Source organism: Aplidium turbinatum, chromosome 5 (assembly GCF_918807975.1).
Source record: "Aplidium turbinatum chromosome 5, kaAplTurb1.1, whole genome shotgun sequence".
In the NCBI taxonomy this organism is placed as follows: domain Eukaryota; kingdom Metazoa; phylum Chordata; class Ascidiacea; order Aplousobranchia; family Polyclinidae; genus Aplidium; species Aplidium turbinatum.
The window spans coordinates 24244478-24374526 of record NC_137476.1 but is presented as its reverse complement, the minus strand read 5'-3'; the positions used below and the strand labels follow the sequence as shown (position 1 = coordinate 24374526).

Genomic DNA, 130049 nt, shown 5'->3' with positions numbered 1-130049 from the left:
TGACTGGCAAATCGAAGTTGGTGTATTGTCAGCATGATCCTGGTTCGCAGTTGACCTTTGTTTCGAGTGACTTGGTGTGCGAACTTGGTCTTAAACCGTATGATAAAGCGTCGTTTAAAATGGATACTCTGGCTGGTCAGAAACCTACTTGTGCTGAACTTGTTAAACTCAACATTCAGTCGTTAGAGACGAATGAACTGTTTTGTGATATAACTTCGGTGGTTAACCCAGCTTGGGCTGACGATGTTAAGACTTTACCACATAAGCAGGATTTAAGTAGTTTCCGTCATTTTCATGACGTGAATATGTTTCATTTGAATGATTGTAGTACTGTAGATGTACTGATTGGAAACGACAACGCTTATTTGATGTGGGCAAAAGAAGAACGTGTTGGTGAAAATCGCAGTGAACCGCATGCTTTACTCACTCCTCTCGGTTGGTTGGCTTGTGGTGGTAAGTCACCCTTAGTTGAAAGCGTTGCTAAAGTGTGCAGAGTGCAGACGTCTTCAGAGTCGGATGTCATCTCTGGCTTTCAGCGTAAAATTGAGTCTCGCGATATGGAAATAGCAGACCTGAATAAAGTCATTCGGGATTTGACTTTGCAAAATGAAACCTGTGAATTGTCTCGCAATGATATTTTGGCTAGAGAACTTGTCGAACCGAATATTGAGTTGAAAGATGGTCGATTTGAGATACCTGTTCCGTTGAAGGAAGATATTGATCTACCTAACAATTTTGTGTTGGCGTCAGATAGAGCTGCTGCTTTAAGAAAGAAGGCTTTAAAACAATCTGAATTCCGAGGAACTTGTGTAAATGATGTAATGTCTTCTTGTCCTGAATTGTCTGACTTGTTAAACCCTCTGGCAGATGTCTTGGCTAGATTTCGGCTTGAAAGATTTGGTTTCATGGCTGATGTGACCAAATACTTTTTTCACATTTTGGACTCTTCAATTCGTAAGCCCAATTTTATTGAACTGCTTACGTACACAGGCAGTGCCGTTCGGATCGTGAACGAACGCCCTTTGGTACCTTTGAGTGACGACCCTAGGGATTTTACTGTCATCACCCCTGCCTCACTTTTGACCCCATACTTAGACCCATACTGTGCTGTTGGGCAACCACATGATCGTGACCAATTAAGAAGGGATTATCGGTTCAATTTGTCACTTTCTCAGCAGTTTTGGAATAAATGGATCGATTTTTACTTGCCAGGTCTTCAGGGCCGGAAAAAATGGCTAAAAATGGCCGAGAATTTGGAGCCTGGTCAACTTGTAGTGGTAGGTTCTCTCCAAGACATTGGTAAATGTGGGAAGTATCAACTTGGGAGGGTGCATGAGGTAGTTCCACAAATTAGGAAAGGGAAGCCTGTGGTTCGTAGAGCCAAAGTTGCCGTCTGCAACTATGATGAGAGTACGGGGAAAGTGAAAGTAGACTACGTGTTGAGGGATATTTCGTGCCTCGCCCCCGTAAAGAACACCTAAGTGTTAGGGTTTGATCCTGGTCTTGTCTGCGGTGGCCGATACTTGTCTGAGCCCGGAACAGTCGGTTATTAGCGCAACCATTGTATATAGCGTCATTTAGCGTGTACCTATGGTACCAATTTCATGTATCGTCGTGTTTATTCTTATTGCTGTTCATTCTTTGCATGCCCTTTGTATTTGCGTATTAACTTAAACGTGAGTGATTCAAAAAATTTGTGTATCGTGTGTTTTATTCATTGGCTCACGATTGTCCTTCAATTCTTTTTTAGTTATGCCATGTTAGACTGTCATAACTAGGGGCCGCTATGTTACGGCCAATCTCTGTACAAATCAAACGTCATATAAAACCGTTCAAGTCTACTGAATATTACGTCATGGAAGTTGCTAGAAAATGTGCCAAAATTGCACCATCGTTCATAGACTTGTGTCAAACTCGTTAGGACTTGTTTGGGCCTGTTTAAACAGGAAATATTACATTAGCTTTAAACACCTGTTGAAATGACTTCATAATTGTCTTTCATTATTGCGTCACAGTACTGCATACGTGAATTTGAGATATTGCTATCTATTCTGGTCATTCGTAAAATGATTGTTTGAAAGTTGGCCGCACATTTAACTGTTGGCTTAGTGCTTGCTAGCTGGACAAAGGTTCCGTCTTTTATCCAATTAATCTGTATTGTAGTGACAGTTTTTTTAGAGGTGTAGGCGTTACACCTATTTTCGATAGCCTCGGGCTAATTTTACTGGAATACACTGTTTGAATAGACGTTTCGAAAGTGTGTTTATTTTTGGGTCATTGCATGCAGACGAACGGATTTGGGAATCTTACGTTACAATTTTCCCACGAAGAAATTATGGTTTACCGCTGTGACCACAATGTAAGGGAGATGTGGAACCAATGAGCAGGTTGGGACCAATGACGATAGGCTTGATTTCGCCATCTTGTAGGCGTTTTGTTCTTTTATTTGTTGTTTTGGTGTCGAGATTTCTTCTTTGTCAAGCACATGTGTTTTGGTTAACACAGACTTGCTAGTTTGATTTTAAGAGGCAGAAGTTGTTTTTAGAGGAAAAAAATAAGTTTTTTTGGACGCATTCATTTTTTGTTTTCGAATAGGAAGAGAACATTTTTAAATAGTTTTTTTAGTTCAGGCTATGCACCATGGATTGGGTGATAGATCTGCATTGGTTTCCGGTAAAAATTCACACCAGTTTTTTAACCATTGCATGAATGCCAAGATGGAGCAGATGTGGGACCTTTGACCCATGCTTGCAATCAGGTGGGTCAAAGGTCCCCCAATGATATTTTATTTGTTTTTAGCTTTAATAGCCAACTCACATCCCGCGCTGCGCTTTTAAAGCGCCTGGCAGGCTCTAGCTGGGGGGCAAGGGCTGACACTTTGCGTATAGCAGCCTTAGCCCTTGTCTACTCTTCAGCAGAGTACTGTGCACCTGTTTGGTGCCGCAGTGCTCACTGCCACTACATCGACACTGCCATAAACAGCGCCTTGCGCACAGTGACCGGATGCCTGCGTCCCACACCACTGGACAATCTCCCCATTCTCGCTGGCATTCAACCCGCTGAGCTTTGTCGCGAAGAAGCCACTCTGTCCCTCGGTCGACGGGCACTGGAGCCTAACCACCTTCTTCACCACAAGATCTCTGCTCTCCCAAACGAGCACCCCCGTCGACTGAAATCAAGACACCCATTCGTGCCAGCCGCTCAACTTCTTATCAACGAAGCTGATGTACAAGACATCTCTGTGGCTGCTTGGGCGGACATAAATGGAGTTCTGAATGGAAGTCAACCGCCACCAGACTCTATTCGTTCATCCCCGACGCCGACATACGCCCCATCGGTCTGGCACTACCAAGACAGGCATGGGTACGCCTCGGCCGTCTCCGTAAGGGCGTCAGGCTTTTCCGCTCAACCATGCACCAATGGGGAATGGCCTCTTCCTCCTCCTGTGAATGTGGTGCCGAGGAACAGACCGCAGACCACATCATCAATGACTGCTCCATCTTCAAGCCACCTAACGGAGTGGAAGGTCTGCGTGTCATGGATGATGAAACCAAAGACTGGCTGCTCTCTAGTAGCCTTCCAGTGTAGTCCGGGAACATCGTGAATCTGGGGTGGTAAACGGATAGACCCTCGGTCCCAGACGCTCACACGACGACGACGACGAGCTTTAATAGCCTATGCCTACTTGCTATGCAAAAATAAATATTCCTTGTTTACACAAGAAGTGTAGAACAATTCTTTGAAGGAAGTATTAGAACATAATGTCAGTTTTAGAAAGACTGCCAAAGAAAACAATATTGATAGAAACACTTTGTGCCGTTAGTCAGAAAAATGTTACGTCATGACACGACGACTTCGCCAAAGCAGAGTGATGAAGCTGGTTTCTATGTGCTTGTGAAAGTGTATTCCAGTGAAGGAAGATGTAAGAGGTTTGCTGGCCTGTTGCTGAATGGTCCTGATAAGGATGGAGATTTTGAGACTTCTTGTTTGAACACGAGGGTCAAATTTAAAAATGCTTTTGTGTTTCCTGATATTGAGGACCTTGCGTCTGTGAAGCACGTGCATTTTTGACAAACCTACACAGGTAGCAGCTACCAAAAGGCTTTCTAGAGTTATGCGGTTTAACGAACATTTATCTCGTCATGACATTTAATGATGCATCGTGACTTTGTTTTGACAGTGCATAAATAAACACTTTTCTGATGCTAGACTTGAAATTTCACTTTTCGTATTGTTTTGATTGTATTTTTTTGTGCAAAATCAAAAACAAAACTTAAAACCTGAAAGTATTGTGTAGTTTTCGACTCGATTGTAAGGGTGGGTCAAAGGTCCCACGAGGGTGGGTCATCGGTCCCACATATGTGTGACCAATGACCCACTTTTTCATTTTTTTTATGATTTCAGTTTTGGAGGATAAAACTTCGAGATATTCATTTGGTTTTTGGCATGTAGGTAGATGGGTTTGCTGACAACTTTTTTGCAGCTTTTGGTGATTCTGAGAGTCAAACTTTGAAAATTTTTGGCAAAAGTGTGCAAAAAGGGTCATTGGTCCCACATCTCCCCTATTGTTTATTAAAAAACCCGGTAAATTTCTATCACAGGGATTTCTATATATATTTGGGTTAACTGAGCAGGCATAAAGAGCTCATACGATGTGGTCATGTAGACTATTGACATAATCAGCGTAAAGAAAGCAAATGGATCAAGTATTACTAATGCTCATCGCTGTCACTCTCGATGTCATCGTCTGTAATTATGTGATTGCTGTATGGACACATGAACCAGTTTGGCATGGTCCACATCCAGCATGGTATGGTAGCACATATCTCCGGCAACTACAGTGAGGTGAACACGATTCGCAATTGCAGTGATCATTTTCAGTAGGTTGTCCGGGGCAGCTTTCATGTCCGTCATGATTGGAACCATCTGATTATTGTCTACTTTCCATCCCCAGTCTAGAGTATCCATACCATCGTCAGTAGCCTACCCATCTTGACCATAATCTGGTAGTAAACTCTGAGGCAGTGGAATTTGGTAAAGGATGATGTATGTGGCAAACGTTCAGGGTGAACAAAGGATTTGGCTGTTTTAATTTTCTTGACCAATGTATTGTATCGCTGTGTTTCTAGGTTACTACTGCCATCGTTGCCAAACATAACGGTTATAGCTTTGTTTCCAAGATCCTTAATGATGTGGTCTGTCTGATTTGGGAGAATAAAGCAATTTGCACATTCTTTGATTAATGGTTGACTTTTCACTAGTTTCTTGAAAGCGTCTTCTTTCCGATACCAAATATCCTTGACGTTGAATCACAACCGGTGAATGCATGAATGAAGAGGAGCTGTAAGCATAATTATGTCTGGTCCGATGATTGCTTTAAGTTTGTTGATGTCGTGTAGCTTGGTTGCGTAAGCCTTTTCGGAGCGGAAGTAGAGGTCTTTAATGTCTGGGTCAGTGTCAGCATAGCGTAGTATCAATATTAAAAGGTCCGTGTCTTCACCAATTAAAGTCGTAGGGGAGACTCGAGTAAGTTGGCCCAGCAAAATGAAAAATTGTATTTGTGAGCTAATACCAAAACATTGTGAACTTGGTTGCCGTAATTTTTGAAATGTGTTGACTTCCTCCTCAATGCAATTGCTCATTATAGGGGTACCAAATTTAAGTGCTTTGTTTGGTGGAGCATGGCCACCTAAAGATACGGCCTGATTTGTCACATTTTGCATAAATTTCCAGGTTTTTCTAACTTTGGGCGAACGTTTAAATATATTTTTCTAAAAATTAGATTTTGACGCTTTCTTTATTCTTTTCCCCAGATGACACAATAGGTTTTAACATTCTCACATGTTGAAAAACAAAGAAAATTTGATTTCGAAGATTTTAGTCAGACTGTTAATTTTCAATAACAGTCTGATTTTGCGTTTTTTAACTTACTTTTTCTCATTTGCTACTGCTTCCCCAAGGCAACAAAAAAGTTTTATGTCATTAGGAAACCGCAAAAAGTAAAAACATCTCAAAAAATGTCAGTCAAGCACTAGCAGTAGCTGTAATCAAAATCTGCAAAATGTGACAAATCAGGCCGCATCTCCAGGTGGCCATGGGTGGAGGAACAAAAAGTAAGTCAAAGTCACTTGTTGGATTTTGTTCTACAGTTCCTGCTACTTCACATACATCAGATGATTCAGATGAAAGATTTAAATCCTTTATGAATGAAATCACAGTTGCAACAACAGACTTAGAAAAAGCGATCCAGCTATTGGCCCATTTATTGATGTCTACATTCCTTTTCTTCTGAGTAACTGACTTGACCATGTCTTCTATTTTGGCTGAAATGTCAACTCCAGTAAGGAATGCCGCACTAACTGCTAAAGAACTGCCGCAATATGGCCAAAGTTTTTCTTCAATAATACTGTGAAAGTTCTGACAATACTTCTTTACCATGCTGCTGGACGTTTCTTTTGTCAATATCAACAATAACTTTGTACAACTGATAGTCTAAGATGAAGTATAAAAGCAAAATTAAATGAGATGTAGCACCATCAACTTCTAGTTTGTCAAAGAAAGTTTTTAAATTTGCAATTTTTAGTTTTCCGATTGGCATTTGTTTGGCCTTTTATCTCTTGGTTTGCATAGCTTAAGTCCTTGCGGCTTTCTACTCTAGATACTACAGGGTGATTGAAAAGTAACTCCCTATTTAAAAAAAACTATAATTTATTTTTTAAATATAATTTCTACAATTAATGAATATGAGAAGGAAGTATAATGCATGGGCTTTTATTTAAAATTCGATATGGGCGCCTAGGCCTATATACTACTGTATCAAAATTTTCAGTCAGATTTCGTCATTGGCGATGTCACCGAGCACCAGGGATCTTTCGGTTGGGTAGTCGGTAATCTAATCCTATTTCAGCTGGTCAGGTTTAAACTTTAAACTGGTATTCGTTGTATTGCATTGCAAAAGCTTTAGCCTAACTGGTATTGAATGTTTAACAAGACATATAAAATTAAGACATTGGATTCATGATGTCTTTCAAACCTCATTTTTTGCAAAACAGCTCAAACAATTATCAGCTAAGTAAAGCTCAGATTGCAAGAAAAGCTATAAAACCTATGGCAAATTTGCAAAATTTTCCTGGGGGAGCATGCCCCCACACTCCCTTACATTGGCTATAACCCTCCCTACATTGCATGCCTACGAAAATCAACCAGGATACGCCACTGCTTATGTCTACAACCTCCAAAACCTCGAACTGTCTGTCAGACTGCAGCACCTTACACCAGGCCACATGGCTTTCGGACTTGAGTGTTGTATGATTGTGAAGTAAACTATGAAAGCAATTCAAGCATAACATATCGTATTAATTTTAAAGTTTTGCAAGAAGAATTTCTGACAATCTGTCTAAAATATTTTTAAATGAAAATGCCTAGCTACTGTCCCATGGGAAATGCAATTCGTGCTGTCCCATCCCATCCCATTCCATGGGACATTTCCCATGGACAAGCCTGTCAATCTCCGATGATTTGCGCTTCTTTACCTTTGTTTTATGCTATCACAATCTGTGATACTGTTTCGTCTTTGGAAAAAAAGGCTTGGGATTGTTGGATGCTTAATCTTACCGCAATGTGTGGCTTATTTAACTCTCTGAATTTCTCAAGCTCACCTAGTTCTATAAATGACATACAAAAGTATGTCATAGCTCTTTATGGCAATGGTCCTACTATCACGGATGTAGACGAATGCCGTTATATGATGTTTACCAATGGTTGCACTATTGAAAAGCTGCCACCAACGTCAGCTGCTCTGATGCAACATACACGCAGAGAGATACATCAAGCTGAAATACGGAAATCAAGCCTCGTAAATGTTCAGCAACTACCTTCTCCTTTAGCTTGGGGTTGGAAACATAATGATGCAAATCAGCTTGTTACGTTTTGTCAGTCTACTTGTGGCTCTCGATGTTTCTGTAAGAAAAAATCCATAAAATGCACAAGTCTTTGTTCATGCGAGTACGAAACATGCAATTCGACCACAAAATATCCAATCCTCTCTGACGTTTCATCTCCAATCCACACTGATCATTCAAGAAATGCTTTTGACTTTCTAAACTCTATCTTGTAACTTGAAAAAACTTGTCGTACACGAATTTTTTTAACATCCAATTACGTATGGTAGGAATTTAACATCGAAAACCGCTAGTTTTTTCATCTTGTTAAGACTGTGTTAAGACTGTTCAACAGTGTTAAGACTCTGACATTGCATCATCTGGGGTCGTGTATTAATTTGATTTGTAGATCATAATTAGGCCTACATATTATTTTAAAGTGGCATGACCAAAAGGGAAATTCACCCCTGGTAGCTGCTCTTCTGGTTATTCCCTTGATGACGTCGTTATTGCGTCATACTGTACTGGAATTATTGTTATTGTTTGCAATTGTAAAATTTTAAGCATTTGCAAAACTTATAATGAGAGTATTTGATCGCTTTTTTCGGAATAAACTTACCTTTGGTTCCTGAATTTGAAGTTGTCTAGTTTTAATAATGTAATGATGACGTCATAAAAGATGCAATCATGACGAAACTACTTTTAGGAATTGTGAAATGGTTTTAGTAACCGGTACTCCAACTAAAACCAACAGCAAACGACCAAAATAGATTAAAAAAGCAAAAAAATATATGTGATGACGTCACAATGACGTCATCAATCAAATTATTTTGTGTTTATTTTGTCTCACTTATTTGTATGCGCTTGTTAAGTTAAAATATACAAAAATCAAATATGTAATTGCACAAAAATGACGTAAAAAGAGCTGAAACGTGATTTCTGGGGAAATCCCCGATTTGGGGGTGATCACGTGACCCAAAAAGTTGCGGCACCCACTAAAATCAAAGTTGGGTTGATCAACTGCAAAAATATGCAAAACAACAACGTGTAACACGTTTAGCCTAAAGATTCCCCTGGTCACAGCGGTAAACCATAATCTCTTCGTGGGAAAATTGTAACATAAGATTCCCGAATCCGTTCGTCTGTATGTAATAACCGAAAAAGAAACACTCCTTTGAAACGTCTATTCAAAATTGTATTTCTGTAAAATTAGCCACCTGGCTGTCGAAAATGGAATGCAACGCCGTACACCACTAAAACTTGTCACTACAGAACAGATTACTTGGATAAAAGACGGAAATTTTCGTCCAGCTGACAAGCACTAAGCAAACCAGTTAAACATGCGACCAACTTCTTCAAGCAACAATTTTAAAATGAATGACCAGAATAGATATCAATATCTCAAACTCACGTACGCAGTACTGTGACGTAATAGTGAAAGACATTGGTCACGCAATTCAAACAGGTGTTCAAAGGTGATGATGCAATATTTCATGTTTAAACAGGTTTTGACACAAGTCTTACGAACAATGGTGCAATTTTGGCTCATTTTTAGGAAAAATTCCATGACGTAAGATTCAGTAGACCTGAACGGTTTTATATGACGTTTGATTTGTATAGAGATTGGCCGTAACATCCCCTAAGGGCCTGCACTATTATAGGTTTTGTGTTAAAAAAGTAAATTCTTTTGACTGAATCGTGTTTTAAAATAACTCATTTGTTATGCAAGAAATGTTTATGAACTTTTTTGTAATGGTAGGTGATGTATTTATGATGAGATTAAGCTGAGAGTTTTTTAGATAGCAATGTTAGTTTTTTTTCAGCTGTTGTTTCATTTCTGAAACATCAGGTAGGGAGCCTTGAGTCACGTGTTGGGACCTGCAAGCCATGACAAGTTCCTGTGATAGTAGATGTTAAAGTGTCATATGACATCATGTTTTTGCTTTTCACACCTTTCCATTAGTATATATCACAATTCTGACTTTTGTTTCGTTTGCAACTATTAATTATGCTATTTCACATGAAAATTCTGACAACTTAACCCAAGAAATCATTTGAAAATTCTCCATCGCTTATTTCAAAATTTAAAGCTTGGAAGCTGGCTTGAAGATTGATTTGACACATAAATAATACAACTATGTTTTAGAATTGTATTTTGGATATGGTGAAGTGATTTCTTTTCTAAAATACTACATTTTTTGGCTTATCGCAATTGTGGCTTATCGCTCCCCACATGTGGGGTGCGATAAGACGCTTGGCGCGTGTTTATGTTTTTGAGCGTAAATTAAAGATTTGCTGAAATAATAACTTGTGCTTTTGCGGTAGAGTAGGTAGCACTACAAGGCATTGCAAAACCAATTTTTAGAGAAAAATATTGAGAAACATAGAAGATATGCATCTAAAAGAAAAAAGTGGCTCGCAGGTCCCGACCTTCCCCTATGCACTAAAAACCTTGACTCCGCAGGACAGATTTCTGGTGAAAGGACGGAAATTTCGTCCAGTTGGTACGAACGAAGCAGAGCAGTTTAATGTTCGACCAACCTTCTCAATCGATAATGGAATACATCAACACGCAAGTAACTGGCATCTATAACGTAACAGTTAATATATTGTATAATTCCACACGAGGTAAATCGGAATGATGTAGGCTATCATTTCCAGCAATGTTCTATTGACGTAAGACGCGGTTGAACCAGAGCCACTGGTTGAACGGTTTCATGTGACGTTCGATATGGGGAACGATTGTTCGTAACATAGCGGTCCCTAGTTATGACAGTTCGACATGACATAACTAAAAAAATAATTTGACATCTTATCTTTTAAATCTTCCATCTTTAATATTTTTCCATCTTCCATCCAAAAATTAGCCTTCCAATCCATCTTCTGTTCCATCACATAGGCCTATGGCATGCCTTGGTTCATGATGCAAACACAGTAGGCTGCAGCAAAATGATCTTTCTGTTTTCTCTGTTAGATAAAAGTAGCGTCAGCACTGCTTAAAGTGCTTAGCTCTAGAAGTTTGTTACTCAAACGCACACCCCGGGAGCCGAACCAGCAGTGCCGCTTGATCTTGAGGTTTCTTGAGGACAAAAATTTAATGTTCAAAATTTCCAATACGCTTTTATCTCTCTTTATATTATTCAGAGCACAGAAGTGTATAAAACTGCTTTTAAAACATGTGAAGTTATTTTCCTTTTTTTGAAAAGTCACGTTCAATTCAGTCGGTTGAAGCAGGGGGGTGTTGATCAAATGGGAAATTTCCAAAGTCGTTGCAAACAAACATTTCAATTGAGAATTTTGTTTGGTTTCAAATTGGTCAGTGATTCAAAGCCTCTACCTACAAGTCTGCGAAACTGCCTGGATTAAGCCATGATTAAGCTCTAAAAAGAATTAAGCTTTCCCAGTCCGAGGATAAAGATCAAATCAATCAGTTAAAAAGAACCCTGGAATGAAACGTGAAAAACTCGCGATTGTGAGTGAAACCGTTTGGAGATCACATTGAAAATGCCAAAAATCACTGAAACACAGCTTGCGATGAAAAAGTGTAGGTAAAATGAAATCACGATTGGGTAATCTTCGAAAGCATTACCCAATCGTGTTTAAAAATTCCTTGTGGGAACTGGGAAAGTATATGGCAATACTGTTACAATGAAATGATCATTCATGTCCAGCCAGTGGTCAGTGCTTCCACTTTGAAGGATTTTATCCCGAAATCGGGATTTTTCAAAGCTTCGAAGGATAAAAAAGGGAAATGAAGATAGGAAAGATTTTTTAAGGATATTTTACAAGGAAATTTTGTCTTAAAAAGGGAATTGTTATTTTTAACAATTTTAAAGAAAAACTTTTACTGGAATAAGGATGATCAGCTGGTTTCCGTCGTCCCTCGACATCCGGAACCCCTCTTACTTTCTTTCCCATCCTCACCTTTCTGACGCTTGATTTCTTTTCTCGCCATTTTGGGAATTGGACGTGATTTGTAAACTGCAGTGAGAGAATAGGGTTGCCAGATTGGGCTACTTTTTTTTTAAATACAATATAACTTTTTATGTAAAAATTGTATCAAGTTTAAGATTTTTACCTAATTCGTAGTTACTTCATTGAGGAGTAGCGTTTTTGGAGGCCTCGGCTAGGCAGGGTTACCAATTTGGTATAAAGATGCCAATTTTCAAAAATGTGCATGTTTAGGCTTTATTATCTGGCAATCTTGGCAACTTAAGTGATCCAGGTTTTCAAAAAAAAAAAAAAGCAGTTCAGTTTGCTTTTATTTCTGACCATCACAAGGAAAAGCAATATACTGTATGTCAAACATAGCAGGGGTCTTAAAAAGGTAGAAGCGACAAAACACGTACGCAATTAACGTGCATGAAGCCAAAGCAGGACAATCAGTTATGGCATGGTCGCAACACCTTAATAAAGTTTTTACAAAGGCAGAAAGATGAGAAAAAAAGGCTAGTGAATATTTTTTTAACAATTTATATGAGTAAAAAAAGAAAAAAAACAAGACTAAAAGACAGTTTCTATGTTGATCGACCTTGGTGGGTTATCAAAACTGTTGATAGGCTTGAGGGGGAAACACTGTAGTTCCAGTGTAATCCGGGAACATCGTGAATCTGGGGTGGTGAAAGGATAGACCCTCGGCCCCAGACGCTCACACGACGACGACAACGAGGGGAACACTCTTGATGCGTTAGCTCATCACGAAAAGCAATTAAACCATTTTTGTGTTTAGGTACCGGTACTTGTTTGTAGTTATTTTAACAAACAGTTGAGTTTGTTAAAATAACTATGGTTGAAAGATGTGAATCTGTCTGAAAGATGTAAAAAACTGGAAAAAACACTTATAATTTGGGACTAATGATCAAGTGCTCTGGAAGAATTTTGTATAATAGCCTATCTCTTTGCTTGAACTCCATTTTGGGCTCCATTTTAGAACCCCCCAAAAAATTGGGCTACTTTTGGGCTTTTTTTTGCATAAGCTTGGGCTCTTTTTTATATTAACCTCTGGCAACCCTATTTAGTTCTCAATTCTTTTAGTTAAAATTAGGTAATCAGTTGAACTTGAGTAGCAATGACAAAGCTCACTGAGCTTCGACGTACAGTTAGGTATGATAAGCTTAGGCTAGTGATATCTTTCCGGTTTATAAAAGTTAGTTTATGCCTATGCTAACTGATTATGGTGTCATAATAATAGAGGTTAGGCTATGTAGTGTGTATAGTATACAACATGTACATATAGTGTACACAGTCAGATTGAGTTAGTATCATGAATAGGCCTAGTATCCTTTAGTTTTCGTCAGTCTCAGATGATTGTGAAGACGTTACTGACAAGGAGAAAAAAGAGATAGCCTAGCCAATAGTGTTAAGTTAGCGGCTTAGCGCATCAAGGAAAACTAAACACAAAAATAAATTTGTTAATGGATGGATAATTCGTTGAAACTGGACATTTACCACCTGTACATTTTCGCTGTTAGGGATAGGTTAGTAGTCCGGGTAGGAATGATGAGAGTACCGGTAGTAATTGGTAAATGATGTCCAGGACCAGGTGGTAAATGTCCCAGAACCGACTAACTGACAAGCAGTTTTTTGGCTGGACAGTGAACAAAGGAAATAAACCATGTTATTGTAAAATATGGGCTGCTTTTGTGCAGCCTACTGTTCTAATAAAACAACGTTGCTTCAACATACCGGTGCTACTGAATAAAATCAAGATTACAATGGCTTTAACTGAGATTATAATAACTTTAAAGTTGTATTAGCACCTTTTTTAACCTAAATAATGTCAAAAATAACCTCGCCTATGAAGGAAATTTTGAAAGATTTCCGACTGAGAAAAAAGGGATTTTTCAGGACAAAAAAGGAAATTGAAGAGGATTTATCAATTGTCAGAAGTGGAAGCACTGCCAGTGGTGCCACTCCTAGTGTTTTTCCACTAGATCTAGTGTTTTTGGATTGCATCTAGTGTTCTAGTGTTTTTTGCTATGTAGTGTTTTTTAGCGCTATGTGGGTGTGCATAAGTTTGGACATTGTTCAAAGTAGCCCCACCTATTTTTTGTTTGGCTGCATCAATGTGTTTTTTTGTCTGGTTACACCCAATGCTGACCAAATTTGAGATATTTAACATGAATACTTTAAAAAATACACACAAATAACTGTGAAAAGTGTTCAAAGTAGACTAAAGTAGGTAGCGTACCATATGGTAGGCTTACATTTTGTCGCTTACATTTGATGAGTATGGAGTTCTTAGACTACACTACCTCAGAGATTGTGAGTAATATTGCGTTTTTGACAATATATTTGCAAAGACCAAATTAGAGAAAATTTTCTTCTTTCCCCCCAAAATGTTTTACTCTCCTACGGCAATGACTTCAGGGCTCTTACTTTCAAAGAAATTTAGTTTTATTTTGAACTTTTAAGGACTTTTAACACTCACTAACGCCATTTATGATAGGCCTACTAGTGTTTTTTTTATGAATCTAGTGTTTTTTTTAGTCAAATCTAGTATATACTATTCCATGACAAGAGAGTGGCAACATTGTTGTGAGTGACAGTACGGTACGGTATTGCAGAAATTAGTCTTTTTTGCTTTGAGATTTCATTTCGATCATTTCATTTCGCCTATCATATAAACGTAGCCTATGCCTAAGTGTAGTGGAATCGATACGCCAGTGTTGGGGACATTTACTATTTCATTCAACAATGCCTTCTTTTTAATTATCATTGCTATAATATTGTGACTGCTTTTTGATTTGGTGGCCTGTGAATTTTTTTTCGCTTTATATGGATCCCAAGGTCTGAAATAAACGTTTTATAATTAATAAAAATTGAGTGAAACAAAAATATTAATTTTTTGCTCAACATTAACAGTTAGCCTTGTGTCAAATGTAGACAGATAACTGAATTTAAGGTATAAAACTCTGTTGCAATCGAGTGCAACCTAGTTCGTACCCTGAACAGTTCGTACCCTCAGTTCGTACCCTGAAAAGATCGAGAGAAAAAATTAAAAAAAGCCAAAGTCGCTGATCAGAGTTTGCGCAAACAACTCGAGGGTTAGGGTTAGCAGAAACTGCGGAAACTGCGATCAGCAAGGGTTAGGGTTAGAGAGCATAGATTACTCGATGGTTAGAGTTAGGGTAAGCGGAAACTGCGGTTAGTGGAAACTGCAATCAGTTAGGGTTAGAGCATAGATTACTCTATGGTTAGAGCATAGGGTACGAACTGAGGGTACGAACTGTTCAGGGTACAAACTAGGTTGCATCCGTTGAAATCTAGTCTATTTGCCATGTTACTTGTTGACAAAATAATGCAGACCTCAAAATTCGTTTTTGTTGACGACGGACAAACGTGTCCGGTCTAAGCAGCTATCTCGACGGACAAATTAAGTCTCAAGGCGGACACACCAGTTTTAGCGTCAATCATCATGCTTAATCACTTTCTCTTGATAATTCTTTGCCATTTGAAAGCTATAGCTACGGTTTAGAAGGCTTTTTAAAATTTCAGCAAAGTCACTGACTCTGAAAAGCTTTCATCAGAACAACGACGTGCTCTTGAAGAGTTAAAGCACCGCGTAACTGCTTAATACGCCGCATAACTGATTAACTTCCACCGAAAGAGGTCGTGTGGCTTCTTGCGTCACAATTAGAGATGTACCGATACCAATATTTTGGCCGATACCGATCCCGATACCGATATCACTTTTTTAGGCCGATACCGATACTGATACCGATATTTTTGCCGATACTTTGGTGTTACAAAAAGAAGCAATTTTGGTATTTGCAAGGAAATATATCAAATGCTAAGTTTTACCTTATTTGTATAAAACTATTAAAAAAAGCTTTTATAATCGGCATAATTTATTAAAGATTCAAGAATCCAATCTCAACCGCATTGGTGTGTCATAATAGTAGGTTTTAGTAATGAAAGGCCACCGTAATTGAGGATTGGGGTATAAGGGAAGAAACATTACATCATAATTGGGGTTTCTGAAAAATTAATAAAGTGTTTGCGCAAACTCTCCAAATAGGCTATCATAATTGATAATAAGATGTAAAATATAAACTAAGTGATTTGTGTAGTCGTACAAAAGCTATTCGACAAGTAGTGTGCAAGTGCAACCTAAGGGCGCTTGTCATTTGGTTGAAAAGCTTTTGCTAGGCCAAGACTACCCAGGTAGCAAAAATGCACAATTCTGCATCGCTCCCACCCCACAAAACGCTCAAAAAACCCGTGCAACTCGGCTTCCCCCAGCAAGCCGGCTCCACCAGTCGGCAATTCAACTTCCACCCTTAGCCGCAACAAACTCACCAAGCCCAAACAATGTCACGGCAGAATAAGTAGGCCCAAAACGAAAGCAATGGGGCCACAAATCCTCACCAAACCAATCAAAATGGTCCCGTTGCGCCCAAGATGACAAACTCATTGCGAAGAAAGGAGCGCCTCCCTCGGCCACCAGCACAAGGCTGAGCACTCACCAGCACAGCCAGCTGCCGCGACCCGCCAACCACAACGGTGCAGCTTCCACACTAGCCATTTCAATTCTTGTCGATGTCAATTCTTGCTACAAAACGGCTGCCGAGAAACATATAGTTGATTGGTTGGTCTAAATGGCTGGCGTGGAAGCTACACTGTTATGGCCAGCGAATTGCAACAGCCCGCCGCACCAGTGAGCGCCCAGCCCCGTGCCGACAGCAGGGAAGGACACTTCCTCCCCACAATGAGGCCGCCATCCCAGGCGCAACAAGACCACTTATTGATTAGTTCAGTGAGGATTCGCAGTCCCACCGCCCCCATCCCGAGCCCACCCAATCCGCCATGACATTGTTCAAGTCTGGTGAGTCCACCACAACGAAAGGCGGAAAGCAAATCACAAACTGACAGTACCAGCCCACCAAAAACAACCAAGCCACACGGGTCCCTCAAGCGTCCAGCAACGCAAAAACGATGCAAAACTACACATTCCCGCCACCTGGGTAGTCTTGGCCTTGTTTTATCCTCTACTGAGAGTAAAAAAGAAACACATAATTATGATAAATATTGGAGAAATTGAGTCTCCTTCACAACTTAAGAATGGACAGAGGTGGGCACCCGCTACTTTTAAAGTAGCGCGCTACCCGCTACCGCTACTTGGACCAAAATAGCGCGCGCTACCGCTACCCGCTACCAATTTACAAAAGTAGCGCGCTACCCGCTACCGCTACTCGGACCAAAGTAGCGCGCGCTACCGCTACTTCTACCGCTACTTTTGTCTAAAATGACACTAGGAAACACTGTTCAAGTCCCTAGTGACGAAAAAATGACAGTGTAAACGAATGCTATTAGTCATTTACAACGAATGCTATCAATCGTTTATACTGTCATTTTAACGTCGTTATAGAAAACACATAAAGGAAATTTATTGTCTTTCAGAAACAGGAGCATTTCAAAGCAATAACACATCTTTCATAAACACGAGCATTTCAAAATGGGTGTCACTAAGTCCTGCCCGCTTTGGCTTGAGCACATCCTTTCCAACAGAGAAAAGTCTCTCCACCGCAGCACTGGAAGGAATGGGGGTGTTGTACTTAATGAAGAGACGTTTCAAATCGGTATTCGAGAAGTTCATGGACTTGCTCCTGTCCGAAAAAAAGGTGTCAACGATTACTGTTTCCTTCTGCAACGACGTTTCACGGGATAGCGCCAACACACCAAAAAATTCATCTTCGGATTCGTGACTGGTGTTGGTGTCACTCTTCTCGGTTTCAACCTGGCTTGATGTCTCTCGCAACAGTCGAATTAAATCCGTCTTGACTTTTTCTCGCAGTGCGTCAGCATCATCCGTGGAAACGTAGTGCAGAAATTGTAGCCACGACGTCTTGAAGGAGGGATGAAGACATGATGCCATAACGCACTTCATGTCGTTGAAGCACTTGCTGAAACGTTTCTTCACTCCTTCAAGGACTTTCACTCGCAATTCCTCACAGGTCACAAGATCACTGATCTCGGTCAACTTCTTCGCGCAAATTATGATGGTTGGAAGCAAGACTACGAGTATTATTATTACGAACAAAAAAACGAGTATTATTTTCACTTTAAATTAAAAAGTAGCGGGTAGCGGGAGTGCGAGTGCGACTGAAAAAAAGTAGCGCCTCTCCCGCTACCGCTACATTGGAAAAAAAATAGCGCCGCTACTGCAGCCGCTACTCCAACTAAAAAGTAGCGCCGCTACCGCTACTTTTACCGAAAAAGTAGCGCCGCTAGTAGCGCGCTACAAAAGTAGCGCGCTACTGCCCACCTCTGAGAATGGAACAACGCAAAACTGCTGAAACAAAACGTTTTGTTTAAGTGAAAGAATCACTGTAAGCAAACAATGCCAAAAGGTGCACCCATGAAGTCATGGGAGTGTGAGGTATCAAAAATTTGAACAGGTTGTTATTTTTCTACTTCAATGTGACGTTAGTTACTACTTTAAAAAATCTATATCATATCTTTGCTTCTGCAGAAAATCCGCAGCAAACGCCTTTTTTTACATGTTTAGTATCGGCCACAGTATCGGCCAAGTTTTGCCGATACCGATGCCGATACCGATACTCAAAAAATGGCCGATATCACCGATACCGATATATCGGTACATCTCTAGTCACAATGCTCTGGGCACGAGTCGGAGAACTTCTACACTAACGCTACTATTTTCTTCTGTGCAAAGTTTCACTAGGCTTTTTTCTTTAGGTTTATTTTTGCGTGTCATGTGAGCGAAAGTGAATTTCCCTGGGCTCTCACTGAAATACCAAAACTAAACAAATTTTGCAGCATCTTGCTGTAATAGCCTACTCGTATAATCTAATTTTGTAACAAAAACAAACCTTGCCTTATCAATAATACTCGGAGATCAAAGCCAGACATTGTGACGTGAGACTTGAACTAAGTTGCGCGTGATTAGTGTAAAAGTAGCGGTACTCCCATCGATTCTTAGCGAAGAATTCACCTAAATGTTGTTACGCTGATTCAATGTCACCAATGGTTGAAGCAACGTAAAAATCGAAAGGTTTCCTGCTTGAATGGAAGCAAAGAGATACAGTATTTACATTTTCTAGATGCGCGCTAGAATGTGCGGAAATTATATATTTGCAACAATTGTTAGTGGTATGTAATGACGATTTGTATCGCTATTTCTCGGCAGTCAAATATGACCGATCTAGATGGTACTTCTAGCGGACATCACATGCTGTGACGGCGGACATGACCGCCGTGAATTTCGAGACCTAGAGTGTTTTCATTTGGCCTACTTTAATCAATTTTAAACAGCACTACTTCTAATCTGAAAGCCTACTAAAATGAATGTTTGTCAATGTAATGAGCTCATAAAAAGACATTTGCATAATGAAACAAAGACTGTAATATAATAATGACACAGTCTAGATTACAGTGTCTGCTAAAATATTCCAAATTTTGCTGAACATGATCAGATTTAGATTTCAAAGTTTTGTTTAAATGTAAACTACCGGTACTTGATAATTCTCTTTAAAACAGTACGGTAGTAATGGGAAACCAGGAGACGAATGAATATCAAAACTCTTGGTTTTATTTCAAAGACTGACAAAACTTTTCGTTTTTATCCGTGTTAACAGATCTTTGAATTTCCAATCCAAGTCCGTCCCCGATATCTCAATTGGATAGCATGTGACTTCTGGAACAAAGAAGCTTTAAGATCAAGCGAGGCTGAGTAGACTGTCAGGGTGTGTGCTTGAACAACACACGTGAAGGACTGCTCTCCATTCAGCGGCATTTAATGGATGGAATAATTTCCGGCAACAAGGCTTCAACGATCAGAAACTTCACTCTGTCAATCGACTGGGCCTGTGTCAGTGATTCAAAGCCTCTACAAGTATGCAAAACTGCCATGATTAAGCTCTGCAAGAAGCTTTCACAGCTGTCCTAGAATAATGATTTGATCTGAAATTAAGTGTCAAAATTTAATTTAACATTTGCATGGTAACAGCAGAACAAAAGTAGCCACAAAGTAGGACACAAAGACAATGTTTATCAACTACCATGGTGACCAACTTTTCTTCAGCATTAATTCTTTACTTTTGCGGACAACGTACCATTTTATGTTTTAGTGGTGCCCTTAAGGGTCTGTGTGTCTTGGATCCAGCTTGTAAAGCAGAATAATTTGGCCCACAAACCCTACGTTACACACTACACAGTTCTTTTTAGTATTTTCATACCCATATATCTTACGTAGTGGTAAAATATTTTATCAACTTAGTTTTGTTGTAAGTATCACTAATAATAATTTAAAACCATATGTATTTGTGTGATAGGAACCTGTGGAAGACTGATATCACTAGCAAGTAGCAACATTGTGAAATTTTTCTATCTCTTTTCACCAGAAAGCATTGTGTGAGAATAATGTGGATGCAAAGGTGAAAACTTCATTCTTATTTTAGCTTCAGAATAAAATCATCACCAATTTTACAAACTACTCTTGCTGCTATAGAATCAGTATGGGGTAATCTGAATCAGCAAGGTCTGCTGGCTCAGTCAAGGTGACAGGCTATTCTGCAAAATGTAGCCTATATAATACACAGAAGATGAAATAGAAATCTTCCTTAAAAATATAAACATCAATGCTGCAGAACTTTATTCCTAATTCAACATCGCGTTTGAACTGCAGTAGTTGAATATGCAGTTTAAGAAAAGCTTCAGTTGATTCACTATTAAATTGTGGAATAATGTGGATGTATGCCCAAAGTACCACCAGGCCTAAATGGTGCATGGTCTTAATCTTAACAACCTTTTATTCAAATACAATAATTGCAATATTTTTTTTCACCATTTAATAGCATTTTGAAAATCTTGTGAAATTTGATAAAACAGAACCACAAGGTATGCTATGCATAGACCCTTGTGTGTGTATTCTTTAGTTTTGCTTAATGGAGAAACTGGAATTTCTTTTCTTTTTTCATGTTGCAAGAGTTAAGCTGCTCTTCTGTTATTGATAAAGTGGCAGTGTATCAGATTAATTGCAGATCATGTCATCAATAACTGTAGGCTATGGCCTACTGAGACATTGCGGAATGGCCCGTTTCGGTGAGTCCTATTCGGTGAGTCCGATTCGGTTAGTCCGATTCGGTGAGTCCGATCCCTTAGCGGGGGATTTTTTCAATTTTTTTTTTAAATTATCGGGTACCATAGCCTAATTATCATTGCCGTTTTAGGGTTAGGGGTTTAAGGTTAGGGGTTAGAAGTTAGGAACTCACCGAATCAGACTCACCGAATCGGACTCACCGAATCGGACTCACTGAATAGTAGCAGACCCGAGACATTGAGTGTTTAAGCCAAAGCATTAATCAATGAAAGGCATTTCATTGATGTGAAAGTGGGCTATATAGACATTTGTTGATTCTTAAAATGTATTTTACTTACGATTGCTGTCATTGGATCTGTTGTTCATCTCGGCAAAGAGTATAGAAATGTTTTTACCCTGAGTAAAGTTATTGCACTACAGTACCATTAAATGTCTCTAGTATCTTTGCTGATACAAACAAGCTTCTAGTTATGGTAATTGGTGAATGAATAATTTCTAGCAAGAAACCTGCGATATCGAGAAGACTTTGAACTACTTTGTTCAATAATTACATAACCTGTATGAAGGTAGGGCCAGGGGTGTCCAACCTATGGCCTCCTGGAAGGTTCTGAGTGGCCCGCGCTGTATTTTTAAAAATTTGTTAAATGACTTATTATTATCAACTTACTTCACAATGTAGATATTGGCGACCTGTTTTACCCTGATGCTGCGAGTTTGCCGTGGTAATAGCAGATTGCACTATTATGACGAATCGAATAGCACATTACTAGGGATTGTAGGAAAATGTGTTTCGAAACCTAATGCAATAACAGCTGCCATTGTGACATCGTTTCAATGTTGCTAGACGTTGGAAAATCACATCTTGGCTTGATTATTCACATGGGCGCCAATTGAGATTTTGGCATCTAAAAATGCTTGGTTTTTTTCATGTGAAGTGATTCCAATAAATATCCTACCATGCATTAAGTCAGTCTTGATTCGCGTTGATTTAACGCCTACAGACGTTGAGTGAACGTAACATAGGTTTGATTTGCCTGAATAAAAGCATTCATTTTATAGAAAAGTTAGTTTGTTGGCCTAGTTTTTTGAATTATTATTTCAACGGTTTGCATGAACAAAAATCCTAAAAACTTTTTTTCATTGCCGTTCGCTTCATCAGTATATATGTTTTGCTGTAAGCTTTTCATCTTTTTTCAGCTCATTGACACTTATAACGGACAGTGAGTTTGTGGGTCCTTTGCAATCAATACAGTCTTTGCAAGCAACAATAAAAAGTGTTGACATCTTTAGCTCACATTGATTACGGTGGTACTATGTAATGGGTTAACCGCCTAATAGTTGTCGAAACTCAACACGTGCTAATAAGTGTTTTCTCCTTTTCAGCTGTAATACTCCCTCTTTTTCTGCCCAATGCCCACCGCTTTAGAAACTATGACATCATCAACACTTTTGCTGTTATCATTTTACTTGTTATGCCAAATTATGTAAACCTTGAAAGTAATTTTTTGTTGTCAAAATAAATCTCTCATCATCACAAATACGAATGCACATTGCATTTCTGTCAGTGGCGTAGGTAGGGAATGTGCCGCCTGGGGCGGATTCAGATTTTGCCGCCCCTTCAAGAAAAAGCATGTGAAAATGAAATTTTTTTAATTGACTAAAAGTGGAGTTTTGTATGTTTTGAACCAGTAGCGTAGCCAGTAATTTTGAAAGGGGGGGGTTTTACGGGCCGGCGGCGAAGCCCGTCGGCGTCCTCGCCAAAGACGACACCCAGCGGCGGGGGGGTCTAGGGGGCCTCTCCCAGAAAATTTTGAAAAATTACTTTGGATTTGGTGCATTCTGACAGCATTTTCAACAAAAATGTGGGTATAAATCCCCTAGTATAAATATTCCTGTAAAATGGTGCTGTCCGGTGGCATAGCAAAAGGATAAGATCATGTTTTCTTGGGAATTTTTCGGTAACTTAATAAAGCTAAGTCTCTATGTTTTCTTGTTGCTAATTCCTGGCTGAGATATTTGAATGTTTGGTATTGGCAAAACTCCCTCTTTCAATGGAGTTTCGTTTAAAATTAGGCAAACTTTGTTTTAGAGACATAGAGACTGAAAGCATCATTCTCAATATCGTGACGTCACATGCGTGCCAAAGGGGGGGTTGTAACCCCCAAACCCCTCTTCCCCCTTGGCTACGCCACTGTTTTGAACGTTGCCATTCTGTTTGCTTTTATTTTTCGTGTACTTTTGCATTATCAACAAAAAAAAAACATCCTGTCTGAAAGTGCCGCCCCCCCAGACGTACCGCCCGGGGCGGTCCGCCCCCCCCTAGCTACGCCACTGATTTCTGTAACGATTTGGGCATTTGTATTTCTAGTATCTTTTATATTCGTGTCGTCTGGTCGATTTATTTGTTTCGATAGCGCTCTATAAATTTCCATCTTGGTCAAGTTCTGAAATGAGGCATCTTAACAAAATCAGCGCAGTCTCACCATTTTGCATTGATTCAACGTCTGCAGATACAAACCACGTATTTTGCCTTCTGGAAAGTAAGGGAGATATACACTTTTGTGAAGATTGATCTTTGTAAAGCTTGCAAGGATACTCAAATAGCTTGTTTCTGTCAACAAATCAGTTCTTTTTTGCATGGATTTAACGTCTGCAGACGTAAGAATGAATAATTGCTTCACAAAACTTATGCGTTTGGGAGCAGAAATATCTTATGTTGGCGATTGATGCCTGATGACATGTCTCCAGATTTTATGACAAGGTGGATGTTTGAAAAAAGGGCATACTGCTCTATATCAGAAAAGTGGCGATAGCGTTTCAAAGAATGCTTTTATTTATAGAGAGTCGCTCAAGCGCGAATACAGCGCTCGAAATGAATACATACGCCTGCAGGCTCTGCTGTTTGAAATGAGAGATTTCGGTCGTCATTTGACGTTACATTAGCACTTCCACAACATTTTATACCACATCATGTTGCATCGTCGAAGTAATTGATGCACGTCAAATCAAAGATTATTGCGCTTTTTCTGAGCTTGTTTGCTGAGTTTTTCATACAGTGTTCCTCCTTCATTCGAAAGTATACATTACAGCGATGTTATTAAAGAGTTGCACGAAACCGCAAGAGCTTTTTCTTTGCCTCAATGAATGTTTTTACACAGCTAAGCTAATCAGCTTTGTATAAAGCAAATATTTAATCAGCCAGTTTCAGTTTAGAACCCGGCTGATTTTGTTTACTTGCTACGTTTAAATCTTGACTGCATTTTGGATCTTCTTGTGTGAGCCTCTGGTATGATCTCTCGTGTGAGCCTCTGGGGCCGAGTATTCATCCTTTTACTACCCCAGATTCACGATGTTCTTGGACTACACTGGAAGGCTACTTCGATGATGGATCCGTAATTTATAACTCTGCGTACCGTCAAGAAGCTAGAGCAGAGTGACATCAGGGTCTACTTCGCTACTACAGTTCTATATTACGGTACTAAAAAATAACATCATTTCCACTGAACACAACTGAATACTTCCCTCGTATGATAACATTGAAATCTTGGTAATGCAAATTCGTATCATGCAGTGACCTACACTGTTAAGGCAACCGAGCAACGTTTTTGTAGTGCATATGGGCTCGAAAAATGTACAGAATGAAAAATTGCATTGCGAAAAGATAAATGTAAAATATAAAAAAAGTGACAGATAAATGTAAAATATAAAAAAGTGACATATATATGTATGGTTTTCAGCTGCAAGCTTTTGTCTTTGCAGGAAAAATATTGCAAAAGATCCGTAGCAGCATCAACATCATGAATATTATCGGACAGCTTCCTCAAATGCTTTCACATTGATCGCACGCGAATTTGATTATTGCATTTGTGTCGGTGTTTGAATTTATAAATTGAACCCGAGTTTCATATTTGAAGCGTTGAAGTTTTGTGAGTGACTTTCGCTCATGCTTTGAAAGTCAAGTGGTTGTCCAGCGTTGTCTGCAAGCCCTTCAAACAAACTCCGTGATCTCGTATCGTTATCACTGTGTAGTAGTTGTGGATGCGGTCAGTGAGTTTTACCTTTGGCTTTGCACTTTGCAGTTGACTTTTTGTTCAACTACAGTAGGCTGTCTTTAATTTGTAAAAGAAATCGATACGCAGAGCTACGGACATAAGTTTAAGCTTCTTTCGTGTTGTAAACTCTGTTTGGGCAAAAGGCTTGGACACTGCGGTTTAAACCAAAGGGATGGAATATAGCTTATTTGCTGATGCTATGGAAAGTCGTAATTCTTGATATGTTTAAACTGTTTCTATTTTATAAAGCTGTATTTTTATCCAACGTTTTGAAACGTAGAAAATGGTTTAATACTCTTCAGCTTCGTGGTACTTTCTGCACAATGCGGGCGTAAAATAGTGGTCGTAAATAGGAATAGGATTCTCTCTGCTCTCTTGGCACATTCGTCAACACTCGTCTTTCGTTGGTAACCGCAGTTTTTCTCGAACTCTGCGCCTCTTTTTTCTATTTTTTATGGACGAACGAGCACGGAAAACGAAAGAAACAAAAACAGAACGTCGCCAGCCTTATCTAGTGCATTTGACTGGTTGCTTCAAAAAATATGCGACAAGCTACGGTATGGGCGAGGTCCAATCCATTGATTTAAAAAGTTTTTAATTCAAGCCTTGTTCTTCGTATATTGATTGTACGTCAGCTGCGCTTGATTATTTTAATTCCTTTTCTCCTTGTCAACGAAGCAGAACAAATCAATTGGGATAGCTGTGTCAGGTGTATCAGTTGCGTTTGATGGTTTAGCACAGCTTGTGATTTTGGACACTGTTGTAGCGAGGATGACATTCCGCAGGTGTTGACAGCGCTATATTTGACGTATAAAATGCTTCGCCTATGATACGTTTGTAGCTGGACATTTCAGAAAACTGGTCAGTTTTATTAAATTGAAGTTTACGTGCGTTGTGTCAGGTTAACAGGTGAAATATGTTACGACATACTGTTATGTAAGTTGAACTGCAATTTTAAACCCTTCACCGTACTTTTTGTTCTAAAGGGTTAATATCATCAGTTTAAATTTCTGATAATAATTCAGCTGGCCTACCTTATGGAAGTTGAAAGTCTACTGAATAATTAATTGCTACAAGGCTGAATAAGGATTGGATTAGTGATATGCAAAGCAAAAAACAATAGACTTTAGAATAAAGGTTTGAAACACTTGTTTTTAATTAAGGCTGTGGCTATATTTACACTACATAGTGGAAAATAGCCTCAATAGTGTTGCCAGATAAGGAATTCTGCCCTAATTTGAGAAAAGTGTAAGGCTCTTTAAAACAAAAACTTGTATTTTGGAATTTTTTTTAGTCCTGGGCAAAGATCAAAACCCTAATCTTATTCTTAACTCTAAACCTTACCTTAACATTTCCTAACTTTAATCCTAACTCTGGCAACACCTGATTGTAACCATGGCATTAAGTGTGGAAAAATAGCCACTTCCTTTAATTAAAGACCTGATTTATAAAAATCATTTCAAATTACTCACAAAATGGAATATTCTTAGTGGTATGTATTTTTGGCTTACAAGTAGCATTGAGCCTCTCACACTCAAATTTTCACACATTAGAATTAAAGTAAGATTTAACTTCATTCTTATAGTGTTGGATTTGTTTGAAGGTCTTTATCAAGGCACGATATTTAAAAACAAAAGGTAAGAGTTAAAATCTGTTTTATTTTTTAAAGGTTGAATGTTTGTGTACATAATGAAATTAGACGCAACAACAGTGGCTAGGAGAAGATCTGAAAAGGTCTTTTATTCCGATTTTTGAACATCATATGAATAACATTTATAAATCAGTATATATATAGTTACAAAGCATCAGTGCCAAAGTGACTTTTTGTGGAAAATTGCAAATACTTAAGTGAAATGCTGTTCATTCTTCAATATGCAAATAAGAGGCAACTATCTTTAAATATTATTGACTTTAATTTGCAAAAAATGTGATACTCTATAAAATCTGATAATGCACAAAATATGATTTAGTAGTACTGGGTAGTTCAACTTTAGGCAACACCAAATAGCTTGAATGCTTATAAATTCTTGGATTTAGCAAAGTGCTATGGTCTTTATTCCTGACAGTTTCACACACATATCGGGTTTGAAGTACTAACACACCAGATTGGAAAGTTTGAACATTGCGCGGGGGAGAAGAGTTTCAGCTGCTGCATTTGCGCGGCTGTCAACATCAAAGGCTGGAAATTGCGCGGTTGTCAATATCAAACGCTGGAAATTGCGCGTTTAAAAATTATTCACAAAAACGTAAGGAAAACGCTTACTGAAACCTTAACTTTGCAATTGCTATGCTGTCCTGCCTCGCTGAGCTTCTTTTGGAAATAGCATAACAGCTCAATAACTGCGCTAATCTTGACCACAGTATCTATGATCCCACGGACCACGGTAGGCACTTTAACTTTAACCCTGCTTTAACATAATCCACTGGTCGACGCAATCATGCGTGACATATGACATCACTAATGTTGGTAGCGCTATCATGCGTGACATCACTGATTTGTGCGGAGGCTACTGTGACAACTTGTTGTGTAGGTGCATTTTTTGGTTTTCTCATAGGTTACTACGACATTTTTTGATATCTGAATAAAGCTAAAAGTTCGGAAAAGCATTCAATTCAAACCTTAAATCAATAAAAATAACCAGCCTTAATCAACTTCGCCTACCGTACTTCCTTTTAGTCAAGTGTATTTCGTAATTCTGTTCTTGATCTGGTAAACACGAGTGTTGTAGGAGCACGTCACTACTTTGCACTCCTTGATGTCACAAAGGCGATGAATAGAAACGAAACAAAGGCTATCACAAGCAAACAAAAGGCCAGGCTTAAAAAACTGTGTGAGGGATGCCCAGCCAGCTTAGGCTACTAAAATATATCTTTTAAGTTTGGTTTGGAAAACAAGTTGCCTGAAAATTTTTACTTTCCACAAAAATTTTTTCTTCGGGATTGTGTTATTTTTTTGGAAGGTACTTCGCGGTCCTAGAAAATTGTCTCGCGGACCCCAAAAGGACCGCGGACCCCAGTTTGAGAACCACTAGTATAACTTAAGCTGTGACTTGATTTAACGTGGTTTAACTTGATTTAACGGTTAGCGCGTTGGGCTCGCAGTCGAGAGCCTGCATGTTCGACTCCAGCCACCCGCACTTGCTGTTGTTTCTCTGGGCAAGAAACTTTACGATAATTGCCTCTACCCAGTGATCGATTTCGAGTAATGGGTAGTACCAAATTTAAGTCATAAGGAGAGTAGACAACCGGAAACAGACATTGGCGTCGGCTGCAGCGTGGGTCAGGTGTACGTCGGAAGGCGTACACCGATGCATAGCGCTCAAGTCCGCTTTCCCGCAATGCAGGATAAAGATAATAAAACAAACAAAAACAAACGTGCTATAGGAGCAAGGCATGGGATGGGAGGCATATTTTGGGATGGAAGATCCAAGGATGGAATGGAAGATTTGGATGATGGGATGGAAGAAGGTCTTCCTTCCCATCATCATTCCATCATTTATTTTTAATCTAGGCTACGTATCATGGCACAAAACAATTTTTAACTTAAATGCGTAAAATTTTGATATGATGGTCAGAAACAAAAACAACTGAACTGAACTTTCTATCCAAAACTAAATTTTGTTTCTTGAAAACAATGAAATTTTTCCTGTTTTTTTTTTAACAACGCGACCGACGACCGTTAGGCGTTGCAGTAGAAAACATTATTTCGCACGTAATTTCATTGCGGTTGGGTAATTTAAATGTGCTGCAGCGCTCTTGCATGATTCGACCAGTGCGCAAGACATGGGGCTACATAAAAATATTAAGAATGGCGTGCACAGTAACTTACAGTTTTTTTAAATATTGAGCAGTGTGTTAGGGCATAGCTAGGGGGCCCGCCCCCCAATCCAACAACTTTATGAGCGATATATTGCAACTTTTGTACATTTTGGACAACTTTTTCAATAAATTGCGGCTAATTGAATTCACTTTAACAATAATTTAGCTGATTACGAAGTAAAACCAATATTATTTAACATCATGCCCAGTGGCGTACGCAGGATTTTCTCAAGGGGGGGGGGGGGGGCATTGAGAGTAGCGTAGCCAAAAATTTTGAAAGGGGGGGTTTCGACGGCATTTTCTCTTAAGACGACACCCAGCGGCGGGGGTCTGGGGGGCCTCCCCCAGAAAATTTTGAAAAACTACTTTGAATTTGGTGCATTCTGAGAGCATTTTAAACAAAAATGTGGGTATGAATATTTCTGTAAAATGGTGCTGTCAGGTGGCATAGCAAAAGGATAAGATCATGTTTTCTTCGGCATTTTTCGGAAATAAAGCTAAGTCTCTATGTTTTCTTGTTGTTAATTCCTGGCTGAGATGTTTGGTATTGGCAAAACTCGCTCTTTTAATGCAGTTTTGTTTAAAATTAGGCAATTTTTTTTAGACTGAAACCATCATTCCCAAGCATAAAGAGACTGAAAGCATCATTCTCAATATCGTGACGTCACACGCGTGCCAAAGTGGGGTTGTAACCCCCAAGGCCCAACCCCCCCCCCCCCCTTGGCTATGCCACTGGCCATTGATATCCCTCGTTTAGACTTTATCCATTTCTCTCTCACTAATCACTATAATAGGCTTACAGAACACTATGCTACATTGGCATACCTGGGATGGGGTAGGTGGATTGGGCTATGTATTTCGTATTGGCTTAGTCTATAAAACAACATTGTTACAGTAATTGCTTTGACAGAGCAATACAAAACATATTAAATGCCTTGATCTACGTCGTTAACTACTAAAACATTTTTAACGGGGGGGGGCATGGCCCAATGCCCCCCCCCCCTGCGTACGCCACTGATCATGCCAATTTTGAGGAAAAGTTTTGACATTGTTGGTTCAAAAATGACTACCAAAAAGGGCTATTTTTGGTCAAAAATAGTCAAAATGTTCGGGGGAGACAAATTTTGCTTGGCATCTGTACTTCAAACTTTGGCATTATAACTTGCAAATTTATGTTTACATAAATGCACTGTTAAATATCATCTTCATCATATTATAACTTACTGCGTCTGGTTACACTGTAATTGTAACTGGTAGAGTATAGTACGGTAATGAAATTAGTAGCCTACAGTTTGTACACAGGGAGACCACAATAATAGCAAAAAATTTATGTCTAATGTTATTTAAACACTCAAGAGCCAGATATGAAGGCGGCAGGGTAGGCTATTCATGTTTTGCATCGATAAATCCTGGTAGGCATCATCCACGTTGTTTGAGTCAGGCGGTGGTAACTTCTTTAGTTGTTTCGTTGGTGATTTCGATAAATCAATGAATGCCGGATTGGATTTGGATGTTGCATGTTGCTGTTTTCGGGTTTGTTACTTTCCTAAAAAGTGGAAGTAGACACGAAATCATTAACCGAATCAGCCGCGACATGTAATCAATCTCCTAAAAAGTTGTTATCATTATAGCCTACTATTATACAAGATACATTCTATAAATCTATAAGTTACAGTTATCAGAGATGTACGTATGCGCCGCAAATTCTACGCCGCATACATGCGGCGTAGACTTTTTGTTTGCGCTAACGCTTGCGGCCACATTTTTTTGGATAGTTTGCGCTTGAGGATGCGCCGTAAAGTTTTCGCGGTTTTTTAGCGCATAGCGTCAACGCATACTTTTTAATGTCTTAGTTGTTGTTTGCAATTTTTTTTGTCAAACTGCGAAATGTTAACGTCTTGCAATTGCCCATTGTTCTAGTGTTGTGTCACAGTGTCATCTATTGTTCAGTCAGCTGGAGTTTGTTTGTATATATGCCTTTGACGCTAGAGTCCCACGTGGAGACTGAAGTCTTGCAGAAAAAAAGAAAGAATTAGTTAAAACAACTTAGGCCTACTGAGAAATTACGGGTCAGAACAGGAATGTAATGTAAGCAAGCAAGTAGGTAGGTTGGTAATGCCGCTCCATGTAAAATGTAAACAATGACTTGCAGGCATCGAAATTCGTTTTTGTTGACGGCGGACAAACGTGTCCGATCTGAGCAGCTATCTCGGCGGACAAATTAAGTTTCACGGCGGACACACCAGTTTTAACGTCGATCGACATGTTTAATCACTTTATCTTGATAATTCTTCGCCATTCGAAAACTAAAGCTACTATTTAGAAGGCTTTTTAAAATTTCAGCAAAGTCACTCCGAAAGGCTTTCATCAGACCAACGATGTGCGCTTGAAGAGTCAAAGCGCTGTGTAGATGCTTAATACGCCGCATATCTGATTAGCTTCCACCGAACGAGATCGTGTGGCTTCTTGCGTCACAATGCTCTTGGCACGAGTCGGAAAACTTCTACACTAACGCCACTATTTTCTGCTGTGCAAAGTTTCATTGGGCTTTTTTCTTTAGGTTTATTTTTGCGTGTCTTTTGAGCGAAAGTGAATTTTCCCTGGACGTTTTCTTTCTTACTGTAATACCAAAACTTAACAAATTTTGCTGCATCTTGCTGTGATATAGCCTACTCGTAGAATCTAATTTTGCAACCAACCTTGCGTTATCAATATTACTCGATCAAAGCCAGACATTGTGACGTAAGACTTGAACTAACGTTGCGCGTGATTAGTGTGGAAGTACCGGTATTCCCATCGATTCTTAGCAAAGAATTTGTCTTTGTTACGCTGTTTCAATGTCAGCAATCGTTGAAGCAACGTAAAAATCGAAAGTTTTCCTTCTTGAATGGAATTAGGAGATACAGTATTCACATTTTCTAGATGCACGGGAAATTATATTCTCGCAACAATTGTTCGTGTTATGCAATGACGATTTGTATCGCTAGTTGCTGTGTTATTTCTCGGCGGACAAATATGACCGATCTAGATGGTACTTCCCGCGGACATCACATGCTGTGACGGCGGACATGTCCGCCGTGTCCGCCGTGAATTTCGAGGCCTGGACTTGGCTTCGTAGTGTGAAGTTTTTTTAGTCAAGCAGTGTTGAAGGCGTTTGTAAGCAATTGTGAGCACTTTAATTTATATTAGTTAAGTCTTGCATTTTGGGGCAAATCAGAAACTTCTCAGGCAATGAGCAGTGCAGCCTGTAACGAATAGAATTAAGTAACAAAAGTAGATGACACCATTTAATGGCTTTAATAAACTAAATAGGCACTGCGTCTGAAAAACATAGCAGAACATAAATATACCTTCACGTAACAGCAACAGAAAACTATACTAGCACCACCCTACTTCAACCCAAGCAGCGTGTTAATGGTAACTCAACAAAGGTGTAAAGGAAGACGCGACCTTACACGTCAGCGGCGCCGCTGCAATCAACACAAAGCTTTAAGCAACAGAACAGAACTTCACGACATTCACCCCCGGTTAAATGGAAAACTCGACACTACATAAATTACATCACGGCATTATAACAAGTACAAGGATTCAAGCCAAGCCCAGTAAATAAATACATAAATTGCAAAAACTAGGTCACGTATCAAAGCCATAGCGCACAACAGGACGGCGTGTTCGTGTGGAGCGACGTAACGATGAGTTTTGTTCAGGATTGGTAGGACCAGCTTCTGAAGATTCGACATTTTGTAAAATTGGAGCAGGATCCAAGCGAGGTTGAGCTGATTCCAACATTCCAAAATCAATTTCTAATGGCTCCGTTAGCGTTTCGTCATCATGAGTGGTGGTAATCTGTTTAGGATTAGGTGCTAAGTCACGCAATGATACAGTAGTTTCACGTCCATCATTGAGGCGTACGTGAGCGTATTGGGGGTTAGCTTCAATAAGCTCGGCATCTTCAACAAATAAGTCGCTCTTGTTTCGTACATGACGTTTTACATACACCGGTCCTGGTTTTAGCCAGGCAGGCATCGATACCCCATTTGAAGACTTACGAGAATGATAAAACATACGCTCGTGGGGAGTGCAGTTTGTAGCAGTACATAAAAGTGAACGTAACGAATGTAATACATCGGGTAACACGTTTTCCCACAAAGTCTCGGGTAGTTTTTTGACTCGCAGTCCCAAAAGAATAGCTTTCCACACTATGCCGTTATATCGTTCCACTTGGCTATTGCCTCGAGGGTTGTATCTAGTAGACCGACTGGTCGGAATACCCTTTCCATGCAGCCACTCTTTCAGTTCGCTCGACATAAAATTTGCACCCTGGTCGGTGTGGACATACGACGGAAATCCAAACACGGAAAATAAATCACATAATTTTTCGATAACAGTAGATGCCTTCATGTCGGCACACGGATATACAAAGGGAAATCTAGAAAATTCGTCCACGATCACCAACAAGTATCTGTTCTTGGTGGCAGATGCTACAGGACCTTTAAAATCCATACTGATTCTTTCGAAAGGTTGGGTTGCTTTGATGAGGTGTTGTTGCTCTTTGGGCTTATAAAAAGCTGCTTTAATTTCGGCGCAGTCTTTGCATTGCATTGCGACGGCTTTCACGGCTTCCAAAGAATAAGGAAGGTTTTTCGTTTTTATATAATGCCACAATCGTGTAATACCAGGATGGCAAAGTGATTCATGTAGCAATTTTAAAGCGGCTTCTGATGTTGTTGTCACAGATGCCGATGTTGCTCTAGAGAAGGTGTCAGGTGCAGTGTTTTTATTTCCTGGTCTGTAAACGGTAGAGAAGTTATAAGGTGAAAGTTCCAAACGCCAACGTTGTATTTTATCATTTTTTACCTTGGAAGGATGTTTTAAATCGAACATAAAGGAAACGCTTCTTTGGTCCGTAATCAAGTTAAAGTGTCTTCCCAGCAGTAAATGCTTCCACTTTCTTAATGCTTCTACAATTGCGTAGGCTTCCTTTTCAATTGCTGAATGCATTTGCTCCGAAGTTGATAAGGTTCGCGCGTGAAATGCTACAGGACGGCCGTTTTGATTTAATGTTGCGGCAATGGCAAAGTCGGAAGCATCTGTTTCTACAGTAAAAGGAATAGATTCGTCGATTGGTTGTAAAGAAGCATGGGTTAATTTCGTTTTCAGTTTGTTCAAGGCAACCAAAGCCTCACAACTTAAAGGCAATTTTTCTGTTTGCACGAGTGGCCTAACTGTTGCAGAGAAGTTAGAGATCCATTTGGCGTAGTAGGCGAACAATCCCATGATTCGCTGCAATTCTTTCTTTGTTCTTGGTACCGGCAAATCTTGCAATGCTTTGATACGTTGGGGATCTGGTTTTATAATTCCAGCTCCAACTTGGTAACCCAACAAACAAACTTCAGTGCGGTTGTACAAACTTTTTGCTTCATTAAATGTAAAGTGATCTTCTTTAGCAGCTTTGAGTAGTGCTGCGAGATTGTTATCATGCTCTTGTTGTGTCATTCCTCCCACGGTGATATTATCCAAGTAGGCATTCACGCATTTTAATTTGTGTTTTGCAATAAAGTTGTTAATTACTCGTTGAAACGCGGGTACCGCGTTTGTCAATCCAAATGGTAAGTATTTCCATTGGTACAGCTCGTGCGACGACTGAAATGCGGTATAACGGCGATCTTTGGGGCAAATTGGTATTTGATGGTACGCAGATTTTAAGTCTAATGTGGATATATACTTCCACTTGGCAACTTCATTTACTATGGATTCAATGGATGGCAAAGGGTAAGCGTCCAGCAAGGTATACAAGTTGATTGTCTGGCTGTAATCAATGCACATCCTCTTCTTTCCATTACCATTGTCGACGATCAAGGGCTGGGCCCTCCATGGGGAATTGCTTTTCTCTATGCGGCCTTCGCGTAATAATCGTTCCGTTTCGATTCGAATTAGTTCTTGGTCAGCCGATGAGAATTTACGAGTTTTAACAGCCATTGGTTTGCATGTAGGTAGCAAGTGTGAAAACAACTCAGGATATTCGACTTGTGCTGCAGGCATAACAGATGACACAAAAAGTTCAGGCAAATTACCATTAAATTACATTGTAACGCCTATGTATTTAAACAAATGTATCTAAATTTAAAGCCTATGTATCTAAAGCCTAAAGCAAGTATTTAAAGCCTATGTATCTAAACAAACTCAAATATTTGGTCTCCGACCGTGATTGCTTGCATAATGTTGTACCGTACTCTGTATGTTATATGTAGTACATTACTTTGCTATTGCCGGTTATTCTTGTTGTAGGCTATGTAGCGTAGACTGCGTAGTAATGTGTAGGCCTACATACAGTAGGCTATCAATTAAGCTAAGTTAATTTTTACTTGACAATTTATACATTCTGTTGCGTAAGTATGTAATTATATATGTTTTGTAACTTGATGAGCAGTTTAGCAAAACATGCATCCAGGGGCCAATTGTGAGAGGCTTTTGAGTAGCCTACTGGTTACTGCTAATAACACTAGTACCGTAATGCTAACTATCCCTGAATGCTAATAACAAAGAGTTGTGTAGTTCAGAATCTAAACTTGCTTGTGTCTGGCAGTTTTGTCTGCCATTAACCCACTTTTTAAAAATCTTATCAGAAAAAAGCATAGGCCTAGAGCTTACTGAGAGAATTATGGTATTAAAAGCAACATTAGTCTTATTCAAACGGAATTATTTTAAAAAGAGTGTTTTTTATAATGGATTTTTAGGGAGCGACAGTTAGTATATTACTAGGAGCGACAGTTAGTATATTACTAGAATTTTCTTGATAGGCATATGCTACAGCTTCTTACACTACACTATTGTATTCAGGGAATAACTTACGGTAATACTAATCTCCAAGTGAAATGGAGCATGATAATACAAATCCATGGCCCTACATGGAAAAGTATTTTAAGCTCTTCTTCGTAAGGCAAAAACTTATATTTTCAATGCCAGATGTGCCTTCCGGCCAAAAAGATAATTTCTTGTAACGAGAAATCGCGAAGTGGCTTGAAAAGTGTGTTGTTTCGAGTGGTTTATACCGTGTGAATGTTGGGCACCTAGCAAACAAAATGAGTTTGCGCTAGAGTATGCGCTAACGCTGACGCCGCCAACTTTTTTTACAAGTTGCGTTGACGCATGCGGCGTATAGTTTTTCGAACGTTTGCGTTTGCGCTGACGGCGTCAATATTTTTTGTATGCGCGTACATCACTGACAGTTATACGTTGGTCGTCGAGTTATTATATTACTGTAAAATTCGTGAATGTTACATAAATTGTCTTGTTTCTCTGAGTTTGTCCTGTTCAAAAAAACAGTTTGCGCTTCGGGGCAGAAAATGATGGTTCGGCACAGACTAAAAAATATTTGTTAGCAACAAGGCTAAGCTAAAACAAAGTTGAAATCAGAAACATAGTTTGACCACACTTCAGCAGAAACTGCCACCAACTGCCCCCTTAGCCCTTCATGTGATGACAACGACCTCAAAAACATCACAAACAATGCTCTTATCTGGCTCCGACACTGGCGTGACAAGCTATGAATGAAGCAGAAAAACGTACGGCATTTTACCAGACTTAGGCTATAGGCCTACTTGGAAGTGAGGGTACGTTGATAAGCCTTCAACGCCTCTTTTGCTAGCTGGCTGTGTTCTGAGACAATTTTGTCCGTTGAGACATTGCAATTCTTGTGAACAGAACCAATGCGTGCTTTTGATGTTGAAGTATTGAATCTTCCAAACCAAAATTTACTTTTGTTTTGCTCAAAGCAAACTAAGCAAAAGGACATCAACGTTTTTTCATGTCCGCTTTTCGTTCTTTTTTTACTTACTCCTCCACAAATATCCTGTTTTGATCGTCGTTTAAGAATAAGTATTAAGTACGTCTGAAAAATATGAAAATCATTAAATAACGACACCAGTTTGTCAATGGGTAGCCATCATAGGCGTAAATCCCGGAGAGAGGAGAATTACTCCCCCTAAAAGTTTGGCGGGGGGATGCAAATATTCCCCAAAATTTTCTCTTTGTCAGCAACGTCTTCACAATGATCTGAGACTGGTGAAAAACTTCAAGATACTAGGCCTATTCATGATACTGACTCAGTCTGTGTACAGTATCTATGCTGTAGGCCTAGGCTATAGGCCTACACATACACAGCCTAGCTAGCTCTATTATTTATGACAGCATAATAGGTTAGCGTAGGCTAGGCTATAACTAACTTTTCTAAACCGGAAGGATACCACTAGCCTAAGCTTATCATGCCTAACTGTAGCCTACGTCGAAGCTCAGTGAACTTTGTCATTGCTACTCAAGTTCAACTGTAAATCAACGGATTACCTGATTTTAACTAAAAGAATTGAGAACTAACTCACTCACTGCACTCACGTCCAATTCCCAAAATGGCGAAAATAGAAATCAAGCGACAGAAAGGCGAGAATGGGAAAGGTAGTGAGAGGGGGTTCCTGGTGGCGAGTGACGACGGAAACCAGCTGATCATCGTTATTCCAATCATTTTTAGAACTTTTGAAAGGGAATGTTAATAGTGCTAAAAACAACAATTCCCTTTTTAAGACAAAATTTCCTTGTAAAATTGTTAAAAATCCTTAAAAAATCCTTCCGATCTTCATTTCCTTTTTTTATCCTTCGAAGCGTTGAAAAATCCCAATTTCGGGATAAAATCCTTCAAAGTGGAAGCACTGCGAGGGTGGGCAATTTTCGTTGTTACGTCACATAAGGTGAAACAATGGAACATAAATTGTTGATTTTCTCGATTCAACAAAAACTCACGGGTGGTTTTTGCATAAAACGATAGAATTGTTGCGATTATTTAGTTGCATTCTCGCGGCTGGCCGAAGCGATTTTGCGCGGCTGAGGTTGTGATTTTTAGTGAATTGCGCGGCTGCGCTTGTGATTTTTCGTGAATTGCGCGGCTGACACCGCGGCTGGAAATTGAAGTGCGCGGGGGATTTATCCCCCGCGCAGGCCAAACTTTCCAATGTGGCTAACACACAGTCTGGCATCAAACATTAGCTTATTTAAACCTGTATGTATATCATACAGGCTAGTGTGTTCAGAGCCAGACACAAATTTACAAATGTCTTAATATTGCAAGCTGGTGTTAATTCATTAGCAAGAGAGGTAGGCGACCGATTAGCCTTTTCAAATTGGCGTGGAAGACCTGGCTTCACATCCACATCCATAGTTGTTTAAGCCTAATAGAGTTTTAGTCACACAGAGCGAATCAAGATATTTGAAGACTTTGACAGTGTTGTTTTTGTGTTTCTTCTGTGTTGTTGATTTTAATTTGTTTAATAAATTTCATATGTCGACTGTTGCGTTGTGTATTGGCATTGATGAGTAATGTCGTCACTGCTATTGTGTTCCTAAGTCTTTAAAATGTTTGGATTGATAATTCTTCACTAAATAAATAAGAATTAGGAAAATTGCGGGCCCCATACTAATTTATATCAATGTCCTAATTGTGCTATTGACCAACATCGTTTTCGGGATCCATTACGCCAAGGTTTGTTTTTTTTTTCAGATGAAACTATCTGAAAATAATCAGTAGATATGCAGGAGCTAACTATGTCAAACCTAAGTAAATTATTCCAAAATAAACGTGCAATTGAAAGATTTGTAGTATCCACGAATTTTCCCAACTGCGCAATTAAGCATTAGGGATTTTTCCCTAAACCACGAAATCCTTGCTCTCGATCATGATTTTCGTTGGTGGTATATTTAAAGTTGATGGAGTTTTCAGCTGAAATTAATTTTTGGTAGACGCAAGTATCGAGAAGTGATTACCACCAAAAATATATATATTCAGAATTAAAGAGTAGGTGAAGAAAAATATTTCATGTTTATGAAAAAAAATTTGTGGTTTGGAAAATCACCATAATTAAGCATGATTAGTTTAACTATCATTAACACTCATTATTGTGTTAATTGTTGTGACCAGTTTTGAATAAAATTATACAAAATACACAGAATTCTAACTATAAAGAATAATCTTTTAATATTTCAGAAGTAGTAAAGGAAATTTTACCTTGCAGCACAGATTTTTGCATTCGCCCACCTCTGACGGTAGTAGTAGTGCTTGTAGTCATTTTTGAACTTGATATATTTTTGCTTGAAGTTTATTATAATTAACTGCTTTATCTGTGTTTTTATTTCAGCGTATTACATTTCTAAACTAGTTTCTGCAAAATAGACTTGACTGCTGTACATAACAAAACTTTCAAATCGTGTTAGGGCACAAAAGGCAGAAGGTGAGTTTTCTTGTTTTTTATCCTTTCTAATCTAATGAAAAATCATGTCATTTTGGCTTTAGCTAAATCTGCTATGTTAAGAAATATTCTTTATTGTACGTCTATGTTGTGGCCCTTGTGTGGTTGTTAGAGCAATATGAGGAAGTAGTTGACTTGTAATCAGGAAATACTGCAATGAGTGAATTTTGTTTGATGATTCAAAGATTGTGTGAATTAATTGAACGAGGTTTTGTCTTGTGATGTACTCATCTATTGCATTAGTGTAAAACAATGGTGTGATCAATATCAGAAAAACAATTTCTTTATTGAATAGGCTAGCCTGTGACGTAACTTATCACTTTGCTGACAACATGTTCAAATTGTAGCCTACTTATTAACAACTTAGAATTAGTATTATTCTTAAACCTACTAATCTAGTAAATATACTGAGTGTTTATAAAGCCATATTTCATGTGTACCGGTATGTAGGGGTGTTCAATTTCGATTTTCGACTCGATTTCGATTAAGGTGATATTCGAAATTCGTTTTTCGTATCGGACATATTCGAAATTATAGCCGCCCTTTCGGCTGTACGCGGTTGAAAGTAACGCGAGTGGCACGAAATCTGTCTTGTCGCATTTTGCAAGCAAAAAAAGACTTCGACGCATGCGCATCGTCGATCACGTGACTATCACACGCTCTCGTGGGTCCAACGGCCAGTCCTGCACCAGGGATGCCAGGTTGGCATTTTTAATGCCAAATTTCTCTCAAGAATGAAGATAGCTAGGTTGTGCAATAGCAGAAAGTGTAGGCTGAGCTTTGTCGCAGTTTTATCCATTTTTTACCGAATCCATAGGCGCCTAAGCGGTGGGGGCAGGGCCGTAGCCAGACCGCAGAGCAAGAGGGGGCAACTTTTTTTAGGGGGGGCCGAAAAAATTTAAATGGGCAAAAGCAAAATCATTATCATTGTAGCTGTTGCCCGAGAATGTTGAGATTTTGCCAAGAGGGGGCAACATTTTTTTCAGGGGGGGAGGCCCCCCTTGACCCCTGGCTGGCTACGGGCCTGCGCATATTTCTGTGTGGGGGCAATTTTTTATGCTGTATTGATACATAAAACAATAGATGAACTAGCGATCGGCAGCAGGAAAACACTTTTTGAATGCAAACCGCAACAGCTTTGCGATAAATAATCACTAGAACGAGTTGCGATGCTACAATCCAACACCAGACAACAAAATCTGTCATTTTTACATTGATTTAATGTCTGCAGACGTTGAATCAATGTAAAAATGACTGATTTTGCTTCCTGGGACATAGCAAAAATCTACCATTTTGTGTCGATTCAATGTCATCAGATGTTGAATGCACCCAAAAACAACATAATTGCTTACGTAGACAGAGCGTGCATTTAGCTTTATGCGCTTGCAAACATACTCGATGTCGCTTTCGAGTCGAAACCTCTGTACAGTGAAATGTCGCGGCAGTGAATCGCTTGCTGTGAAAATGAACTTGAAGTGTTTGGGATCCCAGCGACCTCGGCTCCAGCGGAGCGATCGTTTCCAAAAGTTGGCCTGACCATCACGAAGCTGAGATCCCGACTGATGGGTGACCATGTCGATCAGCAACTTGTGTTCATAAGTTACACCAACTTGGGCCTGGAGCTGTAGACGTTATTCTGTGTTCTTTTTTCGCAAATTTTCATGGCTTTTTTTAGCGTTTTCTAGCGAATTTTCATGTCGTTTCTTTCAATAAAATCACATTTTGCAGTTTGGTGAATAGTTGTGATATTCGAAATCGAAATTCGGAAATCGAAAATAAATTGAATTTCGAATATTGAAATAATCGAAATTGAACACCCCTACCGGTATGTTATTTTCATCATTTATCATGAGGTGGCAGCTGACTGGATGATCAACTGGTCTTTTTGTTATCTCCTGGTTATATGGCACATAACAGTTTATGACATATAATATATCTGTTAATATTCTTACAATAAATACTATTAATACTACAAAAAGTGCTCAATGCCAAGAAAAAAAGCCAAGCAGATCAAACTACATCTATAATTATTTCTATCTAAAGCCTCTACAGTTTATTTTACCCTAAAAGGGGATCATCAGAAGGTCCTTTCAAAGAATGAAATCAGACTCTAGATGTTTTAGACAGTAATAACTATGTTTGATCATATTATTCTTATGTTTGTGATATAGCCTATGACAAATAAACTGATTCTGACTGTTCGAAGTAAAATAAGAATTTTGCTCACCAAACACTTTAAAAAGTCTAGTTTTATCAACTTTTCTATATACACAATATAAAGCATAATTTGTTAATTTAATAAAGCTAATGTTAATTTAATAAAGCTTAAGTTAATAAAGCTTTGATTTGTTAATTTCTTTCATGGTATGTAAAGATAACAATGTGGTGCTTTTTCAATAGGAAACTACACAATTGCAGTGCTTTGAGTTGTATGTATGAGCATTCTTTGAGTTGTATGTCCAATAAATTTGTAACCAATAGCCTAGAGTTTAGTAAACACTGAATCAATTTAAAGATTTTTAGTATTTCTCTATGGAATTTCTTATGTTTTGACATGAGTGGTGCTCTTTTGTTAATTGCTTTTGCTCATTTAAAATAGACCGCTGCATTCTAACAGCATTCCTTAATATTGGCCATGAAAACTTTCTTCCATGCTTTTTTTCCAATAAACCATTATTTACATTGCTCTTTATTAAATGAAATAAAGTTTCAAACTGTACTCCATGCATTGCCTGTTAATAATGTTTGGGTGTGGCAGATATCTATTTGCATTGTCTTTTCTCGCTCATGAGTTATTGTTTGGTGTTCAGTTCTTTGTGTTTACTGATTCTAGGAAGAAACTTTTTCAAACTTTTAAGCATTTAAAATGTTTTCTTTTTTCTGACATCAGTTTTGTTTGCCAACAGCATATTATAAAGTATTACTTTATGGATACCCAGCTAAAAAGTGGCTGTGTTTACATGGTTTCTACGTCTCCTGACTTTGAAATGATGTTATATATAATATAAAAGGCAGCTTTGGCCAGCTTGGGCACCGTTTGCATAATGAAGTGATTGACAGTCAGATATGATCTCTTGCAAAAGTCATATATACGGCCCAAAATTGCATAGCATGTACATTAGGCTCAAATTTATAAATTATTATTACTTTATTTGTGTAAATTAGTGGTGTTTTTCGTGCATTGCAACAAACAACATTACCTTCAACAACTTTTCGAAATACAAGGTCCAGCAAATGACAAGTTAAAGTAACCCTTAAAGTGTTTTATGAGTTTGCCTATGAGCGAAAGGTGACTTGGATTTACCCCTCATTAGTCTCTCTTGGAAAATGGCATATCATCTCACATTGAAACTGTTTTCTCTGCTTATCATATTGAAGTAATGCAGTATATTCTTGCATTTGAAATGTTACGAAACATTACATTATTTCTCATTAACAATCTTTTCTTGTAAACCATTTTAAGATTTTTTAGCCTCATTAATCTCCAAAAAAACTTTGTTTTTGTTTATACCGCTTTAGTGGAAGGATGCTTGTACCATTTAAATATAATTTATAATCACCAAATTGAAATCAAATCGCATTTCAACTCAACACAATATACTCTTAAGTCTAGTGTGTATCTATTGCAGGATGGATGAGGTTATATGGCAAGAGCATACTTTTGTTATTGAGAAAGCTCCTGGGCTTGGATTTGGTATTGCTATCAGTGGCGGACGAGACAACCCTGGAGTGCAATCAGGTGACCCATCGATCATCATTTCAGATGTTGTAAGACAAGGTCCAGCAAATGACAAGTTAAAGTGAGTACCAGAAATTTATTTTAACTTATATACGGTACAACAAACTGCACATAAGTAACACAATGTGCTATTTTGATTGTGATACCTCTGCTCAAACTCATTACAGTACAACAAAATCTAAATTCAGTTATGAATTTAATTTTCCAACGTTTTATCGCTTTTTTATTTCCAACGTTAATGCTCCCCTATTCATTTCTTCTTGTTTGATTAGCACATGTTTTTTTCTCAAACCTGTCAACTTTATCCTTGTATCTCGCTTAAAGGTTTTTTTTCAAAGCAGCTTCTGTGGCGGTTTGAGGCTGATCAATACAGTAACATAAAAGTTCTGTTATTTAGACGAACGTTCGTTTCATATTTTTTTACTACTTTATACGTTTTCTCAAAATCTTGAGTTTTCCTGGTGCCGGTAATGCAGTACTTTGACTGCTAAAATTACCGATAAGAAGCTGAGCTGCTAGCTGTAATTGTTATTATTTTCATATAGAGATGAAATAGTTTTACTTGTTTGGTTGCATGTGGTTTGCTAGCTTTTATGTGACATTTCACCAACTTCAAACTTGTATCAAGCAATGATGAAATCACGTTTATGCAACTGCAATAACTTAATGATTTTCTCAAGCTGACTCAAGTAGAAACTTTCTGTCAATTTCAAGTTTTATATTATTGGCTGTAAATTATTAATTATTATTGATTTGTTTGAAGTTTACAATACCAAACGCTTATGTTTGGTACGCTTACGCTTAACGCTTACGCTTACAAAACCCCCAATTTTTAACTTGCAGAATCAACGATATTGTAACGCGAGTTAACGGCAAACCGATGTTTAATATGGAACACCGACAGGCTGTGAAAGAACTCAAAAACTCTGGCCAACGTGTGGAGTTGGTGAGTATTTTAAAGTTTAAACCCAATCGGCAAATCAATGCCTTTTGCATTGATTCGATGTCTGCAGACGTTGAATCAATAGTGATTGGTATGCTGGCTGGGAACTTTAGTATGTTTGTTGATTTTTCCGCATCAAGACAAACTTTAGGTTGGCGTTGCCTCTGCGTTTCGCAGCATAGACACCTGCCCGGTATCATTCTATTATGCATTGCATAACACAAGACAGAATTTTTTTTGTTTATCTATCTTACTCAGTGTTTCCGTATGTTTTGGGGTCGTTGATGCCGAATTTGGTGCTAGTTTTTGTGTAGTGTCAATGTTTGGGAGATATTTACAAAAAGCGTTTTCACTGATGTTTAAAAATTAGTCAAAATACTGTGCATTAATTTAAATTGCAATTTTATTTAAAGTGCTGTAGAAATTTTCATCACGTATATATATAATAGGTTAAAATTTTGGCAGTTTACAACTGGCCACATTTTTTGGAGAGTTGGGCTGGTGGCTAAGTTATTGTTATTTCTTACCTAGTCAGTCGTTGAAGGTGAGGAGTTAATGTTGTTTAGCATGTTTTTAGATGGTTTAATTTGGTAAAAAAATAAATGAAGTGCCCAGTGACCCAAGGTGGATGGTTTAAGCTATTAAATTGCACATTTTGTTTAAATGAAAGATTGCAAATCTATGAAAATATTGCTGGACTTGTCACAATACAAGAATCACAATTGGGACATATTATGTGGAAATTAAAAAATGGTCGCTTTCTTGTTGGGTTTGCAAGACCGCTATTCCAAACATTTGTTTATTCAATTGTGGAGTAAAAGAGCAGATGAGCAGCACCAGGCCTACTTGGTAAAGAGTGGTCAATGCGCAATTAACTCACCCCGTCTTCCACAATGTCAAAAACGAACGCTACCTCTCATTGAATGGAGTGAAGTATTCCTTGGGCTTGCTAAACAGTTGTAAAAGCATTGGGTCCAGGAAGTTGTATCTTTAACCACATTCGCTCATTGTTTCCAAACCTTTCTGGAGCTAAAGTATAAGGGTGGAATATTTGTTGAGCCCCAAATAAGGAAAATGTTTGCATCAAAATTCAAAAGAACTGCAGGAATCAATGACTGCTTTGGACAAAAAAGTGCATGATAAGCTTTTCGAATGACAGTGAAAGGATTTCTTGGCAACTATAGGAGAGAAGACCACGTTATTGTGTCAAATTTAATTGTAATTGTCGTTCAGTGTAATAATTGTTTATTGGACGCCAAGTGTAGTTTTTCTTGAAGCCCTGTTTGCAGATTAACTAGAAACTTCAACCACACACCACACTACTGATAACGATCAACTTGTTTTCAAACTCGATTATTTTTACACGAATGCAATAGTGCATTGATAAAGCCGGTCTACAGATGGAATAAAACTCTAATAGACGAAGTGTAACATCTGTCCACAAGTCAGCATTGTGTGAAATTGAGATACTGAAGTTGGTTTTGCTCAGTGGCCTGTCTTCTGTTGCCAACCAAACATTAAATGTCTGTTGTAATTTCAAACACCTATCAGTTTTCAGCGGCTATCTTCACATGTGTACCCTCAGGCCACCGCCAAGCTAACGATTTTATTTGCGCTTAACTTGCAAATCATTTTGAGTTATTTCCAGTCAGCAGAGTTGTTGATTTTACATCGTTTTAATATCTTGCCAAAAAGAACAACTTTGCTAGCTGGGTGAAGATTAGACTTGCAAATCTATCACTATTATTATCCTTGTGGTATCTGAGCTAAGCTGCCAGCAAATATGTCTTTTGACTTCGATTCAACAAGTGCAGGAAAACATTTCATATGCAGATATCTGCTCAACTAGGTTCGTTCATACCTCTTTTGTAAAGGGCTTTGTTTTGATGTTTTTAAAAAGCGATCTTTGATCATTGACAGCTTGAGCTTACAATCTTGAAACTTAAAAATATTTTGATAACAACCTTGTTATTGAGTACGCCAACAATCCAACATAGGCTATGCAAAATTGTGATTTTGCTGTTTGTATTGTAATTATGTACACAAGCCATAATGATGTGCTCTATGATACTCCAGCACTATTCTCCTTACTATTGCATCATGACGGTATTTTCATTACGTGATATCTTTTTTGGTGGGTCACGTGGTTGACTAACATTCAAATATCGTAAAACTGCTATTTAAATGTTTAGTCTTGGTTGATTAGTCACTTGAAAAAAAATCCCATATTAAGTCACAACATTTGTTTGAAAAATAATAGGTTTTTATGTCGTCATCACAGCACGCTTGTTTAAACATACCCACCTGTGTTTTTTGTTTTCAAATATCAAACGTCCTGTCTAAAGCTGGGCCGTATTATTAGCAAGGTAATAAAATCAAATCATACTCGGACGATAACAAACCATGTTTAGAGACTCAACGTGACCGTCCACCAGGCATCTAGTTTAAAGCATAAGACGTTTTTCTAGTGTTGATGACCTTAACGGTTCACATACGGAAGGTCGGAATTAAAGAAGATTGTCAGTTTCAACACCTTATCGCAGTTGACCTCAACCATACCAAAAAAGCGCACTATGCTTCAAAGTTCAAATGCTTTTGACGTAAACTCTGACAAATTCGGTTGAACTGAATATTCTTTCGTTTCTTGCACTAGTTTCAACGTTCATCTAATGAAATTGAAAGTAAAAGCAACAATAAACAGGATCGTTTATTGCTTCATTGTGAAATTTTATTTTGTATGTTATTCGCTCTGAGCATGCGCATTGTCATGGTGCGTGAAACGTCAGTGAAGCAATAAACCATCCTGTTTATTGTTGCTTTTACTTTCAATTTCATGAGATGAACGTTGCAACTAGTGCTAGAAACGATAATTGCCCTGATGAACACCCAAACTTTTCAGTATTCTGAATATTCGTTGTCGAAAATCGTTTCGGTTTTATGTTGTTTTTGTCCAGGCTATTTTGCTGTGAGCCAAGTTTTCATGACTACTATTCGATCTGATTTTAATTGGACGCTTTAAATGACTTCATAGCCTCGGGGGAATTATGAAGCTTGTATTTCATACAAAACGCCATATTTAATAATGCATACACGTTCATAAAGCTCAGGTATGCAATGATTCCTAGCAGCAAGCAGTAAATCATGGGATTGAAAGCGTCCAGAACCAGCGAGATTATTTGATTTATGCCACAAAGTATATTTAAGTTATTTCTCGTCTTACCTACGCCTTTTTTAGAGAAGCACCCCTTTTGTAAATGTACCGGTACTAAATATCAATGAAACATGACGGTGGTGTGTGATTATTGTTAAATCGTAAATATCAACGGCAGACAATCAAACGGAAGGTAATGGTGAGGGTGTCCACCCCTCCTCCTGGACCGCTGAGCCGCAGCCGAAGCCGCGACTTTGACTCACTTCCGCGGCATCGTTCACGCAGTCGCGACTACGACAGAGGGCGCTACCGATCCAGATCACGCAGCAGGGACCTGGATGATGATCGACGACGTCACCGCTCCAGAAGTCGCGATCTTGATTCAAGAGACCGAAGACGGCCGCGAAAACGCAGCAGGAGTAGGAGCAGGACTCCTCCTAGAAGGTAACATCAGTCTTCTTGCTTAAAACGTAGAAAAGTTCTACCATTGTTACCTGGCTTCTTCTTCAATTGCCTTGCCTGAAGTAGGCATTAACGGCCTCGGATGAATAGTAATCAAACCAAGTATTCTTATTATATGTTGTATCATAGATTGCTTCTGCCTTGTCGTTGAATGGTTTCAGATGAGTTTGTCTTTGTTTGCCAGGTGCCCGCTTTCTAAAAATTTTACCAGTTATAGAGAGATGCTCTAGGTTTTGCTTTCTTAGTTATTACTTGGTCTTAAAGTACCGACATTTTTCCACAAATTAAATCTATATATTTTTAATTCCGTTAATTGAATTTGTCTTGTTTTTTTTTAGAGGACGCAGTTACAGCAGATCTCCTTCTTATTCAAGAAGAAGTTATTCAAGGTGAGTTGGCCTGTCGTATTCCATTCTCTGCCAATTTTTGGAAAACGAACTATACTATTGCAATGTAAATTTTACTTCCTGTCGTTCAATATCTATATATACGCACAGAGGCAGCAGCCCGTCTTATCGGCGCGGACGATCCAGGTCCAGAACACGTTCACGGACACCTCCGAGACGACGAAGCAGAAGGTATTTCATAGTTTAAGTCTTTGCTATGAAACGTATCACACAAACATGTATGAGGCAATATAACTAAAGAAATCCCAAGTAACTAATCAGTTCTTTTCATTGGTTCGTCATTTTGAAGGTAACTGTTTGTTTCACGGTTTCATTTGTCTTTCGACCCAGACAGCAAATCAGTCATTTTTAACATTGATTTATCGTCTGCGGACAATGTCTGATTTGCTGTCAGGGGGCAATGCCTTTACCAGTTGACAAACCACTTCTTTTTTTAAACTAACCTAACATCTGCAGACGTTGAATCAAAACGCAAAAAAGTAGTGACTTGCTGGATGGGATATTTCTTGTTCTTTTTCCTACATCATGTCTGGTGACGTTGAAACAATGCAAAAAAAGCAATTTTGGCTCGCTGGAGTCGCGGTCATGCTCGGCTGGTTGTTCGTCTGCGTCAAGCTATTTGTGCGTGTATTGAAGATTCCAGATGGCAAAACTCGTCATTTTTACATTGATTCAATGTTTGCAGACGTTATCTCTTAACTGGTACTTTCCGGCAGCACTACAACGTTTGAAGGCATTTCTCGAAGTTGTAGGCTACTTAGTTTTTTGCATCTTAGCCTGTTTGATTCGCATACTTTAAAGTAATTTAAACTTCCACCAATTGTTTCGTTTGTTTATTTTGTAGCAGCCGAAAATCGGTCATTCGCTTGAAATTTCTTTGTGTCACGAGCAAGACTTCCACCTACTGCAGTAGTTATTTGATTTTTCCTCCGCCGTTGATACAACTTAAGATCTTATATTTTTAGTATTGCAATTTAGCCAGTTTTATAAAGCTTTACTTTTATCTTTGCCCCTGACCCAGTCAGCACCTTGGTCCATATCATTGCAAAAAAAAACAGTTACTGGTTGGGAAATAGCTTGTCATCTTATTCAAACCTTTGTTTATTTGTTCTTTTAAACGTAAAAGTGACCTATTTGACCGCTATTTCAATTTCCGTTGTTTACCTTCAGCGCCGTATTTTTTTTTATTTTTGTAAGTGATGTTGCTTTTTCTATACATCTGAGTTAATCAATTATTTGTCAATTTTAGCCGTCCCCGGAGCAGAAGTCCTAGTTTCTCGGCTAGCAGTAGAAGCTTCAGTCCCCCCCGAAGAGACTCTCCCCCGCCACGAATGGAGAAACACAAATCGGTCGAAGATCTTGTTAGTAACCAGTTTTATTTTGTGGCATTTATTATTGGCAGTTGAGTACCTAACTAATATAAACTTCCAAGACGCAAAAATACGACGCAATATTTTTTGCATTATTGAACATTTGGCTTAGTAGACCTGAAAGTAATGAAGCTAATCTTGGTGGTTACAGTCAAGCACGTTATTAACTTTCTTGCCAAAGACAGGCGCGTGCTCTTGAGCTGTGTCAAACCGGCGACCTTTCATGGTGTTCAATGCTTGCTGGGCAAATCACTGTGAAACACTGCCCGACTCCCAAGGCAACAAAACTTTCGAACTTAACGTAAACGTTAACAAAGACCTTCAAAAGAAAACTTCACACACTTGAAACAAACGTAGTCATTGAGTTGTATAGTCATAGTTAAGCATAGTAATTGAATTTTCCTTCAACAGAGAGCCGACATTTCTCCACTCTCCCCCGATCCCGACAGTGCTGTTGCCGATGGAGACATGATGGTCTTCCCTGTCAAGACCCGAGAACCGAAGACCGTTGTCTTAAAAAAGACCCGTTGGAACAGTAAGTACTTTTTCAAGTGTAAAATTTAGCGTCGCTTTACCGTTTTTAAACGTTAATCGACACTAAACACCACATTTTCTGCTTGTGCAGATCTTTCGTTTGGTGATGTAATGACTTGTGCAAAATATAATCGACTTTATATTTCAACAGATTCATACGGCCTGAAGCTAGGCACGAGGATATTCATACAAGACATACAGCCCGGTAGCTTGGCTGACAAAAGCACAGAAATCAGTGCAGGAGACACCATACTAATGGTAGGTGTTCATTTATTGACGAGTCACTTAGCCAGTTAGGAATAAATTTAATTCATCCTTTGCATTTCGTAAATTGACGGAAGGACTAAAAAGGGAGAGTTTGGATAGCTTATTCAAATAGAACATAGCAGACTATTTTAACGTTACCAAAGAGAAAAGTTTTTTTCGTTTTAAACTTATTACCGCATCATTGAAATGTCAGTCCATCACATAATTATCATATCGGCGATTTTGAGTACCAATTAAAAACTGGTGTGTTCCCAACCAAAACCTGTTGAAACCGGTTTCAGCAAAATCAACCAAGCATCGTTTCTGTCATCGAAGATTCACCATTATATTGCTTTTGGGAAATTTAAACAGTCTGGATTTTGAGCAGCCACAAATTCAATTCGTGTCTTGATGTTTTAGATCAACGGCCGCAATGTTGATAATAAATCTGTGAATGAAGCCATCCAAGTCATTGGTCTAAGCAAGGACAAGGTTACAATGCTCGTTAAGAAGGAGGATGGAGGTACTGTGTCCCTCCCCGCAAGTCGCTTCAACAGTTCTCCTCCTACCAAGAAGCGTGATGACAGCTTCAGTGAAGGTAAGATGCTGGTTTGTTGCTAAAAAGAGTTAGATTTGGAGAAACTGCTTTTAAATCGTTTTATAGTTGTTGTGGAATCACTTTTAACTATGCCACATATTTCGTCGCCGTGGCAACGGTGATGTGTTCTCTTTTGATTTTGATGTTAGCCGACAAGTTCTTTCAATTCGTGTTTGTAGCTGATTCATAACATTTAAAAGAACACATTTTTTCGCTTTTTTCATTCTTGCACACAACCTAATTTTTTCATATTACTGACGAAATGTAATGTGGCTGCTTTGCACTGGTACAAAGTTTCATTGAAAATTGTCTCCTAACTTTTTGTAGCTGAATGTAACATTTGTATGAAGAATAGCATGTTGATATTTGATCGCAATCGTTTTCAACACCCTTTAATACTCTTTGCAGTTGAGAGCCGCCATTCAAGAACTCGTCATTCTCGATCGCGAAAAAGTTCCACTTCAAAAGAATCGATTAAAATCGAGTTAGTAGACAGAACATTGTGGGAGCTTTTCTTTGAAAGTAGCATTTTTTGAAGATGTTTTTTTGTAGTTTGTAGCGTAAATTCACAAACTTTGCTTGCAACGTAATTTAATCAAATATAGTTTTCTTAGTATATCATAAGTTTATTTTTTATAGTTTATATTAAGCAAGTACTTAATACGTGTTTTCATAACGCAGTCTAAAGATGGAGAAACATTTTGCCTTTTAGGGAAACTCATTTGAGTTCCGAACCACCTAAAGTTGCTGCTAAGCCTGAGAAGAAATTCGGAGGAATCCAAGTCCTCCCATCTGGATCAGCTGCCCGCCCTTCTCGATCATCATCATCATCGTCGTCCAGTGCTCGGGACACTCCTGAACCGGCTCCAAGGTCCAAGGAGGTCGTCCACAGAGAATATTCACTTCCTCCTGGACCAAGCGAACAAGACGGACCAATTTTGCCGTAAGTTTTGTAAATAGTGTGGCGTGGACTGTTTTACTTTTTTTGTTTTTATCATTCTCCTACCGCTGGTAATGCAAATGACTGAAGAATTCAGTCTCGACGACATTACGAAACGTTAGCAACTCAGCTGGAGTCCGAAGACGTTGAATCGATGCAGAAATAGAGATTATTCTAACTGGACTTGCAGTTAATAATGTTTATTAACCCATTTTTTTTTTTTTTTAGGCCAACAGCGAGACAGATTCTCTTCGTGAAAGACAAGAGTGTCGGAATTCGGTTAGCAGGAGGAAATGATGTAGGTATCTTTGTGGCCTCCGTGCAGGAGGGGACTCCAGCTGCTAGGCAAGGATTGAGGATGGGAGATCATATTTTATCAGTGAATTCCGTCAACTTCCGCAACATCATTCGTGAAGAGGCTGTCCTCACCCTGATGGGGCTCCCACCTGGAGAAGAGGTCCGGATCATTGCACAGCCACAACCAGAAGGTGATAACGTGCAAGATAGTGATGATGATAATAATTTATTTCTCACGAGTTGGGTACAAAGTAAAGTCAATAAAAGTCTCCATAATTGCCGATTTTCAGCCAACCGTTGCAAATCTTTCGGTCTGATTATAATAAAATAATAGTAATGTTCAAAATCGGTATTGTTTGAACAAAAATTGTCATTATTTAAAGTTTAAAACAAAAATTGTTTTAACAATACTTACATTACATTTTGCATTAATGTAATCAAGACAACTATTTTCTTAATCAAGGAAAGTATTTTAGGATTCCTAATGAATATAATTATTATTATTATTAAATTCTTCAACGTACACTTCCCTTGAAAACAGTTTACAAGAAGATTTTGGAACATGGAACTGGCGATTCCTTCTACATCCGGACTCACTTCAAATACGACAAGAGTGGAGCCCATGAGATGTCCTTCCGACAAGGGTCCGCCTTTAGGATCAGTGACACCCTCTACCAGGGAATGGTAGGATACTGGCTGGCTGCCAGGATAGGGAGGAATAACATGGAAATGGAGAGAGGAGTCATACCCAACAGCAGCAGGTCCCGATTTATCATTTTTGATGTTTATAAACTCTCTTGATGTGTTCAGCTTGCAAGTGCTGTTGGTTTTACGTTTTTTCATCATCTGCTTGTTGATACAAATCAAAATATACAAAATTTTGTCTATCGTTTGACATTTTCGCAGATAATTGTCCTCAACATCATCGCTCTCCATTAAAGTTGCTGCCACATCTGAGCGCAATGAAAACCAAACATTATCACAACAGATTCATGACGTAAACTAACATTGAAACAACGTAATTTCAGAGCTGAGCAATTGAAGATGGTTCAGGATAAGAAGAAGACCCAGATGCGGGACCGCAACAGCCGCGGGATTAGTCGTCGGTTGATTAAGAACCAGAAGCAGGACGTCCCCGCCACATCCGCCTCCGCCATGTTTCCGGCGTATGAGAGAGTGGTCCTTCGTGAAGGTGATCCTTACTATTAATTTCATGCAACTGAATGCTTGATTTCTTAAGTCAGTAAAGCTTTTGGTTGAGAGTTTGTCTTCTTGAACCATAGGGATAAGAAGCCAAATAACTTAAGCAAATTTAACATATTTAAGTTTATTACAACATCTACAGGAAAAAAACTACATTGAAACAAATTTCGAACGTTTTCGACATCACATGATACTTCGGGAATAATATACAGTAATTTTATCAATATCTAAACAAATTTCATTGGTTAAATACTCAACAAGATTCTCGTGTTTAGTTAAATGTTGAGCTAGTCAAAACCACTGTGCAGTTTTTTTCCTGTTGATAAAGCTAAGTCGTTGCTGAGTGTTTTGCCTGTGTGCACTAGACATGACTAATTTTTCGCACTTTCGCAAAATTCAAACCGACAAGTTTCTGGTTTTGGAAGTTGGGTTGCTTCGCTTGTTTTCGTAAACGGTGCAAAAAATGTTTTTTTGTTGTTGAAATATTTGATGGCGTGTGCTTCCTGCAAATTTTTCACCATCAATTTTGTTGAGTTTGAATCCACCCGATGAAGAGAGGTGAGATGTTGCTGGCGAGACCGCGCAAAATGAGGATGGAGGTTTCTACTGAAATTCCTATTGTCAGTTGGCACCTCGTTGCTTTTAGACTTTTTTGAAGCTTTTTATGCTTTACATTCCTGCAGTTTATTAATTCTCATTTTTTTCTCAAGTTATTTCTGTGCAAAGTTGTAAAAATGAAAAGCTTTAAAGATTGTGCTCATCCCAAATTAATTTGGACTTGTCGTTCTCTCAACAGCTGGATTTAAGCGTCCTACTGTCATTTTCGGCCCTCTTGCGGATATTGCCAGGGAACGACTCGCCGGGGATTACCCTAACATGTACCAAGTTGCACGTAAGTCATCTTCTTAACGTCATCTCATTAAAACAACAGTCCAACCACTTGCTTGAATTACCTTCAAGTTACGTTGGATCTACATTCTACATCTCATGCAGGTAACGAAGGCACAGTGAGCGGTCAGAAGTCGAACAGGAAGGGAGTGATCCGACTCAACACTATCAAGGACATCATTGAAATGGTCAGTGCCGGTGTCTTGTGATGTTTGGACGAATAGAATCGTGTGTTTGCGTTGTGTAAGATTGATTCCTTTTTGGAGGAGGGCATGTCGCTGAGATGTTTCTTCTGCAGATGTCATCACCGATAATCAATATATTGAAGGTTTTGTTTTCAATTATACTTGAAGTGATCTTTCAATGAGGTGTCGCTGAATACAGCCGTTTTTTGAAATGTTTTCAGTGACGAAATCACTCTTTTTTAGTGAAACAAAAAAAAAGAATAATGAAAGCATCACTGATAATAATTAATCAGCGTAGCTGGTAGTCAACAAGTTTAGCATTGACAAAATTTATGACGATTTGCTTTCTAACATAAATGATCACAAATATACATGCTCGGTTTTTGTTGATCTAAGTAAAGCCTTCGACACCGTTGATCATGACATACTTTAAAAAAACTTCACCATTGTGGCTTCAAGGGCAAGTTTTTAAAAGTTTTAACATCTTATCTAACTAATAAAATGCAGAGTACAAAAATTAGCGGAAAGAATTCTAATTTCAATGTTGTTAAATGTGGTGTCCCACAGGGTTCAATCCTTGGTCCATTGCTTTTTCTTCTATATGTGAATGATCTTCCAAATGCATCCTCTTTCTTAACTACACTCTTTGCTGATGATTCAAACTTTCATGTCAGATAAATGTCTGTAATCTCTCCAAAAAATGGCAATAGAGAAATAGAAAAATTGATGTGTGGATGAAATCCAATAAGCTGTCATTAAGTTATAGTAAAACTTCTCATATGATTCTCTGCAATAAACAAAGTGCTGCAGAAAATTTTAATTTGGCAATCAGTGACCAAAGTATTGAAAGGAAGAAAAGTATAAACTATCTTGGTGTAACTTTAAATAAATGATTGCAATGGAAATGTCGTATTATTAATCTTAGAAAGCAGCTTGAAAAGGTCTATGATATAGCATTTAAGCTTAGATACATTGCTCCATTAACAATACTACAAACTTTATATTGTGCTTTGTTTCAATCCAAAATCCAATACTCGGTTATAAACTAAGGAAGGGAAAATTCTACACTACTTGCTCCAATTCAATTGGTACAAAACAAGTTTGTCCGATCGTGTCTATTTTTGCCAAGATCCACAAGTACAACTATTCTTTGTCTTGAATTTAATGTGCTCAGGATTAAAGATATTATTAAATGTAATGTAAATGAAATTCACTAGTATAGCACCCGTCAATACAACAATAATGATTTATATTTGCCATCTATAAAATCAAACTTCGGTAAGAAGATGCTATGTTTCAATGGAGTGTTAATATGGAATCAAATACCAAAAGAACTAAAAAAAAAACATCTTACAGTACTTTTCAATTTAAATAGGAATGTTTTTTTTTTTAATGTACACTGTACAGTAATCACTCCTAAAACACATCGTCTGTTTATTTCTTGCACATGGTCTTTATATTGCTTTGTTTTTGTTTGTTATTATGTTTAATGCCAGTATGATGTTCCTTAATTTTTGTGTTTTGCTTATATGTTGGGGTGACAGCTGATGTTGATGACATTTTGGTCTTTCGCTGCCATCCTTGCTCTGCAAATTAGTTTTATTTATTCACCATCAAAAATAAAAAATAAACTGAACCGAATGTAATTGCATCAATGTAAATTTGTTTTACATTGATGCATTCTGGCTGAAAGGAAATAGTATCAGTTGTCTAATGCGGTGGAGCCTTGTAACAATGACATGTCACTTTATACCCAGGATAAGCACGCCATCCTTGATATCACGCCAGCCGCCGTGGAGAAGCTCAACTACGCTCAGCTCTATCCCATTGTCGTGTTCCTGGAGTCGCCTTCGAAAGGCGCTGTTAAAGAAATACGCCAAAAGTTGGCCGCGACAGAAGAGGAAAAAAAGAAGAAGGCCGGGAAGTTGTATGACCGGGCCAACAAGCTTCATCGTGGATACAATCACGTGTTCACAGGTGCGTAATCTTTGTGTGTAACCTGACAACAGTTTTGCTAATTATCAAGTTTACGTTTTAATCAAACGTTATCTCAAAACCCTTGTTTCTTAGAAATTTCCTTGTCACCAGTTTTGACTGATCAACAAAGAATTCATCAACATCTCAGTATCAATTTTGAGTACTCAATAATCAAGACTTCTCCATGGCTGAGCCGCACATTGTAATATTATTTTTGAGCTCTGCTGCAGAGGTCGAAATTGATTCTTAAAAATGAATTTATTTTGCTCCATCTCTCGCAGACACCATAAGATTGACGGCCGCAAATGACGATTGGTACAGAAAGCTTCATTCCACAATCAAAGATCAACAAAGTATGCCTGTCTGGGTGTCAGAAGATAAGGTAAATTGCAGCTCCAAATTTCAAGTTTTGACATTCATTTTATCTCTGTTCATGTTGCTTTGATGCAAGCCCGAAAGTTCAATTCTGAAGGCATCAGTTGTTTTCTAACCACGAATTGATGAGTGAAGATGTAGCTTTTCCCAACCATGATGACTTCATTTTCCTGTGCAAATAGCTGGGAGGAACTCCAGAGGAGGCAGAAGAAGGAGTCACCGTTCCAGGAGACGACGACCAGTTCTCCTACGTGTCAGCTCCCGCTAGCGACTACAGCGTCACCACCGTTGGTTCGGACTTCAACAACTCCAGGATCTCAGATGAAGATGGTGATACAGATTCGAGGGATGCGAGAAATGTGGCAAGGCCGAAGGTGCGGTGCCGCTTCTTCAGGATGGTTGTAATTTTGTTGTCTCTAAACTTTTATGGTCATCAAAAGCTCTTTTTTTTACATTGTTTCAACGTCACGAGACGTTGAAATTATGCAAAAAGAGTAGCTTGCTTTCTGCTTTTTTGTTAATGCAATATTGCAATTTTTTACGTTTGCTTTGCTAATAGGATTGAAAGGAGAGAAATCTTTCCAAAATCTGAATAATAATCCTCTTCCTAACAGGCTCCCGCATCCACTTCCTCAGAAGAAGACGCTGGCAACAAATTTGATGATGATGACTTTGGAGATGCTTTAAATCCTTCCGATGATGAGCCTCCACCTCCCGTGGACAAACCGGTGCTCCCACCTCCTGCGGAAAGTAAGTCTTTAAATTGCATCAGTGAGATGCTTCTACCATCTAGCTTTCCTGATCTCAGCCACCCCTTGGTATCCTCCCAAACGCGTGTTTCATATTGACGATGATTTGCTTTTAGATCCCGAGCCACTAAGAGCGCCATTTAAAGACAAGAAGCTTACGCATCAACCTCAGCGGGTAAGTTTGTTTTTCATAACATGACCTCCTCAGGAGCAATAGAGTTAACATTGTTACAGCAATAAAAGTCACTAAGGAATTATATTAAGCAGAAATGCTCATCGAGTTGATCTTTAGGCTCCAAGCACGTCCAGTTCATCGAGTTCAGAAGATGAACCCCCCATCCCCACAATCACCCCTAAACCCCCTCAAGGCAGGGTCATCACCAAAGTGGAACCTCCTCGCGGGAAACAAGAAATCCCCGAAGGAAGGTTTGATCCAAAATCATTTTTGAAGTGAGTTTTGTTCAGTTACGCAAATACAACTACCCCGTAAGAAAATTACTTGATGTCTGTTTGTGCGAAGTAGCTTTCACCAGGGCTGTGGTCAGGTGAAAAAACTGTTTTGAGCCTGCTCTGTTTACTAAGAATGTGAAAAATCTTCAATTCCATCTGCGTTTCACTTGTAGAAGCCACATTCGAGGCTTGAAGTCCGTTGGAAGTCAAGATGATCCAGAACCACCCCCTCCAGCTGTCGAGCACCATTACAGGGACGAACCCCCGGCTCCACTTGCCAAGTCCATGCCGGCTTACAGCCAACCCCCGCCCTCTGAAAGGTGACCATTTTCCTGATCTTTCCACTTATTTTAAGCGAAGCATTTTATTAAAATAAGGTACCGTCGATGTTAAATCAGGTTGTGTCTTTCATTGTAATTTACATTGTCATCTCATGTAAATTAACATTAAACCACCGTAAAAGTATCACGGTTGACCGTTTCATGTCTTTTTACAACAATCACTCGCAACGTCTTCGATTTGACAAAACCGTAACATTTTGCAACAGCACAAATCAACAGCCGGTAGCATCATCATCCATAGAGCAAAGCAATACATTGTCGTATATGACGGCTAAGCCGTTCACAAGGTGACATTGCATGCAGGGGTGGACTTCATGTAATTTTTCATGGCCCTGCCAGGCCTTCATGTCATGGTGGATATGTCGTGGACATTTGATTACTTTTACATTCATTGAAAACTTGCCAATGCAAAAGTAATGAAATTGTTGTTCTTGTGGTGTCTATGTCGCAAGTCACAAGTGTGGTCTAGCACCACTAGATGTTACTTTGATTATCCGTATGGGGGGAGGGGGGGGTTCTTCTCTAATTCAAGCATGATTTTGGGCATCTTTTGTTGAACATAGTCAATATTGTTGTCGTTTTTTTATGATCGAAAATGGTGACTATTTCTTTCAATTGATTTTCTGTCGTCATAACATGCAATGCTCTCTGTACTACCAACCCATTTGCGGCCCAGCTGTGTTGCTGTCAGCCACTAAGCTTCTTTGTTGTGCTAACTTTCCAGCTTATCCTTCTTTTCCATTTTGATTGCGTATTAGCCAATGATGCTGAAGTTGTTGTCCGGTGGTATACTGAAAATTAAACTTGATTTTCAAAATAAGTTATTTTGTTTTATACAAGCTTACGTCATCGTCGTTTTTCTTTGAATCTTTTCATCATCAGCGTGCCACTAATTTACTATGACGTCATTTGCTTGGTCAGTTTGTGTCATTTTGAATCGAAGAATTTATCGTGCCATCAATTTGTGATTTTGAATGAAGTTGTGCCACAAACATGTGAAACCAAGAGATTTAGCGTCACTCGTTGTCATTTCTTTTAGGTCTAAATCATGTTAAAATTCGATGCTGTTGCTTTGCTTTTTTTTCGTGTGTTTGTGGCACGGCAAAGGAAACAATGTGCTGACATTTTATCAGATGGACTTGTACTTTAATCTGTGCCCACTGCCCAACTTATGCTATCCAAACATTTTGACCTCAACATAACATCAGGTTATCTGTTCATAATCTTAAAACATAAAATAAGTTGATTGTGTGGTTGAACATATGGGAGTTGCTAATACCATCCATCAGTCTTGCTTTGATTCTAATTTTGTTGGAGAAATCTGGACAGAAAAATTCGTCATTTTTACACTGATTTAATGTCTAAAACGTTGAATCAATGCAAAAATAAAGGATTTATCTGTCTGGGAAATCACCTCCGTTTTGAAAAAATTTAATGACGACGTTGCATGCTTGACACCGATTGAAATATTGTCAGATTGCGTTGTTTAAACGTTTGTTTATCGACAGGCCGCCGGTCAGCAAACCTGAGCCTCAGCAACCAGTCTACTCTCAAGTTACCAAACGGTGAGTGCCTTCAACTGTGAAACTATTGTGAGCTCTAATGTGTTGGCATCAAGTTTTGTTTGTCCATTTTTTTAAGCGACTATACGAAAATCCGACGTTGAAATTCCATTTTAAAACATTATTTTATCAACAGACCAAAACCTCAAGAAGACCAGGGTATGCCAAGAGACCGAAGGTTAGTCCGCAATCAAGTAAAAACCTGTTGGTTTTTTTGCATTGATTCAAGAACCGTGCTATCAACGTGACCTGACGTTGAATCAATGTAGAAGTGTCAGGTTTTATTCGCTGAATAACTGCGTGATTGCTGCCGGTTGTGTTTTGCTTTTTTTGGCAAACTTGCTTTGTTTTTCAAGCACTTTGGCAATACCTATTGACCCTTGCTTTCGTTGCGCTTGCAGGAGGTATGACGGTGATGTCATTGTGCTCAAGACGTCATCGTTCTTTGTATGACGTCATACTGCTTTTGTGTTTGCATACAATGTTAGCATTAAAAAGATCACATGGCATCGACATTGCCTCAACCGTAAAAAGTTGCCTTTGTTACGTCGTTTCAATGTCACTCCGACTGCAACCCAGACTGCAAAATCCGTTGTTTTACATTGATCAATGTAAAAATGACGGATTTTGTTATAAAAAGACTACCTGTGCTGGCTAGGGCCTTTTTTATAGCCTAAACTTGAAGGAACAGATGTGTGGGATCGTGTTCCGTCAATTTTTCCCCGAAAACTCCACAGGATTGCCAGTGGGAAAGAAAACAAGGGGGAACATGACACCCTCACTCCAGTGCACTTCTCAATCTGCCAATGCATGTCTTAACTCAGTGTCTCAGTTGTTCAAACAGCAAAAGTTACCATTTCCACATCGTTTCAACGTCGCTACATTAAAACGATGGAAAAACAAGTTTTGTTGACTGGGGTTGGGTATCATTTGTCACATAAAGTAAAATTCATCAAATAGACAGAAAGTGGTATCGTCTTGCTTGCTGGCTTGTTTTGTCTTGCAGTGTGCTTGTTCAGTGTGTTGTTGATAGATGGAATTCATCATTTAACTGTACACTTGTTGGCAGTTGCACAGCCACTTTGATATTATTTTCACGCTGAACGCACTTTTGAATTTATAAACCTGCCACAGTGCCACATGGTTCATCTGAAATGAAGTTTCTGGCAAATTTTCTAAAGAACATCAATTTCTAGCGTGGATGTTAATGTGTAGTTAATCAATAGCTACGCATAAAATAGGGCTTTCCAAATCTTTTAACCACGTGTCAGACAAGCTGTCAATCACCGCAACTGCCAACAACCTCTGAACTGTGGTTGAACTGTTACAAGCGATTTTTTTTGGATTTAACACAACTGCACATTTCGAAATACTTCTGTTTCAAACAGTCTTGTTACGTCATAAAAGTATCTGACTCCTAAGAGTTACTCCATGTGACGTCATCTTCTCAAAGCTTTATTCCTGTACAGTTAATCGTCTTCACGATTTGCCATGACAATTGTAAAGGCTGTTGCACTTTCTTTAAAACGTCCAATCCCACCAGTAATTACTCCGTGGCGTTACATCGTTATGACGAATAAAAATATACTTTTCAACCGTGCTTGTTTTGTATGTGCAGGGAAACCTCTGTTCGAGATTACGCGGGGGAAATCGATAGTTTCATCTCACATGATTCTTACAACAGACCGAACGCACGACCCCAGGATGGAAGGTAGGTGATCAATGATTCGGAGCTTGTGGGTTTCGTGTTAGTGATCTTTGCATGCCCTTTATTAATATGGATGCTGTATGAAGGACTACTGCAGGAAAAACACTTTTCAAATGTCTTTCTTTCGGCGACTCAGTATAATAGAATACAGTAGATCAATTTTGTGTCGTCTGTGCTACCGATGCAATAAAATCATCATCCGTTTGTCCCTTCTTTAGTAGATGAGACCTTGTTACTGCATTATGTAGTATTTGGCAATGATTTTCAATGTTTGGTTTATTCTCTGATGACTTCGATTAGTATTCTCATTTTTTCAGTTTTCTTTCCAGACGCTCACCCATCCGAGAGGAACCTTCTCGGCACGTACCTCCCCCCCAGCCGAAACCAACAACGAGCTATAATAGATTTGCCGGATCTACACAAGCGAAGCCCTATCAGCCATACAAGTTAGTGATACAGTATAAGTTTTTTTGTATCACACAAACTTCGAAATTTATACTTCACTTCGCATTTCCCAGATAGCAAAATCTGTCATTTTCATTTTTAACAAAAATGACAAATTTTTCTGTCTGGGTGATTACTTATTACGTCTTTTAAACGTTTCTTTGTTGTATGCAGCACTGTGGAAGCAGTGATGATGTTTGTAGGACTTTGGATATTATCGTCTGCAATTTTAGTTTAGCATGTGGAATGTGGATATTGTAGTTAGGTTTTCTATCTAATATTGATGCACTTCTACCACACGTTTTCTACCAAAGCTGCTACACGTAAGATAGGTTGCGTTTTTTTTTTACGTTAATATTTTTGATAACACATAGTCTTTTACGTTTGAATAACGTTAAACAGGAAATTTTGTCACTTTGTATTCAAATTTTTTATTTACTTCAGTCCTTCCGCGAAACCGGCTTACCAGCGACCTCCAGTAACAAACGGCGTGCAACAAAAGTCAAAATTCCAACAAGAACAATACAAAGACTACATGGGTCAGATCAAACCGGCTCAAGCCAGTTCCTCATACAACAATCCGAGGCCGTACAGCAAGCCAGCGCCGAAATTCAACAACGGAATGCCTTCTAAGGATCACATGTACGACAGCGGGGTGGAAACATACGATAGTGCTAAGCCAAAGAAAGATCCAGTGCCCGTGAGGTTGGTGGAGTTTGTTGTTGCTGCTTGACCTGCTCCACCGCGAACGATCTCAATGCACAGAATCTTCAGCAGAGAAGTTTAAATTCTCGCAGTGATTTTGCTGCGCAGCAGTAGCTTTTTTATTTTCTACGAATCTGTATTACTCGGCAAAAAGTGAAGGATTGCTAAAAGCATCGTGGAAACCGCCATCTTTTTAATTGTTTCATTGCAATTTGCAGCTTCTCACAATACAACAGCGTTCTTTTCCCAAGTCATAACTGTTTTTGATTTTTTTTTTAGTCCGTCTACCATAGACGAGGATGACCCCCAAGTGGTGGCCACTGCTCGAGGGGTTTTTGATAGCAACGGAGGGGTCCTGAGTTCGGTGGAGACCGGGGTATCTATTGTCATACCCAAAGGGGCGATCAGACCAGGGGTCAGGCAAGAAATCTACTTCAAAGTATGTCGAGACAACACCGCTCTCCCCCCGCTGGACAAGAACAAAGGTTGGTGTGCACCCTCGTGTAATAACTTGTTAAACAAACGAGCATTGTAAACTTGTCCACCCAGTCACGAGACCACGTTTGATCATTAATTGATATTGTCATCCTCACATAAACTTTTTCGATTTCACCAAGATTGCCGAAGCTATTGCAATTTCAAATTGGTTTAAAAATTTTAAACACAAAGTAATATATTTATTTTTACGTTATTATGAAACTCTATTTATTGTTTTATTTTTCAGGTGAAACGCTCCTGTCTCCTCTTGTGATGTGCGGACCTCATGGACTCCAGTTCGAGCATCCCGTGGAACTCCGCTTACCACATTGTGCGTCTATGACGTCAGACGGCTGGTCTTTTGCTCTGAAAACCTCCGACCCAGGTGTGACGTCACACCTGTGCATGTCACGCATGAGTTACCTTTTCATGCTACGTCATTCATTTTGTCGTTGTGACCTCATCTGCGCTGTAGCATGACAAAGTAACGTATGGCGTCCCCTGGCTCCCACCCCATCCCACTTTCCTCTTCTCTTTTCTCTCTTGTAATCATCTTGTTTCTCATCAAGGAGTTCACTCAACTAACTACTATTTACTTTTTTTCTCTCAGGTGAGCCGTCGCAGTGGCAGAACGTGAACGTGCCAAGCGAGAGCAACAACTATGAGGTTGGAAGCAACAGCGTCTCCGTTCTCATCGACCATTTTTGAAACTGCCAGTCTTGAAGAAGCTAGCTATCTTCCCCCGGGCACGGAGTTTGACATCCCGTTGCAAAGCAATTGTCATTTCCCAGCCAGCGATTTAGACCTTTTTTTTACATTGATTTAACGTCTGCACACGTTGAATTAATGAAAAAAAATCTGAGTTGCTTGCTACATTCCCCCTCCCGCCCGTCTTTTGACTTATCATTGTTTAAAGTCGCGTTGTAAATAAATTTTGTGGTTGAATATTCTTATGTACATTGTTGATGATCACAATGTGCCTATTTTGTTTTGTTATTTTGACAAAATCAAGCGGTACAGTTTGTGTATTGTGTTTGCAATTGCGTTCTTTCATTGTCAATTATACAATATAAAAACTCCAGAATTCTGTTTAGATTTGTTTATCGTTCATAATATTATTAATAAAAATGAAATGGTCTTGCGGTGTTCAAGACAAAAGTAATCGTAATATCTACAACACGTACACCTGATTCTGGAGCAAAATTACGTCATTTTATATTGTGAGCTGACAGATCATTGATCTAATTAGCTCTTCCGTCGAATGTTCACCGCATCTCTTCGGAGACGGATGGTATTGTCCGTGTGCTTTGAATTTCTCGCCATTTTTTTCTGGCAAAATTGACAGGGTCAAATCTGCCGTAGCCTCTTTCGATGTCGAATGGATAGACTGTGTTTCCAAACACCGATCCGCCATCTTGGTCGTAATCGTACCCGTGACAGAAACCGCAACAACCGGCTATGAAGAGCATCCAGCCCGCAGCGTGAGCCACAAAACCTCCGGCCGAAAAGTTGAGGTCGTCATCGGTGAACTTTTGAATGAAAAATTCAATGGATCCTGTCAAAGCGAAGATGCCTACGACAAAGAACAGATTGTTATAAAGTGTCGTTTTTTTACATGATTCGTTCAGAATTAGTGATATTTTTTCGATTGTAGATAAAAAAAAAAGTGATTGTGAATAAATGTAATTTTATACCGCATCGTTATCACTTATTCCAAGCAAGCAAAATTGATTCTATTTACGATGATTTAACGTTTGGATCAATGTAAAAAGGACGTTGAATCAATCTTAACAACGACCAATTTTGCTTGCTCTGTTTTCTGCACCAACTCGTACATTGTTCATCCGCTTGTAAAATTGCCGTTTATACGTTGATTTAACGTCGCTGTGCGTAGACAAAACGTAGAAATGTCAATTTTTCTTTCTGATCCATCAATCGTTATCCTTGCATTGTGGCAGTGTAGAATCTTGAAATGAATTTGTAATTTTAATGAATTTTTTGCCGTGACCAAGTTATTCAAGCAACGGCGCAATGGTGTGTGGTTTATTGTGAAGATTGGGCCAGACGTTCTGAATGAACGAGATGAACGTACCGTACGTAGGCTACCTAACGCGAGCACCGCAATCCATAGCCAGCAGCGCATTTAAAAGATACGTGCCGGAGTGTCGAAGTAAACTCAAGAGAGTATCCCCGGTATGGTTTTGTACATTGTCGCTCCACAACCGCTGAGATTTTTTAGCGACAGAGCTCATTTTTAATTTTAATATATCAAGTTTATGATGACCCGACTTATTCTCACTGCGTTATGCAAGAAAGAACACAATCGATACCGTTTTTAATGTCTTCGGTGTGACCCAATCTGGAATCGACCTCAGATCTACAAGAGGTAAAACCACTCGGCCACGGAGCTGGTTGTCGTCGATGCAAAAGATGGCCCGACTATTCGATTTAGGTAGGACCTATAAGTTACGAAGTTTCGGGTATCTGCCAAAAAACGGGTTTGGGTAAGCTCGATGGACACACGACTTCACTTATTAAAGTTTATATTCTGTTTTTTTGCAAGACTGAAAATATTAACTAACCGCAAGCAGACAATAGGCCTAGTAGTCTGTAAGTTCATGTGCAACAAAAAACGATTGGGAAACTTGACTGTGTGAAAACCAATACAACGTGTTCGACAGGCAACGCATTTCTGTAGCCTAACCGTCTTGAAATCGTTAGTTCAGTGGTTACGCGGCGCTAGTTCGACTCTCGGTGTACCATCTTGAATCATCCGCTCCGTTAGCTCAGTGGTTACGCGGCGCTGGTTCGACTCTCGGTGTGTGCGCTTGAGGAACGCACTTTCAGGACTGCTCTCCATTCAGCGGCAACAAGACTTCAACAATCGGAAAACTTCACTCTGTCAATCTCGATAACCGACCCTGCGTCAAGTATGGGAACGTTCAAATATTACGTAACGCTTTTTTTCCGAATTTTTGACCCCCCCCCTCCCCCATGTAACGCCAACGAAACGCTTTTTTCAATCCCCCTCTCCCCCATGTAACGCTTTTTCATTACGAATTCAGCACAAAAAACTACCATTCCCTACTCGAAAGCGTTACGTAACGTTTTGCTTGAACCCCCTCCCCCCCGATGTGACGCTAACGTAACGCTTTGCATAAACCCCCCCTCCCCCTCGAAGGCGTTACGTAATATTTGAACGTTCCCTATGCGAAACTACCAGGAATAACCAATCAAGGCTTTGTCAGTCCAAGAATAAAGATTCAAAACCTATCCATCGTATGACTTGGAGGGACAAGCAAAAACACAATGAAATAACCTATAAATTTTGGTCAGGACGAAATGCGCAACTACAGTGTGTCAAAAGGGATTTAAATTTTAGCTTATATCTAAGATCTACTGCAGAGGTGACGAACCTGCGGCCTGTCAAAAAATTTTGTGCGGCCCGCAAAACAATTTGACAATCGCTCATGCATTAAGACATCTCAAAGGTGTTTTATGCCTTCACTGGCACACCTTCCTTTGCTACAGGTCGAGGCTGGCAGAGGAAAATCTTAGTGTACAGTTCAGAGTTGCCACATCGTCTGTTCGACCTAATATTGAACGCTAAGTCAGGCAAAAAACTTTCCAAAAATCTCACTAAGCAAAAAAATTCAATGCTTCAATGTTAGTTTTTTATATTTTATGCTTCAATGCTGCATTACAGTAGATAGCTTCAGCTGTATGATTCGCATGGGCTTTTGTTTGTTGTTTGAAAAAGAAATTTCATTAATTGATTTGTTGCTTCGGCGCATAATGGTCGAAACATTTCCTCAAATTAAGCAAAGAGGATAGAGCCAAAAAAAGAAGAAATCATACTCACATGAAAGCAAACGCTTAACTGGAAAATTAAACTTAGAAAATTAAAGTGTCTTCAGTGCAAGTACTGTTGCTCTATCCTTTTTGCTCAAGTTGATTTGTTTTTTTTACTGTTGTAGCCTATGTTTCGATTCTGCGTAAGATAATTTCAACTGTGTTTGTTTTATTAGGCCTACTATCATTTGCCGTTTGTTACTTTTCATGAATAATATCTTCAATCGCTTCTAAAGCATTTCATAGTACAGGTAGAGGTAGGTTACGATTAAAAAGTTGTGTGGCCCGATAACTCTTGTGTAATTGACAAAGTGGCCCACGACCGCAAAAAGATTCGTCACCCCTGATCTACTGTCACCGCAAATACTGTTGTAGTATCAGATGTAGGCTATTGCAGATTATTTTTCAAAAAAATTGGCCCCAGGCCCTTATCGGATTCGGATAGCTTGCGTAAAACAATCTTTAGCCTACTTCCACACAAGCAAAAAAATCTTTAAGAAAATGTTTTCGATCTGAAACAAATGCCAATGCAGATTGTAATTGTCAAGGGCACTACTTATAAAAGTGAAACATTCTCTTTGAAGTTAATTAAATCTTGAAGAATTTAACCAAACAATTGTTCAAGATATTTACTGTAGCCTATATGGCGCAATAATAAACCGACCGGATGGGATCTTAAAAAAATAAAATCCAAGTGAAGTGTCACATTGAGGTAACTAAGAAAGTAAATGCTTATTCATTAGCATGATATTTATGCTCAGAATGTACGTTTTTTTAAACGTTCAACAGTTGGTTAGTTTTGAATCTTTATCCCCGGACTGACAAAGCCTTGATAAGTTATTGCTGGTAGTTTCGCATACTTGCAGAGGCTTTTGACACAGGGCCGGTTAACAAGACTGATAGAGTGAAGTTTCGAATTGTTGAATTGTTGTTGCCGGGGAATTATTCCATTCACTAGGTGCCGCTGAATGGAGAGCAATCCTTAACGTGCGTTGCTCAAGCCCACACCCCAAGAGTCGAACCAGCGCCGCTTGATCTTGAAGCTTCTTCGTTCACGAAATCATGCGCTGACTAACCGAGCTATCGAGGTGGCCCCTCTTGAAATAAACAGACATAGGCCAACTGACCAACAACACAACATTCTAAAAAAAAATCGCAAACATATTCGGATATGCACTTTGACCATATAGCCTACCGTTTATGGTTAAAAAATTTAACCTCGCTAGTCTCCACCCAAATTGAACTTCTTAAAATAAGAATAGTAACTTTTATCCCAGTGCGCATTTAGGTTGAACATTGCTTTCCTATAGTAGGCAGTTTCCAATTTGTTGCAAAGTGGAAAGAAGGCAATTTACTGCAACTGCAGTCCATAAAAACATACAGAAAACTCGCTGCACTTGCGAGATACACATGTCATAAAAGCTCTCTACTGCTTCATTCTTTCAACGGTTTACTGCCAAGCACATCACTATCCAATTGTGATCACTTCTTATTGCCATGAAATGGAATAAAAACATATTTTGAGATTGAAAATGTCAAAGATGGAAGATTTTGATGGTGATATGGAAGACAGTCTTCCATAATGGATTTTCTAACACGGTACCAAGACATACAAAACTTGTAAAATAACCTGAGTAAAAGTTTCCATTTGATTGCGTTTCTAAAACTAAAAATAATTCGATTTTCGGTTCGTATTGAACCAACGCGACTGTTCCCCGAATAGTTGTTCAGGTGGTCGACAACATTCAAAGAGTCAAAAATAGAAAAAGTCAAAAAAAGAATTTAACCTCGTGAGAAACATAGTTTCACATCAGTTCAGTCATTCCAATGCACTACAACATCGCTTTTGAATGATTCAACTTGTGTGAACACTTGAACAAACAATCTGAGAAACAAGAACATCATGTGGCAGAGTGCTCTGAAAACGAAAGCAGCATTCTGTGATGGTCCGGTGCACTTCGAATAAAAAAAGAAATTTTTGTGATAAATCAATGAAATTAAACGTTCGACTAAACAGTTGATGGAGCAAAGAAGTAGCCTACTGTTTCTATTGGTTGTTTTTTTAGATTAAAATGTACGAACGTAAGCCATAAACAATAGAATGGCATATAGTGGCATATGTAGCCTATAGGCTACTAATGCAGAAATCACAAAATTTGCAGATAAAAGATAAAAACAATTTTGAGATGGAATGGAAGATCTTTATGGTGAAATGAAAGAAAACCTTAAGATGTAAAAAACATCTCCCATCCCATACCCTGTCTGCAGGCGCGGATTTATGGGGGGGGCCCAGGGGGCCCGGGCCCCCCCCGAAATTTTGTGAAATTTTGTGAAAAATTGTATGTTTCCGCATCAAATGGTTTGATATGCTTCTAAACAGCTGATATTAGTCCCTCGGCATCACAATTGATGAAAATGGTTGTTTTAATGTCTATTTTCTAGCATATCGTATATGTCGTAGTATCATTGTTCATATCTGTTTAGCTTTTTCTTTCTTTTTAATTGATTTTCAAATTTTCTGGCCCCCCCCGAAAAAAACTCTTAGATTCGCGCCTGCCTGTCTGTTACGTAGCTTGTAGTTATTTGGTAGGCCTACTGTCATTGCGTGCATCGTTGTGGAAGTAATCATCTGTTAAGCGCAGCACCTTTTACTTGAAATTGCTGATAAATTATTCATGTACGCAAGCAAGACAACCTTTTTATTGTAATGAACTTTTAACTTCTACAATCTGCATTACGAAAGTGTGCTGCTTTTTGGTGAAGCCTGATGAGAGGGTTTTACACTTGAAAACACAGTTACGACAACTTACGTTTTGAGTGACATATGGTATACTACTTTGTTACTCATTACAGTTTATACTTTACAATGTCCTTATCTCAATCTATTTGATATCAACATTTGATCTTTCACGTTCAACGGTTCGCAAACACAAATAACGACTAACATGTAGCCTAGTAAAACTACCGTACTATTTAGATTGGTGATTTCCTTTAAAAATTTTGCCCAACTTAAATTGATTTTTCTATCTCGCTTCTAGGTTTGGTGGCTGTGCAATTTTAAGATAGTGGTAACACTGTTTTATCGATGTATATTATAAAACTTTTGGGTTTTGCCGTCTTTCCCTTTTGTTGGTGTCAAATTCGTTTAATTGGCTACACTTGCTAGTCTTGCTTTCACTGGGTTCATGTTATCGTGGAACTTACCCTTGACTACAACAAACCACAAAAAATCGACCATTTAGGTTCCACTAGTGGTTCACCTGGAATTTTTAGCGGTCTACAGAGCATTTTATCAAGAAAGTTTTAAACTTATAACTTTCACAAAAGTTTATGCAAATTTCAAAACCCTCTTACTTCACATAAAAGTGAGATGACTGTCAAGAGGCTTGATTCTGATTGTTGATGGTGTTAGTTTAGTTTTTAGTTTGCATGTTCGACTCCAGCCACCCGCACTTGCTGTTGTTTCTCTGGGCAAGAAACTTAACGATAATTGCCTCTACCCAGTGATCGATTTCGAGTAATGGGTAGTACCAAATTTAAGTCATAAGTAGAGTAGACAACCGGAAACAGACATTGCCGTCGGCTGCAGCGTGGGTCAGGTGTATGTCGGAAGGCGTACACCGATGCATAGCGCTCAAGTCCGCTTTCCCGCAATGCAGGATAAAGATAAACAAACAATACGGGAGAGGAGTTCAAGCTGCACTAGACAGAGGAATGGCAGCAAAACGAAGACGTAATAACACGCAAACATAATAAAATTGTTCTCTCCGCTTAATCGGACCATTTTGGCTTGGTCACAATGTGGTTCAGTTAGGCGGGGCTGACTGTAGGCCTATTACTTTAGTTGCAAAAGACTGTCTGGAGTTTACTGACTTATGAGCAACACAATTTCGACAAGTGGCCTTCTTGAGGTGTAGTCAAAGCAAAGAAGTCCATTAGCCTACTGTAGATTTTAAAAAAGTCTATGGAACGAAAAAAGTATGAAAACCACTGGATTGAACTTAATTTCTAAGCAAAACAAAGTGGGCTTATCAACCAATAGGCCAACTGAACGGGCTTACCTAGTGTTGCCCAGTTCAAATTGTCTTTACGATTCTGAGGTCAAGATTGAGTCACAACTGTTTAAAATAGCGACTTTCTTCTAGGCTACTTGCAAGGCAGACAGATATTGGTTTTTAACATCGATCAAACAATAACATAAAAAACGTTACTACGTCAGGACTAGACAAAATATTTTTTTTAAGCATGCAATGAAAAGATGGGCTACCGGGACTCTATTTCTATAGCCTAAGTGTGCAAAGCGGATAGGTTTAGCTCTAAGCTTCAGCAGAGGTTTTCTCTGACGACAAAAATCCCTTAACTTATTATTAAAGTTTGTATTTTTTGTAAGTCTGACAAAGTTGCAAGAAGTCATTTTACCTGATAAAACCATTAACACGGCCATTTGTCGAACATTTTCTGTCTTCACGTCTGTACATTTGCATGTTGAGGAACAAATTGCGACAAAAGCCATCAGCCAACTTGCAAAGATGTAGCTGAACTTATCTCCAACAACAGCTGAAAAAGCACAGTTTCAAGTATTCAAATATGAATTGGACGTTGAAGTTTTCATGACAAATCATCAAACCTAAACCTGGCCAAAACTTGCACAAATTAAAAAAAACACTCAATTAATATTTTTATAGTTATTTTCTCTTCTTTTTCATGTTATTAACGTTTTCTTATTTATGATAGTGAACTGAGCATCTAGTTCATCAAAGGCCGCATCGGCTATAATACTGTTGATGATGATTTATGATAGTCTTAAAAGATTATATTTTTCAACTTTGCTTTTGTCAAATCTGAAGATAAAGATATTTTTCTACGGAACGCCGTTCCTGCTCCGGACCGTTCTAGTTTATTTTCACCACTGCCTAAAATTGGAATTTCAAATGCAATTGATAAGTTTGCAATTTTGATTAAGTTGGTTCGTTTATCTTTTACAATATATAAGACAAAAGCCTTAATAGATAGTTCACTTTGTTGTACCACAGATATACAAAAATCAGTAGGCCTATAGGCTAATTAAAATTAAATTATTCATAAATAGGGGCTTTAAAGAAATCAAACGTTTTTAACACATTGTTGTGTCGTCATCAGGAGTAGTCTGTTACTCTATTATAAAAAAATTATTAAGTAAAAATCCAATTTTGATTGCATGTAGCCTACACCAACTACAAATGATAAAGTTTAATTTGGCAAGGTTTGTGAAATCCGGTGATGTCATCACTGAACAACCGAAGATTGCTCTATTGGTCAACCTAGGCCTATTCTCTCTCTCTTTCTCTCTCTCTCTCTCTGTGTAGGCATCATAGCTGATACAGCCCTCGATGTACAATGATGTTCCAGTTTGATCGATCTCGTGCGTCTTGCCAAATTTTAGTAGGGTTTTTGAAATGTGGTTGAAAATTGTGCAAAAATGTGAATCTTTGAGCTCCTCTTGACCGTTTTCCTAGTATTTTTCTACTTAAAGATAAATCTGCAAGTTCGCCTTTTCTTGTGATGTGACCTAAGAGCTTCAGCTGCCGCATTTCTAAAGACCTCATTATGTGCTGCTCCAGGCCCATCTGTTGGAGAACTGCTCTGTTGATTCGAAAAGCTGTCCATGGAATTTTGAGAATTCTTCGGTAAAACCACATTTCTGCAGCTTCAAGCTTTTTTCGGGTTTTCGCAGTTACTGTGGAGGTTTCACATCCGTAGCCTACATCAAAATTGACCAAACAAAGCATTTTAACAAAACGAATTTTTAAGGTTTTGGAGAGCTTTCGATCTTTAAAGATTTTTGCCATAGGGTTGAAACTTGACTTTGATAATGCAATGCGTCGTCTAATTTCTTCTTCACATGGATTCAGTATTGAGCCCAAATAATTGAATTTTTGAACCTGTTCAATTTTGTTATCATTGCAGTACACGCAAATTGTTGGTTCAGGAGGACGTTTCGAGACTGCCAGAGTTTTGGTTTTGTTAATGTTTATTTTTCGTCCATATTTTTCACTAGATGTTTGAACTGCATCTAGTAAAATTTGCAAACCACATTGTGACGTTGCAAGCAAGACTGTGTCATCTGCATATCGAATGTTATTTATAAGTTTTCCGTTTGTATTAATTCCTTCATCAATTTCTTCCAGTTCTCTAAAGATAAGTTCACTGTAAAAATTAAAGAGATCTGGGCTCATGACACAGCCCAGTCGAACACCTCTTGATATTTCCATCCATTCAGTGATTCCATCGAGAAGCATGACAGCGGCTTGCTGCTTGTAGTATAGATTGTGTATCATACGGAAATCTTTCTCATCAATCCCTATTACATCTCCTATACGCTCAGGGATAGACAAGGTTATTTTTCAATCCCGTTGAAATGCGAGTGACTTTTGTGTGCAGAATTTTGACTTTCATTTAAAGCTATGCGGTTTTGTAGTTTTTTGGACAAGCTTGCTGAATTTTAGGCCAAGCAAAAGTTGCCACCTCAACACGAAGAGCTGCCATAAATTGCACGCTGATCGTGATAGGCTCATGTATAGGCTACTAACCTTTATCGTTAAGATTAGATGCATCTATTTCTCAGTTTATGTAAGCTACTATAAAACACAAACTATGAACAATCTATCGTTATTGCCCAACAAACCTGTATCCGTTATAGTACAATTTCCGTATAAGTGTAAACAGCAGAAAATTACTCCGCAATGTTTTCCATCCTGTCTTGTCCATTCAGGAGCAAACATGGCTATAGTTAATAAAATCCATGATGCGAACCCAGTTCCGAATAAACCTCGAATTCTATGGTTAGTATCGGCAACAGCAGGCATGATGAGACCCTTTCACTGCTTCATGGGAAGTGGAAATGTCATTGGATAGGTTTATTCTTGTGCCACACAAGTGTCAAGGTCTCACTTTTTGCAAATGGTCTCCCACTAATCTTTTTCACTAAATTATTTATTTAACCACTATAAATGGTCTTTGCTATTCTTTACACATGCCGATTCACAATGAAAAGCAAAGTTTGATTGTTAAACTTTAAACGTTTGGCAACACAAACTTTCTGTAAAAAGAATCTTATTTCTGACGTAACGCAAATGTATATAACGTACACGAAAGCAAGCTTTTATACAGATACTGTATACAACTCTATTCATAAAACATGCATATCTTGAATAATTAATACAGTGTTTGCTTTTTAGATGTAAATGATAAAACGTCCCTTTGTTTATATCTGCAAAAAGCCAAGTAAGATAGTAAATTATGAGTTTCATTACCACACAAAAAATCAGTTAATTTATTATCAAGTGTATTCCAAACGTTTATTACACTTGTTGATTCGAAAGCTCCAACCATTTTTTATTGAAAGCTCCAACGATTGAAAAGCTTGAAAGCTCCATGATTGAAAGCTCCAACCATTTTTTAAATGTACTTTTCATAAACGTCAAAAAAATAGGTAGGCTAACTCTAAAAAAGCAGGAGGTGTAGACCTATTTATTGTAAGTAACCATAAAAGTTGTGCAATAGTAGGCTACATTGAATTAGCCCAGTGGTTCCCAGCTGAGGAGGAATTCCTTCACAAGGAGGAATTTCATAAATTTCTGGGAGGAATTTTCATTTTGTGTTTTATAGCAATGATTCTCAATCGGGGTAGAATTGCTTTTCAGGGAGGAATTTTTACTTTACTGCAGCCTACAGTAGCATATACTTTTTATAGCCTAAATCAGGGTGGTCCAAACTCTGGCTCGCGGGCCGCATGCGGCCCGCGAACACTTTGTGCATGCCGGAATTATCAGTGCTAAATCTAAGGTTTCAAAATACACCTACGTTTTTATAAATACATTACATTCGCCACAACCCTAAATAAGTCGCGCATAATAGGGTCAATAGGTAACTATGAGGGAACAATGTAGGTTTGTAACGACACAAACGTGCGTTGATATTTTGCTTTTGTTGCTAGCGCAGAGCAGTGGTGCCACTCCTAGTGTTTTTCCACTAGATCTAGTGTTTTTGGGTTGCATCTAGTGTTCTAGTGTTTTTTTTTTGCTATCTAGTGTTTTATAGCGATTTACCGCTATGTTGGTGTGCATAAGTTAAATTAAGTTTGGACAGTGTTCAAAGTAGCCCCACCTATTTTTGTTTGGCTGCATCAATGGGTAGTGCTTTTATAATATTTATTTGCACCAGACAAAGCTGTCCATATCCAAAACAACGAAATAATACTTTTCAAAATGGACTCGAGTTTTTTGTCTAGTTACACCCAATGATGACCAAATTTGAGATATTTAGCATAAATACTTTAAAAAATACACACAAATGACTGTAAAAAGTGTTCAAAGTAGACTAAAGTAGGTAGCGTAGCCTACCATTTGGTACCGGAGGCTTACATTTCGTCGCTTACATTTGATGAGTGTGGAGTTCTTAGACTAGACTACATTACCTCAGAAATGATTGTGAGTAATATTGCGTTTTTGACAATGTATTTGCACAGGCTAAATTTGGGAAAATTTAGTTCGCCCCCCAAAATGTTTTATTCTCCTACGGCTATGACATCAGGGCTCTCACTTTCAAGGAAATTCAGTTCTACTTTGCAATTTTAAGGACTTTTAACCAGGGAGTCGAACCGTTTGATTTTTCCGGTTCGGGTCCGGTTCTGGTTCAAAGATTGTTTCAAAATTTGGTTCAGTTCCGGTTCAGGTTCGAAGAAACTTAAAACCGGTTTTATAAGTTCCGGTTCGGGTCCAATAAAATTAGGCCTAGGCCTACTATTGCCCAACTACTAACTAGCCCAATTGGGCGTGAAAACCGCAAGGTTGGCAACACTGTTCTCAACACTGTTTTGCTCAATTAACTTGCCTTTGTTGTTTGTTGCACAAGTTACAATCAAACTTATTGTCTATGATGTCACAGAACCGAAGTTGTTTACCTCAAAAAATTCCTCTCCAAAGCATCGATGATAGTGGATCGTGTGTTACGGAATAGGCTATAATTCATCCGTACAATGTGGCCTCCAAGATAACAACATGCTACGTACAACTTCACTTACCACAATGCGAACAATGACGTAATGCTGGAGTGAACCGCTTTTTTCAACCGGTTCGGGTTCGGTTAGGGTTTAAGCTAACTCAAATTTTCGGTTCAGTTCCGGTTAAGGTTCAGACAAAATCGCACCAAAGCCGGTTTACAAAAATCCGGTTCGGGTTCGGTTCGACTCCCTGCTTTTAACACTCACTAACGCCATTGGCTGTCATTTTTGTACATTATGCATGTGAATGATCGTGCATTTATGATGCTAGTGTTTTTTTTGTGAATCTAGTGTTTTTTTTAGTCAAATCTAGTACTTTTCCATGACAAGAGAGTGGCAACAGTGGCGCAGAGTAGCCTACACTCTCGAATTTGGTTGTAAATTAGAGTTTCCACGATTAAATGACGTCGCACTGAAGATATGTTCCATGTTTGGTAGCACATACATATGCGAAAGCACTTTCTCCGTTATGAACCGATTAAAAAGCGACACACGGAACAGAATGGCTGATGAAACCGTGGATGCCTGCTTACGTCTGTCGACCATTTAAACCAGAGATCGACACTATATGCAAAAGCAAAAAAACAATAAATTGTTTTGGTTTGCTAATTTGTTGACGTGTTATGTATACTAGCTGAAAATCACTTTTTGAGTCGCAAGCAGAGATTAAAAAGTGAGTTAGGCGTGCAGCAAAACATTAGGTCGATCAGAACAGCAAACTCAGTCCTTTCATTGCAACTGTATTTTGTCAGCGACAAGATTTGTTAATGTTCATAGCCTGCGAACAGTAAGAATGTAGCTAAAACAGATCGAAATCTATAGAAAAGAAATTCAAAATCGCAACCTAGTTAAGATTTTATTTAACAACATTTCTACTTTCAGCAACGCGTTATCATTTCTCACTATGCGGCCTGTGAAGGTTTTCTCAGACCCTAATGTGGCCCTTCATGTTCGCAGTCTTGGACCACCCTGGCCTAAATAATTATAGCCTAAGGCCTTTTCAAATTGTTATTCTGTATGTTCTGTATGTCACTTTGTATTTTTACTCAGTGAACTACTACATCTACCACCTTGGTTTGTGAATGAAAATTCCCTTGCTACGTCCTTTATGCTACCATGTTGTAGTTAGGGTATGGGTATCTGCAACTTCAATATTTTCAAAGTTTGAAACAATGAATGGAAAGAAATAGCGAGACCAATTCAATTTACACTATTTTCTGATAGACTACAAATACTCTACCTGGAGCAGAACTACCTCATGGGTAAGCTCAATCGCTTGAGAGCTAAGGTGGGCTATTTCAACAGCGACGTATTTCCATCGACTCAACATCTTGTGCATCTAGCTCAGACTTTCAGACTGCACATCACATTATCTATCAATGTCAAATGTACTGACCCAGGATAAATGGCATACAGCATTATCATTATGATCATATGATGATCATCATGATGACGATCATGATGATAATCATGATGATGATCTTATGTATGATGATCATCGTTCTCATGGTTTTCAACCTTTTTGTTTTGGCGGAACCCTCTTGGTGCCCAACAAGAGGTCGCAGAACCTAAAATAAAATGATTTGAAATTTTGGTGTACAAACGGAAATAAATGTTTCATAAGTTTCGAAATGACACACTCAGAAGAATTTGCTGAGCTCGCGTCACATTTATGACCATTGATGACATTGACAAAGTTATTATTAGGCTATAGCCTATATGCTATAGACACACAGGATCAAAAATCAGTAATTCATGTGCTGATCAATGTTCCCTTACGGTGCGCAACTGCGCAGTGTGGTTTGATTTCTGCGCAGTTGTAACATTTCAAACATAGAACAAAGTTATTAAGTTGACTTCTGCAAAACGTAGGCTATCTGTGATCTGTTGAATTATACTTAAATCAAAATGTATACAAAAGCATTATCAAAGTCAAAAATGACTAATGTAAGGTAAAAACCTGTCAATTTAATAATTTTTTTTGCAATCTTTCAAGTTACAAAACAATTTCTCACTTTTTTTATTTCTAGCCCAATCAATATTTTGTTGTAACCACAGTCATTGCAAAACTGTGAGTGCAGATCGACCGTTTGATTTGACAAACGTTTGCTTCTCTGAATTAAGCATTGATCTACTGTCTTAATTAAAAGAATAAACTTGAACATATATATTTTTGTAGTCTTATAAAAAAAATTAACTCTTTTATATGCGATAAAATATCTTTTCCTTGGGCAACCGAACTTTTTTGTGACGTCCTTTGAAATTTCAAACAACAAACCATGGTGCTGCAATGCACAGTTTGAGAATCACTGCAACACACAAATAAAACGTAAACAATTTTTAAATGTCTTATTTTACAATTCATGTTGAAAATTTGGAAATATTCAAGGACCCTTTGAAAACCGCTTGGAACTGAACCTGGAACTGTGACCTGCAGCGGCCCTCAAAATTTGCCCCAATTGCGACAACATACAGTAGGCTATAGTATACACTGTGATCACTGATCACAGATGCGATATAACAGACAACAGGAAGCAGCGAAATGACATATTATTCAGCTGCTCTCTTTGTTTTGACATGCTGTTAAGTGTCTTTGCTGGGTGTTCTTGAGCGATGGACGTCGCGCAGACATTCTCACCACTCGACTATGCAGCCAACAATGTTGAAAAAATCGGAATTTGCTGTCAGGAGACGCAATAACGTATTCAACTGATTTTCTTTTAGTTGTTAAAAAATACTTAGTTGGCAAAATTTCCAATTTTTCATTGCTTTATTTTGGGCCAGGCCTCACACAAAGACAGTTTTCAACAAACTAAAAAAAATCAGTCGCATCAAGCCCCCTTTTGAAACCCTGCCCCTAGTCGATTCACGCGCTTAGTTTAGTACATTTCGACTAAACTTGCTCTACTGTATTTAATAAAGTAACTTTTTCAACTTGTTAAATAGTGTAGGCCTAGTTTTGATGTAGCCTAGCTAACAAAGTAATCGCGGAAATCGAATCAGGAAGCCCCATAAAAAAGCATGAGGTGACCGATTTTCTTTTATGCGGCTCCTTCTTTTAAGTGATGTCTCATTTTTTGGAAATGTGCATGGCCTATTTGTGTTATTGCAGATAGAATTATTCAATGCATAGTTACATTGGCAGTTTTTTTGTGTTAAAACAAATATTTCAACCTATAGTGATCAGACACTAACACAAAATTTGACAATAAAAGACGTCATCATTCATTTTCCATTTCCGAAATGGGCCACGCTTATGGACACCTAATGGGTCGAATAATTCCCCGGCAACAATATTTCAACAACCGGAAAACTTCACTCTGCCAAGCTCGGTAACCGGCCCTGCGTCAAAAGCTTCTACAAATAGGCTATGCGAAACTACAGTAGGCCACCAGGAATAACCTACCAAGGCTTTGTCAGTCGGAGGATAAAAATTCAAAAAAAAGCAGCACATTATAGCCTATGGAAGACAGTTGGAATGCAGTACCGGAATGTAGGGATGGTAGAAGTAGGGGATTGCTCACTCAAAAGTAAGGTGGACAACTGGAGGGTCACAATGTTATAACAAAATTTAATGCAACTACAGCTTGAGGTCTACTGCCATATGTCGCATACTCAGGTGCAGTTTCTATGACCTGCCCACATGTGTACAAAGTGTGTATCGCCAAAATAAATGTAGAAAACATGTGATATCATGTTCATTTAATAGTATTCAAGTCATGATAATGCAGGGGTAGACTTTACGCAACACCGGTAACGGTATGTAGCCTCAAACTGCTGTATAGTGAGGTTTTACAGATTTTTTTAGCACCCACAATTTTAACCAAATATAGCAATTCATTTGATGAGAATAAATTTACCTAAAAGCAAAGAAAACGTTGTGCAGTTCTGTTAATTTTTGAACTTCTTAGTAACCCTCCAGCTGTCCATTTTGTAGGAAAAATCATTAAAGTGAGTCGTCCCGGTATTCTACTGTCCCTAACCGGAATGGTGTGCCAAAAACACCACAGTTGGAATGCAGTAGTCAAAAAGGTATGGCTACCGGAGTGGTAGGCCTATGCCACCAAAACTATAGAGTAATGTGTCACCACTTTATAGTTTTATTTCTCACCCGGAGGCGCATCCTCCTGGTATGGACCTGTTCTAGTCAGGATTGTCGGTATTTTACCCGACCCAAAAAAACCCGGGTGGGTTTTTTAAAAAAAACCCACTTAAAAAAACCCAAAAAAACCCATAAAAAAACCCAGAGCATCATATTTGTCCAGTTTTTGATAGAAAATTAAAAAAATGAACAAAAACACTACAAGGCACTTAAAACAAACTTTAAATTAGGACTTAAGGATGTGATTGTGCAGTAAATTTCCAAGAATAAACTGAAAACGCAGTGGATATTGTACAGTGCACAAAAATCAAGTAGGCTAATGCCACTTTGTGTATATTACGCTAAAACTCATTTATGCAAGAAGGCCTTATAGGTAAACTGGTGAAAGTACTACTCTATATTGTAGTCTGTATATATGATGTGAAATGCAATTTAGGAGGTTATTTACCAATTACAGATTCTGGATCCTAACGCATGGCTTGTTTGTTTGTTTGTTTATCTTTATCCTGCATTGCGGGAAAGCGGACTTGAGCGCTATGCATCGGTGTACGCCTTCCGACATACACCTGACCCACGCTGCAGCCGACGGCAATGTTTGTTTTCCGGTTGTCTACTTTACTTATGACTTAAATTTGGTACTACCCATTACTCGAAATCGATCACTAGGTAGAGGCAATTATCGTTAAGTTTCTTGCCCAGAGAAACAACAGCAAGTGCGGGTGGCTGGAGTCGAACATGCAGGCTCTCGACTGCGAGCCCAACGCGCTAACCACTCGGCCACGGCTGCCGACAATGGTCGAACATGCCGGCTGTTTCAGAGCATTTGCCTAAATGGCCATTGGCCACGCAATTGCTCATCCATTAGTCATTACTATATAAAATATATATATAAATGATAAAAAATATTTAAACATGATGGCATAAATGCTCCTTGCCTTCAAATCTAAAGCAAATGATGCAATAATGTGATTTCTACCACGGTAGCATCAACTTGGTATAGAAATCATTGGATGATGCAACATCCAACTTGATCTTGAAATTAATGGATGATGCAACATTCAAGCAACAACAGCCCTAGTGCATTATTTTATTGAGTTATGCAAGCATGTACTGTGAGGCACTTCATTCGTACTTCAATTCACTCGTTCTTCGAGTGAATTGGCACTTCATTCGTAAAAAGTAGTTTTGAGGTGAAATAAGCATGAATCTTCCTTTTTTTGCATCTTTTTTAAAAAAACCCAATAAAACCCAAAAAAACCCGGGTTTTTTTAAAAAAACCCGGGCGGGTTGGGCTTTTTTAAAAAAACCCGGGTTTTTCTCAACCCTGGTTCTAGTGGACCTGGATCAAGCTCGTCAAGCTAAATAGAGTTCGACAGAAGTTGGCCGCTTTCCATTCCAACATCAAGTTTGGTTCGTCCTCCTTATTGGTCTGCAAATGCGGGGCAGAAGAAAAAACTGACCTTATTGTTCTTGAATGTTCCATTTAGGCTACAAGGAACTAAAGGTCATGCATGGTTTAGTACAGTGGTTCTTAAACTGGGAGGCGCGCCCCTCTTGGGGGGCGTGTGAGGGTGAGGCTCACAGGGGGGGGCGCAAGAAATTGAAAAACTCTGCATGAATTATGATTAAACATGTCTTCACAACTACACTGGTCAGTCGATTGTCTTGTATAAATTTATATTGTTTTCCAAGACATCTGGCTATTAACACCCCCCAGGACTTGTTTTAGACACACAAAAAGACACCAATAAATTTTGCAAATCGTAAATCGCGCAAAGTTTACGCGATTTACGCTTCTTTTAACTAATCTGTGGAAGCAATTTCAGAATCGCTTACTCTGTAGGGTTTTTGTGTAGCTGAGTTTTTTGTGTTCTCTAATTTTAGCCGCAGTTTTTGCCCGTTTGTGTGTTGATAAGAGCTACCTTTAATAAGTTAATAGCTGTTTATCTGCTAATAAGTTTCATACAAATATTACCCTGAAAGTGTTTCCAGAAAGCGTTATAATCCATTATTTAAGTGTAATTTTGCAAAAATTTTCCGGGGGAGCATGCCCCCGGACCCCCCTAGAATACGCGTGTCTTCGGCACGCTCTAACCCCCACCAGCTTTATTGCTTCCCTTGCTTAACCCACCAGGATGCGCCATACTGCACATCAGGTGGTGATGTCTTAAATCAAACATTTTGTCGTTCTCTTCAATTCATCAAATATTTGGCCCCCCCCCAAATTTTTTTTCTGACTACGCCACTGCGCCATACGGTACCCTTTTAAAATCTGAGCAACGACGGTTTGAGACCAACTCGTTCGCAGCGTCATCTTGAAAAAAAAACACCTTGACCACCAAAGTATACCTTTAGCTTTTATCCAATGCAAGAAAAACTCTTTTAAAAAAATGAACCTTGCAAGTAGCGAGTGCTTTCGCCAATCGTCGTCGGCAGAAGTTGTAGAAGCGTATTTCGGAATTGCTCACATGATAGCTCGAGAGAAGAAACCCCACAGACAATTTACAAGAGGAATTCTTTGAGCCAGGCGCGAATCTAAGAGTTTTTTTTCCGGGGGGGGGGGGGGGGGCAGAAAATTTGAAAATCAATTAAAAAGAAAGAAAAAGCTAAACAGATATGAACAATGATACTACGACATATACGATATGCTAGAAAATAGACATTAAAACAACCATTTTCATCAATTGTGATGCCGAGGGACTAATATCAGCTGTTTAGAAGCATATCAAACCATTTGATGCGGAAACATACAATTTTTCACAAAATTTCGGGGGGGCCCGGGCCCCATGGGCCCCCCCCATAAATCCGCGCCTGTTTGGAGCCAACATAAAATTCCACTGAAAGGGACGACTTTGAAGCAATGCCAGTAACTGAGTTCTGGGTGAAACATGTACAGACATTTACATGAGTGTGGATGCTGTGGCTATATACGCACACTTCTTCCATTTTCATTCGCGTAGGCTACTTGTGCGGAAATATTTTTTCTACTCTCATGAACATAAAGACAAAATCTAGACACAAACTTGACTGTGAAGCCGATCAGAGATGTGCATTTTCTGCTACTAATCCTCGAATTTAACATTTAGTATCCAAAAAACAGTTACATCCTTGGATTAATGCAACCGTCTATGATGCAACTTACCTGGAAACGAATTGCTGTTCTGCTTAATGTTTTTTGATTTTGAAACAAGGTGGGGTGCGAATTTTGTTAGAATTGTAAAAGGAAGGCGTGTCTCAACAAGTTTAGAACCACTGGTTTAGTAGCATTGAACGAAGTCATACTAAGTTACTAATCTAGTTTTCCATCATCTACCCTAAAATCTGAAAAATCATGTCTCATAAAAAAGGAGAATCAAATTGAGAAAATATATTTAGCAGAGTCTGGCATCACTGACAAAAAACTAATATCAAAATAAAAATTTTAAAGCAATGGAGGCGCTAGGCAGTGGGCTGAGAGGGAGAAAGTGAGAAAACTTTTATTTCGTCTGTTGTGAGAATAGGTAGCCTACAATTATACACAATACGAATAAAATAGCACCATACCACAACAGACAGGAAGCAGCGAAAGACTATATCAGTCATCGAGTCAGCTGCTTCCCAGTTCTTAATGCGACAAATGTCAAGCTTGGTAAATTTAAAAAAAAAAGAAGTCATGTGCTACTGTGATCCTCAAGTGAAGTCTTGTGGTTTTATTCAAATATAAACTTTATTTCGGGTGTTTAAAAATAATAGAGAAAAAAGAAAACCTTTGAAATCAATAAACTCTTTTAGCAACTTGGGCGTTTAAACTTCAGTGCAACCAATAAGAGTTCAAGCCAATAAATAGGACCAGCAAAAACATTTTCGGTACAGTACAGTATTACAAAAATAATCACAATTTAAAAAAAGGTATAGGCCTATTGTTCTGTCATAAAAGAAATGACTGAGTGAATCTCAGTGTGACCTGTTAGGCTGCAGAAAACTAGCTCAATTATAGTGCAGTATAAATTTAGTTGTTTTGGTGATGCAAACCTGGCATACATTTTTATGTCAACAAGACATTTTTTGACTAGAGCCAGAGAACACTTTTGTATTACTGTAGTTGTTGAAGGAAAGATGGCTGAGAGAAAGGAACTAACCAGTAACCACTGTTTCCTTTGTTTCTCGGCAGTTGAGTGTAGCAGGAACTCAGCGATACACACGTGTTTCGCCCATTAGGCTGGGCTCATCAGTACCGCACCACTAGTTCCTGCCACATAGTTCTCAACCGCTGCTTTTGTCAGTCAATCGAATTACGTGTCTAGCGCTGAGTTCCTGCTACACTCAACTGCCGAGAAACAAAGGAAACAGTGGTTACTGGTTAGTTCCTTTCTCTCGGCCATCTTTCCTTCAACAACTACAGTAATACAAAAGTGTTCGCAGCTATTGTTAAAACTTTCCGCCAATTGTCACCTGGTTTGCAATTACACATTACTTCAAATTTAAAATTTTTAATGGAGTGGAGTACGACGTTGCAAAAACCATCACACAAAATCACTATCTATCAATGTGGAGTCAAACATTTCACAGAGGTTATCACCAGCTCAAAAGTTAACAACATTATGCAATATGCTGGGATAACTTCCCGACTGACAGATCAATCTTTTCCACGACTCGAAGGAAAGATTTGAAAACACAGTGGCATTTCTAGGAAGTTGAAGTCTTTGAGTGTGTTACTTTCATGTTTGCGTTTATCACAAGCAATGAGACATTGGATCAACGTTCAAAGGGATAAAAACAGAGAGAGACTGTTCACCAGGCATTTGATAATTAAAGTAATTTGCGTTCTTCTGGTGACTATTTACTAGGTTACCAGTTCAAAGGGATACTTCGTTGTTTATCCAGGTCTGGTCAATAACATTTCGAAAGGGTTGACCACTAGCTCAAAAATTGATAATGCAACATGCTGAGAAAATGTCCCGATTGACAGAACAGACCGATCAATCTCTGCCAAGCGGTTTGACCTTTCCAAGGCAACGCAACATTGCGTCACACTTGAAAATCACGTTTGGGAAATGTTACTTAGCTGTATTTGCGTTATCACATATAATAAGACATTGGATCAACGTTCAAACACTAAGTCTACGTCATTTGAAATTTGACTAAGTCTATGTCTTGTATTTTCGATTGACAAAAAGTTGTAGAGTAGCACAAGAAGCTTCTTTTCAATCACTGAAATCGATTTGCGCGCGTTGACTACATATTTTTTCGAACATTTTGACCGAATTCACTATATTTTTTTCGGACATTTTGCTGAAAAATCGGTCAATGACCGACAAATAACCGAAAAAAAAAACCCAGGGTAGTGCTGACGCCAGAAAGATCGCTCCTTTTCAACACCGTTTCCTTGTTAGTGCCATAATAGGCTTACTGTAGTATCCCAATGCTTGGATTCAAGTATATGACCTATCTTTACCTGGGCCTCCTGATTTTTACGGAATGGCCCGTTTCTGTGAGTCCGATTCGGTTAGTCCGATTCGGTGAGTCCGATCCCTTAACGGAGGATTTTTTCAATTTTTTTTTTAAATTATCAAGTACCATAGCCTAATTATCATTGCCGTTTTAGGGTTAGGAGTTAAGGTTAGGGGTTAGAAGTTAGGAACTCACCGAATCAGACTCACCGAATCAGACTCACCGAATAGTAGCAGACCCTGATTTTTAGGAGTTTTTTTTAAAAACGGTGAAAAAGAAGGGTGGAAAGCTAGTTGGTTGTGCATCTCACCTGACATTTGTAACCGAAAACAACAAGGAATAACTTTAAACACATGAGATACATGCATGGTTGCAAACAACTCATGGACCATAAGTTATACAGACCTGCTTTGAAATGTTAACCCAGAGAGTTGTTTTGTTTTAGATATTTATCATGTGGTACAAATAAGGTTATTCAGTAATGCTTTGTATAGCTGTAAATTTTATTTTATTAATTTTCTCAACATCTGTGTATGGTTTAAATAATTTTGGTAAGTTCCATTTTGTTTTGCATTGAAACATTTTCTTTTTTGATTGAATAAGTTCTGTTAAATAAAAATGCAAAGAGGATGGAAAAATGCAGCAGAGTATGTTTGAGTTTATTTTTGACATATGTTTCTTTGTCATTGTGGTGAGCCATGTTAGAAACTGTAACAGATGATCTATTTATGTAGCATTCAACTGGTTTAATGTGCACATTTATTGAAAGAAAGAGAGCAAAACAAAGGAAGTACAAATTAACAAAATCTCTCAACTTCCAGTGTATTGTTACTAAGAAATTTAAGTAGAAATTAATGACTCTCATACAAATCGTCATATGATTAATTATAATTTGTTTGGACTGTGTAGTGTGCAGTATTATTTACAGTTGCCTTAGCATGCTTATTACAATATTTTTTGTTTGTTGTGCCATGTATGATTGTATACATATAATATATAACATGCTTAATACTTATGTTAGTGAATTTTTCTTATTCTGTTTTATTGGTAAAGTTTGTGTTGACAGAGAACCATATTGCAATGTCATTAGTATTGAGGGGGGGTTAATTTAATACCTTGTCGATTTGACTACCTTCCAAGTTACGACTTGCTTATGTTTTTTTTAAATGCATAGTTGTGTTTTGGTTTTAAAGTAAAATGCTGATGCAAGACTATTTACATTAATGACTTCCAATTGAGAACAAACTAGAAAACATATCATTGATTTCTTCACCAATTTTTCAACCATTCAAATTGTCATTTGCCAGAACTGCTTTTTGTTCTTAATTTTTGAGAAATAATTAAGATTGGAAATAAAATATTCGTTATTCAACTAAAATTTTTACCATTGGATGTTTCTGAAATGTCATAAAAAGTACCTCACTATGTTTCCATGGTTACAACAGTGACTTATTTCACTTAAAAAGGAGAATAGCCATTCAGCTTCAAAAATCTGTTCTTAGTAGCCATAGAGTGAAAACTGGGCTGTGATAATGTGCCATTATTAAGACTAAAACAACTACTGGCTTCGTTCTTACGCAGTCATCTGCCAATGTGAAAACTATGCTAAGAACATGCACAATTTTGCTTTAAATGTGTAGCAGACTAATGACAGAAAAACAGAAGCTAGTTGCTTTTCATGGTTTGATCTTTGTTAAGAAATCGTTAACACCTCAATGCCCAGTCTGCACATCAGTACTTCTTTTGCATTGTTTCAATGTTTGCAGATATTTCATGTTCGATTGTTCGGGTATTTAACTGTAGAATCAAGGGGTCAACTGACTGGGTGTTGAACTATTGGTGTTTGAAGCCCAATTACCAAGTCAATAAATTGTCATGTACCACACGTCCACACCAACTGTTTTGTAACATTATTTGCTCACATTTTGTGCACTTGTTATTTGATGTATATTGGCCATGTTGTCATGAAAATATAAGGATCTTGCAACATGAATAGTAGTGAAATGCAAGAAGCAGATTGGTTTTCCACAAATAAGGACAAAATTATTTCCATGATAATATCTGTTTGCATCGGTTTATGGAATAATAAATATAAAAAAATGGGAAACTTTTCTGTTCATCTGTATTGACAGCTGTGTTATGATTATACATTACAGGTTGCTTAAACCAGCCGCAAACATGTCCACCACCTAACATCTGTCATAATGGTTTGTATGATTTTATATTTAAGTTTGTTATAAATAGCTCAGTGCTGCAAAATTGCCAAAAAGTAGAATTCAATACCAATTTATTTACTTCTGCATGTTGAGGATCGTGACGTGACAATTTATTGAAAGACAATTTATCGAACGACAGTTTTTTGAAAGACAGTTTATCTAATGACAATTCATCAAAACGGCAGTTCATCGAACCGACTGTTTATCGAAACAACAGTTTATCGACCGACTGTTAAACCGAAACGACAGTTTATTGAACGGCAAAGCACATATGCAATGTAATGCTCAGTGGTTAGGGTTTAGGTTAGGGTTAGGTTTTCGATTAGTTGTCGTTCGATAAATTGTCGTTCGGTGAACAGTCGTTTCGATTAACTGTCGTTCGATTAATTGTCATTGGATTAATTGTTGTTCGATAAACTGTCGTTTCGATTAACTGTCGTTCGATCAATAGTCGTTCGATAAACTGTCGTAGTACCGTTGAGGATTAGGAATACCATTAAAGGAAAGTCTCCTTAACTGAAGGTTTTCAGATCAGTCTCTCAGTTTATATACGATTTAATCATTTTTCAAGTCTTTCATTAGGCTATTCTGTGAGATGTAAAAGGTATTCATTGCTGAGTCTGCATAGTGTTGGTGCGGTGGTGCAGTAGATAAGGTGCTGGCTTTTCAATAATGCAAACCTAGTTCGACAAATGGCTTCAGTGGGTTGTTGATGAACACCACTTTCTTTACCCAGGGACTGGGAAATAACATGTGGGTGTAGTTACTGAAGGAAAGGTGAATGAGAGAAGAGAACTTGTCACCCTGTGTTCATGAGTGCCAAAGGCTTAGTGTGATGGAAACCTTAACTTGTCATTCCTCAAGGCTCAATAACATAGTATGGGACCTATGCTTTTTACTTTCACAATTGCCTTGATTATCATTGTCATCAACCAATTTTGATTATACAGGGCTACAGGCCATGAATTAATCTTCATGTTGAAGGTGTGGTCTGTCGAGAGTGGAGTTTTCCTCTCGACCTCATGGTCCTTTGGGTTGGCAGAGTCCACGTTCAGGGCTGAAAGGTCATGCTTAACAAGTTCTTCACAAGAAAGTTTTGGTCTACCTTGACCCTGCTGTGCTGCAATGTTGACACTTCTGACCTGAGAGATCCAGCTAGTGCTGCGCTTAATGTGCCCAAGCCGTCATTTCATTCTGTCCAATTGGAAGACTTCACCAACGTCTCTTATGTTAAGCCTGGATAAAAGAGTTTTAAACTGGATGTTGTCTTCAGGCAGGTCCATCTTACCATTATTCTGTCATTGCATTGCAGGCGCTTGATGGTGCTTGTTAGTGTTATCCACTTTTCGGGGCTGTAGAGCATGACACTTCCCACGCATGTGGAATACTGGAGTAAACTTGACCTCTGATTGCAGCAAGAAGGTGCTTGCTTGTAAGGATAGGGAGGAATTTCTCTGCAGTTTTTCCAGGCTGACTTGCACCTCGCTATGGCTGCAAGTTTACACCCCTTCCTGAAGACATGATATACATAGCCAAAGTCAGCTACCACGTCAAGTATGCCACCTACAACCTCACTTACTGGCCTGCCGTCTATGGGTCTTGCTGTGCCCTTAAAGCGTTGGAATAGGTATTAGGTAATATGGGTTCGGTCTGAGTAGGCCTTTTATTTCACTGCAATTCTTGTGGACCCACTGGAAGCAATTGGTGCAGAAGGTAGACTTTCGGTTCCTCTTAGGCATACAGAGCAAGGATGATTTCCTGATCTTCTCAGTGAATGTTGAGCCCAGAAATCATTAGTTTGGTCTTTCCCGTGTTCACTCTTAGGCCCTTGATTGCAAGGTCGTCAGCATACAACAGCTTCCAGGAGCAGCCAGTGCACAGCTCAAGAGACAGGGCTTCCATGACGATGATGAACAGCAGCGGGTCGCATACAGAACCCTGATGCCCTTCCACTCTGAAAGTGTGTAACTGTGTATCCGTCTTCAGCACGCACACAGCTCCTAGCATTCAAGTACATTGTTTGTGCTTTCTGTACTAGTCATTTTTCAACATTTAGCTTACGCATGGTCCACCAGATCTTAAGCAGTAATAGCAGTGCCTTAGCAGCATTAAGCCAATTGTAGTATAGCAATTTGTGATACGTTTTTTCATCTATATATTATATAGTTTTAGATTAACAATTGTTTATTTCATCACTACATTGTTACCAACTAGTTTTGCTGAAGGATGTTTCTTACTATTTTTCTAGATGGATTGAATGGGAATTGCATATCTGAAAAGCAAGATACAAATACAGGTAAGGGTTCTTTGCAATATCAAATGTGCATTTGAATTAGTTTTATTTAGTTTGTTCAATGTTCATTCTCAGCGCTGTTTTACTTAGATTTGGTGTAGAAAGGTGCAGTGGACTCAAATGAGTCATTATGGCGTTAGATTAGGAGTGTGTAGTAAATGACGGATTTTGCTGTCTGGTACAATGTGCTTTTGTTGCATTGTATCCAGGGTTTTACAAAGCAGACCCGTGTCATTGTTTACCACAAACGATGAAAAAGCTTAATTGCTATTTAGCTCATCAATACTACTTCTGAGTTCTGGCAGCTTTCTAAACACCCGGGCCTATCTATTCGAACAGACTCCCAGCTTTTGTTATTTTCTGTGATAAACTACTGTACTGCCCGGCCTACACTCCTACACAAGGGACAAGGGTGTGTTTCATTTAGATAAGTAGAATTGGTCCATAGATGATTGGTCGTTTAGTAAGCGCTATTACGATTGCCAGATTGGCCGTTTTCTGACATGTTTGAACTCTCTGGCAGTCTTTTTGTAGGCAGAGAAAACGATGGATTGGCCTTAGAAGGTTTATAAAACTTTTTGTGACAGACAATGTTTTGAAGTTTTCTTTTTATGAAATGAAAGCATCTATTCTATAGCAATGTAACTACAGCCACTTTCATCTGCTATTTGGGAACTTACTGTTGGTGCATGATCTCTTTTTTAAGAACTACAACGATTAATCCACATTTGTTAACTAATTTGAAAAAAGAAATTCCTAAATAAATGTGAATCCATCGCATGGCTTAAGTATAGTGAATAGCAATACCCCTACCCTACACCAATACAACTTTTACTGCAATTTATATTGCAAGTAAATGCAATTTTTTCATGTTTTTTCTACGCCCAATAGTAGTTTTCTTGACCAGACCTGACCCCGTTAGCATTTAAGTCTAATTTTTATATGACTATACTTAAACAGCTGTATCTGCTTCACTGAAATGCAATGTATGAAAAGAAATATAGCTTTGTCATGAATTATTGATTAAACTCACATCACATTGCTAGGTATTACGTTTGCACTTCTCAACACTACGGTATTCAGTATTCCCAAAAAATTGTTTTTTCATTACGAAATTAACGGTTCCAACGTTGATCAATGGACTACGCGTCGCATCGGTGACGTGCTGTGGAATCTATGTTTTTTTTCACCGCTGAGCAGAGGAATATTTGTCGTATCTTTTTTTAGGGAAAATCAATATATCAGTTTTCCACCATTAGAGCAACGTGTATTTCCATTCAACAGAGTTCACGTCAGATAGTGAAAAGCAGTTTGCGTGTTCGTGCAAGGTGCATTTTCTACTCAACCTTCATACAAAAGTTATCTTTTTTGCAGTATCGTTGATGCAAAAGGAAGCTTCTGCTAGTTAAATATTGTCAAAGATTTAAATATACCGTAAGTCTTTTTCTTTTCAAGCTAATTTTGTTTTTATAAAACCATGCGTTTCTTCCGCAAGAGGCTTAAGGCAGCACAAGGGTTGTGCTGCCAAATAGTCAATTGCCCAACACTGACAGGAAGACAGCATACTACAATACCACCGCTCTGATGTTTATGATATATAGTTGAACAATTATAAACACAATGGTTTGTTTATTTTTCTAGGTACCAGCACTGAGGTTGTTTATACCATCCTCTTAAGAAGCACAGCTTTTTGATTGTGTTGCTCTGTATTCTTTTTATTTGTCTGACATAACAATAACCACTTTTAACTTTTTCATATTTTTACATATTATCTTTTTCCTTGTGCTTTGTTGTCAGGTGGCAATTTTAGTTTCAATTTTCACAAAACCACCTAAAACTACTCGCTATTCACAGTGATACTAGTAGTTTTTGGTTATAGGCTCTAAGCTACAGTAGTTTGTATTCACATCTAATAAGTTACATTACATTTCTTCCAAAGAGGTTTTTGCAGTGTACGTGCTTGTACAGTTGGTAGAAAGCCTACACCGTACGTTCTGATTTTCAAAATATATTCTGTTCTCTTTAGGGAATTTTTGAAGTGGTTATAGTTTAAAAAGCAGGCACCCAACAGTTTAAAGTAACACCTTTTTGTGGAGAAATTAAAGGCGTTGTCTGTTCAAACAACTCCGACTTAAAACCACTCATGAAGTGTGATGGTGTTTTTGGATTCATTTTAATGAAAAGCTTGGTTTTAACTTTTTAAGGAACTTTTTGTTTCTTATGAAACTGGTTTTTCAAAGCTAGAGACAGATTGGGGAAAAAGCCTCATCAGAGTAGCTTTGTACAATGTCCATTGCTGCTACACCATACATTGTGTTGATGCTTTTGAATCATGACAGTCAAGAATAACGTAAGCAGCTGTTTACTCCTGTTCGCCTCATTCGTAAGTCGCTGAACGAACCACATATAGACCGGGAGCCCGCGACGTCCACCCTAGGTGAAAAAGTTACCAATTTCTAATCATACAGCGATGTCCGGTGGTATGTAGGTACTCATAATCTGAAAGTCTGCCGGGCCGCCGGTGGTGGGTGTGGAAATGAGGGGCATTTTTCATCGCCCAAAAATGCACTAGGTCAGCTGAAATAGTTACCGCTTGAAACTTAGTTGGTTGTAAAGTGAATTGTTTCTATGACTATCTGGTATGTGACATACATTTTTGGTGGTGGGGTTACACGTGTTATGTGGGAATGGCTGTCCTGAGTTTGATCCAAATTGGTCTTGTCGGCTCCTAACCGTATCGCTTTAGTGATATCAATGAAAAGATTAATTCCAAAATAAAGAAACCGGATTTAAAGTTCAGCAAACGTTTTAAAAGCTAATCCGCCTTAGCTTCACTACTAAAAAGCATGGCCCGTTTCGGTGAGTCCGATCCCTATTCGGTGATTTTTTCAATTTTTTTTTAAATTATTGGGTACCGTAGGCTAATTATCATTGCCGTTTTAGGGTTAGAGGTTAGGAACTCACCGAATCGGACTCACCGAATAGTAGCAGACCCGAAAAGCAATTGTATTTTTGACCGTGAGCTTTCTTTTGAAAGTTTGGAATACAATACAACTTCTACAGATTGTCGAGTTGTTTCAACCATCTTACACCATTGTTATGTTTTTAGATGAATATCGACTTTACCAGATGGTTCGACACGTTCAAAGTTATTTGCATTCCCAGAATAAGGAATTTTCGGATTTGTCGGAATCCCAACTTAACGAGCTTGCCTCAGAGATGGCACGCTTGTTTTTGAAAGAAAAAGAAAGTGAGTCACCTCTTGTTGTCCCGACCAGTAAAAGTTTCCATGTTTTCAATCGTTTCAACGTCGCCAGGCGTTGAAGCCATGTCAAAATGGAAACTTTTGCAAGTGGTTTTGAAGACAGGCCAACTTTTGTTATTGACTAAAGGTAACTAAAAGTTTAGCAACTCATACTTAACAACTTTCAACAACAAAATTGCACCCAAAGTTACAATAGCGGTTAACCAGTGGAGATTTTCTGCTTAAATTACAAAGTTTTAATGCTTGGGAAATAAAGAAGTCCAATTTTATAACGTAGCCTGCCCTATAATGTAACATAAGTCATACTAGTAAAAGCAGAGAGAGACTGTTCACCAGGCATTTTGATAAATAAAACTAAAAGAATACAAGACATTTTATTATAAGTCATACTGTTGACTTATTTGCATAAGAATCAAATATGGCAACACTGTTCTTTCGTTTACATAAGGCGTCGTTGTGCCACAAGGACAAAGTAGTTCAACTCATTTCAAGATTGTTTGCTTTGCGCAAGCCACTATAGAAGACTTACACGTTTGAAAGGTTATTCAAATAGCAACTTAAAAAGTTACGTCTTTGTCTTCATATTAATCACAGGGTGGAACCAGTTGCTGTGTCGAGAGTTTATCTTAGGTTAGACGAGAACACCACTTACTTGTACTAAATGCCATTTACTTGCTCTTTTGATTAATTGTAACTGGTTGGCATCGGTTAATGTAAATTTTCAACTTTTTACAAAAATTATTAAATATCCGATGAAATGGGAAATGTAAAAATTCTGTTTAACTCACGCGATATGCTGTACTGACATTAACGATTATGTATTGTTACTGTGTGTTACACAAACTCGTTCAAGGCGAAATGGCATGACCTTGTGTGCGGCGTGCCGCATTCCAGCTGGCAAAAGCTTATCTTTTCACGTTGTGGGAACAGACTACCCCATAAAACTAGCAGATATCACACATGTGTTTATCGAGAAGTCGTGAGCTATATTTCAAAATACCTTTCTCGGATTTCTACACAATAAGATGCCTCAATGAACTTTTTTAGTCTGTAACACATTGCATCAATTTTACTTGACAAACTTGGATATGTGCGAACCAGCACCAATCTATAAACTTTGTTTTAAATTGCCGCTTACGAAATTTTGGATTTGTCGCAGATGCATCTCCATTCTACAGCGTGAGAGTAAGTGTGGCCACTGGCCACCCCTGATATTATTTCCCTTGGTGTAATGCCCTTGGTTTCAGACGTTGAGTCAATGTTAAAATGATGGATTTTGCTGTCTAGGGATGTGATATCGAGTTGTTTCATATTTTATACTTCATCATATACATTATACAATACATAATGTTCTTTTGTTTTCTTGAAATCATCACATTAAAAGTTTGCCATTGCGCGCTGGCGCATCATTCACTAAAATTTTCCTCAAGCGTTTGTATATTATAAAGGGTACGTATTCTTTTCTGTGAGGCAAAACACTATTTTACGTCTCAGCTATCAAACTTCGTCCTTGTTACATTGAATCAGCGTCTAAATCACGCTGAAACAAAATTAAAAAAGTAAAAAGGACGGATTTTACCAGCTAGGCCAGAATCAAGGCTTGTATTCGCTCCCTTGCTGCTACACTTATAAGAAAAGCAGCTATATTTGTGTGAGGCTTTACTCTTTACCTTCGCTTGCGCCCTTCATTTCTTTACCCTTTGTAGCCGGTTTTCCAGCATGGCATCCGGCAAAATAGGAAATTTGGCAAAAATGTATAAACAAGGATATTCACGAAGTCACACAGTTGCCGGCTGTTGGGTTGATATAGCTGAAAACCTTGGAACAAAATCCCACACAGCAAATCAGTCGTTTTTTGTATTAATTTAACATCTGCAAGTTACGTTGAATTAATGTAAAAAGTCAATATATGTCAAAACCAATGTAAAAATCGACTGATTTGTCTGGGAAGCTCATCAGTTGGTGTGCTTGGGTTTGTAAAGAAGAGATCAATCCATTTTTGCTTGATATCCACTTATAGCCAATGTTTGTATACTGTACTATAAGGTCTGTCTTGTACGACATTGTTAGTTTGTGAAGTACAAAATACGTGAAGTGTTACGCTTGTTAGCTTCCAATGTATCTCTCTGTGTTTGTCTTTACTACCCAGCTAACATAGTTGACCTTTTTAATTGGTTTTAACCTGCAGTGGATGCATAAGGCCAATTTTTCAATTTCCTAAGGACCGTTATGTTTGCAGCTGTGAGCAAATGGTTGTTTCCAGCCAGCCATAAATCCAGATTTTTTACGATAATTCAACGTCTGAAGACGTTGAATCAATGTTGAAAGTCAATGTATGTTAAAATCAATGTAAAAAAAACGACTGATTTGCTGGCTGGAAATTCACAAGGTTAGGCTGACCATCAGATACCATTCTAAAGCTCTCTCGATCTAATGATAAATTTTGAATTGCAAAGTCTTTGTCTTGTGTGTCTTTGGTGACAAGTCAAGTCCATTCTGCTTCATTGTGTTTTTCAATGTACGAGATTGATGTGACGTGCAGGGATTGGCTGATTGTTCATGACGTTTATTTCGTATGTTTTGGTTACTTTGTTTTCTTTTTTCCTTCCATGACATGCGTAGCGTTCTTGTGAAAAAAACGTCACACGCATTACCTTGTGCTTCGTACGCCTTTGCTGGCAAGCCTCACATCCGCAACTAAATCTAACCAACTGTAATTTTATCTTTTAACCAAAACAGCAGTCGTCACTTTTTAATTCAAAGTAATGTCGCACTTTTTAGATAATAATCCAGTAATATGCTGCCAATGATTCGTCTAGTTCTAGTAGTTTGCAACGAACTGTTTCATTAGTTTAATGTTAAGTAATGATATGAATAGGTTGTGGAAATTTTAATTTGTTGCAATCTCGTTTCTTACGTAAGCCGCTGCTGCTCCAACAGCAAATCATTAGTGAACATAGGGTGGCGATTTGTGATTAGAAAATCCAAGTTTTTAATATGTTTAGAATGTAAACCGATTTTTCATGTTTCTTTTTTTCTTCTAGATAACAGAAAGAAAAGAACGCAACGCTTGATATCCATGCTGCTCGATGAAAAACGTCGATTGGCTCAACAAGGTGTGAAGCTCGGCCAATTGACAAAAGAACAAAAGCAAGATTTGATTGACACGGTGGTCGAAAAATACAAGAAAAGTCAAGGTGAATGCGGTTATGCCTTGCATCGAAACCTTTTGATTGACATCATCGGCTCTCTTGTTTGATAAATGGAAATTCTCAAACTGCTGTTTTTAAGGAGCAGATGAAGCGACCCTAACTTTAATTAGTTGACAGACAATTGACCTTCAGTTATCATATAATTTTTTTTAATATATAGCAGTGTGTCTTAATCTTTTTCCTTGTTGACATCTCTTTGAATTTACAAACAAGTTCTCGCACCCTTTTTTGAATGACTGAATTGTAGTAATCACTTACAATTCAGAAGGTGGTCTAAAACAAAAGCTCAGTTAAAAAGTAATTTTAGGCCACCTTCTTATGCCATTCTACAACAAATCCTAATGATTCAGCATCCCCGCACCCCTAGGAATAGGTTACGCATCTCTCAGTGATGTGAGCACCCCTGGTTAAGAACTCCCAGTATGCAGTAACTAAAAAATTAGCACAAACTTTGAATTAATTTTTATTGTCAGTTGTCATCTATCATTTAATATCAATAATTTCCAGCAGCTCAATAACGGTTTTCAGCCAATTCTTCATCATTATGTCAAAGACGTAATTCTATTACGTGCCGTCGGCATAGCGCAGCCTTTGATGTCTTGACGAAGTGCAACATTTTTTGCATTGGCAGAATATGAATAAATTATTATATTTCCGTTTGCAAGCTTTAATCTACTATCAGAATACCATGTCACTTGTTCGTGACTACAGTTGTCATGCAATGCGAGATTTCAAATTTATTTTTTCTTTATGCCAATTCAACGTCACTGAACTGATTTTAAATGGCTATGTGTTTCCATTGTTAATTTTTAGACAGCAACCTTTTAAATTTGTTCTGAGTCTGCGAACTTTTGTTCTGAGTGGACGAATTTTTGACAGACTTTTAGTTCCTTGTCAACTGGTACAGTAGTAGGATTTTGGCTTATTTCTTTCAACTTAAGGCAACATTAAAACAATATACAGACTGATAGTTGAAAATATAAATTTGATATATAACAAGGTTATGTCTATTCAAACCATGATTCAAACACTTTCTTGTATCACGAACCATATACACTTCTGCAATGTAACAACAATGCCCACTTGACTCGAAAGCTATAGTTAATTTTGTTTAACCTGTTCTATCTTTAGCTGTGTATTCTGTCACAATATCTACTGTAATCATGTCAATTTGTATCGATGAAATTATAGTTTATATTTCGTTCTTGAAATGATGTTGCCAATCAGCCGCCCCAGCTTGCATAAAGTATTACCTCCTAACTTGAATACGTCCATCCTTTTTTTATTACATGGTCAAACTGGAAACGATTCATTCATGTTTTTCCAATTGGAATGTGTAAGTTTGCAGAATGCCCCATCACCATACTGGGATTAAATATGGAAATTCAATTTCCATTGCTTTACTATTACATTGCTGATTCTAGTTAATTTTAAAATATTGGACAACGCCTCTCCTCTAAACCCAAAATTTTTCTTAACAGAAGAGTTTCCAGTATTGTGGAATTGTGGATTGTAGAAGGAAGTAGGCTGCTAACCTTGACTCAAATTTACCTTTAATTGGGGCTCAGTCGTTCCGCATCAGGTCTTAACGTTTTGAATGGTGTTAAATTGCAACATTTACAGGATTATATAAAAATAGCTCATCTCTAATAATATTTACCCATCGTCGCCTACCCGGGGTGCTAAAATTAGTTTATAGATTTTTACCGGTCTCCCCACCCGTATACCTTCCGTCGTGGCTTCCTGTTTATATTTGCAACGGGAAATGCTTCAGGGTCGTGTTGTTTCTAAACCAATACGGCACACTCTATCTCAACCGTATATAGCACGGTAACTTTTACAGGATTTTCACACTTCTAGCGAATTTGATTCATTGATATCATTCACATTCATTGATATGACATAATGCATTTCTTAAGTATCTTAATGTATGTTCAAGGGAAATGTACAACGCGTCCAAATTTCACGATAACTCGGTGTAATTTGGACTTGTCGTACATTTTCCTTGAATATAAAAGTACCAGCCTCAAAGCTGTAAAGCTTTTTTGCAATTGTTTTTTTTCCAATTTCCAATCAGATTTGCAATGTAACAACATTTTACCCGACTCATGCTCATTACGATATCCAAGAAAAATCACAATTACTTTTATAGTCTGTGATTTGACTCCTCCTGAAGTCGGACGGAGACTTACCGTCGAAGTCAATACCACTCCGCCACTGAGTTGGTAGAACTGTTACTTTCCCAGCTAGCAGCATTGATCTGTTTCACCTTAACTTAACTTGTCAACGTTGAATCGATGCAAAAAAGACCAATTCAGTGACATCTCGGCCCCAGTCAGCAAACCAACCCATTGTTTTAACATTAATAATAAAAATGATATTGTCATTTAGGATGGTCCAGCGGATAAGGCGCTGGCTTTCCAATAATGCAAACCTGGTTCGACACCCGGCTTCAGCTGGTTGTTGATAAACACCGCCCACCCCTTACCCAGGGTGTAATAAATTGACTGGGATGAGTTGCTGAAAGAAAGGCGCCCGAGAAAAAGGAACTGGCCATTCTACTCTCTTTAGAACTGAAGGCTCAGTGTGATAATGATTTTTTTTCGTAACAAAACAAAACAGTGTGATAATAACCTTATCTTCTCATTCCTGGAAGCTCAGTAGCTGAGCATGGGGCCATCTTTACCATTTATATTGCTGTCCCACATCCGCAGCAAAAAACCATGCTCTTAAATGCTGTATATGACAATGGCAAACAAAACGCAACATATTCACAGTGGCGGGTAAAATATAACATTTTCAGTCGAGTCTGAAATTCAATTAATTTTGAGTCCTTTTATATGAAAAGGTGAATGATTCCAACACCCAGCAGAAAAGCTGTGGCTGCCATAGGCTGACATCTACAAACGTTGAATCAAAGTAAAATTGGAGTGATTTGCTTACTAGGGCGACGTCACACTGAGAGCGGTTAAAATCACTGGTCGCTAATTTTGTTTTTGGTTTCCAGAAAAAATCGATGAAAGTCCGATATCTCAACCTTCCAGCGATGCTGTGGATTCCTACATTGTGGTGAGTGCCTTGTGACGTGTGCGCCGTTTGACGTCACGTGACGTCAGCGATAATAATAATTTGCATTGACTGAAAAATGTTTGTGAGCTAAGCAAATACATTTGCGGTTGGTTTGTCGGTTTTACATTACTTGCGTGTAAAAATCAACGTGAAAATTAAACATTTTGTACATCCGCAGCTGTATTGTGTGTATTTGATGTGACCACCGCTTCAATTAAAGAAACCGTTTACTATTCTAGAATTTTTCCAGCTGAATACACTCTGGTAGTTTCTCAAGTGGCGCAATTGTACGTGACTTCGTTGGTATTTTATAACTCTGCCGAAGTCAAGTAGCGAGAAATCAAATGAACATCTACAATCACACAGATATCTGCTTCAGACTAGTCAACCGTGTCACACCCAGACAGCAACTCAACCGTTTTTACATTGATTCAACGTTTGATTCAACATCAATTTCAACGTAAAAGACGGTTGATTTGCTGTCTGGGAGTGCTTGTGTGTTCACACAAATCGACCCTGCTGCTGTACTCTTTGCCACCATCTTACTGCAGTGGTTGTCAACCTGTGTTCCGCTTAGGTTTCACTCTGTTACGTCATTGGATTTAAGCATCATAGACGATATATTCGTAACGTTTCGGTTGTTCGGTTTCCCGCTAGCTATACAAATCCAAACGTCATTTCCAACTATGGTCCATGCAGTGAGCTGAAGCAAGGTCTTGGTGGACGGAAATGAGATGACACTCGGTCTAGTTTGACAGTCTTACAATCTTGTTGAACGTTGTAACATACTTTTAATAGTTTAAACTACTCTTTCCTAAGACAGCAAGCTTTAAGGAATTACAGAAAAACGTAGCAATTGTTCTTAAAAGCCTTTGCCAGAAGCCCGAGCAATTGATTCAATGTCAAATTACATTCACTCGACTTCACGCGGACGAATAATAAGGCAGGAAGAGTAGAAAAGAATGGTTAGCAATTCCCAATGATTTATTGCTATATTGCCCAAGAGGTCGGGAAGGTCTGATCGCACCACTGCACTCACAACCAGCAAAACATGTTCTTTCTCATCATTGATTCGACGTATTTTAACTTTAAAACCAATGTAAAAACGACAGATTTTTACCTGCATGGAAGTTGTATGATTGCATGTACGGTTCATGTCTACCACGACTTGTCGCTTCTTTTACATTGATTCAATGTCAACAGACGTTGAAGCGATGTTAACACTCCACGTTATAAGCTCGAGGTTATTTCCTCTGTCATTCATTCACTGTTGGGATATAAACGACCATACCTTGTGTGTTGTAAATGACCAAATCATATTCCTCCGCTTACTAAAATTTGTCGTTTTTCTTGCTTAGTTACATCTCGCTTCGTAAATGCTGATGTCTTCAGTTTTCATTTCTCATGTTTCCCTTAACCAACAAATTTCCGTAATTTTACATTACATCAATGAAAAATCGCTTAGCTTAGTTATTCGTGCAAGTGTTCGTGGTTTCCTTTTTCCTGTTTCATTCCAGTGTATAGCGACCTTCACAATTGCTTACCAGCTGATTTCATTACTGGTCTCACTGGTGTCTCTCTTTCGTTTACTTTTAGCAGTTTTTTGGTTTGTTTCCACTAATTTTCACATCGGTGGAGCTTTGTGAGAGAGTTTGCTTTGTTTTTCCACAATAAACAAACGAAGTACGTAAGCAAAATTCGGCGAGGAATAGAGAACATGAGGCGTGTCACAAAAAAGTACCACGCGAAACCGATTGATGAGAAAACGCAAAGCAGACAATTGCAGACACACATCGTCGACACCACAATTATATTTTCTCATTGCTTATGATGCAGCAATTCAGGCAACATCTCCCAACTCCTGCAACCAGTACACTGTCTCACTATTTGGTTCTGTAAAGTTCATATGTCCTGTAGGTCGAAAAATTTTACAGTGATGTGCTGTGCGGTTTGATATTCACCACTGGCGAAGGCTGGTGAGTCACACAAGCCGTAGTAAACATATGTTTGAAGCGATCAACATCAGCACGGAGGCTATTTAGACTTTAGAGTTATCCATTCTTTCCTTGTCAGGTCTGAGCCAGGTGGTACTTTAGTGGTGTGACTTGAGTTGAAGCTGATCGGATACTGGTGTGTTTTCCCAGCTCTCCATGATTGCATAAGGTCAAAGTGATCTTTTCAATGTGCCTTTGTTCACTTGTGAGATATTGTGCTGCAATGACCACCTTGTGAAGAAGATGTCGATCGTTGGCCTAGCCGCCTTTAATTTGAGTCGTGTTCTCTCTTGATGTTTTGGATCCCGTGCAGGAGCGGATACAGCAAGTAACCTTAGGGACGGGGGCAATATCAACAAAACACAATGATATGTAGGTCTACTTTCATCTGACCTTGGAAGTAAACAATGAGTAAAGTTACCGTTTTGTGAGAGGGTGAACGCCCCCCAAGATCCGCCACTGAACCCATGTCGATCCAAGGAGGCATCTTAGAAGTTTTTTTTCTAGCTGATGCTTTGACACGAACTAGCTCACAGTGTTTTTTTTTTTTGTATGCAAATTGTCGATATTGGACGTATTTTTCACACAATTATTCCTACTGAATGTATTGTCATCTTTCATGGTGTCATGGCGTATGTTCCCAAGGCCAGATTGTGATTTGGCGGCGTCTGTGATGAAGCTTTGCTGGTAATTTTTATTACTTCCTCTGTGTGTAGCGGACCATGACGACAATAAGACGCCAGGCCTTAAAACTCGTGTTTTTTTTCCGGCAGCCATTGTGGCCTGTCGAGAGCTCCTTCTCGGCGGCCAAATCTGCGTTCTTGGAGGCCAAAATACAAATAACGGTAGCACAAGTAAATATAATTAAACTTGCAACAAGGCCAAAATGATGACTTAGTGTTGTTGAAGTCTGGGCGACGTCCTGCTATTGAATCGTTGTACCACGCTATAACTGCTTTATCGGGATTGTATTGCGGGACCATCTAACGACACTAAATTATTTCAACTGCTCGCTGCTCAGTAAATTGTTTCAACTGCATACCGCCTTTCATAAAACCTGACCATTTATACCGTTATGATGTCACCATTGAGGGTGTGAAGTCACTAACCCACAGCTGAAACATTTCTCAACTACGAAGATGCATGTTTTTCCTTCGGATGTTAACTAGCTTATCCAGACAACAAAATTCGTCATTTTACATTGATTCTACGTTTGCAGTGGTTAAAAGACGAATTTTGTTGTCTGGGTAGTTCTCCTTTTTAACAACGATTCAATGTCCCACAACATTGAATCGACATAAAAACGACAATATTGCCAGCCGATGTAAATTAGCACTTCGGATTAACACTTTGTAATTCCCACGTATATTTTAACAAACAAGACTTATAGCTGGTGATCGCAGCTGGATATTTTCCATACAATAGCAAATGTTTTCGCACACGTGGTGGTGATTATGACGCGCTGACCTAATTCTGCGTCACTCTTTGATACTAGATATTTTCGTCAGTTAATCCAAGATCATTCTATTGCAAGGTTAAATAATTAGCTAGAAGAATCCGGCGGCCAAATTGGCCGACTGAGGAGGTAGCACCGGTGGTCATTCAAGCACTACTTAGCGGCGATGGCCGCCGGCTGCTTTAAGGCTTGCGACGTATGCCCAATGAATTTTCCCTTTTTCCGTCGGCTGAATTGTTCATTGCGACAATATTTCTAATTTCGTTTTCAAGCCTGTTTTCTTTAAAAAGTGTTTGTTTGTTTGCAGGAGGAAAAATCTTCGGAACAAAATTCGATTCCGCAAGACATAAAGGCAAAACATGCTCCCTTGTCTTCTTCAAGAACAAGCTCTGATGAGGACTCTGGTGAAGATGCAGTAGAAGCAGAGTTGCCTCTTCAATCCAAGAATGCAAATCCAGGGGTTGAAGATACGTCGTTTGATCAGGTGACTTCTTGGTCTAATTTACATACAATCGCGCTTTATGAACGTCGTGCAACTTTGGTTTAACATCGCAACAACAATCAACATGTATCTTGTGATATACATCTTGTTATAGTTGAGCTTAGTATGCACCAGTAGAACGTATCATGTTATTTACCTAAATGCCTGGTGATTGAACAGCCTCATTCGATTTTTTTTGCCATCAAGTTAGTCCATTTTAACGATTTTAGATTCAAAACTAAATGTTCTTTAAAACTGTCAGTCAGGAAAAACCACACGCTGCATGTTACTGCTCCAATTTTTAATTATTTCGATTGTGGGATTGAGAAAAGCAATTTTAAAGTATTTTGGCTCTCGTCTTCATAGAGCTGATCCATGTGACTTGTAAACCAACAAACATTTTAACGTAGAACAACGCTGATGTTGCGAGGTCCTATACTGCAGCCAAGATTAAACCGCAAACACAAAGTTTAATTGATGGATATCAAATTTCTGTCACATCTTTGACACTATTTTTTGTGTAAATACGAAGCTCTCGTCACGCCTTCATGCACCACCGCTTCACTTTATCGAGATATTCTTGCTCTGAAAAACACTGTTTGATGATTCAGTATCACATCAAGCAAAACTTTGATCTGTTTTCAACCTCTCATTATTTGGTGACGTTGAACTAACGCAAAAGGCCAGCTTTCTGGTTGCTGGAAGTGGGATAAACGCAATGATTGCAGAAGAGTGGTGCAAGATTTTGGGGTTGCTGTTGTGCCAAGTCATTCAATCCCAAACATCGTTACATGTGGCTTACCTTTTTTAGGTTTCAAATAGTTTCTTATAAAATATTAAACAATAGTCAATTTTGAATGGGAACCGTACAAATGAAAGATTCCAGAGGCTGCCCTCAATAAAACAGACCTGTATCAATACCGCGAAGCTTCTATGCATACTAAGCAAACATAAGACTTCAAAACGGATTTTCTACTTGTAGGTTCGAAGATGTTTCTGAACGGTCCTCTGCAAAACCATTGCCGGTTGAAGTACCATTGCGCAAGCATACAACATGCACGTTATAGATTCTACTCGATTTTCAATTCTTTTCCGTTCACTGGCATGCTGACATATCGCACATTGCAGCTGGTGCTGTCTTTTTTTGCCCACGACACGTCATAACGAAAAGTGAAATGAAAGCGAAAAATACATTTATAGACAAGAAATCTTTAATCTTGCACCACAACGACGTATAAATACTTCACAGTTTATTCAAACTTTTGATCAGCACAAAAAGGGGTACAAGTACACGCCGTGATCGAAAAAAAAATATATATTAAAATAAAATCTCAAATGAAAACGACCGATGAAAGCCTCAACTAAAAGCAAAAGCGGTTCAATCTGTTGCCGTTAGGCGACGCCACTAAGTGGGAAACTTTCTCACACTTATTTAGCCGTTAGGTGGCATTAGTGAGTTAGGCGTCAGTTGCAACTGAGTGGTGTTTTCTACACTAAAAGTTTCAACTTCAGCCTGGAGGGTTTGTAGTCTATGTCAATGGCCGCTCTTGAGCACCGTACAATGCAATAGCTTAATTAAAAAAATCAATCGTGGTCCAAACTAATAACGCGAAAAATAGCGCAATTTTTTGGTCGTTTGTATCATTTTTTCTCCGAATTCTCCGTTGTGTTTTCAACATCTCTGAGTGAAATCTGCTTTGAATATTTTTAATGAAATCTAATGATTTGCAGGTGAAAGATGGACCTGCTGACGATGGCGATCCCGTAATGTAAGTGCTTTATTGTCAAACAAAAGATTGTTTTATGAACTGCAGTGTCATTACCATGTCTGTCGAGTAAAGTTAAAGTATTATAGAATGGTCCCATCAAGGATGCCTGGTAATACTCGGTATGACTCCTCTTTTCAATCTGTCAGGGCTGTGCCAGAGCACTGCCCGGGTACTTCCGAGCACTGCCCGGATACTTCCGAGCACTGCTTTTTCGTACTGCCAAGCATACTTAAAAGAACCATTCTATACTACTAAGTACTAATTAATGGTCGGCTGTGTAGCCTGGTAGTGAAAAGGGCATCGATGGGTATCAAAAGGGCATCGATGGGCATCGAAAGGGCACCGATGCGACACCGCTCCAGAGCGGCAAGATACTTGATGGCGTGCCTAAAGGTGGACACCAAGATTGGGTTCGTTTCCTTCCCGCCCACATAATGTAAACCTTCAACTACCGAGCGTGAGCCTAGATACCACAAAAATGAAGGTTTTTCTAAAAAGAAACATTGCCGCCTTAACACACTGTCAGCAATCCCACATAATCACGTTGATGATGTAACAACGGGGGCGTATTTGCTTTCTGTAGGTCTCTGCAGCAGATGGAGTGTTACATGCAATGCACGTGATATTGTGAGGGTCTTCTGGGAACATTTCTGATAGAAACTAAATTAAGTCAACGTTACCCATAGAAAGCGTGGCCTAGCGGTTTGAGAGTTAGGGTTAGATAAGTAGTCATTTCGATCACTTGGGTTCGATTCCCACCCTTGCCATTATTCTTATTTTCTTTAATTACCAAACAGGGTTCAAAGCAGGAGTCAACACTCTGATTGAGTGCAAGAAGGGTCACAATGACCGCATTCAGCTAGTTTATTGGGAAAATTGTCCTATGTTTAAAGTGTCTACCGGTCAAAACACTCCATCTGCTCCAGCGACCTACAGATTACAAATACGCCAACGGTGGTGCAGTAATGCAACTGTATCGTTAACAATGCAGTGGCTTGCATGCTTTCCTTTAACTGAGATGAGACGACACTCTCTTCTATATATTATCTAAAATATATTTGTATTTGCGTACTGTTTCGAAGTTGTGGAACCTTCCAACAGACAAGCCTTTCTTAAAATTGCAATATTTTTTCGTTCAAATAACCAATTAGAGCAGTTTGGTATGAGGTTGTTTAAGTTTTGATGTTGGTTTGATCTTTAGTTGATGGTTGCATGTTGTATTGTATGTTAAATCCTAGACAGTAAGACCTTGCAAAAAGCTATTTGTATGTTTGGCATGTGGTCTCCCAACGAAGTGGTCTATCGAAACAAGAATCTATTTTAGGCATGGTGATAGCAATTTTCGTCTCTACCCATATAATGTTTTCTTCCGTTTGTTTGCCCGAAAAAGCATTCTCACAAGAGAATTTCTTTACAAAGCTAAAAACAGAAGAAAAAAAATACAATGTACTGACCAGCAGAGATAACGTCTGGGTTGTATTTTCAACGCAGTGAAGGTTACCTGCCGGTCGCACGTATGCACTGCATCTTGTGCTTTGTCGACTCAATATCTGTTTCGATTTACACGACAATCTTTCAGCTTGCTTTCGTAACCGCGTGGGTTTGTGATAAAAATATTGTTCAATCATCATCCGTTTGTTCCTTATTTAGTTGATGAGATCTGACGTTTGTCCCGCTGGCTGTGGTCCACCCAGTTTTTGTATCATGATTTCAATACGTACTTTAGTTTTTATGATTTTTGATTAAATAAAGCTGCCAGTTCACCGTTCTATCTTGAGAAGACAAAGATTTATTTAGTCGCTGTTAAAAAATAGAACCACGTTCTCTCCAAGCCGGATATCAATTTAAAAAAAGTACGGGATAGGTACATTTTATACTTGGCGAAAACACTTGTGAAAATTCTTTTAAACCGATATTTGGACTCAAGAAAATCCGTGCGAAAAAGCAACAAGCTCTATGTTTATACACAATTACCTTAACGGAAAGCTGTTAAGTAAACAACAACTTAATATTTTCTAAACCTAAAACAGCCTTGATATAGTACACTGTGTTTCCATACAATTGTGACGCAGCACATCGCCCTTCGGCCTTCATTAAATAAACACATCAATTACTGATGCTTCTTATCCAATTTAAACATTTTGTACGAAATCGACTGCCATTCAGTTTTGACCACACCCTGTGATAATGATCACCTTGGTATGGGCATCATCTTCTGTTGCCTGTTTACAATGGTGACTGGACTGACCTGATTCTGGCTTAAGTCTCTTTGCGAAGTGATGCAGGTTCTTGTCTTGGGCTGTTCGAGACGACACTTGTGGTCGAAACGAAATTAATTGACATCAAGTCAATGGAATGTTGCATCCAAATGAAGTGTTTCGAAGTTTAAAAATGTGTTCGACGCGTATTTATGCTGAACACTGACAAGCTGGAACAATTGGAAAGTCATTGAATCAAGGTATCGAATTTTTATCGAAACACATTTGCTCTTTGAAAGTGCAACGAAATCAAGACAAAGAATTTTGCGTCAAAACGTAACACAAGATTTCGAAACTGTAGTTTCGAACAGCCCCACCAACATTTGCAATGACTCGTTGTGGCGTTGCATTAACTTTTAAATTATTTGTTCGTTTTTCGTGGAGCCCTTTCCGTTGCTCAAACCGTTGATGCTGATCGACGTTGGCGGTCGACGAGCACGAATACCACATTTCTTATCAAGCAACAGCTTCGACAGCGATATGATCGTTAACTGCCCACATTAGCAAACAAATTGTAGTATTTTGTACATTTTTTCAACATCACACGACGTTGTAAAAAAAGCATCTCTCCAAAGCCCACTTGACGTAGCCTGTGTGCCACGTAGGTTTTCAACCTCGGATTTGTGGACCCCTAGAGAGTATTGACGTTTATCTGTGCCATGGGGACAAGCTTGGCACAATATGTTTAGTGTGGGCCTTAAATATTCAGGGAGAAGGTGCCTTATGTTGTCTGTCTGTGTCTACATCAACATCAGAGCTTGCTGTAAGGTTTCGAAGGTTGGAGAATTCCTTGATTTTGGAGAAAGATTTTGCCATTGTGAACTTTTCGGCTTTGTGCGTTTGAGGGCTTTCAACATCTCCGGAGGTTGAAACGATGAAGAAAATGGCAACTTTTTACTTGCTGGTATGTCTGTGTGTTGTGGCAGAACAGCGTCTTCACTTTTACGATTTCGGGATTAACTTTAGGAATGACTGAATAAGCTTGATCATTGAAGAAGGGTTCAAATGACTGCAAAAAGGTTTTCAAATGATAAATATTCTCCGAGACAGATTAAAATACTTTCATCACTGCCATTTCAGCCAGAGCGTTGTCTGTCCACTAAAACTTAACTAAACGTCGATCAAATTAACTTCTGTTTATTTTCAAGCGGAATTTTTGATGATTGCCAAGCTTTGAAAGGCTTTGATAGTTGTTTCTTGAAGTGATAGAGCTTGTTGCCGGCAAAGGTTAACTGGTGAACAAACTGAATGGAATGTCAAGATAAATGTCCTTAGCTACAGATAATGTCCTGTTGAGTCATTCAAGTAGCCACCTTAAAATCAAATCAATTTACTCAAGGACGACTTCTTACTTGATCCAAGCCACACAACACAGTTTTCAATTTTTTTTTGCCAAACTTTATTATGGGTTGTCAAGACACGAGTAAACATCTTTTAACCTTAACATACAGTTTTGTGCCTTCATTTGACGTTGAAAATCATCTGTTCAGTGCAATATTTGGCTGAGTTTTGAGCTGGCGCTGTTTTGAAATGTGTCGGTATGCACTCCTATTCCTTTTCACCGATTTCTCAAAATTTTTCCACGAATCCTGTGCTTTGCTTCCTGTGCGATGAATGACTGGCAACAGTGAAAATTTGCACCGCTGCATGTTAAATCAACGTTTTTTATAGTCAAGTTGATAAAAATGTTTAAGCTAGTCTGGCAAAGGTTGACTGTTTTGCAAAAAAAAAAAAAAAAATGAAAGGTGATGGCGATTGCCTTTAACGCGTCGTTGTCATGGTGACGAAATCAACAAAAGTCGTTCATTTTGTGGGAAATTTTCTGGAAACTTCTGAAAATTCAAATACTTTGAAATGAAAAACTGTGTCACTGCTCAGAAAGACATTCCACAAATCCATTATGCAATTTTACACTGAATTCACGTCTAAAACATATTGATTAATAAAAAGAATGAAGCTTCTATGTCCTTGTTCATGTTATGCCCAAGGGCAATGATTTCCTTCTAAATAATTGATTAGTTTTCTTTTTGTTATCTTAAGTTCTTCGACCTTTTCCAATACTTTGCTTACAATTGAACAACGTAATTCAGCGTCGAATTTGCGTTCTCGTTTGACAAAAACCAAACTGTGTCTCTGCCAATTGAGTTGTTTTTCACAGGAGACCGATGTGGACTTTACTTGCCCGACCCAGTGTGTTGCTCGTTAAGACTAATCGCATTTTGTTCTTTTCATTGATTTTGAATCGAATTTAAAAGATTTAACTGTGGCCCGCCTCTTGCACATGGCGAACTTCAATTTGCGTGAAGCTATCTTTTGAAACTTATTGTGCTCGCCAGTGGATTGGCTAATTCATTGTGATGTTGTCGGTAGATTAAGTACAAGCTGGGGATTTAGAGACGAATGATCGAATGTCGATTTGAAATGCAACTGACTGTAATATTCGCGTATGTCTTGTCACTTTTAATTCATATTTTGACCAAAGTGTACTGTAGAACCACTGCGTAGATGAGAGAAAGAAAAGGCATGCTTCATTGATTGCATGACAGACCATTTCGATCCTAAACAAACTGTTGAGCATCTCCTTCCCCTTTAGACAGAACCTTGGGCGTTTCTGGATGGGTCTTGATGAATTTGCTGTTGATACCACGTTCACAATGTTGCTGGTTTTCCAGGCCAGCAAATCATTCCTTTTTGCTCATTGATTCACCGTCTGCTTATGTTGAACAAATGTAAAGAAGAGTTGGTGCGTTTATTGGTTTGCGAAATCAGTCTCTTGCAATAGGATGTTATCGGTTGTCGCTGTCAACCTGTGGCAATTCACTGATGAGGAAGCTGGTCGGGGCATTTGGCTCAGGGGAACGTCTGCGTTTATTGAACGTTGGATCAACACTCCCTGTCGTTGATTCAACGTAAAACCGATTGCATTTTATTCACCACTTTTTTATTGAAATGCTCGATTGAAATATCCGGTCACATAGAAACGCTTGTACATTGCGGCAACTTGTATGCACCTTCCAAACAGCAAAATATAGTCTGCAGATATAACAATTACGGATTTGCTGCTTGGGCTAGCTGCATCCACTTAACAACAGTGGTCATGATTTGCCATCATGTTGGAACTTTCGAAACCAAAAATAAAAAGTGTTTCTTACTTGTGCCCACGTTTCATTAGGCGCACACTCAGAATCGTTGAAAGGATAATCTGGGCCCGTTACCAATGATATCTTTGGCTCTAAATCAAGACAGTTCTAACAAAAAAGAAAACACTGCGGTTTTTTCAAGCTTCCTGGTCCCTTGGAAAGGATACGAGCCCCTAAAATCAATCTGGACTCTGGTCTAAAAGTACTTCCCTGACGCCTCTGTCAACGCTATGCAAGTGTACAACCTACCTTCTCTGAACAATCTGCATTTCATTTTCGCGGCGGTGACGTAGTTGCTGTTGTGTTTTATTTGGGACAGTTCAGTATTTTTCTCATGTTTCATTCAACCAAATTTTAATCTTCAACTGCTGTTTTTCGCGTATGAACTGTCCATTCATGGTCTGTGTATTTTGAGACATTTGCGGCAATCTTAGAAGTGGTTGCAAATATAGCCAGCAAATCATTTTTTTTAAAACTTTGATTCAATAAATCAACAGTCTGTTGACCTTGAATAGATGTAAATAAAGGACCGAGTTGGCACCTGGAAAAAATGTTAATTTTTTGCATCCAGAAACTGCCTCAGTGACGAAAAATTTGGCTACGTTAAATAAAATTTTGGCTGTGACTTGTTTTGTGATGACAGCAGGCCCATTCATCGAGCTCAACGGACATTTTTAGGCGTCCTGTGTTTTCTCACGGTGATCGGCAACATTTGAAATCTGCGTTCTGTTGGTTTAATGGCTATGAGCATTAAAGAAACCAAGCTTCGCAGCATGATTCAAAAATATACACTCAAAGTAATCCACTGACTGTTTCCTATGTTTGTTTGCTTTGAAATGCTTTTAAAGGCACAACTTTAAACTGACATATAAAAGCGCGTTTAGTTTCTGGACAGCAATTTACTCGCAAGGAAACGAATATACTCAATCTTGAGGTAATCATTATAGAAAATGGGACGTTTTGCAAGACAATTTTCTGCTTATTTGTACACGTCGTACCGAAGTGTCACCCTTTTTTGTTGTTGCTTGTGATATTGTATCGGTTAACAATTTAGTGTCACAACAAGACTGCCTTTAAACTGTTTTAGAGAAAAATATCTTCGTTTTAAGTTTTATGCTCTGTGAGAGAGTACCCCTTACCAAGTTTCATCGTTTCAGCTTTCCGTGGGTTGATTCGGTGGTCATTTTTATTTTCACAACGAAATCTACTGCTGTTCGTTCTTCGTAGGAATAGAAATTAAATTTCGAAAAATGTTGTTTTTTGTGTTGCTCCTTTTCAACTATGTTTGTTGAAATGCTGTGGTTCAAAATTTTACTAGTTGAAGTAGGTCTTGAGTTGAGAGCTCTCAACACACAAGGCATTGTTTGGCGTTGTGGCCAGGTTAAAATATTTCGTCACTTAACGTTTCCTCCACGTATCCAGGCAAGCGTGTTACTGTGATAGCTTTTTTTACCTATGGCTGTTCTCATGGCCGCTGTTTTATGCTGTACTCTAGTTTCAAGCACCCAAACCGTCTGTCTTGCGTTCCCGCGCTGGCGACCACTAAATTATTCATTTGAATGATCGATTTTGGGACACGGCTATTGATTTTGTAACAACCATCAAACCTCACTGCGCATTTCATCGAACGAGCTTTTATCGGATGTTGATTCTACGTTAAAAAAATACACGACTTGAATTGCTTGCACTTCGGTATGCGCTATCAAGCAATGACATGTCCTAAGGCGAAAGTGGTAATCTAGTGGTTTTCCTGGATGGCCGTGTTTGGCGTTTGCTTGAAGACATTGAGAGCTTTTGTATGTCGACGTGTTCCTATCCTAACGTGTTTTCGTTCAAAGCTGCAATCTTTGAAAGATTCTTTCACTTTCATTGACATCCCTTTGTTGCAACATCAACCTTGCCTTTCATGCAGTCACGTTTTATTGTAAAAAAAAAAATAGAGCTGGCAACTCATTCTTTGTGTCGGTTCATCGGACTATAATTACTTGGATTTTTGCGTAGCTGGTGGTGGTACCACCCAAAGTTATGTTTTTTCCTGTATGTTTCGCTCTTCGACTGAAATTGCAGGACATATCGTAAAGTTATACAATGGCATAAAAAAAATGTAAAAAAGTTACCAAACACATGGTCTTAAGACTTAAAGAGTTTCATATTTCGATAAACAGAATGAAAAATACTGTGTCTTCGCTGCCTAGCGGTTTGGAGAAATTGTTTCTTTCTGATCGACATGACCCCTCAGATTTTTTTTTCTGTTGAGGTTGATTTGCTATTAATTTTACTTGCGGCTTTTTCTCCACGTCGCAACAGCGTTGCGGTGAGATTAACCAAGAAAAGTCAGTAACTGAGTAAACCAGTTTTGAGTTTTGACTGACAACTGTGTTGTGTCTGTCGTGCTTTCCGTTGGTCACTGCTAGTGTTGCAGTGTTGTGCACCAGTGTTGCCAGACACCGATGGATAAATTTTCCCACGGCCGCCGTGCAACTTTCCCAGCAACTTCATTTCAAAACATTTTTCCACCAAAAGTGCTTCTGTCACGCTGAACGTGATCTATAAAAATAAAAAAGATCTTCACTTGATTTTAAAGCTGTCTTTAATTCATGGTGATTTCTAAACAAATGAGTGCATTATCTATTTTGGAGGCTGGTCTTGTATCTCATTCCAGTTTAGCAGCTTTTGGAAATTTTTTCCCAATTTTAAAATTTTGTTTCCTGCACCCTTGAAGTTTCACTAAATATTTAAAAAATTACCCATCTGGCAACACTATGTACAGGTTTGTGTTACAGAACGTTACAAAACAATCTTCCGTTTTTTGTGATTGATTTTTCCCGCTTCACATTTCGCGCCTTTTTCGGCCATGTTTTATTTTACAGTAATGACGTTCAGCACCCATGGGATTTCAATGAGCAGATGTCAGTTGAGTGTGTGTGCGTGCGCGAAATTCCTCAGAGCGAATGGAAGTTCTCTCGAATGCCAACTGCTTGGGTGTGGTTGAATGATGTAAATTGAGTTTTGGAATTCCGTTATCTTCGGAGCATTTTTGTTTGGAAAAGTTTCAAAGCTTCTTTCTCACCATTGGTTTTTGGGCAGTGCTCTTTAAATGCGCTTTATTTGGCGTGCTTAGAAATGTTTGCTGAGAAAGGATTGAAGGTGTGATTAATGGTTATCTGCTTTTAATTGGCGCTGAATTATTATTTCTGCTGTTCTTTTTTCTCTGTACGATTAGTACCTTTTGGTAAGACTCTAATCAGCGTTGTGACGTCACAAGAACTCTGACCTCACATTATTGGTGTGTGACGTCACAGCGCTTTGAAACTACCTTTGTTCTAGAAAACATGGTTTCCTGCCGCCATTTTATTTGAAAGTGACTTGTGTTGAGGAAGGCTTGTCTGCGTGAAGTGCTAGCTTGCTTAATCGCCTGAGCAAAAAATATAATTTCTTGACAGATCAAAGGTTGAAACCAGAGGAGATGAAGACATACCACAAGGTAAATATGAACTTAACTTTTTTACACGAGTTACAATCATGAAAATTGCCTGGAATCGAAAAAAAGCTTTAGTGTACCGGTACTTCAGTTTTGCCTGCATCGTTTTTCGATGTGGATATTCATTACTACGTGTTTGTTGAGGCTGGGTCAATATTTGCTTTCTAGAGCTGCCAACAGAAAATCTGGTATTTGCAGAGAAACAAAAAGTGGAGGCTGACAGCAACCATGAGGTACCTGTAACTTATTTGTTGAAAACTTGTGTATTTAACTTTAAGCAACTTGTTTGCACAGCAATTAATAACATTTGCACTAGATAGTGTATGCATTATGTGTATCGAAAGTTAGTTGTAGTGTTGATTTACTTATCTTTTTTGCACTTGTCTGTGTAAACACAATTTTATTGAAGTACCATATTAACTGTTCAAGGACTCCAAGCCTGGCATGTGTTGTTGAATGATCAGCATTCTAAACAGCCAGAGTTTATTCTTTGTATTTTGTGTTAATTACCGTAGTTCACTATGTTTGCAATGTAGAATTTGCTTATGTAAGGAGGGTGGAATATTATGTGACACAAGTTGCAAATCTAGTGCTTTGAAAAGATGGGATAACCTGTAAAATGTGAATGGTTTGATTGTAGACAGCATCTAATACAGAGTCTATGTAACATTGTTGTTCACAGGAGCGGAGACTGTGTTGTAAGGCAATTAATTGTTCTGGTTTTGATCAATTCTCTACTCTAAAGCTGCAATACGTTTTTAAGTTTATTACGGTACTGTACATCCAAACTGGGTAAAATAGTTTGTCAAGTCGAATTTCCTTTCAGCAGCAGAACAGGATACAGTCGTCATGACTACATACCTTAGTTGCTGTAGCAAGGGCTTTCAGGAAGACGTTTTAAATATATTTTAGCATACTATGTTCATTGGCCGCTGTTGCAAATATTTATATCCAGCAGTTGCTGTGGACGTATAGTTTTTAGATAGTTATAGCCTGTAGAGAAGCTGCTTTGGTTAAATTTTAATAATTAAGCAGCAAAATGTTTTTTAACAGGAAGCAACATACATTGTGGTTATCATCATCGTTGCTGTCCTAGTGGTTTGCATCATTATAATAGCAATCACTGTCTATTGCATGAAATCTAATCGAAACAAGAATAAATTGCTGAATGATGTTCCTTTTCATTCAGGAAAAGACTACCAGGTAAGTTGTGTATTCTAACGTCAACAAAAAGCTGTTCCATTTATCTATTGGTTTAGTAAACAGTTGAGTTGCTGTTCCATCCATGCAGACTACCAATGTTGTGTGAAATATTGCTAAAAAATAATGATTTGTTTCATTTTGAAAGAACATTGACATAAGTGTGTGGCTAGTACTAGTAGTAAAACCTGAATAAATGCCCTCGGGCTGTTCATGCAGGCTCTGTGTCGGCAGCATTATGCAAGCAAGTCGGGTGAAACTACTGAAGTGAAACAATCATTTGTGTCACCAAGAACGCATGTAAGATTTTCACTGTCTTGTTTGCTCCAGTGTTTCATGTATTTTGTATGGCAATTTTGTGAAAACTTAGTCGCAAGTCTGCTTGCCTATTGTCTAGTCACAGACATTTCCAAGAAATAAGTATGAGAAAAAAATGTGATTTACCACTTTGAGCAGTGTAATGCTTAGGTTGAAGATTGGTGGAATGAAAACATGTAGAATGCCAAAGTTAGATTCTTTGGTATCCTCATGCAGTTTACTAACTATTTTTTTTCCATTAAGTTTCTATTATTTATTTTTTTCAAAAAATTATCAGCTTCAGAATCATATTCAAAAGGTTTACAATTTATTTTTATTTTACTAGTCCATTTTTTCTTTTAGTATTTAATAAAAGTTGAGTCATGACTTTCAGACCAACTCTGCAACACCCACAAAGGTGTTCTCTCCCATAACTCATCAAAGACCCTACCATGACACAGAGTCCAGGCATTCTAGCATTTCATCTTGGAGCGAAGAGCCTGTTACTTCTTCAATGGACATTTTAACTGGCCATGCTGTTTTGGTAAGCACACTGACACTTACAACTAGCACATTACCTAAGAAAAATGTTGAATTTGACTTGTTTCAATCCCAGTGACTTTTGATGAAATTAGTTGCCTTTTCATATATTTACATAAACTTTGCCCTTTGTATGGCAGCATTGGTCGACTAGTAGTTCAGCAAGTTTACACAATTTTGAACAATAGTCACAACATTTTAGAATTATATGGAAGATCACTTAAAAAACAAAGATCGCTTGGCCCTTGAATGGGAAGGATTGTGCAACTATAAGGCTGAAAACGTCTCAACTGCGGTGGCCCAAGCCAACCCAAGAAAGAACAGATTCACAAACGCAGTACCTTGTAAGTGGTAACACTTTTAATTTTACAGTTTTATGTGAAGATACACCACGAATCTGCTCTCTTTGCACTTTTTGCATTTTCATGCTGTGAGGTGCAGCTTCGGCAGCGTTGCAAGACAATTACTCTGGCACTTTGCCAATGACACGCATTTAAGGTGTATAATTTCGCGGTGCCACTGGTTTTATATTTTGAATTCGCTTTAGACTTGTCATGTTTGCTCTAATTTCAGTTTGTGCTTACCGCATTGCACCAATGCAACATAATATATGCATGAAAGCAAGTGCAACTTTGCACGTACGATAGTCCATTATTTTAAGCACGCGTTTGTAATCTACCATTAATTTCATGAGGATCGATGCGTTTTCCAGAAAGCTTTAGTCCTCGTTTCAGCATCGATCGAGAAAGATACCCAATCAATATGTGTGTTCCCAATTTCTGATCTCTTTGAAAAATCAACAACCCAAACAACAAAATCCGTCTGCAGACCTTAAATCAATTTAAAAATGACAGATTTTATTGTCTGGAAAAAGAAAAAACGTGTCGTCGTCTGAATTCTGACTCATTAGAAGCTTTGCACCTTGGTTGTATGTTGAAAATTTGGATATTTTTGCGCTAACAGTGTTAATTTGCTTTCAAAAGTTTGTTGATTCTTCAAACCGCTATCAAGCACTAGCTCAGGGGTTCTTAAACTGGGGATCGTGGACCCCCAAGGGGTACGCGGACTAGTTTTAAGGGGTCCATAAAGGCCCAATGGAAATCTTAGTGTATAATTTCAAAAATGGAATAAATTTTTCAAAAGAAAAAGATTAAGTACAAACAACTATCCTATCAGCCCTATCAAACACGAAGCCACAATTTCATGTTCTTGTTGAAGACAAACAGCAGCATTCTTCACATTAATGAAATTAAATCAAAGATATTGAAAAACAGTCTGCATTCGCTATTTCTTAAATTTAACAAAACATAAATTTTGTTACCAATTCATTGTAATTTTATTGCGTTATGTCCAACTAATGCTGATCAAAAAATTTTCTCCGACTAGGCCACTAAGGGGATCCACGCAAACCAAAATTTTGTTTAAGGGGTCCGCGTTAAAAAATTTTAAGAACCCCTGCACTAGCTTATGTGACTTGGTTTTGATGGCTCCTTCTCCATTGGGATTCTTTTCGTAAAAAGGAAACTTCGTTAGTTTATATACCGTAATATTCCGGGCGCGTTTCGGAAGCAGCTATTTGGAACAGATTGCACACTTACCAGGGTCCTGGGTACCATTGAAAGTCACCAGGAAGACAAAGCGTGCATTGTCACAGCACAACATTGCCTTAATTTCAATTTTTTTTTAATACAAAGAAAAGAAAGTCGGCATCAGACATAGCTCGCGCAAGGAACACTCGTGTCAAGTGATGAAAAACTTGTGTAAATACAAATGAAATCTCATAAAGAGGCAGTGTTCAAGAGTCACTTAAGATGTTTCTTAAACTCGATTCAAACCTTTGTCCTCACCCATGGCCAGTTCGCCAATTATCTAGGTAGCCGCATGTCATCAGTTCGCTAAGACGCGCACAGCAGCGAATTAATTAGCACGTCAATGTTAAATTAACACTCTTTGAGATGGATAGCTAAGATGATTGTACGTTAAAACCAGACGCTCAAGCGTTACTATTGCTTGCATGGTGAAAATCAACTTGTGAAGTCCTAGCAAGAATCAGAAAGTGGCAGCTGTTTGTATTCATTGCATACATACAAGGTTTGCTTTTATTTTTCACAGACGACGGCAACCGTGTGAAGTTGAATGTTTCAGGAAATGCTTTGGAAAGCGACTACATCAACGCCAGCTTCATTGTGAGTGCCGTCGCTTTATATAATATGTTGTAAATTTATGGTCTTTGAAACGATTGATTGACCCGTTCCTACGCCAACAACAAAATCAATAATTTTTATATTAATATTCAACGTCTGAATCAATGTGAAGTTGACAGATTTTGCTCTTTAGGAAGGAGTAAGGCGCTGCAGTTCAAGTACAAAGTACCTGCTTCTCTACTAACGTAAAACTGGTAGTTTTTGCAAAAGCTGTATTCTGTGATAGTGGGAAGCTTTACCGCTCATTATCCACAAACATAGAAAATACTGGCCCGAGTAATGTGCTCTTTTAAAATATTTAAGCTGCGTTTAAAGCTGACCGGTAGTCGTACAGCTACATCTAAAACAAGCTTAATCTCACTATGACGGAAAAGTGGCGCAAATCTACATGTAGCAGAACAACGAATTTAAAACCGTCTTGTTTTTATGTGCACACCTTTTCCTGTTTTAGATTGACAACGACCCCAGATGGCCTGTCTACATTGCCACTCAAGGGCCGCTCTCTTCTACAATTCACGATTTCTGGCAAATGGTGTGGGAGCAAGGTGTTACTGTTATTGTCATGCTAACACCTCTCATAGAAGAAGGGATATCGCAGTGCGCACGCTATTGGCCCGATGAGTTGGAAGGCTCGACTACATACGGGAATTACGAGGTGCTTATCAAGTTATCAATGCATATGAATATTTTATGGCGTCAGCTTTCTGAAGTTAGTACAGTATTAACGATTCAAAGGCTCTTTGAAATGAAGTTGCTCACCCTCCAGCTGCTTTTGGATAAAAACAAATTCCCCCAGAGTAGCGCGTTTAAGAATATTTTCCGCATTTTTAAACACCGCGCTTGCGCATGCTAGAATTAATGAACATCTGTTTGAATTCTTTTAGTATATAATACACATCTGTTATTTCTGTCCCGCCCAGCTAATCAGTCCTTTTACATTGAATCAACATAGAAATAAACCGATTTGCCGCTGTTATGCTTTTCCAAACCCGCAAATATTCTCTTGATCATCTGACGTTGGATCGACCAAAAAGAAACACTTTTACTTAGCTGGAATTGAACGTTGATTTACGACCATCGGTGCTTCTCAGATCCATCTCGTTTCCGAGCACGTATGGAGAGATGACTACCTTGTCAGGAGCTTGTATTTAAAGAACCTTATTTCCGGCCATACAAGGACCGTCACTCAATTTCACTTTCTTTCTTGGCCTAAGAATGGCATTCCAACTTCCTCGAAGCAGCTTTTGGAATTACGCAGGTATGCAATTACGTAAGAATCGGAAACTTGGCGAATAACTGAAAGTAGCATGTTTGAATGATCCTGCTGTGAATGGGTTACGTCTTTGCCTAATCTCACTGTGGCGCACAGTTCCAGTTTCTACAGTGGCTGTGTCCAAACTGTCGTTTTAACTGGGTCTTAAGTTAACACGCTGTAGAATTGCAAAAAATTTAACGTTTCGGTACGAGCATTTCTAGCTAACCGTTTACAAAAAGTATCAGAATAATTGTCAAACTTGGGTGTGTTGTGTCAGATCGTTTATCGTAGTCAGTATTCAAAGGCAAAAGTAAGCATTTGGTTGTTGTAAAAAATGTAACATCCCTGAATAGTTCAACATGGTTTTCACATAACTATCACGGCAGGCAATTAAGAGGTAATCGGTAGAATAGTATAATTTTAGCCCTACTGCAAGAGAAACACCACAGCCTCAATACGAGTGAGAAACCTTTGGATAGACGACGCTTCAATGAAAGACGCATATTCGGGTCATGTTCAATGGCAGGTCGTAATCGCTTGGAAGCTAGCTGTGAACTGACCGCAACTGGTCGGTCACTCACTCTGCTTCAGCTTTTGTTGTTTCTCGGGGTAGGAGCTTCCTGTAAACAGAAGAAATGAATGAGGTAGTCGTGTGTGTGTGTTTACACAATGCAGATTTGTTTTTCTTCCTGCAAACAATCCTGTTCTCCCGCGTCATTTTTATATTATGCAACTTTCCGTTCATGTTAGTTGCATAGTAATAAAAGTGATCATGGAAGGACATGGCTTATCGTCATTGCCCAAGTAAACAAGAAACCTGACCGATTGAGTTTCCGTATAAAATTAGCACACAAAGAAAAACGGAAGTGAGGTACATCTGGTCTCAAACCAGACGTTTTTAAGTTCAGCATTCGTGAAGCTTCAAGGTTGAGAAAAGATCCTTCTCTATGCGCTGTGTTTTTCTGTTTTTAAAAAAGGTTTGTTTTTCAGAAAAGTCAGCAAGTGCTATCGAGGAAACTCGCTTTCTCCAGCCGTGGTACATTGCAGTGACGGTTGCGGCAGAACAGGAAGTTATATTCTCATTGATTTGGTATTGGCTCGCATTTTGAAGGGCACAAGCAAGGAAATCGACATCGCTGCCACGCTTGAGCACTTGCGCGATCAGAGAGCGGGCGGAATGGTCTCGTCAAAGGTTAGCCTGCCTCTTGGTGACGTAACTTTGGATAATGTGCCGATTACATAACTCCCATTGTTTTTCAGCTTGCAATGAAAATGGATATTTTACTGAATTGGTGGTTATAACTGGTCTTCGATTTAAGTCACTTCTGCAAACTTTAAAATACAACTATGTCCACCTTTGGGTACATTTTAACAACGTTTGATTTGCTTTTTAGGAACAGCTCAAATTTACTTTAAATTGCGTGGCTGATGAGGTGAACGCTATACTCAAGGCCATACAGTGAAGAAGGTGGAAGTTCTTTTTGCACTATGTTTTACAAATTTGCAAATGTCCTTGCGTCTTGCATTGTCTTCGCGTTGCAAGACGCTGTATCAATGCAAACGTGACGAAATTTCTTGTTTGAGATTTTAAGCAGTAAATCGTGTTATTTTATGTTTTGTAGAAGATCGTTGTTCTAATCAAAAAATAAAGAGCCCAAACTGTGGATCAGTGGTTCTTAACCTTTTTTCTGACACCCCCCTTAACATGAATGACATGCTTTGCGCTCTCCCCCCCAAACTTTCAACAAGTGTAACACCAAAAGCAATTTTGTTTATTTATTGATCATGGTAGCATAGTACGACGGTAGAGCCTACATGTTATTGAGCAAAATTATGATTATTATGAGGTTTAGTTCCTGAAATTGCGCAACGAATCCCAGACAGCCACTTTACCCTGTTTAGATCTTTACCAGTTCGGGTACGGATCTGACCAAATGTTTACTAGATCTGGACCAGATAAACTGGCTGTCTGGGATGGTAGCTAGTCTTCAACTTATAACCTGTACTTGGTAGCAACGAATTGTGGATCCGAGCATCGTTAGTATTTGAATATCCTGAGTTGAGACAAGCGAGTAGGCCTAAATGGGAAGATAATCTCGAGTTCCAGTTCTTCAATGCCTCGCTTAGTTCTGTGGTTAAACATCAATGCAAAGCTTTTGTGGTTCAAAAAATATTTTTGATAGATTCTAGGTTTTATCAATATCTAGAAACCATTTCATGATTTTGCTACGAGGCATTTGCTTGATTCGTCCGATTGAATGCAGAATTAGACCATCATCTGCAAGTGCAGCATTCAAGTTACTGAAGCCCACTCGACTTTTCCAGTGGTAGAGTTAGTTTCAATTATCATGCTTCTTGGATAAATGGATAAGCATCAAATGGTGTGAAAAATCTAGGGAGCGTGCCCCCTGGTTAAGAACCACTGCTATAGATACTAAACTCACATTCAGCAAACCAACTGAACTGTTTTCATATTCAGTGCTATAAATGTACTTTGACGGGGGTTTAGTATCTACATTTGAGTTTTTATTTTTTGATTACATTAACCTGGTGTTCCAACAATTTTGCTCCTAAGATTATCGTTGTTTTTGGGTTGTTTAATGATTATTTTGCGGTGTCCCGCCACGTGCAATGTTGTAGATGTTCTGCTTTCCAGCCGGCAGTTCGTTTGTGTTTTGTTTCACAAACAAAGTTGTAATGGTTTTGCTTTATATATTTTTGCTGGTGTGCGGCCAAAACATAATTGTATGTTGTTTTTTTGGAAACAATTTTTTAATGTGCTATTTCGTTAGCAATTTAAGAAGAAGTTAGGTAATTTTGTTGAAATTAAACAAGTAGTTTGCAAAAGGCTTGAAGTTTTCGTTTATAGATTTGTATTTTGTGCTTGTGTTGTGACGTTATTCATTTTCCTGTCGCTTATTTTCCAGTAACTTTTCTTAATAGTTTTTGCGGTTCTTTTCCCCGACGAGCTGTGAAATATATCGTCATTCCATGGAAAGCTGTTGTGGTTCTGTCCGTACGTAGAAGCTGCCAGTGTCAAAACTCCAGGATTGTTTAATTTGATTCAGATTTGCTTTGCCATCCCAGACAAATCAGTCCTAACATCTCTAAGACGTTAAATCAATGTGCAAAGGACTGACTTGTTGGGTTATAACCCCAAACAAGTTTTTTTGTGAAGACATTTGCTGATAAAAGAAGATTGTGATCCAAAGGCGCCATGTAATCAATTTGTGAAGAATCAATCAAATTCGGAACATTGATAGAAGCTGCCACTCGCTGTGGAAGACATTTGAAAACTCTAGATACCGTACATAATAACCGCGATAGGCAGCTGTATAGCGCTTAATTGCTTTACGTAAAGGCTAGATTGGGCGTTTTTTATGCATGCCACGATGAGCTTCAGTTTAAAGCTGGTCAGGCGCCTGCTGTGAAGTAGCAGTGGACAAAATTTTGTATTGTAATTTGCACTTTCGCCTGCGGAAAGTGGTAGCGAGCGTCTTGTTAAATGTTTATTGCCGCAGGCGATAACTCGTCAGCGACACAAAAACTTGACGTCATGGTCTTGAATAAATACAGTAAACAGCTGAGGTACAGTAGATAACAAAGGACGACACCAGGCTGTAAGCAACACGTTTTTGCGATAGGAGTAGTGTTTATTTCAGAAATATGTTGCTCACAACAGATATATAGTGCTCCCACAACACATCCGAAGCATTTTGTGATCGCTATCACTAGTTTCTATTTTGATTTCATTCAATAGTGGCCGAATGGTTAGCGCGTTTGGCTCGCAGTCGAGAGCCTGCATGGGCGCCGATCGCTCTTTAAAATTGGTGGGGACATTTACTAGGAAGGGGCGACGAGTTAGAAAGATAGGGGGTCTGTTCTGACAAACAAACTAATACAGTAGGTACAAGTCTGATGCGATGTGTATATATTTTAATTGGACAGCAGACGTCCCAACACTCGGCAAAGAGTCTCCGGCGAATTAAAAACGAAGTCCTTGGAGAGGTCATGAAGGTTGATCGAATTCAAAACCTTGTTGTGCCATTGCATGATTTAGTCGTGGTAGATCGTAACCAAGTTTTGACACGTCGCAAAGTTAAAAATGACCGTTCAGCTGAACACGAGCTGGCTGGTGAAATGAGCAAAAGTCGCACAAAAAGTTCCACTTTCGGAAACATTTGCCGACCAGCGAATGGCATCTTCTTGAATAGCCTATTTCAAAAATCTTCCACCCACTTTCCATTGTACTGCTTTCGAAAGAAGCATAACTTAGTTCTTGTGCAAGGGATTCTGTGTCAGAGAACTCAGAATAATCGTCTACCACATGTGATTGTATCTTTCCACTAAAGAGTGATTCTTGTAGAATTTTGTAGTGCTCTAGAACGGTCGACTTGAAATAGTCAGTAAGATTTTGCTGGGCGCTGTCAATGACTGCAAAATACTCTGACCGATATTTCGTCTCTGGTGTTTGAAAGTTGAGGAAGTTAGCCATGTCCATGCTGAAGACGATTTGGGATCTTTTTGGGACGTGACAGTTTCAATGACTCAGGGTTGCAATCTTCCAATAGCCTCTCAGCATTTACAAAGACACGATGAAATTTTTCTTCATTGCGTAGATGGCGGAGCAGTACTACAAAGTTCAGCACCTTCAAGCATGCCAGCCACAGTCACCGTGCAACCCTGCAAGGCTTTGTTAAAACGTTCCATACACTGAATGACAGACAATGCCGCTAATAACCTAAGCACACTTGACCCACGAGAAAAAGGTTTCAAAAGCCAAATTGCAGTTGTTGCTACATTTGAATCAAATTGACTCACGGCTGCTTCCAAGGCTTCCAATACTGACTTATTATACTGACGTTAGAATCATCAAGCACTGCTTTTACAGCAGCTGCACGTGTGAGCAATCTGGTTGGACAAATTGGTTTCAGTTTTGATGCAGCCTGAGGCAAAGACTCTTTAGAATAAAGATTCAGGTACATATGCTTGAATTTCCCAGAAACCTTTTAGCCTATATAGGCCTAGCTTTCCAAGTTCTTGTGTGGAACTTGGAGCATCTCGAATAAACGGCAAAGCTACAACAGCTTTTGATACAATTAGATTAGTAAATATGTGCCCCACAATGCACATATTTAGCAAGAGGTTGAGATTTTTTATTTCAGCTTGACAGCTACGGGGTTTACTCGGTCGGGGTTTCCTCCCATAAAACAAAAATGCTGTCCCCTCCTTTCAATAGATTTTAAACGTTTGACCAATAAAATTGTGACAATCGGTTAATATTTTCCATTTTACGTTATAAAAATAATGAAAAAAGATGGTGGGGACATGTAAAAAGATGGTGGGGACATGTCCCCGCTGTCCTATAGGGATCGGCGCCCATGCTCCAGCCACTCGCACTTGCTGTTGTTTCTCTGGGCAAGAAACTTTACTATAATTGCCTCTACCCAGTGATCGATTTCGAGTAATGGGTAGTACCAAATTTAAGTCATAAGTAGAGTAGATAAACTGAAACAGACATTGCCGTCGGCTGCAGCCTGGGTCAGGTGTAGGCTATATCGAGGTGTACACCGATGCATAGCGCTCAAGTCCGCTTTCCCGCAATGCAGGATAAAGATAAGAAAAACAAAATATCAAGAGGTTCAATTAGCATCATTTCTTTTCCTTCTATGTAAAAGTTCTGTTACGGTAGGCACTTTAACATAGGACAGTTTTCCATGCAAACCGGCTTCCACCATTGCGCCGCGGCGCATTGGTTAAGAAAGGTAGGACAATTTTCCTTATAAACTCAATTGATTACAGTAATTAAGACCCTTCTTGCACTCAGTTCAGTTGCAGAAGAAAAAAGAACATTAGCAGAGGGTGGGAATCGAAATGACTATTCCCTTGCCCTAACCTTAACCCATTAGGCCACGCTGCTTGTGGCGATACATTCACTTAACTTTCTTTGTATCAAAAATTTTTCGAGTAGATCAGTCAGAATATCACGTGCTGAGTCGCATGACTGAAATCAGCTGATTTGCAAGGAAAACTGTCTTATGTCAAAGTGCGTACCTTCTGTTACGGTACTTGCTTTTCCGCCCCTGCAAATGATATTGATGCAGAAAGAATTGTTTTTTGTCTGGTTTTAAAACTGAGCCCAGCCTACGCCTGAATCATTTGTAAGGATTCGAGCAGAAATGAAACCGTATTAGCAAAAGCTTGGGACTGCAGGAACAGGGGTGGAACTATGTTGACAAAGAGATGTTACAAAGATCTACATTTGTTCTTGTGTATGCAGCAGCGTGGTGTGCCACCGACACCAAACTTTATGTTTATATACTTCACCCAGTGGTACCTCCTCTGGTATAGACCTTCCCCAGTCAACTTGGATCAATCTCAAATGAATTGGAACAAAAGTCGGCCGCTTTCATTCCAATATACAGGTTTGGCTCTCCACCGGCCTGCGAATGCGTCGCAGAGGAGCAAACTGCTGACCATGTCGTTCTTGAATGTTCCATTTACAAAGTACCAAATGGAATGCATGGCATCGCAGAACTGGACGAAACTACACTCACCTAGCTTTCCATTACCTGCCTTGAAATCAGAACAATCCTGTCTCACACGAAAAAAAGGTCTATTTTTATAGTCAAGTGTTTGGATAATCTTGGGAAATGCTTCACCTCTACCCACAGTATAATAAATCGGTTGGCGAAGGAAAGGCGGCCTAAACAAACTAGCATAGGTGGGCATCCGCATATTTAACAATAGCGCGCCACCGCTGCTTTTGTCTTGGCTTAAACTGATACAGGAAGCAGTTTGTGACGTCAAAATGACTTTGAAAACAAATGATAGATTATTATCATTCGTTCTCAGTTAGGCCTACACTGCCATTTCAACGTCGTGATAGAAAACACGTTCTAGGGACCGTTCAAATATTACGTAACGCCATCGAGGGAGAGGAGGGGGGGGTTTGTGAAAATCGTTACGTCAGCGTCACATCGGGAGGGAGGGGGTTCAAGCAAAACGTTACGTAACGCTTACGAGTACGGTAGTTTATTTGTGCTGGCTGGTATCGTCGTTTGGATACTAAATTAAGCTAAAATCATATCCAACAGCACCTATTCAGCACCAACAAAATCTCTATCAAGTATCAACTACGGTAGGCCTACTGTAATTCTATCGTGTAGTTTCCATATCAAAAAAGCGATTTGTTATATCTCCTGATGTGTACATTGAAAATGAATGTGGAGCTATGCCGAAATAAACTTGATTGATTGATTCCCGTAATTCCATACAGGTTCTAAGTGCTTAAAACCTCGCATTGCGAAATTGCAGGGCAGCATTCTTACATCACAAAGCTTGCTTTGATGTGAGTGAACAACATCAGGGTTGCCGCATTTTTTTAGGCCAACTTTCAAAAATCTGGCCTTTTTAAATTGCAGTTGGCTTAAAAAATTGATGCAAATAATTTATGGCTGCAAATTTTGACCGGTTGAGAAAGTATTATTTTAAGTAAATTGCAAATAAAAGTATCACTTATCATCACTTGAAGCCTAAACTATATCCGCTTTAATTACTAAGTAGGCAGTGTTTCCCAACCCGAGTCCGGGTTGAGAAACACTACCTACTCTGGGTGAGTCCGCAAGCAAGCACATCAACTAAGATCATATATGTAAGCAAAACCTGGCAGCAAAAAAGATTCAAGAAGACCTAAGAGATTCAAGAAGACCTAAGAGATTCAAGAAGACCTAGCCATAGTCTTCAACGAGGTTGTATCTGTGGTTAATTATATCAAATCTCGCCCTTTATGTACTCGCAGGGCCGGATTTAGCTGATGGGGGGCCCGGGGCACTTTTAGATCGGGGGGCCCCCACTGCAAAAATTTTTTTTGCTCCTACGGCGCGAAAAACCACCTCTGCGTCTACAGAAGCATCAATCCAGCACTGCACAGCATTTTGCAGAAACTTCAAAGGCTAAAGGGAAGAAAAAATAACACAAAATCACATTTTTCCACGTAGGGGGGCCCTTCAAAAGTCGGGGGGGCCCGGGGCACCTGCCCCCTCTGCCCCCCCTAAATCCGGGCCTGTGTACTCGTACACAGTATTTCGAGCGTTGTGTGACGAGATGAGCGCGGAACACACTGGACTTTTATTTCATTCGAACATCCGTTGGCTGTTACGAGGAAAAGTGTTAGAGAGAGTGGCTAGCCTGCGCAATGAAAATATGAAATCGGTGCTTTTTTTAAAAGAGCAGAATCATAAACTTGCCAAGCGATTCAGCGACAACGAGTGGATTGCCAAATTGGTGTTCTTATCTGATTTTTTTCAGCCATTTAAACCAGCTGAACACTACCATGCAGGGAAGAAATAAAATCTTTTTAATGTATCGGAAGACATTGTCGCATTAGTTATCGGATTCTTCCCTCATCCTTCATTGTCGCATCCTTCCCACAATTTCAACAAAGAGTTTAAGTGGGTGCGAACTCCCTTCGAGGTTTCAGCGCTACTGGTTCATCCGGAAATAGATTGCATTGGTGAACAACTGGTTGTGCTGCAAAGTCGACAGCTGTGGAAAGAGAAATACAAAAATGTTTCTCTGACTCAATTTTGAGCCAACGTCCACGTAGTGGAACCCAATTTATCTGAACTCTGTTTGCAGGCAACAAGAGCTCTTTTGCCCTTTCCGACAATATCTTTGTGAAGCTGGTTCTTCAGCACTAGCTATGATTAAAACCAAGTACCGCAACCAACAACAACCAGAAGACGACATCAGATGACCCTTAAAGACCATCAACCCCAATTTCCATGAACTGGTGAAGCAAGTTCAGGGACAAGGTTCCCATTGAAATTTGAGAATGTGAGCAATAAACAAATTTCGCTAAAACAAGTTCTCTTGTGATTGCTGTAACATGAGTCCGTAAAAGTTTGGGCTATTGCAAAAATAGTCCGTGAATTGAACAGGTTGGGAAACACTGAAGTAGAGACATAGAGAATGTGTTAGCTGTGGACGGTGGTTCTATTGATTTGAACCGAGTGGATCGAAACATTTTGGACAGTGGGCTACTAAACGTTTTCAGTAGGTACATAACGTTTTTATTCCAAAAAAAGAATATAGCTAAAATTTCATGTCTCAAACGTAAGCTTTAGGTGCATACAAACCAAGATATTTTATCAGCACGAGTTTCAACGTCATAATTTTGATATAAACTGGCAAAACGGGCTTTGTAATGGAAAAGCGTCACGGGGGGGAGGGGGGGGTTGACAAAAACGTTACGTTAGCGCAGGCCCGTAATTGCCGGGGGGGCTTGGGGGGGCAATGCCCCCCCAAGCTCAAAGTAAGAGATACATATTGTATTCAAATCTGTTGGGGGAAGTCAAAAAACTGGTGAAAATGATTCTGTTAGCACCATCAACTAATGCTTGCAGCGAGCGTTCATTTTCAGCAATGAAGCGTTTAAAAACTTGTTTAAGAACATCTATGTCTCATGACAGATTGTACAATTTATTGCTGTTGCATGTACACAATGAAGAAGTCTCTAGCTTGAATGCAAACGATATATCAAGGGACTTCATCAATGCAACCTCTGCCAGGCAAGCTACATTTGGTTTTCCAAATGAGTAATCCCAGACCCAAGACTTTCTATATTTAATTTGTTTTGATTCTCATAGCCTTTGTCACTTTGTACAATTATCTTGCTTGTAATTTTGTAGTTGTGATGTAGGCTACTGGTAGGGTAATAGTTATAGGGTTCGTCGTCGTCTGAGCTTCTGGGGCCGAGGGTCTATCCTTTTACCACCCCAGATTCACGATGTTCCCGGACTACACTGGAAGGCTGCTAGAGAGCAGTCAGTTTTTAGTTTCATCATCCATGACGCGCAGACCTTCCACTCCGTTAGGTGGCTTGAAGATGGTACAGTCATTGATGATGTGGTCTGCGGTCTGTTCCTTGGCACCACATTCACAGGAGGAGGAAGAAGCTATTCCCCATTGGTGCATGGTTGAGCGGAAAAGCCCGACGCCCGTACGGAGACGGTTGAGGCGCACCCATGCCTGTCTCTGTAGTGTCAGGCCGATGGGGCGTGTGTCGGTGTTATAGGGTTATTCCAGACAGGTTGCACGATAATGATTTTTAAATTTGGGTGAGTTTTTTTGGCAAGGCATCACAGGTAAAAGAAATTACAATGGAGTAAGATGCTGGTTTTGGAAATATTGTCGATAAATATCTCTTAAAAACAAATCCATCAACATTGGATAGCTGCTAGTGTTTTTTGACGTTTAGGCTACTGGCGAATATTACACCCCAAAGGGGATAAATTGGTTTGGTGGAGACCTGTACCAGACAAAGTCACGAGGGTCATTCCTGACAAAGTTGTGTGTTAAAAATATTGCATCTATTCTATTCTGCAATCATTTTGGCTGTAATCATCCCAATCATTCGAAATTACTGCTATCTAGCACCTTATGACTTTATAACATATGCCGTGCATTTGCCCGAAAAACCGCAAATTAGACTCATTGCAACTACAAATGTTATGTGCTTAGCCTTTTACTTCGCAACAGCTTTTGAGCCCCCCCAAGCTAAAATGTATAATTACGGGCCTGCGTTAACGTCACATGGGGGAGGGGGGGGGTCAAAAATTCGGAAAAACAGCGTTA

At 38.8% G+C, this 130049-nt stretch overlaps 3 protein-coding genes across 5 annotated transcripts; 2 read left to right on the top strand and 1 right to left on the bottom strand.

Annotated features, from left to right (window-relative positions):
- The first annotated feature begins 38999 nt into the window (after positions 1 to 38999).
- On the top strand, positions 39000 to 63820 carry LOC145770076 (tight junction protein ZO-1-like). 3 transcript variants are annotated; one of them, XM_082581665.1, is made up of 33 exons: positions 39000 to 39088; positions 42736 to 42906; positions 43689 to 43791; positions 47118 to 47383; positions 47740 to 47790; positions 47899 to 47979; positions 49058 to 49169; positions 49590 to 49713; positions 49864 to 49970; positions 50379 to 50556; positions 50965 to 51040; positions 51269 to 51499; positions 51725 to 51984; positions 52335 to 52554; positions 52822 to 52985; positions 53793 to 53888; positions 53990 to 54072; positions 55827 to 56046; positions 56328 to 56428; positions 56604 to 56795; positions 57036 to 57171; positions 57287 to 57345; positions 57463 to 57620; positions 57794 to 57940; positions 58168 to 58248; positions 59470 to 59526; positions 59660 to 59701; positions 61142 to 61234; positions 61561 to 61677; positions 62120 to 62380; positions 62660 to 62865; positions 63105 to 63188; positions 63468 to 63820. In XM_082581665.1, exons 2-33 carry the CDS (start codon positions 42737 to 42739, stop codon positions 63563 to 63565), a joined length of 4374 nt encoding a protein of 1457 aa, XP_082437791.1. In that variant the 5' UTR covers positions 39000 to 39088; position 42736; the 3' UTR covers positions 63566 to 63820. The 3 variants fall into 3 exon arrangements, with proteins under 3 accessions (XP_082437791.1, XP_082437790.1, XP_082437792.1); XM_082581664.1 differs by having other exon boundaries at positions 63105 to 63242; XM_082581666.1 differs by lacking the exon at positions 58168 to 58248 and having other exon boundaries at positions 63105 to 63242.
- A 302-nt stretch (positions 63821 to 64122) lies between these two features.
- On the bottom strand, positions 64123 to 73554 carry LOC145770078 (uncharacterized). The gene is made up of 3 exons (XM_082581667.1): positions 73374 to 73554; positions 71129 to 71266; positions 64123 to 64430 (listed from the first exon to the last, which is right to left on the bottom strand). Exons 1-3 carry the CDS (start codon positions 73552 to 73554, stop codon positions 64123 to 64125), a joined length of 627 nt encoding a protein of 208 aa, XP_082437793.1.
- A 12171-nt stretch (positions 73555 to 85725) lies between these two features.
- LOC145770703 (receptor-type tyrosine-protein phosphatase-like N) lies at positions 85726 to 122403 on the top strand. Its single transcript, XM_082582398.1, has 19 exons — positions 85726 to 85832; positions 87438 to 87488; positions 89746 to 89793; positions 92900 to 93040; positions 96100 to 96252; positions 99275 to 99336; positions 103094 to 103270; positions 104999 to 105036; positions 113878 to 113918; positions 114084 to 114148; positions 114969 to 115118; positions 115335 to 115415; positions 115807 to 115956; positions 116155 to 116296; positions 118065 to 118138; positions 118608 to 118811; positions 119248 to 119414; positions 120402 to 120603; positions 120806 to 122403. Exons 1-19 carry the CDS (start codon positions 85763 to 85765, stop codon positions 120872 to 120874), a joined length of 2085 nt encoding a protein of 694 aa, XP_082438524.1. The 5' UTR covers positions 85726 to 85762; the 3' UTR covers positions 120875 to 122403.
- Positions 122404 to 130049: the final 7646 nt, after the last annotated feature.

What these genes read in the sequence shown, in the direction of transcription:
- LOC145770703 (XM_082582398.1), top strand. Translation starts at nt 85,763, where the DNA reads ATGCTTTGTATAGCTGTAAATTTTATTTTATTAATTTTCTCAACATCT. An exon ending in AAAATACAAGAAAAGTCAAG is followed by an intron (nt 96,253 to 99,274) that starts GTGAATGCGGTT and finishes TTTGGTTTCCAG; the next exon opens with AAAAAATCGATGAAAGTCCG. An exon ending in CTGTGGATTCCTACATTGTG is followed by an intron (nt 99,337 to 103,093) that starts GTGAGTGCCTTG and finishes GTTTGTTTGCAG; the next exon opens with GAGGAAAAATCTTCGGAACA.
- LOC145770076 (XM_082581664.1), top strand. Translation starts at nt 42,737, where the DNA reads ATGGATGAGGTTATATGGCAAGAGCATACTTTTGTTATTGAGAAAGCT. An exon ending in ACAAATCGGTCGAAGATCTT is followed by an intron (nt 49,170 to 49,589) that starts GTTAGTAACCAG and finishes TTCCTTCAACAG; the next exon opens with AGAGCCGACATTTCTCCACT. An exon ending in AAAAAAGACCCGTTGGAACA is followed by an intron (nt 49,714 to 49,863) that starts GTAAGTACTTTT and finishes ATATTTCAACAG; the next exon opens with ATTCATACGGCCTGAAGCTA.
- LOC145770078 (XM_082581667.1), bottom strand. Translation starts at nt 73,554, where the DNA reads ATGCCTGCTGTTGCCGATACTAACCATAGAATTCGAGGTTTATTCGGA. An exon ending in TTGTACTATAACGGATACAG is followed by an intron (nt 71,267 to 73,373) that starts GTTTGTTGGGCA and finishes GTGCTTTTTCAG; the next exon opens with CTGTTGTTGGAGATAAGTTC. An exon ending in CGTGTTAATGGTTTTATCAG is followed by an intron (nt 64,431 to 71,128) that starts GTAAAATGACTT and finishes TCTTTGTCGTAG; the next exon opens with GCATCTTCGCTTTGACAGGA.